The sequence below is a fragment of the Cetorhinus maximus genome, chromosome 2 (genome assembly GCF_964194155.1).
Source record: "Cetorhinus maximus chromosome 2, sCetMax3.hap1.1, whole genome shotgun sequence".
Lineage (NCBI taxonomy): Eukaryota > Metazoa > Chordata > Chondrichthyes > Lamniformes > Cetorhinidae > Cetorhinus > Cetorhinus maximus.
In genome coordinates, this window is record NC_135880.1 from 176017119 (window position 1) to 176161297 (window position 144179).

Genomic DNA, 144179 nt, shown 5'->3' on the forward strand with positions numbered 1-144179 from the left:
TGAGTCAGATGGTTGCAGGTTCAAGCCCCACTCCAGACACTTGAAAACCAGGCTGATATTCCAGTGCAGCACTGAGGGAGTGCTGAAATGTTGGAGGTGACGTTTTTCAGCTGAGCTGCTAAACCAAGGCTCTGTCTGCTATCTCAGGTAAATGATCCAGTGGCACTATTTCACACTAAAACAGAGGGGTTTTCCCCGGTGATCCTGGCCAATATTAGTCCCTCAAACAACTAAAAAAGTATTATCTCTTTGTGGCATTGCAGTGCGGACCTTGCTGTGTGTAAATTGGCTGCTGCGTTTGCAGCAACAACAATTATACTTTGAAAATACTCTGAAGAAGGGTCATACGGACTCAAAATGTTAACTCTGTTTCTCTCTCTTCAGATGCTGCTAAACCTGCTGAGTTTTTTCGGCATTTTCTGTTTTTGTTTGAAAATACTTTGTTGGCTTTGGGACACTCTAAAGGCATGAAAGGGTGCCACGTAGAATCATAGAAATTTGCCACGTGGAAGGAGGCCACTTGCAGAGGCACTGTGTCTGTGCGGCCAAAAAAAGCCTAACCACACTCTTGGTCCATAGCCCTTGTAGGTTATGACACTTTAAGTTCATTTCCTTCTGTTTTTTTTTAATGTGATCAGGGTTTCTGCCTCCTCCACTCTTTCAGGCAGTGAGTTCCAGACCCCCACCACCCTCTGGGTGAAAATAATTCTCAGCTCCCAAGTCCCTCCTAATCTTTCCATCAATTGATTTAAATCTATGCCCCCCCACCCCTAGTTATTACCCTCCCTGCAAATGGTAACAGGTCCTTCCTATTCACTGTATCCAGGCCCCTCATAATTTTATATGCTTCAATAAAATCTCCTCCGTTGCAAAGGCAACAACCCCAGAATTTTTCCACTGGTAAAATTCTCCAGTCCCAGCAACATTCTGTGTAAATCTCCTCTGTACCCTGTCTAGTATGATCACATCCTTCCTGTAATGTGACCAGAACTGTCCACATTACTCTAGCTGCGGTCTAACTAGTGTTTTAAACAGTTCTAGCACAAACTACCTGCTCTTAAATTCTATGCCTCAGCTACTAAATAATTATTACTTTTAAATAATTTAAATGCAAGTTCTTTTATCTGCATCATGGAAATGTCACATAACAATGTTCAGTGACAGTGTTAGCCATGTTGGAAAAATATTTTGGAAATCCTGAACTCTGGGTGCTTATCATTAACAATAAATAGGTCTATCTCTGTAACCTCTTCCAGACCCATGACCCTCTGCAATCTCTGCGCTTTCCCAATTCTGGCCTCTTGCAGATCCCCAATTTTCATCGCTCCACCACTGGCAGCAATCCTCAGCTACCAAAGCCCCAAGTTCTGAAATTCCCTCTCTATGCCTGCCCACCTTGCTGAATTTTTCTCCCCCTTTAAGGCACTCCTTAAAACTTACCTCTTTGGCCAAGTTTTTGGTCACCTGCTCTAATTGTCTCTTTATGTGGCTCGGTATCAATTGTCCAATAAGCTCCTGTGAAATTCTTTGGGACGTTTTACTACATTAGTGGCGCTGAATAAGTGCAAGTTGTCGTGGAGAATGTGGCAACTCCAATACCTCAGCCTTTTCCTGATGAGCTCCTATTACCCAAACTACCTGCGTCACCCTGAGATAAACTGTCAGGGCTGGTGAGTGGGTTCATGACAGAGTGGGCTAATTTCCCCAGGCAGTTGGAGGCTTTAGCAGTGGTTCCTTATCCCACTACAGCATTCTTCCAACTATTAGAGAAATAATTAGAGAAATCTCCACTGCCTAATTTTTCCTTCCTGTTGGGTTTAAGTAATCCCAGTACCTGACTAGGTGTGTTAAAGAGTAGAATAACGCATAAAGGCTGTTCTCCACTACACTGGAATGATTTTAAAAGTGCCTCAGGCTATGTAGGCCCAGAACTAGTTCTTGAACCAAAACCCTTGGATTTTAATTATATCCTGAGACGAGGAAGGCAGTGAACGATTGAAGGACTTTTGAACTTTGTTCCTTTCATTGGGAACATTAGCTATTTTCACATCCCATAGGACATAGTTAATATTTTGCAGTCATTGGTTAACTACCAAAAAGCACAGTGTCAACGCGGTGTCAGTTAAAAATTCATCAAATCTTCTTTAATTAAGCAGCCAAAATGCAGCAATTACAAGATACATTTAGGACACCATAACAGAACAATGAATGAACACTAGGAATGCAAACTTAACTCACCAACTGTCCCAAACACCAGCTGCCACAAAGCAAGCTGTAGTTCTGGGATATTTAGGATGGAATTTTCCCCACCTGCCTGTGGCAGGTTTCATGGTGTTCCTGACATGGATCAGCGGGGAACCCCACCAGTGGGAAACAGTTTGGAATCTTCCCCTCACCACTTTCATGACGGGTCAGGTTTCCTGTTCATCCATGTCGGGAATGCCGTTCGCGCTGGAATCGTGTAGCCCCTCCCAATTTAGCGCCATGTCAGCGGGAAGTTAGGCTGGTCTAAATCATGATTAGGTATAAGTGGTGTGCAGCTGTCAGCCCTCACTTCACTCGTGACTTCGAGGTGAGTGCAACATTCAAAGTCTACCTGCAACAGCGCCGCTCTAGGTTCTCACTAATGGCAGTGAGACGCTACACTGGCGGGAGTGAAGAGTAGCTCTGCTCACTGGCTTCCTCCATTCTCCAGGAGGGTGTCTTCTGTGGGGCTCAGGCAGGGCTGCACACGAGACAGAGACCAGCATTGCGACTGGGGGCAGGGTGGGGTGAAGGAAGACAGAGACATGGGGGACAATGGGCAATGGTGGGACTGGATTGGAGTAGGGCGGGGGGGAGGGGGGGAGAGACCATGACAAGCAGAGGGGAGATTGAGAGTAGGGAAGCTGGAGTCCGACATGGAAGACTAGAATGCAGACACAGAAGGGGCTGGATGCCCGAACTGTATGATGAGAGGGAATGCACACATACTCCGGAATACAAAGGGGGTTTGTGTTAGTGTGGCACAAGAGGGACGGGTTGCACAAAGCCTCATGGAGGGGGTGGGGGTGGGAGGCTATGTTGTTATCAGTGAAGAAGGAAAGGGAGAGCTCACTGAAAAGCAGTCATAGTTCCTGGTCTGGGGCCAAGAGGTCAGGGTGAATATTAAAGGCAGTCCTGGGGCTTAGTGGGCCTCATAGTCAGGGTAAGAGATTAAAGGCAGTCCTGGGGCTTTGCAGGCCATGCTACAGGGCTATACATGGCATACATGCCATAGTCCCACTCGAGGGAGGGGCAAGGCCTGTGTGCCCAATTGGGATAAGGCACAGCTTGGTATGCTGGGTGTGGTCATGGTCTTACAGTCGGTGGCTATGGGGTTGTCTGGCTTGGCACTGGGCTGCAGATGGGATGGTCAGGGTTATGGGAGGCATCTGCGGCCTGTAAAGGGTGAAATACGTAATACAGAGGTGGGCATTTGAAACTCTCCAGGGTATGGGCGGGGGGCTTCCTCTGTACGTAACCATGCAGGCAGCCTCGTGATGGGGAGGGGTGAGGTCCACAGTGGGCATGGGGACATCAACAGTGATGGGTTCAGGTGGGAAGGTTGGAATGTTGACCACAATGACAATGGGATCCAGGATTACTGGGGGAGGCTGAAGAATAACCAGAGGAAGATTGAATGCTCTCAGGGGGAGGGTTGAAGCTGGCCTCAATATAAAAGCGCATCACCACCATCTTGAAAGCCCGAAGCTGTTGAAAAAGAATCTGCGTGGGCTGGCTCAGAGTCAGTGTGGGTGGAGTCCAGTCTGGACTCAGGGGCCCTTTGAGGAGCACCCTCAAACTGTTTAGAGTCTCAACATTGAAATAGAGTCAGAGCTGAGAGAAAAGAGGAAGGCTTCCTTGAGAAGGTGCAATTGGAGCCATTGCCTTTTGGTGTGCTTTAACCAGAGACTGCAGGAGGCATTGGCTTCACAATACAGTTGCTCCATTTGAGCATTAGCCGAGAGGAATGTGAGAATGGAAAATGCAGGCATCTGTTTAGGAAGCACAGCTGCTACATATCTGACAGATCATCAATGAAAATCTCTAATTTGCTTTCTCCAATTGACATGGATAACGGGCCAAAGGGCATTCAGCCATTGCTGAAGAGCAAGTTGAGCTTAATCAGCATACCAGAACACAGATTGCAAGCGTGCCTTTGGTAAGGTGGCGCATTTCATGAATGTGTCCAAACACCTCCCAACCTCTGTGGGATTGAGATGTCAAATATCAGGGTTGGCGTCATGGTCACCTAGATCTGTGAGTTTGCGCCTCAGCTACAAGGTTGTATCAGCGAAAAGCTAGTAGTGCAATTGCAGCTCTGGAGAATGACATTGGCTTCCTGTGTGTGGGTGGCAGGTCTACTATATTTGCCGTGTGTTCATTAATCTCTTGCATCTGTCAGTCCCCAGGGAGAAGGAGGGTTGAATAATGGAACCTGTGCTCAATGCTGCCTTATTGATGGCAGTGATCGATTGAGGAGGAGGAGAAGGGCCCAGTGCTGCCTAGCCTAGCTTCAAGAGGAGACCCAGCCTCAGGCCCACGGTCCAGGGGAGCCCCAGCAAGACCCAGAGAATGAGGAGGTTAGACCCATCCAAAGGAGGCAACTTGCAAGACCAAGGGTCTACTGAAGAAGAGTTTCCTATCTGGAGATAAGCGACAGACAATGTTGTGCATGTCTGCGTTTGTCAAGAGATGTGATGGGTCATATCTGCCACATTCTGCAGGAGGGTCTAATGCCCCATAGACTGGGAGGACAACCCTGCCAGTGCCCTTGAAGGTCACCGCAGTGCTCAATTTTTTTGCCTGTAGATCATTTCAGGGATCCACAGGCGTTCTATGTGGCATCTCACAGTGCTCAACACATAAATGTATCAGATGCCCTCTACAGTAAGGCTTATCATTGTGTGAAGTTCATACTCAATGAAGCTAGCCAGGCTGCTAGATTTCTGGGGTTTTCAGCTGTCTCAGGATTCCCTAGAGTTCAGGGTGCAATCGATTGCACACATGTGGCTTTCAGAGCTCCATTGCAGCAGGGCTGATGTTCATTAACAGAAAACGGTTCCACTCCATCCACATTCAACTGATGTGCGATCATTGGAAGCACATCATGCACGTTTATGCCAGGTATTCCGTGAGTTCCCATGACTCAAACATTCTGAGTCACTCCCAGGTGCCTCACATATTTGAAGGATCTTAGTGAACATATGTACGGCTGCTTGGGGATAAGGGGGTACCCGCTCAAATGATGGCTCATGACACCCGTGCGTCGTTCTCTGAGTCACTCGGAGGAGAGATACAACATGGCGCATAAGGCAACACGATCTATCATTGAGCAAATCATTGGCATCCTGAAGATGCACTTCCAATGCTTGGACCGCTCAGGTGGGGCTCTGCAGTACTCTCCACTGAGGGTGTCCCCACACCCTTCACAACTTGGCGCTTCAAAGGGGGAATCCCTTGCCAGAGGGAGACATGGAGGAGGCTGAGAGCTCCTCAGTTGATGAAGAGCAGGAGGGGCAAGAACCTGAATTGGGAGATGAAGGTCAGGTGCACCCTCCTCGGCCTGTAAGCTGGAGGTGAGGTGGTCACAGGCAGAAGGGATTGGGTAAGGCTGGACATTCTTGGAGTTACCTGGGTGGATACGGGGGTCTCCAGCTGCTGGTTCTCCTCCCTGTGGATGCCTGAGGGCTCCTGGCTGACTCCCTGAGGAGAAGGGGCTCCTGGAGGGAGGGCAAAATGCCCTCCCCACTCTTGCCTAGCCACTGATGGATCCCGCCAATGCCTATAGTGACAGAGTGCGGCTCTGAGCACAAATCCAACAGGATCTGCTGGACAAAGGTCTCCAAGACAGTCACCACTCTTCCCATGGAGACCTTGAGATGCTCGCATGTCGGAGTCACAACGTCGGGCTGCATACAGACGGATTCCTCCATCCTTTGCGCTAGCTTGATGACTGCCTCTCGTAACCCTACCTGACTTTCCGCCGCCTATCGTTGCATCTCTAGCATGTGTGACAGCCGTTTCCAGAGGCTGATCATCTGGCTCAGCGGGTGCTTGTTCTCTAGCAGTCCTCCAAATGCCCGAGACCTGGGCTGTTACTGCCTCTGATTGCTGTGGAGATGTGTCTGTGGTGTGTTTCCCAGAATGTGACCCTGACCCTGCTCTATAACTAGAACCCACTGGGATGTGTGTCTCTGAGCTGGAGGAAGGTGCAGGTGAATGCGTTGATGGGTCTTCTTCCAATGTCTCCTCAGCTTCCTTGACTGAGGTGGCATGGGGGCTGGGGCTTATGTTGGGCCTGGGGGTCTGCCTGGACGTGCTGGTGCCTATAAGAGAGAGCAGATAGATTTAGTTCAGAGCAGACTGAATACAACATTGCAAATCACTCACTGAGAATGCTAGGTTGTGATCAACTCATGGAGGGCTCATCCATATTGGCTTTCTGGGAGAGGCCGATTTAACCTTCCCCACAGGAGTGATCTCTGACCTCACCACCAAATTACCTCCTCGCATTTGGTCAGCTCCAGGATGTCGGCCTTCTCTCCTCCAGTCTGGGATCTCTCATTCTTGTTGTGGGCCAGCTTCGAGACACGAGGGATGGAATTTCAGTTGGAATCCACATTGGGTAGGTCAGAGACGGAGACAGTCACTGAGGAAGGAGTTTTGGTAAACATCTTGTCAAACACCAGGAGGGAAATGGAAAGCAATGAAGGTGAACAGGGCAAAAAAAAAACAAACGGAAATCCTGTCGAAGAGAAGAGCAGTACTTCTTCAAGGTAGGCATTCCTGGAAGAGAAGTGACAGTGAACTAAATACTAAGATACTGTGGATGCTGGAAATCTGAAATAAAATTATCATTGTAGCAGAAACTCAATTTGCCCTGGATGTACCTTGTGTTTGAAATTCCTCGATCCTGGCTAACTCGACCCGGAACTCTATCCAGTATCATTGAGAAGAACCTGGAAGTGTGTTGTCTCTTTATCCGGTCTCTGAGGTACACGTGATACCTTCTTCCTTTTCTTGAATTCTCTGCCCAAAGACAGGTCCAATCTACAGTGCCACGACCTCCACCATGGGTGGGGCATGCAGGCAAGTCCCAAATCCACGGAAGCCGGAATGGGAATCGAACCCCATGCTTTTGGCACCAATCTGATCCAGACAACTGGCCCCCAAGGGGTCTGAGTTGTTGCAGCAACATATAATTTTACATGCATATGGATAGTGATGGTAGAGGCTCCAATTCCTTTCCATCACATGGCTGACCAGGAGTCTCTCCTGCTCTTACCATCTGCCATTGGTGTATGTTGGAAGGACTTAGAGGTGGATAATCAACCTTTTTGGCCGCAGTATAAATGCACCTTCCTTGGCCATCAAGCCCTGGAGTAGGACTTGAACCTGGAACTTCTGGTTCAGAGGCAGGGATGCTACCCACTGCACCACACAACCTCCTTCATGTGGTACCTACACAAGGGAGAAAAAAATTAAATGGGATGTTTATTGGTATGTTAAAACAAATATGGAGACAATTTGTGCCCATGACTTTTCTTAATTACAGAGAAAACAGGCAGGAAATCAAATGTATGCTTTGGGGGAAAGATCTCATTAGGACTTGAACATTTTCTAAGGATTAAAAGAAAATGGAGGGTGTAATCATTCTGTCTGTGGCTGCTCGGTCTATTCCAGTAGACGCTGCAGGCGAAATTGTGTGCAGTTATGGAGCAGCTATTAGACTTCTATTTTGTGCATTGTAATTTGGGCCAAATAGCAAGTTAAACTCTCCGTGCAAGAAAACCTCTCTTAAATGGCTTAAAAATAATCCCCTGACCTTTGTAAATTACCACGCTGTAGGGCTTCCATAATAACATTGCACATTCTGGCCTGCATCCCTGGCATCTACTTGTCTTTCTTCTCCTATTGAAGCCTTCTCCCTCTTTGTCACATTTTCCAGTCTCCCCCTTCCCCTCTGCCATTCTGCTGTAGCCATTTTACACCTCCTCTGGGCCCATCTTTTGTTTCTGAGGGAATGTCATCAAACTGAAACGTTTTGAAGGTGATTTAATCTAACCCACCCACTGGGAAGCTGACACTTAACGTTAACTCTAGGTGCCGGCACCATCAGGAGCAAATCTCAGTTGTCCAGTTTCCTCAAGAGGCCACACAACCCCAATGGAGGTCTGACCACCACCCTGGATGGCTACCATCAGTGTGGTTTCTCTCTTCAGGGATTCATGCTGTAGTCTAAACCTAGACATCCAGATAAGCCTAGGTGAGGGGCCGGTCTCAATAGGCTACTAGTGGTCCATTGGGCATATTATAGGACATAGGTGCAGGGGCTATTAGCCCGAGAATCTCTCTCTTTGCTCAATCCTATACTACTGGCCTTCTTTGGGATGGGAGGAGCCCATGGGTTGAGATTAGCTCCTCTGAAACAATGTGTTAATCTCACAAAAAAGTTGGTGGGAAGAGGGAAACAGTGCTATAGAACCATTGTTCTGGGAAATCAGGAGATTTCCCATATGGGCCATCTGCCCATGGTCGAAACTCTGGCAGAAGGCTGTATCCATGCCTAAACAGCTACCCTCCCACCCCGAGTTATAGCAAGAGTGCAGTGGAAGGGCCATGGATTTTAAGGTTTTGTGGGTGTGCGCAAATCCTAGTAAGTCATAATACCCACTTTGTACCTTCCTTTTTCTGAGAGTCAAAATATCCGTCTATATACAACGCACCAATGGCATTTAACCCTTTGGCTCTCTTCCTATGAAACTAAAAGGTTCATTTCCTCTGCACATTTTCAAATGCTGAATGTAAACTACGTCAAGCACACAGAAACTTGTTTGGCAGTGAGAGGTGGAAAGTCTAGCGTTGTTTTAAGGTTTGTTGATAAAAGAGGAATACATTGCTAATTTTTTTTTAAATTCTGAAGTTCTCCCCTCTTCTCCCAGTGTCACAATCTTTGGCTGGATGTTCAGTTGTTGAGAATACTCAAGACTGAGATTGAAAAATTTTTGGATGTTAAGTGAATCAAGGGATATGGAGACAGTGTGAGAAAGTAGAGTTGAGGTAGAGAATCAGTTATGATCTTATTGAATGGCGGAGCAGGCTCAAAGGGCTGAATGGCCTACTCCTGCTCCTATTTTGTATGTTCTTCTATACGGACAAAATTTTTAGCTTGGCAGGCACGTGCCCGACCCGACCGAGCTTAAAATGATGCACGATGACGTCAGGCGAGAGTCCCGACTTCAACGCACAGTCGCACCATAGCTCGGTTGGCGGACGTGGGCTGGAGCCAGCAGCACGCCCACCAACAATTAAAAGGCCTGTTAAGGCCATTAAGGAATCAATTAAGTTAAATTTTGTGCAGCCCGTCCAACCTTCCGGTTGGCAGGCAGGCGAAAAGGCCAAGCGGCCTTTGCCTACAAATAAAAATTAAATAAAAGTTTTAAAATTTAATTAATGACATGTCCCTGCTCATGTGACAGAGTCACATGAGGGGACATGTTTTATTACATTTTTCAATTCTTTATTTTTTTTTAAACAAACTCATCATCTCCCTGAGGCAGCTCTGTGCATGAAGATATCGCTTGCCCCGCTCACCCTCCTCCCCGCACCCTCACAGGCAGTGCTGAACGCTGCCGCTTGCGTATCATGGGCCAATCAAGGCCCGCCCAGCGTGAAATCACCTTCCGGCCTCGATCGTGGGCGGCAGTCAGCTTTCTGACCGCCCCCTTTGAGCCCGCCTAACATGGGCTAAATTCTGCCTTATGTGGTTAGTTTGATAATCATTCCTGTGAGTGCCTTGGGGATGTTTTACTGCAAAAAAGGTGTTACATATAAAAGGTACAACACTATATCATGGCGATCTAGACCCACCACCATTGCATGAATCAGTATTCACTGAAGTTCTGAACTTGGCAATTCATGCAGTTGAGTTCAGTTTTAATGACCCCATGTATGCCCAAATAGATGGTGTTGCCATGGGATCCCCTCTAGGCCCAGCTCTCGCAGACATCTTTGTTGGGTTCCATGAGAAACGTGTCTTTGATGGAATGACATCTAACCTCCTACCCCTCGCATATTTCTGATTTGTGGATGATATGTTTGCTATATTTAAATCTGCAGTTGTTTGTGACAATTTTCTTACATGTCTTAATGGGCTCCATCCTGTGCTCAAATTCACCTTTGAAACGAAGCAGTCAAATGAACTTCCTTTCCTTGACGTATTAGTTGAGAAATCCACCAGGGGATTCTCTACCGCAAGCCTACCTTCACTAGTCAATATACACATTGGGATTCCTAGTTCCACGCGCTATAAGATTGGTCTTATCCGCAATCTTGTAAATAGGGCCTGAGCCATTTGCTCACCATGCAAGTTTGATGCTGAAATAGGGTGCATTAAAGGCATCGTGCAGGATAATAGCTACCCTGATCAGATCATTTCGTGCTGTGTACCACGCAAACTCATGAACAGACCTAAGGCCGTCACTTTTGGCCCTAAAAAGTGCCTAGTCTACCTCAGATTACCCTGCAAGGGCAAGGTATCTCAAAAATTTGAGCAACAGGTGTTTCAGCTCACTGTTTCATGCTGCTGCAGTGCAGTAGCAACACGAGTGGTATTCACCACTAACAGGATACTGCCGTCAAGCCAAAAAGACGTTCTGCCTATCACACAAATGAGTAATGTGGTTTATGAATTTCAGTGCCAGTGTAATGCTAGGTATGTGGGCCATACGACCCAAAGACTGGTGGATCATATCAAACAGCATGTCTCTTCTGCTGCTCGTAATGGGCAAGGTACAGACTGTACCCAACCAGCCCATTCTTGCAAAACTCAAAACAGAGTGTCCAACATTAAACGTGATTCCACAATTGGACAACATTTGCTAAATAATCCTCAATGTGCTAAGAATTACACTGACAACCAATTTAAGATTCAGTCAGTCAGGCTCACAATGTGGGGCATTTGCATGTATAGGAAGCTACATATATTAAACACAGGGCCCTGTTCTTTGCAGACAGAAAGAACATGAACATACATTGTGCCTGTTTCAGCTAAACAAAATAAATGACAGCCATTCACTGACTCATTGCTCAGGACAATGCCTTGACCAATCAGGGTCAAGCTACCTGGTTTAAATTTCAAACAATGCTTGGCAGTTAACCATCAGTGGTGCATTCTCCATGGCAATGCCACTTGCCAACCAATTCGCTCTCTCTTTTCAACTACAGTATAAATTGTTTTCCCCCTTATATTGGTATTCTTGCAAGTGTCATGATGAGTGCAAGACGAAAAGCTTAGACGCCTCTTATTTCAGCAATACTGAAGTTCTGTCCTACCAAACGACTATTTGCTACATACAAATATATATATAAAAGTTGTTGCTGTATGTAGAATGAACATGCTTAAGACTTTTAGTTTGACCAATTTATGTGCAAAATACCCTCCATCCCAGCTGATAACTTCTGTTGCTGAGTTCGAACTCCCACTTCTACAGCTTTACAACTGTTGCATTACTTTCTTGCAAGCCTTACTTACTTTCCACTTTTCATTCTAGTCAGATCCAGTTTCCTCAAACTAAGTTTTGCTCACCTGCCTAGTTTGATCTCAATATCTGCTTGAATGTTCCTCGCATTTTTCTTTCATTGCTGCTTTGCTTAGCTGGAGCTCATCTCTCTTCTAGGCAGGCATCAGCTGTGGTTCAGTGTTAGCACTCTAGTCTCTAAATCATTAGACTGTGGGTCCAAGGCCCTACTTCAAAGATTTGAGCATGTACAACATATAGATAAGCTCAGGATGGGTCTAACCAGAAAATAAGCTCCCCTTCAACTATAGTAACTTACAGCCTGTGCACAGTTTCAAACTGTGCCTTCATCTACAAAAATAACTTATTCCCTGAGCAATTTGATGCTGCTGCTTCCCTTTTAATTAAACCTCAGATTCTAAATTTGATTTTGTTCTGCCTAATCTTTTGGATGAGATGTTAAACTGAGGCTCCATCTATCATCTCAAATGGCCATGAAAGATCCCATGGCGTTACTTCAAAGAGGAGCAGGAGTATTTCCCCTGGTGCCCTGGCCAATATTTATCTCGAATCTTGTGTTGTCGGTTGTAGAAGCTTGCTGTGTGCAAATTGGCCACCGCATTTTGTACATCACTACAGTGATTACACTTCAAAAGCCATTCATGGGCTGAAAAACATTTTGGGACATCCTGGTAATTATCACTCTTGTTTGTGGGACCTTGTTAACATTGATTGCTGCATTTCCTAAATTACAAGTGACTGCAATTCAAAAATTACTTCCATCGACTATAAAGCACTTTGGGATCCTGTATAGTGAGGTAGCGCTCTGAGTAAATGCAATTTTAAAAAATACGCTCCCCATTATTTCTTCAAACCATCCCCCTGCCATCAATTGCTGTTGCCTCAGCTACTATGCAAGGGATTTGGAGGGTGGGGCTCACCTAGAAGCACTGCAACTAACTACATAGCAAATTTGAAACTAACATGGTTGAAAGCTGCCATTTTGTTCACAACTTATGTCCCCATCAATTCAGCAGCCTTGGGATGAAGATAGGCATGGATGGATATTACCTATAGGACACAACAGTTTGTACGCTAATGGGACCAAAGAAAAATAATCCATGTAATTGGTTGATTTTAGTCTGGTTGGTTATGAGAGCTGATTCATACTGTGGAGTTCCACTTAATTACTTTTGGAGGTCAAGAAGAAATTACACATGGCATTAAGACATTTTCAGAAATATTATTTGGGTTGGCCACCTTCTTCCCCTAGATTATTGGGTTGGGTATTCACAATTCAGCCTACTCTCTTGAAATTGCAGAATTATTTAATTTTTTTTCTTACTCATTCATGGGATATTGATGTTATTGGCAAGGCCAACATTTATTTCCCATTCCTAATTTTCTTGCAGGTGGTGGTGAGCTACCTTCTTGGCAATTGGCTTGCTAGACCACTTCAGAGGGTAGGTAAGAGTCAACCACATTGCTCCAGGTCTAGTGCCACAGATAGGCAGACCAGTCAAGGGCATCAGATTTCCTCCCCTAAAAAACATCAGTGAACCAGGCTTTTACGACAAGCCATTAGTTACATGGTCACCATTACTAAAATTAGCTTTTTCAAAATTTCCTGATTTACTAGCTGCCATGATGGGATTTGAATCTCTGGAGTCCAGGCTTCTGGAAGACTAATTTAGGCAACAGCAATGGAGGAATGTTGAAGAATTAAATGGGGAGTGTATTTTTTAAAATTGCATTCATTAGTAACATAATCACTATGCTACCCCTCTCACAAATATTTACTAAGCAGCTGCTAGAGTTATTAGACACTTAAGATTTTAAGGATTGCATCCCAACAAAAAGGCACAAAACAATTATTTACCACTTGATTTTTTAATAACAATTAAAACATGAATGCCATACGTTATATTCTATAACACTTCATAAAGCAGTGACAAATAACTCATACAAAAACTATTCACATTACAACTACATTCAAATCTGTTTTATTCAGTAAAAAGTTGAATGTACAATTGACATCTCTGAATATATAGTCTTCTGAAGCAAAATTTCACGGTTTAAGCGTTTAGTGGCAAAGTCTGGAACACAACACAAAGTTGACAATTAAATAAAGCACATTTGCATTTCAGTGCCTGCTTGTATGCATGGCAAGGTCAGTGTCACTTAGCAGTCTCAGATTTAAACCAACAAAGGACAAAACCGACACATTCTACATGACTGTAGTCATCGCGTATATGCCCTTGGAACATATAATCGACATTAAGGCTCATTTTTAAACACCAACAAAGCCCACAGAGAGGCACAATCACTGGGACCGGTTTAGCACAGGATTGTTTTGACAGCTAAAGATACATCAGTGGAATTTTGCAACAGGCATTAGGGTCCCTGAATAATCCTGTACATCCAACTACAATTAGTGCTGACATATCTCTTTGCGCTTGTACTTGCAACCGATAAAAGTACACAAATGGCTCAATAAAAGAAAGATATGAAAATCATGAGATCATGCTTTGGTGCCACTTCATTTACAGTTAAGCTAGTTTCAGCTGTGCCACATCCTGCTTTGTAACTAAGCAGAAGTGATTCAATTTCAATCACTTTCATTTTATTTAAATTCACAGCTGAAATGTCATGGAAAAAAACCAGCAATGCATTAGGCTGCAAGTAGAATTCTCATTTCAGCACTGGCCAGGCTAACGAAAATTCATAAATAAAACAAAAATGAGTTATAAAAAATTTCAGCACAACAACAGATAATGGTAAACAGCAAAGCTCGAATGACAAAACCTTAAAATTGGTGGATCACAACTAGACAGTTTTCAATAACACAGGACTTCCTCAGGATTCACCTGATTCATGCCAATGGATAGGAGAGGTGGGATCATACACACAAAATGTTATGCTTGAGCAGTGCAAAGGTTATACCGAGTAACCTTTCAAATCAATTAAATTATACCATAAGGACAAAACGTCAAAATAAAATGAGGGAAGGGAAGTGGCTTAACCAGTAGTGTAATGAATGGCAAATATTTTCTGAAACTTTCCAATTTCAATCCAAGTATTCTGTGAATGGCTGACAGTAAAAGTACTTGTGAAAGTCAGCGAATTTAAAACGATTTACAAAAGATGCATCAACGGCAATATTATAAGCTAAGATCTGTCTGGTCACAAGGTGAACCAGAATGTCTGAGCTTAAAGTGCATCATTCACCGCCATGCAGTTTCAAAAAAATTCATTATTGCTTACACCATGGATTTGACTGTCCAGCAGTGATTTGAGTAAACCAACCATTTTTAAAAAAAGAACATGTTTAAGTCTAGGTGCTAGGTGTTGTTCAGAATGCAAACAATTTTACAAGTCACAGTTTATGAAATACACATTTAGTGGCCATTTCTAATGGCCACAAAACAAAGACAAATGCTGCACAAGGTTCAGGGCACAAAAATCTTTCGGTCCCATCTCTATAGACCCAAGCACACAAACAGTATTTTCAACCCCCTTTTAACAGATCCAGTTCACCACTGCAATTGGTTATAAGTTGTGACAATGAGCTCACTAAATCCAGCGCTTTTGAACACAAACATCAATACTTAGCCAGGGGTAAGTAGAAACTAGACTGCATGCATCAACAACTTTCAGCAAAATTTATCAAATTTCCACATGAATACCAAACTAGTTGTAATTAATGAAGACTGGATCAAAATAGTTTTACGGAAATAAAAACCATTGGCAGACCCAGTTTGACAGTTTCTGAATTAGTTGCTGCAGTCGTAATTATAACCCCATACGTGCCCTCCCACTTATTAAACATTATTCAGTAATGCTGAAGGACATTTTAATATTTACAAGCTGTTTACACCCTTATTTCCAAACACTGAAAGTTATAACTTGAGGATGCCCGATAATAATAAAAAAACAAAAAACCTGGGAAATGCTCAGGTCAGGCAGCACTTGTGGAGAGAGAAGCAGAATTGTTTCAGGTCAAGGATCTTTCCAGAGTTCTGATGAAAGGCCATCGACCCAAAATGTCAACTCTTTCTCTCTCCACAGATGTTGCCAGACCAGCTGATTCTTTCCAGCATTTTCTATTTGCGTTTCAGATTTCCAGCATCCGTAGTATTTTGCTTTTGTATAAGGATGTTCGATTTCGCTTTGTCTTGAAATGTATGAATTATCATCCACTTAGCAGAGAAATATTACACAGCCAAGAGTAGCTTTGATCCTTTTTAAAAAAAAGCTACTTAGCTGTTCAAAGGGCAACCAAAAAACAGAACTAAAAGCTAATACACATGCAGTGATTAATACTAAAGTTGTTCCAGAAGATTGCAGATGATAAAACCATCAAACTTAAGCTAACTTTTGGTCATTGATACATGAGGCCAAAAAAATTGCTGTTCGTCACCCTCCCCATTGAAGTATTATTTTTAAATTGTTTGCACTGGAGGAATAACAGTTATCCATCAGATGCTTTTATTCCTTTTGTAAGTAGCGCTGTACTGTTGAATTACAAGGGTATCCAAACCTAATGGTTAAAAGGAACTGTCTTTCTTGCATCTGTTTTTAAAAACGAGTGGTGAGGTTAAAATATATTTAAAAAATAAATTTCTAACCCACACCTTTGGATAGAGGGATAGAAAAACATGCTTTTTGGCCTCATTTATTCATTTTCTGCAAGTTTTTTTTATTTCAGCTGCAAGTGCCAGGCAAATAAATTAACTCAATACGAGGACACATGAGTAAAAACTATTGAAGGTAGAACAATTTAAAAGTCTTTGTACAAACATCATACATAATACTTTTCTTCATTTATACAGTCAGGACTGGGTGTTCATACATCAATGATCTCTTCAGCTGTGCCACCACAGCGTAGTCTGTAGCGACCTGTCCGCCACCTTATATTGGGATCCCAGATGGCAGACAAGAATATGTATATCGTCATGGATTCTCTAATAAACCAAGCTACTGCATAATCAAGTTTTGAGAAGCACAGAGGTCCACCCTGAATTGGAAGTTGGGGGGAGGAAAAACAAATCATTAATACTGAATTCATATGCCATAGGTTAGTGCAGCAATATTGATTAATTAATTATACTAGCAGAGTATACTGCAGATAGCAGTGACCATAATATGATTGAATTATTATTAATATTCCTATTATAATGAAAAATTCTAAGGGGAGGACCCACCATCTGTGGTTATCTGAAGTAGTTAAGGAAAGCATCAAACTTAAGGGAAAAGCATACAACTCCGCAAAGATGAGTAGCAGAACAGATGATTGGACAGAATATAAAGAACTGCAGAGAATGACTAAAAGGTTAGTTAGGAGGAAGAAATTAGAGTATGAGAGGAAGTTAGCTAGAAAATGTAAAAAGGGATAGCAAGAGTTTCTACAGGTATTTAAAAAGGAAAAGAGTAAGTAAAGTGAGTGTTGGTCCTCTAGAGAGTGACAGTGGGGAGTTAATAGTAGATAATAAGGAAATGGCAGAAGAAATGAACAAATATTTTGTTTCTGTGTTCACTATAGAGGATACAAAAAACATTCCAGTAATAGGTCCAAATCAGGATGTGAAAGGGAGATAGGAACTTGGTGAAATTGAAACTACTAGGAAAATGGTACTGAGCAAATTGATGGAGTCGCAGGCTGGCAAGTCTCCAGGTCCCGATGGATTACATCCTAAGGTCTTAAAAGAGGCGGCTAATGAGGTAGTCGAATCGCTGGTGTTTTCCAAAATTCGCTAAGTTCTGGAAAGGTTCCATCAGACTGGAAAGTAGCAAATATAACCCCTCTATTCAAGAAGGGAGGGAGGCAGAAAGCAGGAACTATAGGCCAGTTAGCTTAACATTTGCCAAGGGGAAGTTGTTAGAATCAATCGTTAAGGAGGTTATAGCTGGGCACTTAGAAGAGCTCAAGGCAATCGGAAAGAATCAGCATGGTTTTGTGAAAGGAAAATCATGTTTAACCAATTTATTGGAGTTTTTGAAGGAGTAATATGCGCAGTGGACAAAGGGGAGCCTGTAGACATACTGTACTTAGATTTTCAGAAGGCATTTGACAAGGCGCCACACCAAAAGTTATTATGGAAAATAAAAGTGTAAGGGGTAACATATTAGCATAGATAGATGATTGACTGGCTGGCAGAAAGCAGAGTATGCTTAAATGGGTCTTTTTCTGATTGGCAGGATATGACGAGTGGAGTCCACAGGGGTCTGTGCTGGGGTCTCAACTTTTTACAAATTTCACCAGTGGCTTAGATAAGAGGAGTGAAGACATGGTAGCTAAATTTGCAGATGACGCAAAGATAAGTAGAAAAGCATGTCGTGAAGAGGACATGAGGAGGTTGCAGATGGATATAGATAGGTTGAGTGAGTGGGCAAAGATCTGGCAAATGGAGTTTAATGTGGGAAAATGTGAAATTGTTCACTTTGGCAGGGAGAACAGAAAAAGCAGAGTATTACTTAAATGGAGAATGGCTGCATAATTCTGAGGTGCAGAGGGATCTAGGTGTTCTAGTACGAGTCACAAAAAGTTAGTATGCAGGTACAGCAAGTAATTAAGACTAATTCAATGCTATCCTTTATTACGAGAGGGATTGAACATAAAAGTAAGGATGTTATGCTTCAGTTATACTAGGCATTGGCGAAACTGCATCTCAAATACTGTGTGAAGTTTTGGTCTCCTTATTTAAAGAAGGATGTAAATGCGTTGGAGGCGGTTCAAAGGAGGTTTACTAGATTGATATCTGGAATGAGCGGGCTGTCTTAGGAGGAAAGGTTGGACAGACTAGACTTGTTTCCACTGGAATTGTGAGGGGTGATTTGATTATAGTATACAAAATCTTGAACATCTTTGACAAGGTGGACGTCGAAAGGATGCTTCTTCTTGTGGGCGAGTCCAGGACTAGGGCACACTGTTTTAAAATTAGGGGTCTCCTTTTTAGGACAGAGATGAGGAGAAATTTTTTCTGAGGGTTGTACGACTTTGGAACTCTGCCTCAGAAGACGGTGGAAGCGGAGTCATTGAATATTTTTAAGGCAGAGGTAGATAGATTTTTGTTAGGCAAGGGAGTCAGAGGTTATTGGGGATTAGATGGCAATATGGAAATCAAAACACAAGATGATCACCCATGATCTTATTGAATGGCAGAACAGGCTCGAGGGGCCGAATGATCTACTCCTTTTCCTATTTCTTATGTTCTTATGTACTAGCAGGCTTATAATTCAAATATAACAAGAGGAAAGTCACAAAGTTAAAAAGATTTATTGCTGCTTAAATTTAAAGAAACAAAACCACGCAGAAGGTCGCTTAGCTTCATTTCTAACTAACTATCTAAGGGACTTTAGGACTGACCAGATGTGTTTAAAAGAAATGTTTCTTAGATACATATTGCCAATATACATTTCTCAGTCAACATCACAAACAGATGATCTGGCCATTTATCTCGTAGACGTTTGTGGGGCCTTGCTGTGCATAAACTGACTGCCATGCGTCCCTCTATTGCAACAGTTACTACACTTCAAAAAGTAGTTTATTGGCTTTGAAACATTCCCAGGTCTTAAAAGGTGCTAGCTAGATAAATCCAAGGTCTTTCTTTTCTTTTATCAGTTTTAGCTGCATGTACTCTGAAGTCATTGAAGTGCCTGGTAACTAAAAGCACACACACAAGCAGCTGATTTAGAACTTAGTTGCTAGACTTTGTAAAGTTTCCCTACACAATCACTCCAAGCTACCTGGATAAGCTGGAGATCAATTCCAAGACACGACTAGTGAGCACACAACTAACAAATGAACAGCATGTGTATGTGTGTGCGTGCATGCATGATCCACAAAGCCAGTTTTACACCCAGGGTAGCAGGTCAGCATATTGAAAGACCATTCCCTTATGTTTTTGAAACAAAGCCATTTCCTTCCTGAAAGTTTTATCACAAGTTTTGCAAAGAAATTTGTTAATTTGACCAGTTTATCCATTCTATATCTGAATTGGTTCCAGGCTGAATTGTCTGAAATGATTAAAAGTGTAACCATACTGCTTCAATAACACCACTTGACAGAGTATTACAGAAAAAGTATATAGCATGGCTCGTCATCCACCTTCCAACTAGATATAGTGGAATTCGTATACACCATTCTGATAGCAAAGGTTTTATTTTTAAGGGCACAGTATCCTGGATGGCTCTGCACACAATTGTCACGTTTTGGTTTGTAGGGAAGCAGAAGCTCAAGCTTTCCGCATTGGGCATGAGGAAAAGCTATCGGAAGTGAGCTGCAAACACAAGCAGCATTTTCTCCCAAATCACCCCAACAGGTACTCAAGGCTTAGTGATATAGACAACTGCATAACGCAAAGGAAATTCAGAAATGAAAAAGTACTCAAAGAAAAATCGCCACAATCACACAAGAGATTCTGGTACTTACAGTTCCCCTATGATTAGATGCTTGTATGATTCATCCTAATCATATTTTGGTTCATGTTAAATGTCTATGGAAACTGTAGGCGAATATTTTGTTTCTTTCCCTCAGATTTTGCCTTCTCCTACCCAAGGTGATAGCTCCACTGATAGCTGAATCAAGTGAATAACTGGCTAATGGAATGAAGAAGCCATCACAGACAAATCTGAGCCAAGCAGTTGCTGAAACATAATCAGGAATATCGATCCTGGATAGTTGCCCCTTCCCACCCCAATCCAAAAATGCTAAGACCCGTAGCATAATGATAGCTTAGAATGAGACAACTGTAATCGCTGACTGATGACTAATCAAGCATTCGGATTTTGTGCAATTAGTTTTCTGAAGATTTTGTTGCATTAAATACAGAAATGTTGCGTGATTGATGAAAGTGACTGCGCTGCCATGACATAGTAGATTGCAGGTTTCTGCCCATGATTCTTCACAAGGAAGAGTGTGTCACTGATGGTTGCTATGAATGGAAGTAACCATTGAAATCACTTCTCAGCCTATCCTGGTGGCTGGTTTTGTGTTTCAAAAACAACATTTGTAGAGGCATCAGAATAGATGGCTGATGTGGGGCAGTTTCCGTTATAAAGAAAGCAAATACGTAGTTAAACAGACTAATTCAACAAAAACAAATGGCTTGAAACAAACATTCTCAATGCTTGAAATACTACACTAGGCTTCCACGCCTGATTTATCATTATGAGTCAACCATTTACACGTACCTGGACTCCTCTGAGTTGGATGTAATCAGATATAAACCATGCCAAGCAATGACACATAAAAAACACCATAATATCCCATTTGAAGACATGGTGAGCAGCCCATCCAATTATCAAACTTGCAACAAAGCACTCAGAGATTGGTTCACATATAATTGTAGCAGGCAACATGTTGATACGCAATTTTGACCACCTTATTAAAGAACAAAGAAAAAAAAGTTAAATAACTTTCAAAACAATTCACTATGTCACTTGTGTGTTATTCTACTTAAAGTGGCACTCAGTGAATGGCATTCTAAATTCTGAGTCAGAAATTTGTGGACTGCTGACACTCGCAGTGCAGTACCGAGGGAGTGCTGCTCTGTTGAAAGTTTTTTCGATGTGACACTAAACCAAAGTCCCATCTGCCCCCTCAGGTGGACGTAAAAATATCCCAAGGCACTATTTCAAAGAGCAGGGAAGCAGTCCCTGGTGCCCTGGACAACATTTACCCCTCAGCCAATATCACTCAAAGATGATTTGGTTATTATCTCATTGCTGTTTGTGGGACCTTGCTATGTACAAATTGGCTGCCTTGTTTCCTATATTACAATAGTAGCTGTACTCCATTGGCTAAAAAGCAAATGGGTGCATCTCGAGGTCGTGAAGGACAATATACAAATGCAAGTCTTTCTTTTCAGTTCTACAACTGAAAGCTTTCATGGCATAATATAACTCCCTAATCTTTCTCCTCTGAAAAGAAAACATTAAACATTCAGATTCATGGAATACAACTTTTAAACCTTTCATGTCCTCTAATTTCCTAACAAAGAAGAGTTTGGCTCAGGCACAAACCAACAATAACATTTGTGATTACAATCTGAACCCATGCCCATTAATCTACTGCTACTTCCACCAGTCCTAAAATAATTTGACGACAAATTCCATGACCACTTTCCTAATACATCAGAGACACAAAAGCTGACTAGGTCCAATTCACAGAGATTTTGAATGTGTTGCAGGAGCCTGGAAGAGAAGTGGAGTTGTTTGACTATTGCAATACTGCAAGATTATTTTAGGCAATTAAAATTTTAAACTGTCATGGGGCTTTCTGGATAAATCTCTGAAAATTGATCTGCTAAAAGATGACTTATGGACAACTGGCAACAACCCCATTTTCACCATAACAGAGACTGCTTGCTTCCACCTCAACAACATTTCCCTCTCTATACCTGCCTTGGCTCATCTGCCGCTGAAATTCATGCTTTAGCTACCTCCGGAATCATTCCACTTCTCTGCTGTTTCCCCCTTTCCCTTGTTCACCCAATCCTCTCTCCAAGCTCATTTTGTAAACATGCATGACCCGCATACTGCTGCAATTAATCCCATTCCCACTAAACAACTGATCATTCACTTTTCTTTCTTGGCCTCAGCTAACCAACATTGTAAATGGTTCACTCTTTGATGCTATCCCCCCCTTCTTTTACCGCTTTCTCAGGAAACTCACCTTCGTCCCTCTTCTCTCGCAAATCACCGCCCATTCTCCAGCTGCCCTAAGTTCTTGGAACATGCTGACACTCAAATCTATGTCCCACCACACCACCACCCCCCCAACTCTATTTGAAATTTCTTCTATCAGGTTTTCAAGCTCTGTGACAACGCCAAAATACCTCCAACCAAAGTCATAATTGTTGACCTCCATGATGCACTTATTGTTCCTCAACACGAAGAATCTCTCCATGTCCGCAACTGTTGACCACATCATCCACCCCCAAAGCTCCATGGGTTTGTTCGTTTGGTTCCACCCTTATCTATCCAATCAAGGTCAAAGCTTCATCAAACTTGGCTATTCTTCCAGACTATCATTATCTCCAGTGTCGGCCAATGATCCACCTTTGAGGCGCTCCTCTTCTTCATCTACGTGCTGCTCTCTTGGTAACATCATCAACAAACACGGGGTCAACTTCCACATGTATGCTGATGACACCCAGCTACCCCTCTGCCACCTCCATCAATCCTTCCACTATCTCTGGGTTGCCAGGCTGCTTCCTTAATATCCAATTGTGGATAAGCTGCAATTGCCTCCAGTTAACCATTGGGAAGACTGAAGCAATCATCTTTGTTTTCAAAAGTAAAACACCGCCGATGCTTTAAATTGGGGTTCTGGGAACCAATGTAGGACAATGATGAGTGTTAGGCTATAGACAGCAGAGTTTAGGATAAGCTGGATTGCAAAGGGTGGAGAATGCAAGCTGGCCGGGAGAGAATTGGGAATAGTCCACTCTTGGCAGTAAAGGAGTGGATGAGGGTTCCAGCAGAAAGTAGTCTGAGGCAGAGATGTAGATGTAGAGTTTGAATGGGTGACCAGGATTGAAAACAAAAACAGAAAATGCTGGAAAAACTCAGCAGGTCTAGCAGCATCTGTTGGCGAGAGAAACAGAGTTAACGTTTCGAGTCCGTATGACTGAAGGGCTCTGAAGGGTCATACGGACTCGAAACGTTAACTCTGTTTCTCTCTCAACAGATGCTGACAGACCTGCTGAGCTTTTCCAGCATTTTCTATCTTTGTTTTCAATCCTGGTCACCCATTCAAACTCTACATCTACATCTCTGCCTCAGACTACTTTCTGCTGGAACCCTCATCCACTCCTTTACTGCCAAGAGTGGACTATTCCCAATTCTCTCCCGGCCAGCTTGCATTCTCCACCCTTTGCAATCCAGCTTATCCTAAACTCTGCTGTCTATAGCCTAACACTCATCATTGTCTTACATTGGTTCCCAGAACCCCAATTTAAAGTCTCCAATTTAAAATTCTCACCTTTGGTTCAAATGATATAAAGCCTCATCTTAATCACCTCAAGCCCTATAACTCTAGGGGCAGACTACTGTGCTTGCCGGGCGGGCGCACGCCCAACCCAAATGAGCGTAAAATGATGCGTGATGACGTCAGGCGAGCACTCCAATGTCATCATGCACTCGCACAATATTTCGGTCGGCGGGCTTGCACGGGAGTCAGCAGCTCGTCCACCAACAATTAACAGGCCTATCAAGGTCATTAAGGTTCTAATTAAATGAAAATTTTCACTGCCCGTCCAACCTTACGATGGCGGGCAGGCAAAAAGGATAAGCGGCCTTTGGATTTTTTGTGAAACCTCATCCATGAGCAGGATGAGGTTTCAATCAGAGATTAAAAAAGAAATAAAAATTTTTCAAACTAATTTTTCACCTGTCCCTGCTAATGTGACAGAATCATGAGGGGACATGTTATTAACATTTTTAAATTCTTTATTTTTTATTTTCAAAATACTTCAGCTCCTTGAGGCAGCTCTTTGACTCGGAGTTTTTACTCCCTGGTGCACTCCCATGCATGCGCACACTTCCCTGTTCGCGCTCCTCCAGCCCCCACCCCAAAAGCGCTGAGGGGTGCAGTGCACACTGAGGGGGTCCAATGGTGAGCATCAGGCGGCTTCATGACTGCTCTTGGGGCCGCCAAGGGCATAATTCCACCCCAAAAGTTCTATGCGGCCCCCCAACTCTGACCTCCTGTGCATCCCCCACTCCTTTTGCCCACCATGGGCAGATATGCCCTCAGCTTTCTCAGTCCCACACTCTGGAATTCCCTCCCTAAACCTCTCTATTTCTCCACCTCTCCTTTAAGAACCTCCTTTGACCAAGATTTGGTCACCCCTTCTAATATCGTCTTCAACTTTATTAACTTTCTTCTGATTATATTTCTGCAAAGTGATTTAGGATCTTTTCCTATGTTAAAGGTGATATATAAAAGCAAACTGTTGCTCTAATAACTACACAAGGTTGAAGAGTGGTGCAGAGGAAGAGTCATAAATTCTTTGACAGCAATTAAAATACAGAATAGCCTAGACCATCACATTAACCAGCTGTAAATGGCTCACCGGATCATTCGTGACTGGAACAGAGAAATGGAATAGCTGCCAGAATTCTGCATTGCTACTTGACTTGCCATGGCAAATTTCCATCCCCTAAAAACGAAAACATTATTAATCATGTTCAGATCACATCTTCAAAAACATTGAGTTATTTTTTATTTTTGAACAAAGTAATACCAGCCACATCCGTCTCAGCTGCTCATTATTACATGCAGATGTGCCACATTGGAATACATCATACGCCAAACGTATCAACCCACTGGTAGCTGCAAAGATTTCCACTGCCAGAAGGTATAGAAAAAAAAATGAAAGAAAAGTGTAAACTCCTTTTGGATTTCGATGAGTGATAAATTTCTCAAGGCCACTCATTCTAAATAACTTGAACATTGGGTATTGTCTTATAAGATAGTCTTTAGGAAGAATATATTGACATTAGAAGGAATACCACAGATTTTGACATGTTTAAAATTTTGAAAGGAATTGATGAGGTAGATAGAAGAAACGTTTCTCTCTGGAGGGCAAGCCTGGAACAAGGAGACATAAATTCAGACCCAAGCCATTCAGAAGAAAGTCAGAGTGGCAGAAGTGTAAAATTCTCCCACAAAAAGCAGTAGATACTAGCTCAATAGATAATTTTAAATCTGACTTTGATGGAATTTTGCTAGCTAAAGTGAGGTAAATGGAGTAAGATCAGCCATTAACTGGTGGAACATAATGGCCATACTCCTACTCCCGTGTTCATGGATAATCATTTGATTCAACATATTTTCATTCCAAAGTGGAGCCCACGAATTGCCTGAACAAACAAGTCTAACCAAAGTCATACTTGGGCTATTGCAAAAGCAAACGACCACAAGAAGTGCTCCAAAAAGCCAAAAGGGTATTCCTTCCCATTTGGCAATAACTTTGTGCTTGTTTGGTGGACCACCCTGGCTGAAATCTGCACCATGAAGTGAAACACAGAAGAATCTGCACCCTACCACATTCTTCAATTAGCCAATGGTGCTACCAAAAGAAACAAACATTCCTTAAAAAACTAATACAGTCCAGAAAATAATCAAGGACAGAATAGTGAAATGCCAGAAATAGTTGCTTAACTAAAGGTTAAGTGTTTTTTGGCACGTAGAGATTTGCATAATCATGAATTTCCAAATGCTTACCTGTCTGCTATTGCCTTGGACATAAAATAATCTTCAGCAATATATTGAGCGAAAGCAATAAGTCCTCCAGCTTGGTCCAATACATCTTTTCTCATCAGACATGACATTCCTGTTACACATTTGAAGCCAGTCACATTGGCCGAAATGTATGTTCTTGGATGTGATGTGCCAAAGTACACCTACAATGTAATGAGGTTGCCCAAGTTTAGAACTATACGGTTCCCTATAAATTCTGTCAAGTTTCCAAATCTGGGTTACGTTTTATATAAGTAATGTTAAAATGCAGTACAAATGCCTTCTATGCAATTGAGAAGTATAGATACATGTATTAAAACTGCTTAAAAAGTATAGGCATACCAGGTCAAATGTGTGTCACAAATTGTACTCAGTCAGCTCCTCGAGAGAATATCTGCATAAACAATGTCATCAGCATTCAATGATGAACATTACAACAATCAGGAATCAATACTAATTCCTTAAAATTGTTTAAGCGAAGTACGCAACAAGAGCTTGTTGGTATCAGTTTAGGTTTCGGATAACAGCCCAGAACGAACAGGATTCTGCTCCCCACCATTCTGATGCTGAGGTCACATTACTGCCAACAAACCAACACCCAGTATATATCAGGTCTCTCCTCATCGGTTCCATGAACTAACTAAAAATCTCCATTCTTCTAAGTTTTAGATGGGGGATAAACAAGGGAAAATACATTTTATTAAAACTTTTGCTTCAGTCATTTTTACACAAAATATTTTTAATGTCATGTTAAATGAAAGTAGTTTGAATATGCTGGAAGAAGTTGCTGTTTTTAATTGATGAGGAGGGCTCCATAACAGCTTGCATCTATGGTAATTTAATAGCTTCAAGTTTATAAAAGGAGAGAACTGGCAGTTTGAAAGACATTTATAGCAAACTGACAACATAAATTGTCAGCTTTCATTAAGGACCAAAATAAGCACTCTGTTTTAGGATCTAGGGTCTAGTTAAAATATTCCACATTAGGTTATGCAGAACATCTCAAAACACAACTCAGATTTTTGAAGAAACTACAACTACTTAATTTTTTAAGGGATTACAAATTTAGTCACATACATTGTTCTTCCTCAGTACTGCATTTACCCTGAAACCCTGTGATTATGAGCAATAAAAACAAAAGCAACATAAGAGACTGCAGCAACTACAAGGACATCTCACTCCTTAGGGTCAGGGGGAACGTCTTTGCTAGGGTCATACTTAAAAGACTCCATCTACTTGCAGACTTAGTGCATCAGGAAGCACAGTGTGGCTTCCGTGCTGGCAGATCTATTGTGGACGTGATCTTCTCCATACACCAGCTACAGGAGAAGTGTATGGAACAGGGTATAAACCTTAGTTTCGTAGATCTCAGTAAAGCGCCAAAGCTGTCAGCAGAGCAGGGCTCTGCAAAATTTTGGGGAGATATGCCTGCCCACAAAAGCTCCACAGTCTCATCCACTCCTTCTATGACAACATGCACAGCACTATATATTTTGATGGCTCCATCTCAGACAGTGTTAGTGAAAAATGGAGTGAAGCAGGACTGTATCCGGCCCCACTCTGTTTGACATCATCTTCTTAATGGTCTTAACTTATGCCTTCCCTGCAGATATGGAAGGAGTCTACTTGCGCACTAGGTCAGATGGCTAGCTCGACAATCTGTCAAGACTGAAAGTGAAGACAAAAACACATTGTGCTCTGTTCAGAGAACTCCTCCAAACTGATGATGCTATGCTAGTCCCTCGCATGGAAACTCAGCTACACAGACTCACGGACTGTCTCTCCCACACCTGTAACTTGTTCTTCCTGATTGTAAGCATCAAGAAAACTGCGGTCTTGGGACACGGTTTTGCATCTTCAGCCCTGGTCACACTAAATAACACCCTGCTGGAAGTGGTTTGCAAATTTTGCTACCATGGGTTCAGAGTTCCTTGATGCAGAACTTGATACACGCAAAGGGAAAGCATTTAGCACCTTTAGCCGACACACTAAACATGCATGGAATATCAAGCTGACCCTTGGGACCAAGCTGATAGTTTATAAGACCTATGTTCTTGGCACCTTGTTGTGTGGCTGTGAAACATGGGTGAGTTTTGGCTATCAAGGGAAGAAGTTCAACAATTTCTATCTTTGCAACCTGTGGCACATTATGAATATATCCTGGCAGGATGAAGCCATGAATGCAGCAGTCCTCTCAAAGGCAAAGCTCCCAAGTTAGTTGGTACTTATTAAACAGAGGAGGTTTTATTGGCTCAGGCATGCCTGCAGGATGATAGATGGTCACATACTCAAAGACATTTGTGTGGTAAGGCAGCTGGAGCCAGATGATCAGTAGGACACCCAAAGCTCCGCTTCAAGGATGCTTGTAAACATGACATAAAGGCTCTAGACATTGATTATCACAACTGGGAGTTATGAGCTGATGACAGAGGAAAACGGTGACACCTGGGTGGGCTGGCACACACCACCACAATGACCAGTGGCTAGGCAACAGATGCCAATGCAGAAAACAGCCACCCACAACAACACTTGGTAGCTTAATGCAGAACTTGTCTCTCAAGAATTGGCCTCTTCAGCCATCAAAGGTGCACATATGATGACATCTGAAATGAACTTGTTTGCTGTACGTCCATCATCTTTTGTAGATGGAAGGATGCCGATGATGCCATGAGCAAGAAAAGCACGTCCTTTTTGGTTATTATGCAATAGTTTCACCATCAGGAAGACAATAATAGCCAAGGTATGGTGGCAGGACTCATGTCCTATTATGGCACAGCTGATGGTAAATGCTGAGCTGTTCAAATCCCAAAGGGAAACTTGAAACAACTGCCACAACTTGTTTTCCAGTTTGTATAAATTTCAAGATGCAAGCCTTGAATTCAGTAGTAATAAGACCATCAAGTCTTATAGGTTTTTACAAAACAAGATTAACAGTTATTAATAAGAGAGATGATTTTAAACACACATATGTCTACAAATTACTACTATAATAAATTAATTAGGGGATTTAGAAGTTAACTCCCAGTTATACTTTCGTTAAGGCAACAATAAGACAGATTTTAAAAGGCCCAGGCAAAGTGACACACAATACCCTGAACCAGTCGAATTCAAAGTGAGTTTTCTTAACTTCAGTTCTTTGAAGACAGCAGCTTCAGGCATAGATGAAGAAGGATTTTCACACATGTTAAATCTTAAAATGCCTACCCTTACACATAGCCTTCGCTCCTTTATATATTTTCCCCCTTTGAATGCAAATTCCCATTCTTTCACTACGTCTTTAGACTTTACCTCTCTGATAATAAAAATCTCTGTGTGCCAACTTTTACCAGTAATCTTTGGGAAAAATAAATCCACTGTTTCTAACCTTCACCTGGCTAGGTGACACATTTCAGTCCTCCTTTGAAAACAATCTAGTCTGCTTTATTTAAAAATGTAAATGTCCTTTTACACCTTACATTCTAAACTTCCCATATTTATCGCATTTACATCAAAGCCTTCAGACCAACTGCCTTTAATCCAATTAAGTCTCTCATACACACACAAATACATATACCACTATCTTACAACAAATTCCACTAACATTATGAGAATTATTATATCTTCCTGAGAGCTCCCACATTTTTTTTTTTAAAAAGAAGTTTCCATGAGATCAATTTTCAGGGAAGTTGAGAGCTGACAACAAAGTCAAGAGCTTTGAAGAAGAGAGGAGATGGAGACTGGAGATGAGGTAATAGCTTGCAAGGGGATCAGGTCTACATACAAGGGGATGGAAGCATTTACAAAGTTAGTTAGCATAGTGGCCAGAAAGAGAAATTGAGTGGTCAGTTATTTAGTGGGAATGAGATCACCGCAGCAGGCAGTGGAACTCATACGCAAGGTAAGCTTAGTGTGTTAGGGAAGGTGGGAAAGAAACCAGGGGAAGGTTTTCCTTGCTGGCTGGAGCATTAAGAGTGTGAAATGAGGAGGGAGCAGCAGAGGCAGCTGGATAGGTGTATCAATCGACAAAGAACTCCACAAGCTCCTCTCTTCGTTGTTGAAGGTGAGGGCAAGAGAGAGGAGTTCAAAGAAATTATTAGTAGTCATAATTACTTTGGCTCTCTAGGATGATTCTGAAGTAGTGCGTTGGTTTTGGCAGAGGATGGCGATGCTCAATAGCACTTGACACCGTCCAGCCAGATTTTGAAATGGATGGCTAAAGCAGCCACACGCCATATATACCCAAGTCTGTGGCCTGGAACTTGAGGTGAAAAGGGGCACCGTACCAGGGGTATCAACTGGAATAGGTAAAAATAAAGGTTTAGCCAGTGACAAAGGCATCAAAGGTGGCAGTGAGGGAATGATTCAGCAAATTGCAAAAGCAACATGTCAGGTGAAAGGCCATAAAACACTTGGAGGTTCAGAGTTTTCAAGCACAGCTGTAAATTACATTGTTAAAGTGGGTGGTTCATCTCCAACACCCCCTCTCCCACCAGAACAGATACAGAAAGGAATGGGGTTGGAAGAAAGGTAGAGAGGTACAGGTTGCAAAGGAAACAACAAAGTAATTGGAGATGAAGCTTTAATACTAAGGAAGTGGTTTCAACTAATACGTCCCGATATCATTATTATAAAGGTACAAGTTTGTTATTCCACATAATGCTTTGGATTTGTGCATGTTGAGCAGCCAGAAGACTGAATCTTCCCCAGTACTTTCAAAATATTAATGAAACGTAGTCTATGCCTTTACTTTATTTTGATTTTTTAAAAAAATACAAATATTGTACATAACTATTTCCATTCTTACCTGTTCTAAAGTAGCAGCAAATCCCTGTCTGTCAGCAACATATGGTAATCCATGCACTAGGCCTACTTTCTCAGTCATCATGTTGGCCATGTCTGTTAGAGTGTCCTGTTTCACTAAAGATTAGGAAGTAATGTGGAAGAAGTTTAAAAGTTAATCCATACTCAGCATTTATTAATTATACATTAGCCATTCTGTTAGTACAAGTTTTTCAGCTCTCCGAAAGATCAAGCTTTTCTTAAAAAAAAGTTATAGCTTTAAGAAATTAGGGTTGGTTTATTCAAAACATCCAATACAACAAAGATGGGCCTCTCCCAAAAATAGTTTGACAAGTTGATAAGTAATCGCAGACAGTATGACCAGAAATCATGCTCTTATGTGCCATCAGCACAATTTCAGTGCTTGTGCTCTCAGTAGACAAAATTTTTTTAAAAAGCACTTAAGTACGTATTCATAAAATGGTGAAAGGCAATAAACCAGGAAAATCTTACAGCCAATACAAAATGTTGCTTACCTCGAATTCCACTGTCACAGATCCATACAAGTTCATATTTGGCTACCTCATAACCTGGCATCAAATTGTTTATCTTGGGATTAATACCAACCTTTTTGCCACCTGGAAGTTACAAGAATTTCCCATTAATACTATTTTACAAGTAATTAACCAAAGACACATATTTAACCATTAAAACATTTTTTGACAATTTAACCTGACAACACAACTTTTACTGGTCTGCTCTATACAGGTTAGCCTAGCCAAGAAATCCAGAAAAAAGCAGAAAGAAAGATTATTTACCTACGTGAAAACATTTCAAAGTAGATTGTGGCTGCATATTTCATTTTAATTATATTACTGATCTGAAGGTTACTTTGGAAAATAAAAAAATCCTGGGAGTCTGGATTAAGCCCTTGCCCAATAAATGCATCCACAGATACATGGTCAACGGTATATACAAGCATATACTCCCACATCATTGCTCACTACTTTTAAAAATATAAACCAATTTAATTACAAAAATTGCAAAGTAAGAAGAAGAATAACAGAATTCACAGCACAGAAACAGGCCATTCAACCTAATATCGGTTTTATACCTCACACTCCCAATATTTACTTCATCTTTCTATTCTTATCTCTCTCGTGTGTTTATCCAGCGTCCTCTTAAATGCATCTATGCTATTCATCTCAACCGCTCCACATGGTATCGAGTTTCATGATCTCACCGTTCTCTTAAAGGACTGACTATCAATTTAACTGTGTCTTTAATTCAATCTCTCTCACTAATCTAAGCCAGGTCCCATGAGAACAATAATATGATTCATCAATTTTTGGGGAATAGTTTAATTTTAAAATAAATCAACAGAGAAGAATTGTAACTAAATTAATCCAATCATATTGATTTCAAAATTAGAACATCAACAAAACAGAAGTAATGTGTTAACTAATGTGCAATAACAACCTCTACATTGATGAACATCAACACTGAATAATTAAACCTGTCACATTAACATGATTTTTGATTTGATGTGGATGAAGTGGGGGGGGGGGAGAGATTGGGAGTTCAACTTAGTTAAAAACAAAAATTCACACAAAACATAACTTTCAATTTATAATCTTGAAAAGCTTTAGCTTGGTGAAATTTGAGAAATGATGCCCAACATTTACAATCTCACAAATACAGCTAACCACCAATTTCTGCCAATACAAGGAAAATTGCATACATTAAAGCTACTTACCACTAAACAATCTGGCATCCACGTTTGGGTATTTGCCCAGCAGCTTTTTACAGACATCAACTGCAGGATCATCATGGTCTTGTACGCAAAGGAGTATTTCAAACTGGTCAAAAATGTGGAAGGGAAGGAAAGAGGTCACAACCATGCAGTGGAGTACTGGAAAAGTATGGTGCAGCTCTCAAAGGAGTCTTGACATGGATTCACAGATAAACTTATCATCCCTATAAAGTGAGTTAATTGTGTCATTTCAAGTGCCAGACATGGGTTCTCTCCTATCTCTTTTTTCCCCACATCCCTCATGCAGTAACTGGCAAAGGAAAGATGTTTCCTCATCATTAAAGGCAGAAAGCAAGGAAAGCTGGAGACACAACTCTTGTGAACTTTTAGAAGCCAGCTCAACATTGGCAGACCCTGAATAGGTACTTGATGATCCAGGAGAATGGGGAGAAAAGAACTTAAAATAAATCATTCAACAAAATTAGTTACTTATAGAGTCTCTCAGATTTCTTCAGTGCCATAACTTTCAGCCCTGAAAGCTTACGTGAAATCTTTCACAGAGGTTTGTTATAACGCACAAAGAGCTATTTAGCCCACGGTACCAGATGGTTCCAGGATATCCTAGTAATAATTTAGACCATTTCATTAAACTAGAACTGCACTGCAAACATCTGATGCCTTTGTGCAAGCATGATTGTCCGGCACTGGAGACATATGCAGAGAGCTGGTGCCTCATGACTCACTTTTAGAACAAAAATGGAACAGATTCAGTATAGATTTACATACCAAGGAGTCATTTAAAGGCTATACTTTAGATTCAGATTACAATGAAAGTAAAACTGCTCAAGTTTCATTTCTACAGTTAAGCAAATCTTTTAAACCTTGATCTGATTACAGCTTTGAAATTCCTGACTTTTTATATATAAATAAATGGGACCACATTATACTTGTAGTGTCCATTGGCACCTATGCATTCAAATCTTATCCAAGGTCCCTTCTATGCTTATTCACTTCATTCATGTTTAAAAGTAATTGTTAGAAGCATCTATGGTGCCCAAGTTTGGTCTTAAGTTCCAGAACCCAGAATAATGTAGAGCGAACCAGTAGCAATAACTTAAAAAAGGAAAAGAATCCACTCGTCAGCACCTTAACTAAAGATATGCCAAGAACATCAATATGTTGCAAATGTTTGGAGGGGAAGGAAGCATAAATCAGGCACAATTTGACAGCAAGCCACATGAGACGACATTAGGGCTAAAAAGCTTTTTCAAATAGACAGTAGGGAGATGCTTAAAAGGTGGTGGGTGATAGATAAGAATTTAAGAAATAAGAGTAGGTCGTTCGGCCCTTCAAGTCTCCTCTACATTCAACACAATAATGGCTGATCTTCTACCTCAATTCCATTTTCCTGCACTATCCAATATCCCTTCATTTCCTTAGTATTCAAAATCTATCGACCTCTGTCTGGAATATGTTCAATGACTGAATGTCCACAGCCCTCTGGGGCCACAGAATTCTGAAGATCCACAACCACGTGCGTGAAGAAATTTCTCCTCATCTCAGTTCAAAATGGCAGGCCTCTTCTTTATGTTGTAACTCTGGAGCCAACGCATGGGTGCAGTTTTTGAAGGTCCCAACTTTCAGTTTTACGACCATCCCAGAGGAGGTAATATCTAGAGTTAGGCCCTAGCAGTTGAAGCCAAATAAATAGACCATGAGCTTGTCAGTAGCTTTATAAAGCTCAGAGTAAAGATTAACAAAAGGAGTGAACCAGTGCCAGTTGCCTCACTTGAGAGGTCATTCTTCATATCCAAATGAGCATTGCCAGCTTACTTGACACCATAGCAACACATGGGTTTGCTCTCACCCAAAAACCATATGCAGAATTTCTAGGAAACCTGGCTGATTTTCCCCTACCTAACTCAGGGATGATGCCAGCCAACTGTGACACCCTACCTACTGCCTCAGCTAGCTCAGGAAATAAACCTAGAATTTTCTGGTTCAAATGTGCAATTAAATGCTATTTTACCCCAGCTGGCTCAATTGATATTCAACTACAACAACACAAATTCAGGTAAAAATACAATTACATTCAGAGCCACTCCTCCCCAAAACTTATAAAATTTAATTCCTTTTTAATTAAACTGCTTTGTAAAAACATTTCTCATATAATCTGAATTATATGAGAATCCATGCAAGTAGATCAAAAATTCTTGAAAACATCCCTTCAAATCAGTGACTTGCTAATCAACAGCAAATTGGACAAATTGCAGCTGAAAGTTGTGAGGACACAGGGTAAAAACTGGGTACGGATAAGAAATTGGTAAAACAGTAGAAAGCAAAGGTATGAATTAAAGGAGCAGATGAGACATATTATTGAGAGGGGCATTCACTACTGTTTCCAATTTAGATCAATGACAAACTCAAGCACCCTATACAAATTGAGTCAAAAAGTTGCAGACAATACCAGAACTAGAAGGGGAAGTGAAATTGGAGGAGGCAACTCGGAAATTGTAGAACGAGTTGGGATAAAGCATGTATGCGGGCAGTACAAATGAAATTCAGTGCTGGCCAACATAAATCTTTGCATACTGATACCTTAACACCTTAATCTCAAATAGATTTAATGCTCACCATGCCCAATTATTGCAGACAAGCAAACAAAGTCCATTGAATGTTGAACAACGTAGTCAAAACAGAATCACTGTCAGTAGAAGTTATGAGGCTTTACAGTATTGTTCTAATATTGTGTAAGAGGCTACACCTTAAATATAGTGTTCACTTCTGACCAACTAGTCTCAAGGGAAAAATTCAAGGCAATGCAAATTAAGAGCCACAATATTCCTAGTGTAAAAGTGTTAAGAGGATCTTGTAGGTGCATACAAGACTGGGAAAACTTGGAATTTTCAAAAGAGGCATCAGAGAGGGGATCTCATATATACACACACAAGGTGGTAAATGGCATGCAAAAAAGCAAATCTAGAAAATTAAACCATAAAGGTTGGACAAGAGGTCACAGGTTTAACCTAGTAAAGGGCATTTTCAAGACTTGTATCCAAATGTTTTACTTCACATGTGGAATGATCAACACATAGGTTAATTCATGGATACAGTATAAAGGCAAAAATGTGGTAGTTGGACGTACAAACAATGTTGGTCTGAATGACTTCCTCAAAGGTAATTGTAATGATCTTGTTAATTACAAAGACAACCAATGTAATGGGTTTATTACTAAAATCTTCCTTTAGCTCGCTTACCACTAAGACCACCTTAAAACAATTAGGTCTCTGTAATCTATACTTTATCCCCTACAACATCTACTAGGTAACATAGCTCCATGAAATGTTTATACATACTTTAGGATAATCAAGCTCAAAGAAAGTTTCCAAGTTGTTTATGAGATTTGGATCCACTCCCTTCAGGGGTTTAAGCAGGGACACACCAGGAAGCTTGCTGTAAGGTTGCTTGTCTGTTGTCTTCTTGTTTAGGCGAAGGCGTCTGAGAGGAAGATGTAAAATCATCTTGTTAATTATAAGTTGCTTTGTTATTAAATGTGATTAAAAACAGGCACAGGACTGAACATGAACACATCACAATTTTTAAAATTTGTTTACGGGACATGGGCTTCACTGGTTAGGCTAACATTTATCGCCCATTCCTAATTGCCCTTGAGGTAGTTTTGGTGAGCTGCCTACTTGAACTGCTGCAGTCCCTGTGGTGGAAGTACACACACACAGTGCTGTTAGGCAGGGAGTTCCAGGATTTTTGACCCAGTGACGGTGAAGGAACAACAATATAATTCCAAGTCAGGATGGCGAGTGGCTGGGAGGGGAAATTCCAGGTGGTGGTGTTCCCATGTGTCTGCTGTCTTTGTCCTTCTAGATGGTCGTGGTCATGGGTTTGGAAGGTGCTGTCTAAGGAGGCTTGGTGAGTTTCTGCAGTGCATCTTGTAGATGGTACACACTGCTACCACTGTGCATCGTTGATGGAGGGAGTGAAAGTTTGTGGAAGGGGTGTCAATCAAACAGGCTGCTTTGTCCCGGATGGTGTCAAGTTTCTTGAATGTTGTTGGAGCTGTACTCATCCAGGCAAGTGGAGAGTATTCCATCACACTCCTGACTTGTACCTTATTGTTGGTGGATAGGCTTTGGGGAGTCAGGTGAATAGTTATGCACTGCAGGGTTCCTAACTCTGACCTGCTCTTGTAGCCACAGTGTTTATATGGCTAGCTCAGTTCTGTTTCTGGCAACCCCCAGGAAGTTGGTAGTGGGGGATTCAGCGATGGTAATGCCATTGAATGTCATGGGGTGATGGCTAGATTCTCTCATGTTGGAGATGGTCATTGCCTGGCACTTGTTTGTGAATGTTACTTGCCACTTTTGACAGCCCAAGCCTGGATATTGTCTAGGTCTTGCTGCATTTGGACATGCACTGCTTCAGTGTCTGAGTAGTCGCCAATGGTGAACATTGTGCAATCAACAGCGAACATCCCCACTTTTGACTTTATAATGGAAGGAAGAAGGTCATAGATGAAGCAGCTGAAGATGGTTGGGCCTAGAATATTACCCAGAGGAATTCCTGCAGTGATGTCCTGTAACTGAGATGATTGGCCTCCCAACAACCACAACCATGTTCCTTTGTGTTAGCCATAACTCCAACCAGCAGAGAGTTTTCCCCTGATTTCCAGTGACTCCAAGTTTGCTAGGGCCCCTCGATGCCACACTCAGTCAAATGCTGCCTTGATGTCAAGGATAGTCACTCTCACCTCACCTTTGGAGTTCAGCTCTTTTGTCCATGTTTGAACCAAGGTTGTAATGAGGTCAGAAGCTGAGTGACCCTGGCAGAACCCAAACTGAGTGTCAGTGAGCAGGTCATTGCTAACCAACTGCCGCTTGATAGCAGTGTTGATGACCCCTTCAATCATTTACTGATGATCAAGAATAAGTTGATGGGGTGGTAATTGGCTGGGTTGGATTTGTCCTGCTTTTTGTGTACAGGACATACCTGCGCAATTTTTCACATAGCCGGGTAGATACCAATGTTGTAGCTGTACTGGAACAGCTTGGCTAGGGTAGCGGCAAGTTCTGGAGCACAAGTCTTCAGTACTATTGCCGTAATATTGTCAGGGGCCATCGCCTTTGCAGTATTCAGTGCCTTCAGCTGTTTCTTGATATCACATGGAGTGAATCAAATTTGCTAAAGACTGCCATCTGTGATGCTGGGGATCTCTGGAGGAGGCTGAGGTCATCCAATTGGCACTTCTGGTTGAAGGTTGTTGCAAATGCTTCAACATTATCTTTTGCATTGATGTGCTGGGCTCCTCCATCATTGAGGAAGGAGCCTCTTCCTCCAGTTGAGTTATTTAATTGTCCACCACCATTCACGACTGGATGTGGCAGGACTGCAGAGCTTAGCTCTGATCCATTGGTTGTGGAATCACTGAGCTCTGACTATCACTTGCTGCTTATGCTGTTTGGTATGCAAGTAGTCCTGTGTTGTAGCTTCACCAGGTTGACTCCTCATTTTTAGGCATGCCTGGTGCTGTTCCCGGCATGCCCTCCTGCACTCTTAGTTGAACCAGGGTTGATCCCCTGGCTTGACTGTAACAGTAGAGTGGGGGATGTGTCAGACCATGAGGTTATAGATTGTGGTCGAGTACAATTCTGCTGCTGCTGACGGCCCACAGCGCCTCATGGATGTCCAGTCTCGAGTTGCCAGGTCTGTTCGAAATCTATCCCATTTAGCACTGTGGTAATGCTACACAACACGGAGGGCATCCTCTATGTGAAGACTTTGTCTCCACAAGGACTGCGCACTGGTCACTCCTACCGATGCTGTCATGGACAGATGCATCTGCGGCAGGTAGGTTGGTGAGGATGAGGTCAAGTATGTTTTTCCCTCTTGTTGGTTCCCTCACCACCTGTCGCAGACCCAGTCTAGCAGCTATGTCCTTTAGGACTGAGCCAACTCGGTCTGTGTTGATGCCACCGAGCCACTCTTGGTGATGGACATTGAAGTCTCCCACCCAGAGTACATTCTGTGCCCTTGCCACACTCAGTGCTTCCTCCAAATGGTGTTTAACATGGAGGAGTACTGATTCATCAGATTGTTTGGGGGCCGGGGGTGGGGGGAAAGAGTGGCGGTACGTGGCAATCGGTAGTATTCCAATGACTGAATAAACAGCCTAGTGGATGGTGTGGGTGCCCTCAACAGGTGAACTTTGCATTGAAAAATGTGCTGGTATAACTTCATACTTGTACAGTGTTAGAATGTTACAAGAGGTATTAACATCCCTTTGGCCTTTGAGAAATGCCAGATGTCCATTTCAGTTGAAGAAAAGTGGATTGCACTCTTATTGCAAAGTTAACAAGGGTACCAACATCAAGAACCTTAATATTTATTCTGAACAAATCTATTCTTTAGAAATATTTAATCCATTTCCAGTGTAGCATACAAGAGTGGGAAACAAATGCCAGCTTGAACCCAGGAGATAACAGGCAATGGGAGGGTATCCTTCAAGAAAACTGAATAAACATCCATTAAAAACATGGAACAATGCAGAACATAAAAATTGGGAGAATTGCAATATATAAAGCAGACTTGCACACTTATATTGCACTTACATAGTCAAAAGGCTTAAAAAGGTCTTAGTTCTGTCATAATTCTGCCAAAAATTACAGAAATTCACTCTCTATTGTAATTAAAGTAGTATTTTGGGTGTTAAGCAGCACAATACAAATGAATTTATTTGTACTTTGGGTGCATTCTGCTTGAATACTGTGACTGAAGGTGTGGCACGAGCTCTCAGATTCAGAAGTATCTGGGTGCATGAATCACAAAAGGTTAGTATGCAGGTACATCAAATAATTAGGAAAGCTAATAGAATGTTATGATTTATTGCAAGGGGAATTGAATACAAAAGTAGGGAGGTTATGCTTCAGTTGTACAGGGCACTGGTGAGACCACAGTATTGGTCTCCTTATTTAAGGAAGGATGTAAACATGTTAGAAGCAGTTCAGAGAAGGTTTACTTGGCTAATACCAGAAATGGGCAGGGTTTTTTTTATTTGTTCATGGGATTGGGGTGTCGCTGGGTAGACCCATCCCTAATTGCCCTTGAGAACTTAATGACTTGCTGGGGCATGTAAGAGTCAACCACATTGCTGTGGGTCTGGAGTCACATGCAGGCCAGACCACGTAAGGACAGCAGATTTCCTTCCCTAAAGGATATTAGTGAATCAGGTGGGTTTTTACAACAATCAACAATGGTTTAATGGTCATCATTTGACTTTTTAATTACTGATTTTTTTTCTCTTGAATTCAAATTTCACCATCTGCTGTGGTGGGATTCGAACCCCGGTCCCCAGATCATTACCCTAGGTCTCTGGATTAGCACTGGACTTGTCCAGTGACAATATCATTACACCACCACCTCCCCATATGAGGATAGGTTGGACAAAAAAGACTTGTTCAGAAGAGTAAGAGGTGACTTGATCGAAAACTTTAAGACCCCGAGGGGTCTCGACAGAGTGGATGTGGAGAGGATGTTTCCTCTTGTGGGAGAATCTAGAATTAGGGGTCACTGATTAAAAATAAGGGGTCGTTCATTTAAGACAGAGATGAGTAGAAATTTTTTTCTGAGGGTCATGAGTCTTTGGAACTCTCTTCCTCAAAATATTTTTAAAGCAAAGCTAGATAGATTCCTGATTAACAAGAGGGTGAAAGGTTATTGGGGGTAGATGGGAGGTTACATTTAGATCAGCCATGATCTTATTGAATGGCAGAACAGGCTTGAAGGGCCAAGTGGCCTACTCCTGCTCCGAGTTTGTATGTTCATATACAAACATGAATACTGCTGTGAAATCCTAGCTAAGTACAGTCAATTGCTGTCTAACTCTGTTAAACAGTGTCTAAACATCGTTCTGTGTGGTTGGCAGAACATGGTAGTAGTTGGCCGTAAAACAGCAAAGCCTGAACTACCTGCAGTAAACTGATGGAAAACCCACAATCAACTTGTTTGGTAACTTTCCAAATCTCTGTGCTTCCAGCAACCACATGGCCCAATTCGTGGCTCCGACCAGTTGCCTGAATGCCAAGTGTTATGTAAAAATGTAACCTGTGTCAATAGGTCTGATGATAAAACCACCTCTACTGAAAGTCTGTTGAGTGATTTAAAAAAAATGTTGATCAGGGATTCAAAAAAAAAATCAAGGAGTTACTGGTAAACAGTTCTACAAACTCAATCATCCCAAAAATGTGGGCCCATTTGCTTGTCGTACCAACTATGTATGCAAGAATAGGTTTTATGTGTTGATTTATATCAAATTTACATCAAATTTGACGTACAATGCAGAAACTGACTTATGGTTTAGAAGTTCAGACACCTGGAAATCGTTAAGCAACAGTTACTTGAAACTTGGAAAACTAAGCAATGCCTGGGTATGCTGCCATAATGAGCTGGTTTTCTATTTAAACATTTAGAAATATTGAACATTTACAGGAATTCAGTTTTACAAATAGTCTCCTCATTTTTAAAAGATCTGGGCATAAACATGAGTCTGAAACGAAATCAGGATAGAACATAAGCTTCAATAGTATGGCATTCGAAGCAAAATATTAGGGATTCATTTTTAGGCAACTTTGGACATACAGTCTCTATGAGGCACTTTAATCTATTTACGTTTCTGTTGCCACTTCCCTTAGTGAGCCTCCATGGAGAAGAAACTGGGAATCAACACAATGACGCACAAAGACATCAGGTCCACAGAAGATGAACAGAAAACATTAGTGGCCTGAGAGAACCCAGATGCCAAAAGATAAATGCCATTTTACTTTTCCATTAATGACAGCAGGAAAAGGAGGTCTGCACTTCCCTATTGCAATTAGCTAAGAGCACAATTTACATTTAGTTACAATATACAGAATTGGCTTGATACAATCAGCAGGAAGGAGACATGAAATCACAATTATGATGTTTGCAGCAGTTTAGCCTCAATTTAAAGGGCAATGAAAAAAAGCTTTAGCTCTATGAACAAACTCATAATCATCAGCTATCTCTGCTGCTTGTCTTACCCTTTCAATCCTCTGTTCCTCTACGAGTTCTCACTACTGAAAGAATTGAATCTTTAAATTCTTCTAAAAAAATTACCTAAGGGCTGCATATGTGGTCTCTATCTTTAATGTCCGTATCCACCAGTCAAAATTACTTTCTTTAACTCTTTCAAACACAATATAGATTTGCCGATGCTGTTTTCTCATATTCCTAAATTTCTGCCTATAAGCCTCAGGAACCAATCCATATGCACTCAAAATACCCTTTTGTACCCTTTAATAGTTTGCCAACATTTCTTCTGGCAGTGAAGCATAAACCTCATGTGCTCTACCCGCCAACCTGGATTGTAACAACAATGTCCAGTTTTCCTGTGGCCATTTCATTTGTTTAGCTACCTTCTCAAATGAAATAAAGAATGCTTCCACGTCGTTTTCCTCAAACTTTGGAAGAGCTTGTACAAATTTAAACATCTCCCAACTGGGTTCTGATCTGGAAGTCCTTCCTCACCTACTGGCATCTCCTTTTTTAGCTGCCTGCATTTTAAGCTGGAATTCTCTCTCTCTCTTTTTCTCTTTCCTTCTTTTCTAACTTCGCCATTTCTAAGTCCCTTTCTTGTTTTCTTTCTCTCTCCTGCCTTTCTGCTTGTTCCCTTTGAAATGCTCTTCCTTTTGCTTCTGCCTCTAGTTCCAGTTTTTTCATTTCCAATTCTTTTTCCTTTTCGTTTGCCTCCAATTCAAAGTTCCTTTGCATGTTCAAATTCAAGCCTCTTCATTTCTAACTGAAATCTCACTACCTCCAGCTGTGACTCACTAGTGTCAGGTGTCATTTCCAACTTTAAATGTGGTGTTATATCTTCAATTATATCTGCTGTGCTGTACCTTCAATTATATTACCTTGCAGGTAGCCCCAGTTGTAATTTATCCACCAATTCCATTAACTTAACTATAGTTACCTTTTGTACACCAACCAAAGTTATAACTTCAACTCCCAGACAAGTCTGATCAACTGCCAAAGCCATATTGCAGCCTCACCACTTCAAAAAAAGCCTCACACCAATTCCTGAATTCAAACTCGTAACCTTAAGATTCACCAACTCCAAACCATTCAAAGAATTTCAAATATATCCTGCAAAGGGCCCGCAACTATGTTATGGCACAGCCGATGGTAAACGCTGAGTTCTTCAAATCCTAAAGGGAAAGTTGAAATAACTACGACAACTTGTTTGGTAATTTGTATAAATTTTGAGATGCGTGCCTTGAATTCAATAGTAATAAGACCAAGTCTTATAGGTTTTTACAAAACCAGATTAAATATTTATTAATAAGAAAAATGATTTTAAACACATACGTAGATCTACAAATTAATGTTAATTTGTAATGTTAATTAATTGCCATGATAAGTTAATTAGGAAATTTAGAAGCTAAGTCCCATTTACACTTTTGTTAAGGCACACAGGTTTTAAAAGACCCAGACAAGGTGACACACAAATACTTTGAAGTCGACTGGTTCAGGGTGAGTTTTCTTAACTTCAGTTCTCTGAAAACAGCAACTTGAGGCATAGAAGCTGAAGGCTTTTCACACTTGTTAGACCTTAAAAAATGCCTACTTTTACACACAGCCTTCACTCCTTTATATATATTTTCCCCTTCGAATGCAAATTCCCATTGTTTCACTATGTCTTTGGACTTTACGTTTCTGATAATAAAAATCTCTCATAGTGCCAAGTTTTACCAGTAATCTTTGGGGAAAAACAAACATACCCTGGCTGTGATTTTCTGGCCCCGTGGATTTTCCGTGTCGCAGGCGAGGCGGCGCCCCAGCCAAAAGTCCATTGACTAGCGGTGGGACCGGAACATCCCGGTGGCGGATGGGTGCAGAAAATCCCACCCACTGTTTCTAAACTTCACCTGGCTTAGGTGACACATTTCACTCCTCCTTTGAAAACAATCTAGTCTGCTTTATTTAAAAATGCAAATGTCCTCTTACACCTTATAATCTAAACTTCCACGTTTATCATGTTTACATCAAAGCCTTCAGGCCAGCTGCCTTTAATCCAATTAAGACATAGAGACACACACAACTATTTTACAATAAATTCCAATAACATTATGAGAATTGTAATGGTGACAAAAACACAAGCAAAAAGGGTTTGTGGTTTTCTCAGTAGCAGCAACATCAACTTATATTTATATAGTACCTCTTATATAGCAAAATATTTCAAGATGTTTCACAACAATATTATCAAACAAAAATTGGAGATGTTAAGAGTCCAGGATTGGAGAATCGCAAAGATCTTGGAGGGTTATAGAACTAGAGAAATGACAGGGAGGGGAAGAGCGGGGCCTTGGAGGGGCTGGGAAACAAGGATGATGATTTTAAAATCAAGGCTTTGCCAGCCTAGAACCAATGTTGGTCAATGAACACAGAGATGGTGGATGCAAAGCATCTGATGCAAATTAGGATTTTAGGCTTTTGGATGAGCTCATATTTATGGAGGGTGTTTTTCTTTCAACATTACAATTTTACTATTATCAATTCCGTAAGATTATCTATTCTTCTAAGGTTACTCCCTGCCTAGCCCTGAACTTGTATCTTTTTCTATTTTCTTTCTTTTCTCCCTTCACGCCCTCTCCAAGCTCATCTTGTTCAGGAAGCCCCCCCACCTCCTGCTCCCTCAACCCTATACCTACTAAATTGTTGAGCACCAAATTTCTTTCCTTGGTCACTATGTTAGCTGATATTAATGATTTTCTTTCGACTAACTCCCATTTTTCTTCAATTCTGCCATCATGGCCCCCTCCTCAAATAACCAATCTTGATCGATCTCTCTCTTTCTCTCCCCCGCCCCTCCTTTTGTAAACTACTGTCTAACTATCCTCTCCTCTCCATGAAAACACTGTTGCCTCTCAAATCCATGCCTATCTTTCTTGGAACTCCATTTCAAATCCCTCAAATCTGACTTATGGAGGCTGACCAGGAGTGCACAAGGTAGCAATGGTAACAGCAGTAAGAGACACAATTTCTAACCATGTCTAACTGGTCTGACAATCTACACCCAGGGATTCAGTGGCCAACTGCAAAGCAGCTTTGCTAGATGACTACAAATGTTCTCTTACACCTTGACTTGCCTTCAGAATCTTGGCCACTCAGCCAACCTCTGTAAGCACCACACCAGCTGGTCCTAGTGAAATCCAGGAACACACTGCATTAACAAGAATGTTCTGTAACACATTCCTTCGTCCAAAATAAAAAAAGCAGGTTGTACAACTTTATTAATTTTAAGTAACATAATTTCCTTTTACTGTATGAAGTGCGTGTGAAGAGGATCAAAACAGTTTTATTTCAATTATGAAAGTTATTCTTATCCTTTACAAAACTTCAGCAATAGTACCAGAATATTCTCCCTTCAAAAGCTTATTTACAAATTAGAAAGCTAATGAAATGTGCAAATGAGCTTGCTCAAAATATACATTCTTGAATTAGCAAGTTATGTTGCGAAATTTGTAGCATACCAGCAAGGTCAGCTTTGAAATAGCAAAGAGTAGTAATCTATTTACTTTCTAAAGTCTGCAAAATCCATGGTTCATAACTTACATTGTCAAATATCCAGAATTTCAATGCCTGAATGTTAATATTGCTGCTTTATAAAAACAGGTTGACATGGAATCTTGAAATTTGTGCTTTGAAAAATAACAGAAGGAAGCATTACTAACTTATTAAATCTAAAGGTCAAACAAGATAGAAAAAAAGCAAGAATGATAGGTGAAGGGGATACGCACTGAAATTCTGGCTCCAAAATGCCCATTACCTTGCTTTCTGCAGTGATAGTGCATTGCAGAGTTTCAAACATGCAAAGCACAAAAGCTGAAGTCATCATCCTTACATCTGCAATGAAACTATTCCCTATGAGGGAATTCATTCCAGCCATACAGATTATGCCAGATTTTCAGCTTTAAATCAAAACATTTTCAAGGCAAAACAGCAATTATAATTTCATAATATCTATTTAGTAATTTTTAACAATAGATGAATGTCCTTTTTGACATATCTTTCATTTATCTAAAATACTAACTGAAGAACAATCACCTTGATTTTCAACATACATAACATTGGTGAGGTTAAATTATACACTTCTCATGGTCCTTTCATTGGACGAAAGCTGGCATTTACTATACTTTTCATTCAACAAAGATTGGTATTTAGCTACATTCAGAACCACACTAGCACCAGAAAGCACAATCTACTTTTATATGAAGAAAGTTACCACAATGAAGGCATACTTCTTCCGTCTCTTATGCCCCCTTCTCGCCTTCCTACACACACACACCCTTTCCCCCTCAGGCAATTGCAGCATTGCAAAAAATATTTTCCTGGTCTCCTTGTTAAAAACAACAAGCATGTGGTGGGAATGCAGAAAAAGTGCACAACAGCAGGGGTAAAACCACAAGGATAAACGTAAACATGAAGTCAATATAGTGGTAACAGATTTTAGACAGGGAGGGGAAAATGGGAATGCCAAGGCTAGACAAAAAAAGATCCTTGTACCAGTTTCATTCTCATACAGGCAAATAGGATTTTTACATTATGTGTTGTCTTTTCAGCAAATACATGGCCAGATGCTCTGGGAGTACCCTGTTTTAAATACTGAAAAAGGCTTTCAAAACAGGTTTTTTTAAAATATAATTCCATACAAATATTTTTGCACATTTCAAGTAGAATTAGCAGAATCTGAGGCAGTAAAAACAAAAGTCACTTAATTCATCTGACCTTTATTCTGCTATTTAACACCTACTCTGGACCAATGCTTTAGTCTTTAATACTATCGTTTCCGCTCCCATTGTCTTGTGTTCCATGACATTTTTGTTATTTAATCTTCCCCACCCTCTAACCTGTCCCTGATCTATCTTGTTCCACCTGCTCCTTCCCCATTTTCAACAGCATAAAAACCAGTTACATTTCTGCCTCTCTCCAGTTCTAAAGAGTCACATTGGACTCAAAACATTAACTTGGTTTCTCTCACCACAGATGCTGTTAGACCTGCTGAGTTTTTCCAGCATTTTCTGCTTTTATTTCAGATTTCCAGCATCTGCAGTATTTTGCTTTTACATTGTTCACCTTGTTCTAGTACCTGAATTGTTAATGATCCCGCATGCACAATTCCAATTCTTTAGAATGAGGCTATGATCGATTATAAAAACTACTAACATGGTCATTGTTTATGATCACAGTAGACAAACTCAGATCTTTTGTGGCAGTATTATACTGCAACAACTACAGGTTTCCAGTTTGTCTTTCTTTTTCAACTTCATCTTTGTGTTTTCCTGAGCTTTGAATATTTGGTTTTGGGTAACAAACTACCAACTTCACGCGAAACAGATGAAATTCCAAAGCGGTACAACACCATCATGTCAGCTGCTAGTTAACCGAATCCAAAATGCCTAACAGAATTTCTACAAATGCTACATAAACTAAAATGTAACTTGTGCAATTGTTGTCTAATCACAAATTCTCACATAAATCCATGAAGGTTATTCAACAATGCACTAATACTTCCAGATTTTTTAAAACAAAACTCTCAGGTAAAGTTCCATACAAGAAATGGACACAAGGCTCAAATTACAAAAAAAGGGTCTCTAATGTTCATAAGACATTTGAACTTTGTCGTCAATTGATAAATTTCTTCTGAACCCTTTCAATTAGGTTAAAACCTTGTAACACATGCTCAGATGTCCACATACAAATACAATATATGGGCGGACTGAATATCAATATTATTTGTAAATTATTTCTGAAAGGAAAAAAAAGTGTGACACTGGACAAACATTTAGACACCTACGTCATAAAAAGGCATTCAACCCTCTATAGTTATCTAAAACTACATTGGTTACCATGTCCTCCACATTTCCCTGCCAAACTCTTCACTGCTATTTCCTTGCCTCGTTTGGCATTTGCACTGGGTGAATCCTCATCCTCATTTCTCCTTTCATTCTTTTTAATTGACGCCCCTGAACCCTTCCCTCTATATACATCTCCTATCCATATTCATGACCACCCCCATCAACTATAATTGCAAACACTGTAGTGGTGGGGACAGAGCGCGGGAGGGAGCCGGGCGTGGGGACAGAGCGCGGGGGGGGAGCCGGGCGTGGGGACAGAGCGCGGGGGGGAGCCGGGCGTGGGGACAGAGCGCGGTGGTGGGGGGGAGAGAGCCAGGCGTGGGGACAGAGTGCCGGTGGGGGGGAGCCGGGCGTGGGGACAGAGCGCTGGGGGAGGGGAGCCGGGCGTGCGCGCGAAGTGCAGCGGTGGCGGGAGTTAAAAAACCAGCAGCAGAGAGCCCCTTCAACTTGTTTCTACTTGTCAGAGCTAAAGTGTGATGCCAAAGGAAAACAGGTAGGCGATTGTTGGGTATCTCTTTCGTGCCTCTATTGATTGGCCAAGTGGCTTAAATCAGGAAACGTTATTACAGCTGAACAGTACAGTTAAGGAATTCACTTTTGAAATATTTAACATCTAAATTAATTATTTAAATAGAATAGAGATGGCTGGGCAGGCGCTGTGTTGGAGCTGTAGCATGTGGGAGCTGGTGGATGCTGGTGCGATCCATGGTGAGCATATCTGCAGCAAGTGTTGGCTGCTCGAGGAACTTCTGTTCAGAGTTGGTGAGCTGCAGGCACTGCGACACATTAGGGAGGGGGAGAGTTACCTTGACACTGTTTCAGGAGACAGTCACACCCCTTGGATTAATTAGATCAAATCTGGACGATGGTCAGGGACAGGAGGGTGTGACTGCGAGTGAGGCAGGTGTGGGGATGCAGAATTTAGCTTTGGAGGCGCCTCAGCCAGTGCCCTTGTTCAATAGGTACAAAGTTCCTGCTCCCAGTGTGGACGAGGGCACAGGTTGCAGGGAGGTTGAGCGAATTGAGCACAGCACCACGGTACAAAGCGTCATTCAAGTGGGGGAAGAAAAGCGAAACGTAGCAGTCATCGGCGACAGCTTAGGTAGGGGAATAGATACTGTTCTCGGTGCAGTAAAGACAGAGTCCCGAAGGCCATGTTGCCTACTTGGTGCCAAGGTTAAGGACATCTCTTCTGGGCTGGAGAGGAGCTTGGAGTGGGTGGGGAAGGATCCAGTTGTCGTATTCCATGTAGGTACCAATGACATAGGTAGGACTAGGAAAGAGGTTCTGCTGAGGGACAACGAGTGGTTCAGGAGTAAATTAAAAAGCAGAACCACAAAGGTAACAATCCCCTGATTACTACCTGAGCCACGTGCCAATTGGCATAGGGTAAATAAGATTAGAGAGGTAAATGCATGGCTCAAAGGTTAATGTGGGAGAAATGGGTTTCGATTCATGGGACATTGGTACCGGTACCAGGGAATGAGAGAGCTGTTCTGTTGGGACAGGCTTCATTTGAACCATGCTGGCATCAGTGTCCTGGCAAATCGTATAACTAGGGTTGCAGATAGGGTTTTAAACTAATTAGTGGGGGCTGGGTTCAATTGAAGGGAAGTTAAAAAATCAAAAAGGAACAAGAGAGCAGCAGCACAGGGTAGTGAAGAGGCGAACAATAATCAAAGTATGACAGGGATGGGCAGAAAATACAAGCAGGAGAGTGCAGCAGAAGGACCAGAATGTGCAGTAATGGTAAAAAGTCAAAGCTTAAGGCTCTTTATCTGAATGCACATAGCATTTGTAACAAGATAGATGAGTTGATGGCATAAATAGAAATAAATGAATATGACTTGTTAGCTATTAGAGACGTGGTTGCAGGGTGGCCAAGACTGGGAACTCAATATTCAAGGGTATTCAGCATTCCGGAAAAATAAACAAAAAGGAAAAGGAGGTGAGGTAGCTTTGTTAATAAAGGAAGGTATCAGTTCGGCGGTGAGTAGTGATATAGGTGCAATAGATCGTGATGTGGAATCAGTTTGAGTGGAAATAAGGAATAGCAAGGGGAAGGAGTCACAGTTGGGAGTCATCTATAGGCCCCTGAAAAGTTGCCTCACTCAGGACAAAGTATAAATCAGGACACGTGTAACAAGGGCGCCAAAATTGTCATCGCTGATTTTAATCTGCATATTAACTGGACAAATCAGACTGGCAGGGGTAACATGGAAGGCAAATTGTAGAGGGTATCAGGGTTTGTTCCTTAGAGCAATACGTTACAGAACCTACCCAGGAACAGGCTGTTTTAGATCTAGCAATGTGTAACGAGGTAGGATTAATAAGAAATATCGTAGTTAAGGATCCTATAGGGGGTAGTGCTAACGTGGTAGAATTTCAAATTCATTTTGAGGGTGAGCAACTTGGGTCTCAACCCAGTGTCCTCAACTTAAATTACGGCAATTACAGATGAAGAAAGAGTTGTCTAAAGCAGGCTGGGAAAATAGGATAAGGAGAAAGTCATTGGATGAGCAGCGGCAGGCATTTAAGCAGATATTTCATAACGTTCAGCAAAAATTTAACCAGGTCAAAAAGGAGGACTCGATGAGAAGGATGAACCACCCGTGGCTAACAAAGGTGGCCAAGGTGTGTATCCAATCAAATACTATGGCATACAAAGTGGCGAAAGCTGGTGGTAGGCCAGAGAATTGGGAATTTTTTTTAGGAACCAGCAGCGGATGACTAAAAGCTAATAAAGAGGGAGAAAATTGATTATGAAAGTAAATTGGCAAGAAGTATAAAAACAAACAGCAAGTGCTTCTAAGGGTATATAAAAAGAGCATGGGATGCTTGGAGGATGAGACTGGAGAATTGATAATTGGGACAGGGAAATGGCAGATAATTTAAACCAATGATTTGCATCGGTCTTCACGGTGGAGGACACCATAAACATCCCAAAGATATCAGAGAAGGAAGGAGCTAATAAGAGGAGAGATTTTGTAACAGTTTCTATCATGAGGGACGAAGTATTTGAGAAACTAATGGGACTAAACGCAGACAAGTCACCAGGACCTGATGGCCTACATCCAAGGATTTTAAAGGAAGTAGCTGCAGAGATACTAGAGGCATTGGCTGAAATATTCCAGAACTCATTGGATTCCAGGAGATTCCCAGCGGATTAGAAAACTGCTAATGTGATGTCCCTGTTCAAGAAGGGAGGAAGACAAAATGCAGGAAACTATAGGCGAGTCAGCCTAACATCCGTCATTGGGAAAATGCTAGACTTCATTATTAAGGAAGAAATAGCAGGACATTTAGAAAAGCTTAACGCAATCAAACAGGATCAACATGGTTTTGTGAAAGAGAAATCATGTTTGACAAATTTGCTAGAGTTCTTTGAGGATATAACAAGCAGAGCTGATAAAAGGGGAACCAGCAGTGTATCTGGATTTCCAGAAGGCATTTGATAAGGCACCACATAAAAGTTTATTGCACAAGATAGGAGCTCACAGTGTTGCAGGTAATGTATTAGCACACACTGAGGATTGGTTAACATGCAGAAGTCAGCGAGTTGGGATTAATAGGTCTTTTTCAGGTTGGAAAGATGTAATTAGTGAAGTGCCACGAGGATCAGTCCTAGGGCCTCAATTATTCATTATCTGTATGAATCGTTTGGAGGAGGGGGCAGAGTGTAACATACCCAAATTTGCTGATGATACAAAAACAGGCGGGAGGGCATGTTGTAATGAGGGCATAAAGGAATCTGCTTGGGGATATAGACAGGCTGAGCGAGTGGGCAAAAACTTGGCAGATGGAGCTTAATGTAGGAAAATGTGAGGTCATGCACTTTGGTAGGAAAAATCAGAAGGTAGATTATTATTTAAATGAAGAGACACTCCAAAAAAAGCGCAGCACAGAAGGATCCGGGTTTTCTTGTGCAAAAAACATAAAAAGTTAGTATACAGGTGCAGCAAGTAATTAAAGGCGGCAAATTGAATTTTGGCCTGTATTGCTAGGGGGTTGGAGTTTAAAAACAGTGAAATCTTGTTACAACTGTACAGTGTTGGTGAGGCCACACCTGGAGTACAGTGTACAGTTTTGGTCCCCGTATTTAAGAAAGGATATATTGGCATTGGGGGCAGTTCAAAAGAGATTCACTAGGCTGATTCCTGGGATGACTTATCAAGAACAACCAGGCCTTTATTCGTTAGAGTTTAGAAGAAGTCTGAGGAGACCGGACAGAGTAGATGTTGAGAAGATGTTTCCACTAGAGGGGGAATCTCAAACTAGGGAACAGAGTTACAGAATAAGGGGACACTCATTTAAAACTGAGATGCAAAGGAATTTCTTCTCTGTGGGTAGTGAATGTTTGGAATTCTCTACTCCGGAGAGTTGTGGAGCCTAGCTCACTGAAAGTATTTAAAGAGGTAGAGGACAGATTTTTGAAATATCGGGGAGTTGAGGGCTCTGAGGAGCTGGCATGAAAGAGGAGTTGTGGCCTGGGGCAGATCAACCATGATCTTATTCAATGGAGGGGCAGGCTTGAGCAGCCGAATGGCCTATTCCTGCTATTTCTTATGTTGTGTTGTATCTTTCATCATCATCCACATCTCTCAATTTCAAACCATTTCCTTTTGCAACTGTTTCTGGAAACAACTCTCCCCTGCTCCAAACTAAATCATTTACAGCTGCACTCTAAACTCCCAATTTCACAGTCTTTAGCCTTTTTGCCACAATTGTCCAGCTTCAGAACTGCTGAGAGGTGTCAGCTGTGGCTCAGTTCATAGCACCCTCGCCTTTGAATCAGAGGGTTGTGGGTTCATGTCCCACTCCTGGAAAACCAGGAACTGTGATTGTACTCGAAAGAAGTTGCAATCTGTGACTGTTGGTAACTCGAAAGAGTTTCAGAACTGCTGAGCCACTCCCTCACCTCCACTTTTATTTCCCTTGACCCCAGTAAAACCTTTACTCTCTCCGGTCCTTGTTATTTCCTGGTATATTCTAATCTACACTTTAAACCCAAGATTGCCAACTTGGGTGCAACTGGCCCACAACTAGTTTAGTCATTCATTACAGCTGTCATTAGATTCACACTGCTAACAAAACAATTCCACCATCAAAGGGTCATCCTGGAAGGCAACAAAAACACCAACTTCTTTTCTCCACCACCAACCATCGACTTAATCGTATGTCTCTGCTCCTCAATCTTTGTGGACTTTGTCATTATGGTGGACACCATCAGTTCAGCTACTTCTGCTGACTTTCCCATGTTGCCAAACAACCCCCCATCCCATCTGTCCTATGCCCTTTCAGGGCTCATCTCAATGAGGCTGCCAACACACTCCCCCAAAAACGTGACAACAGGAAGTAACATTTTGTAGATTAAAAATCTTATGCTGATGTGCAGGCTCAAATATAACCAATGGATTTATATGGTGCCCTTAATGCAAGAACATAAAAACAGAAGAAATAGGCGCTGGTGTGGGCTATTTGGCTCTTCAAACTTCCTCAGCCATTCAATAAGATCATGGCTGATCTTCTACCTCGACTCTACTTTCCTGCAGCCACATATCCCCTGAATCGCTTAATATCCAAAAATGTATAACTCTCTGCCTTAAATATTCTCAACTAAGCATCTGCAGCCCTCATAAGGCATAGAGGTCTTCAGCACAGAAAAAGACCCTTCAGCCCATCGAGTCTGCGCCAGTCAAATAAGTACCTAACTATTCTAATCCCATTTTCCAGCACTAGGCCCATAGCCTTTTTTGCCATGGCATCGCAAGTGCACATCCAAATACTTCTTAAATGTTATGAGGGTTTCTGCCTCCATCACCCTTTCAGACAGTGAGTTCCAGATTCCCACCACCCTCTGGGTGAAAAAATTTTTCCTCACATCCCGTCTAAACCTCCTGCCCCTAACCGTAAATGTATGCTCCCTGGTTAATGATCCCTCCACCAAGGGGAAAAGTTCCTTCCTGTCTACACTATCTATGCCCCTCGTACTTTTATACACCTCAATCATTTCCCCCCTCAATCTCCTCTGCTCCAAGGAAAATAACCCCAGTTTATCCAATCTCTTCTCATAACTAAAACTCTCCAGCCCAGGAAACATCCTGGTAAATCTCTTCTGCACTCTCTCTAGTGCAATCAATCCTTCCTATAATGCAGATTCCAGAACTGCATGCAATACTCTAGCTGTGGCCGAACCAGCGTTTTAAAGAGTTCCAGCATAACCTCCCTGCTCTTATATTCTATGCCTTGGCTAACACCCTCTGAGGTAGGGAATTCCAAAATTCATACCCTTTGAGTGAAGAAATTTCTTATTTCAGTACTAAAGTGGTCAAATCCTTATTCTGGGACTGAGACTAATTCTAGTCTCCCAGCCAGGCAGCCTCTCAGTGTCTAAAACCCTGTTAAGTCCCTTACGAATTTTATACATTTCAAAGAGATCACCTTTCATTCTTCTAAATTCCTAAAACTATAAATCTAATCTACTCTGTCTCTCCTCAGGGAAAGCACCTCTTCCTAGGAATTAGCCTAGTAAACTTCCGTTGCACTCCCTCTAAGACAAGTATATTCTTCCCTCTTAACTACTCCACTAGTTTCAACCTCAAAAATATCTAACATTTATTAAACATGACTTCCCTTTCATATATCTGTGTTGTGATAAAATGTCCCTCAGCTCATCCTAGCAGTGTTATCAAAGAAAATTTGACACCAATTCATACAAGAAAATATTAGGGCAATGACCAAAAGCTATGCCAAAGAGGTAGATCTTAGGGTGCTTCTTAAAAGAGGAAAGAGGTGTAGAGTGGAGGAGATTTAGGGCAAAGATTTCCAGAGCTTAGGCCTTGGCAGCTGATGGCAAAGTCACCAATGGTGGAGTGATTAAAGATATATATTGGTGAATTTCCCATGAGGTTGCTCATGGCAAGTCAGAAAAGGACAGGACTGTTGCATGGTGAGCAGAGGCAGGAGCACTGCCCCTGAACACTGAAATGACGTCCAGCATCCAATGAAGTGCAGGTGTCTTCCCATCCCATTTAGAGTGGGTGAGGCTCTTCAGCCTTGGTCACAGCTCACATAGGCAAATGCACACCAAAGAGTTTCCAAAGAGAATTCTTACGGGGCTCAGCCGGGTAGATGCAGGAAAGAGGGTTCCCATGGCTGAGGGCTCTAGAGCAGGACAGACAGTCTCAGAATAAGAGGTATGCCATTTAGGACTGAGATGAGGAGGAATTTCTTCACTCAAAGGGTGGTGAACCGTTGGAATTCTCTACCCCAGAGAGCTGTGGAGGCTCAGTGGTTGAGTATATACAAGACAGAGAACGATAGATACCTATTTCACATGTGGGATTTGCATTAGGAATTGTCCCAGGGCAGAACACAGCTGACCAAAATCATGATCACCTCCCTATTGTTTTTGAGCAACACTATTCAAAAAATTCCTTTCACCGTTGATTGGTCTGTTGCTCATTAGCCCCTTCCAGTCGGTCTCAAAATAGATGAAATGACAATGTAAGATCACAGAGCAATTTCCGCTGATTGTCAGACTTCTTTTTGAACAATTAGAGTATCAAATGGAAGCAATATAAATTGGGAGGAAAGAGGTCAAGCTGACATGTGCTTCAAGCAAGAAATACACCCTATGGAAATCTAGGTAATTGTAGATGCATAGCCACATTGGCTAAGTGGCTGCCTTTATGTTGTATCATCCTGTGCTTGTTAGGTGATAGTTATTTTCAGTTTCAGCGTAAACAACCGGTTATAGATATGCAAATGGTTTGCAGCTGTATACAGACGTGATATCCCATGTGACCTACAAAACACAAAATGCAACACTGCATGTAGAAGGCACAACGTAAGAAACATACTTTAAAAAAATCTAATCCGAGAGGTAGACCATTTGAAATCGAACAGTTGAAAATGAAGAACTGCTAACAGGAAAGAAGTAACATTATAACTATACTGAAGGTTGAGCGGTTGCTACTACCACAGAATTAAACTGTCACTAGTCACAAATGCGCTAAACTAAGTTGCAGTGAGAAACATTAGAAAGAGATACTAGGACATAGTTCATTTTACAAATGTTGCTCCTAGAAAATTCACTGGCTGAATCATTTCACCTCGGCTCTATTCAATTGTATTACCATATAATTCAGAACCAACAGCATGAATATTTGCCTTTCATTTTAATAAGCATCATTGGGACAGCATTGTTTATGGGCTTTGAAGCATGGACACAGCCTGACAGATGGTCAGCATGCAAAAGCATATCTCTTGAAGGATTGCACATATTTAAGTCACGGACTGTCACCATTTTAGAATCTACGTTTTTAAGCACATCTCGAATTACCATAATCCTGGTTACCTATCTACAAACATGAAACTATGTCTTTTAAAAAAAAGATCAAATCTTGTGTTTTAATCTATAAGCAAAACAGAACAAATATAGGTACACTCACAATAAGAGCTTAATATAAAATTCAGCCTTTGAGGAAGTTAAACCTGCCACCTGCTCTCCATTAAAAGTTGTGCCGGCTCCCAGGAGGGCAATGGAGCAACCGTACCTCAGGGGAGAGGAAACAGACACTCTGCAAAGCAAGGGCAACCACATGGATTATGCCCAGATGCCAAGCAGAATAACAAAGTAGTATTATTCACACAAGGCTATTTAGTTGCAGAATTCTAAACCACAATATGGAGCAGGAGTTATGATTTTAATGAAAAACTTTCACAGTCCAGTTAAAAAAAGAGATTTTGGTTGTTCTAGTTCTCACAAAACACAGATGAAGCAAATCCCTCGGTCGCTTGTGAAAAAGAAAAACCCAATCCTATTTCCCACATTAACTATTTTACAATATCGTATGATAAGTCATGTGGAAGATTCAAAAGTATGAATGGATCTACAGGAGTTTGGCTGAAAGCTTATCCCTCATTACCCTGAGCAGTATAATTTGAGACATTACAAATGAAGCTTAGAATTTAAGGCAGGAGCTTTTTTGACTGCAGAAACTTTGAGATTTTCTGCTAAGATGCAAGTCAAGTCTGAGTTGCTAAAACAGGACTGATTCTGTAAGCGCAATGCCCAATATTTTTGATCCAAGAAAACTGCTGAGTTTCAAATAACATTTGAAAGAAGGAAACAAAACGAGCTTGCTTGGAAATCCCTGAATAAAGCTGGTTACGGTTTGCTGACCTGATGTAACACAAAATTTACATTTAGTCACATAGCCTTGAAAAATATCAGATCTCAACACAGTTTTCATAAAACTAATCATTCAACATTAGCTTGGAAGGTTAAGCACTTATGCCAAATTTCCTTCTTAAATTTGCTATTTAGTACACTAGAGGCACAGCCATTTGGACCAAACGATTAAAGATCAGCTGAATTCACATGACTAGTACAAAGCCACAACTGATGACAAAGGTTACCCAAGGTTCAGATAAAAGAAATGAAAATAATGTGCTGAAAAGCCTACTTTACAAATGAAAGGAGTTAGCAAGGTATTATTTATCCAAACTTTACACCATCAAGTAGCAGCACCTCAATAAAACCCTACATACCAAATATAACATTTAGCAGTAATTTCACAACATTAAAACTTTGGCACACATCTTGTGACAATTAAACACGATCACTGCACTTCTACCAGCATTCTTCCACTAATGGAGCTTGAAGTTCAGTCACAGCAATGCAGGAGAGTCGAGGTCATCCATGAGCTTCCAGGGCGGCGCTACCAGGCCAAGAGGTGGCTTTTGGTGGCCCGCCAGTGAAGAACAAATGGTAGAGCAGGTTTTTTTCTGGCCCGATGTGGGAACCTTAAGGAAGCCACAGAGCCAGAAAGCTAATAAGTTATTATTCTGACATTTCAACTATTGCACATGTACTGCTTTGTCATTACAGTTGGGTGCCTGCACTGTAAATAATGCAAATACCAGAGCCACAAGGGGCACAACACATTGTAGAAAAGTGGGAAGTATCCATGAATGGGGCACTGACTTGTTTGGGCACATCCTCTTAATTAAGCTCCCTCCAGTCAAATTCTTTCCCTGCTGATGGGCGGCAACTCCTTTCTACCAGGAGCACTGGTCCTCCCCCTCAGGTATTTCACCTGCATATCAAATACCAGCAAGTTATTCATTTGTGGCACATCGCTGCCAAGCCCAACCCACATGTTCACTTCCAACACAGTTTGCCGAATACAAAATAAACAGAAGTTGAAACACTGCAGTTGTCCTTGAGTTAATGAGAGGCTCCCAGTTCCCTTCTACCCATCCAGTTAAAGCTCCTTCAGCACGGATTGAGAACTGAAGCCGGTCTGACCCAAGCAGCTATATCGCACGCCAAGTAAATTATTCCAAAAAAACTATTTTCCATCTCACGTTCCTGTGGCAACTTAACTTGGGGTAATTTAAGGTTTTTTATAATGAGGGCATGTTTACAGATTAAATGTTCCACCCCAGTTAAGGATCTCCTCCACCCCAGTTAAGGATCTCCTCCCCCTCCCCTCCCCTCCCCCCCACAGAATGGGAGAATTTCCTCTTAAAAAAATAAGTTACACATTGAGAGAGGGTGCTAGATATGACCTTTTCCACAGGGCCAACAGTGGAAGAGGATTTCCTGCACTGTATCCTTTTGGATCACAGGAACAAGCCATCCTTCAAAAGTAATTCTCAAAACTAGATTTCATTTTATGTTTTGCCAACCACTTACAAACAGGAAAAGGACCAATGCTGTTTCCTATAAGGCATTGGCGATCACGAAAGGAAATATAAAACTTAAACTGCTTTATGATGGGGATGGGGGGGGGGGGGGGAGGAGGGCGAAGAGTTTGCATCATTCCCATCATAATATTAAGACACGTAAGGACGTATTTTAATAGTTTATGACACCGGGCTGTCGGTCTCTCTCTCTCTCTCTCTCTCTCTCAGGGTAAAAGGGTTTTGCACACCATCATTCCGGCAATGCTTTCATTAAAAGGTTTTTAAATAAGTTCGCTTTAAACGGGCCAGCAAAAAGACTGTACATATACGTTCCGCTTAATTATTCGGTATATGTTTAAATCTAAATGTTAAATTTGGACAGTCATAATTTGTAAAACAAAAGACTGAGAACAGGACATAGAAACACTTATTTTTCAATGTCGCAATGTCTCTTTGAGGCACCAGTGAGTTCAAATAATTCAACGAAAAACATCGAAAGATTTTATTTTTAAAAAAAGAGCTGAGGGACTGGTGTTTTTGTTAAAATAAATAACCAACATACAATCGAAGGCTCGCTTCAAATCCAGCGGAGACTGGCATCAGGAGAGAGTATACAATAGTTTATAAATAAAACACAATCTCTATCCAGCCAAGGAGAGGCATTAAAAAGGTAGAGGGCCCAAAGTGACCCAGATGCGCACTAGGCCCCAAATCAGCCAGGACACCGAAATTAAAGTTAAATATTTCTATATAAAAGCAGAGAGGCCGAGAGCGGACTCGCGCCGGATCCTCAACAGTCAAACTAACCCTAACCCAGCGGTAAACGGTGAGAAATAGGGATAATGCCCCCCAATTAATCGCCCCTCAATCCTCCCCTTCTTACCCATATACAATGGACATGAAGTGCATCAGCCACAGGATGACGAACAGGATTAGGCCGACGATGGAGAGACCCTGCAGAGCGAGCTCCAGCACCGCCATTCTGCACCGACCCGGCTTTCTCACTCTCACTAGGGACGGTGAGTCAATCTACTCGGCTCCTCTCTCCAACCGACCGATCTCTCTCTCTCGGTGCTGGTGGCTCTGACTCACCCACTGAACAGGATCTGCTCCGGAGCCCCAGACTCCACCCCCTCCCAGCAGACCGCGCCCCCTAGGGAACTAGACTCCGCCTCCTCAGGGACGCGCACAGACTCCACCCCTTCCCAAAGCCCAGCAAACCCCGCCCCCTGAGGAACTAGACCCCGCCTCCTGAGGGACCGCCACAGACCCCACCCCTTCCCCAACGCCAGTAGACCTCGCCCCCTGGGGAACTAGACTCCGCCTCCTGAGGGACCGCCACAGACCCCATCCCCTGGAGAACTAGACTCCGCCTCCTGAGAGACCCGCACAGACCCCGCCCCCTGAGGAACTAGACCCCGCTTCCTCAGGGACCCGCACAGACTCCACCCCTTCCCCAACGCCAGCAGACCCCGCCTCCTGAGGGACCATCACAGACTACCCCTTCCCCAACGCCAGCAGACCCCGTCCCCTGGGGAACTAGACCCCGCCTCCTGAGGGACCATCACAGACCACTCCTTCCTCAACGCCAGCAGACCCCGTCCCCTGGGGAACTAGACTCCACCTGCGGGACCCTCACAGTCTCCAACCTCCTGAGAGACAGACGCCCACAGGTTCCAGCTGCTGAGGTACTCAATTTCCATCCCCCCTCACAGTCTCCAACCCCTGGTGGAGGAACCAGACTCTTTTCTCCCTGCCTGCCCGCCCCAAATTGGCTGCCAATTTTCCAGTGCAGAATTGCATTGTTCCGATGTATGATAAAAACACAAAAGGTTGGAAATACCGCAGGCGGAATCATCCAGTCCAGCTGGCAGCGGGCATCATGGCAGGAGTGAATGGACAATATGGCGAGAAGGCCAAAAATTGGTTTTATGCTGTCGTGATGCCAGTTTGGGATCATCTGGTCCATTTGTCAATGGCAGGCCATGTTTCCTGCCGCCGCACGTCGGGAATCTAATTTCAATACTTTAGCATCTCATTATAAACCCTGCTTGCCAGAATCATCCTCCCACGCTGGATCATCCGGGCACGTTGGCATGATTGCACACTGATGTGTTTCACAACTGTACATAAGCAATGTGCACCTGGCGACCTGCACTTTGCTTGGGACTTTGAGGTTTTTTTGCTACCTTGCTTTGGGCAGCAATTGCGGTCATCAGAGCCAGGCTTCTCATGCAGCACCACATCACTTTTAAGGGGGCTTACTGGCATGTCTCTACCTACATGGCCAGCCGTAATGGCTTTTCAACAGCTGGAGGGCTAGGGCTTGCTTGCAGAAGTGGGCTCAGGCATGGCAAGAGGCTGCAGGGTGAGGGCTGGGGAAGGGGGTTATCCCAGGGTGTTTGTGGGGGCTGTTGATCTGAGCAAGTGGCCTCAAAATGGTGAGGGCTGAGATGCAGTCTCCAGAGGTGACGAGGCCAGATGGAGATGTGAGGGTGTGTGTGAGAGAGAGTGGTGATGTCCCTTGAGCTGACAGTGAATGAGATGCCAGTGAATGAGTGATGGCCTTGTGTGTGTGAGTTTAGAGTGATGAGATGGTTGCCTTAACCTGGTGACACAGATAAGATCATTCATCTGTGTTCTGCACCAGATGGCCAACCTCTTGTGTGCAGCATTAGCACTGACCATCTCTGCCACCACCTCCCAAGTCGGAGTGGTGAGACTGATGGGCCTCCTGAGGCCAGAGCAGGGTATGCCTCCACGGCATCCAGAAAGTGTCCCAGGGATTTGTCACTGAATTGGGGAGCTGCTTCTTGGCTTTTGATGCCACGTCTTCAGCAGAGCAGTCCTGGGCTGCAAGCATTAAGAAGTGTGCATGCGGCTGCAGTTTAAATATGAGGCCTGGCGTGAGGAAGCAGCGAGGTAACGTTGTGGCAGGCAAATCAGAGGCCGCCCGCCAGCGAGACGGTGTGTTTCCTGTGGCTGCATAATTAATGAGGAGGGAAGGGGATGATACGGCGCGAAAACCCACCATTGCGGCCGGCGGGTGAAACGTCTTTTTCATTCCCGCTACCGCACTTAGTTCAAATCTGGGATGATTCCACCCCCCCATCTCTCTTTGCAGGATTTGGATTTACTGTCTTGCTTTTCTCTTTCTTTGCTTTCTCTCGGCAGCTGTTCATCACCCCTACTGCCATTCACACCTCCTAGATACATCTTTTGTTTCTTTATAACTCCTATTCCTTTGGCCTTGCACCACAATCTCTTTTTCTGTGTCATTTAATCTTTCCAATGATCCAACCTATCACAGATCTTCCCTTTTTTCTTCCCACCCTTCATCCCTTTCACTTGCTTAAAACCTATGACATTTCTAACCTGTTCCAGTTCTCATGAAAGGCCATTGATGGTTTCTCTCTCCACAGATGCTGTCTGACCTGTTGAGCATTTCCAGCCTTTTTTGTTATTTCAAATGTCCAGCATACATAGTATTTTGCTTTTGTTCCAATCTATGTGAAGCAGGTAGATGGTGGGGTGGGGGTAGGGAACACTGATCCTGTGAGTTATAATTTTCGCAAACAAAAGAAGGGAGGAATGATCTTTAACAAAGGAAAATAAAAGCAAAATACTGTGGATGCTGGAAATCTGAAATAAAAATAATTAAGTGCTGGAAATATTCAGCATGCCTGCCCTTATGTATGGAGAGAGTTCACCCCCTTCTTTACTGGTGCTGCCAGAGCAGCTGAGTATTAGGCTTAAAAAGGAACTGCTTCCCAGCAAAAATCAGCCAATCTCAGCAAAAATAATAGCTGATCAAAGGAATCAGCTCCATGGCAAAAAAGGTTTAGCTGCTTAAAGAGTACTCAGCCGCTCAAATAAGATCAGGATATCAGTCAGTGAAGGGTTCTGTTGCTCAGCATTTTGGGATCAGCCTCTCAAGATTAAGGGATCAGTTATTCAGCAAAGGAGTCAATTCCTCAACATGTAGAGAAATCAGCCTCTGAGCAATGGAATCAACTGCTTAAACAGGAAGGAAGTTTAGATTATCTACAAACTAAATACATCTTATCAAATTAACTAGCTTCTGGGCATGCAAATTAACTCTCTTACCCTCAGGAGGAACATGCAGCCCTTTCCAGCATTGTCATTGGCCTATGATGACTATTGCTCATTGGCCCATTGGTGGTTTTGTGACCATGGCAACTGGTCACATTACAATCACATTGCCAAAGCGACTTAATAGCCAGCAGTTGTATCATTTTTCTTGAGCTACGCCAAATCCCACATAAGAGTTTCAGTGGAACACACACCTGAAGCTTTGGCTGGAGGGCAAGAACATCTCAGTAGACTCCAGGGACTGAGGCAGGTGCATCAGGATTTCTCACGGCAAAAGATAGAACGGGAGCCATCTGCTTGCACGCCAGTAGATAGAAACATTTCACAGCCAGCACTGCTGGAGCTGTATAAAACACCAGGTAGACAGCAACCAGAGTGCTACATGTAGCTCTGGTAACCACATTACAGGAATGATATGATTACACTAGAAAGGGTACAGACGAGATTCACAAGGAAGTTGCTAGGAATAGAGAATTTTAGTTATGAGAAAAAATTGGATGAACTGGGTTTGTTTTCTTTGGAACAGAGGAGGCTCAGAGGAGATTTAATTGAGGTATATAAAATTATGAGGGGCCTAGACAGAATGGATAGGAAGGACCTATTGCCCTTAGCAGAGAGGGCAATAACCAATTGGATATAGGTTTAATTGGTAGAAAGATTAGAGGGGAATTGAGAATCTTCTTCACCCAGAAGGTGGTGGGTGTCTAGAACTCACTGCTTGAAAGGCTGGTAGAGGCAAAAAGCCCTAATTGCATTTAAAAAATACTTTAATATGCACTTGAAGTCCTATAGCTGACAGAGCTACAGGCCAAAAGCTGGAGAATGGGATTATGCTGGATAATGTTTTCTTAGCTAGCACAGGCATGAGGGGCTGAATGGCCTCCTTCTGTACCATACATTTCTATGGTATTCCCCCATGTATCATATAGTGTGTAGACACTGATTAGTGTTGATAGGTTTGAGGAAGAATACCAAGACTATAAGAGCACAATCAAATACAAAAACACAGTTAATTTGTCTCATCCAGTCATTTAGTAACATCCATTTCCATTTTATTATTCATGTGTGATCAAGATATATTTTCCAGTACAGATTTGTCTTTTCAGCTCACGGCTCTGCACATATACTTCATTGAAGCCATAGGACACAATTAGTATAGACAAGGATCAACACAGTAATGCAAATTATTGATAAATAAATGTTGCCACTAGTTAAGGCAACATGTTCTCCACAGCTGTTGTATAAAGTACTACTTACATTAATTGAACAGATTTAACTTAGGAAAGTGCCCCAAGGACCAGCAAAGAAGTGTAAGGAAAAAGAGACACCAATCTAAAGAAGGAAAGATCAGGAATGGTCATAGATGAGAGAGTCAAGAAGGAACTTAAAGGAGGGGATATCAATCAAGGGATATCAGTCAACGCTCACTGGTTTTGTGGTTGCTCTTTATTAGAACAAACCAATTAATAGCCCACCTCTGAGCTCCACAACCAATTAGGGAGGATGGATGGTTGGGATGATACATCCATTCTGTCAAAGTAAGGAATGCAGCATGTTTCAGGAAAGCTCAGCACCACTTACATTTTTCAGGCTGCAGCACCCACTGGAATGGAGAGGAGACTTGGGAAGGTTGCTCTTCGGGTCTCTCATTCTTACCTGGGGATCCACTTGAGGGATCTGAGGAGCTGAAGTGGGTGAGCTCTCCAACCAAGGAAGTGGCTGAAGAAGTCAGCACCAGGAGTGTGCTCCCTCCAGCCTGGAGGCAGTGCACCAAGAGGATCCAGAACCTCAGGAGACCATGGCAGGTGAGTGGCATAACACTTTCAGGTGCCAAGTCTTACGCTCTGACTTTCCCAGCATTCTCCTGTGTAGCACTCCTCAGGTCAACATAACTTGCAGCTTCACTCAATTCTCTCCCTGCATGTGCCTTCTTCTAAGCAGTCAGCACTCACACCCATGCCTCACCCTTTACAATTCCCTCCTCTCCACACAAGGCATTACAAACACTCACATCTCTGCAGAAGAGAGTGCAAAAATTGGCAAGAAGCAGAAACCTGAGGGGTGGGAGCTAGAGGGTACACTCGCCAGCCATTGGAAATATGTACCCATCTGCTCCACTGAGGAGGTGGTCTTATTCCAGGGGGCTGCAGATGTCAGCAGTGATCTGCTGTCACAGCTGGAGCCTCCAGAGGTGCTAGTACTTAGATTGAGAGAGCCAATCCTCTGCTTGTATACCTCCTTCTAGTTGGATCTCAGTGTGGAATGACACACAGCTGAGCAGAAGGCAGCTGCTGCTGTTGCTTCTATTGCTGTTGTCGCTGTTAGTGGTGGTGGAAGGTGGAGCTGCATAAGTTGCTCCCATGTTCAGGTGAAAGCTGACAGCAGGGAAGTGTGGCAGAAGATGCATGAAGTGCAAACAGGTGAAGTGCCTTCTAAGATATTGGTAATCACCTGTCAAGCAGTGATGGCACACTCTGAGAGAAGAACTGCCTTCAACAGCAGCCCCTTACCGGTCAATGGCTTGAGCACTTCAGTATAACTGACAAAAACCTTCCCAACCTCTTAGTTTCACGCTGACAGATCGAGAGACAGCTTCCATGGTTGGGAAATCCAGAATTCAGTGCTAAATATCCTCTTAAGTGGCTTCTCAACAACTTCAGTGCTCTCCAATCCCAGCCCGGGGAAAGTTGGCAGAGCACTTTGGGATCCCAACCAAACGTTACTTATTGGAACTTTCCCAGATGTTTGTCCCCAAACCTGCCTCCAATAACATAATTTCCTTTGCTTGCCCTTTAGTTGTTATACGTTAAGAATGATGAATGGTAGGACCTTGGGAAGTACCGAGGATCAGAGGGACATTGGTGTGCATGTCCACCGGTCCCTTAAGATTATGGGACAGGTAGATAAGGTGGTTAAGGCGGCATATGGGATACTTGCCTTTACTAGCCGAGGCATAGAATATGAGAGCAGGGAGGCTATGCTAGAACTGTATAAAACGCTGGATCGGCCACAGCTAGAGTATTGCATGCAGTTCTGGAATCCGCACTATAGGAAGGATGTGATTGCACTAGAGAGAATGCAGAGGAGATTTACCAGGACGTTTCCTGGGCTGGAGAGTTTTAGTTATGAGAAGAGATTGGACAGACTGGAGTTATTTTACCTGAAGCAGAGGAGATTGAGGGAGGACATGATTGAGGTGTATAAAAGAATGAGGGGCATAGATAGGGTAGACAGGAAGGAACTATTCCTCTTGGTGGAGGGATCAATAACCAGGGGGCATAGATTTAAGGTAGGGGGTAGGAGGTTTAGAGGGGATGTGAGGAAGAACTTTTTCACCCAGGGGGTGGTGGGAATCTTGAACTTACTGCCTGAAAGGGTGGTAGAGGCAGATACCCTCATAATATTTAAGAAGTATTTGGATGTGCACTTGCAATGCCATGGCATACAAGGCTATGGGCCTCGTGCTGGAAAATGGGATTAGAATCGTTAGGTACTTGTTTGACAGCGCAGACTCGATGGGTTGAAGGGCCTTTTCCTGTGCTGTAGACTTCTATGACTCTATAATTGCTCTGTCAGTGATTCAGTGAGCAAAGACATTGTCTTGTGCCAAGACGACTTTCAGTTCAATCTGGTCAGTTAGCTGACTGACTGAATTTTGTGACAGGGCAGATTGCTTATGGTTGAAAGAAGAAACTAGTTTGATGAGCTAAATAGTTTTTTTTGATCTATGTTTTTGTAAATATATTGCTATTAGCTCTTTTTAAAGATGCTTTATCAGCAGAATTTTAGCAACTTTGCTCAGGATTTATTCAACATTTTTTTATTCGGTCATGGGATGCGACAGTCATTGGCAAGGGCATCATTTGTTGCCCATCCCTAATTGCCCTTTTGAAGGTGACGGGGATACACCTTCTTGAACCGCTGCAATCCTTGTGGTGTAGGTACACCCACAATGCTGTTAGGGAGTTCCAGATTTTTGGCCCAATGACAGTGAAGTCAGGATGATGTGTAACTTAAAAGGGGAACTTGCAGACAGTGATGTTCTCATACATCTACTGAACTTGTCCTTCTAGATGATAGAGGTCGCAGGTTTAGAAGGTGCTGTTGAAGGTGGCTTGGTGAGTTGCTCCAGTGCATCTTGTAGATGGTACACACTGTTGCCACTGTGCATTGATGGTGGATGGAGTGAATTCTTTAGGCGGTGGATGGGTGCAAATCAAGCAGGCTTTGTCCTGGATGGCATCAAGCGTCTAGAGTGTTGTTGGAGCTGCACTCATCAAGACAAATGGAGAGTATTCCATCACACTCCTAACTTGTGTCCTGTAGATATTGGACAGGCTTTGGGGGGTCAGGAGGTGAGTTATTCACTGCAGAATTCTCAGCCTTCGACTTATGGGCCCATAACCCCTGCTTTTTTGTTTCAGTCCAACTGGTCTATGCTGGTTTTTATGCTCTACATGAGCTTCCTCTTACCCTATTAATAAATCATTCTTTTCCTTTCCCCTTCATGTGCTTCTCTAGCTTCCCCTTAAATGTATCTATGCTAGTTGCTTCAATTTCTCCATGTGGTAGGAGGTTCGCATTCTAACCACTCTCTAGCTAAAGAAGTTCCCCCTAAATTCCTTATTGGATTTATTAGCAACTATCTTATATTTCTGGCCCCTAGTTTTAGACTCCCCCACAAATGGAAACATATTCACTATATCTACTCTATCAAACTCCTTCATAATTTTAAAGACCTCTATCAGGTCACCCCATCAGCCTTCACTTTTCTAGAAAAAAAAGTCCCAGCCTGTTCAATCTTTCCTGACAGTTAATTTACATTGTTGGAAAATCAAAATTTTCTTGTGATTTCCTGACCAGTGCTATTAGTTTTCCTCCTCGCTAGCAACACCAAATCAGGAACCGCGAAGATGGGTTCCTGGGATGAGAGAGTTATCCTCTGACAAGAAGCTTAGGAATTTGGGCCTATACCCTCTGGAGTTTTGAAGAATGATAGATGATCTCATTGAAATATACAAGATTCTGTAGGGGCTTGAGGTGGTAGACATAGAGAGGCTGTTTGCCTTGGCTGTGAAGTCAAGAACACAGCAACAGTGTCAGGATAAGCAGTCAATCATTTAGAACTGAGATGAGGAGAAATTTCTTCATCCAAAGGGTTGTGAATCTTTGGAATTCTCTATGTGATAGAATTTTGGATACTCCATTGTTGAATATATTTAAGGCTGAGATAGACAGATTTTTGTTCTCTCATAAATCAAAGAATATGGGGAGTAGGCAGGAAAGTGTAGAGGCAGATCATCAGCCATGATTATACTGAATGGCTCAAAGGACCGTATGGTCTACACCTGCTTCTATTTCTTATGTTCTTTGAAATGGTGCCAAGGGATCTTCTGCGAGAGCAGGCAGAACCAGAGTTTAATATTTCATCTGAAGGCTACATCTCAGGCAGTGCAGCACAGCACTTCTCTGGAGTGTCAGTCTATGTATTTAACCTCTGGAGAGAGATTTGAACCTGAAACTTTCTGACTCAGAGGCAAGTGTGCAACCACCTGAGCCATGGTTGACACTAACAAAGGGACACTGATTGAGTCCCTGATTGGAGGTGATTCAGGCATTGATGAGGGTTCCAGAAGCATATGGACTGAAGTAGGGACTGAGTGATGTTATGGAGATGGAAATAAGCAGATTTCGTGATTTAGTGAATATGGAGTCCAAAGCTCTCAAATCAGAATATTCATATTTCCACCAATAAAATAGGTAAACAGGTGTAACTGATAATCCCTTGGATTGTCTACTGAGCCATTAGTTCAGAATACTAAGCCACAACAGGAATTAATTGTAAATGTTTGATATAAGACTGCATTCATCTACATAGGACACGTTGGACTTACCTGAATAATTTGATTAGACAGCAACACAAAGGAGGTGGCCACCTCCTCGTGAAAATAAGAGCCATCTCTAGACACTTGTGTACTATTCTTTGCCCATTTGCACCAGAACAAAGAACCTTATGGGCCATTAGTGTGATGGCTATCACCCAGTACACCTCAGGCATCAACTTGTGACACAGATTCCCCAGTCAAAATTTTCTCTATTAGATCTCCAAACATGTTGAAGCTGGCCAAAAAAGCATCTTTTAAGATTTAAAACCAGAGCCCCTATAAGCAATAAAAGCAAAATACTGCGGATGCTGGAAATCTGAAACAAAAACAAAAATTGCTGGAAAAACTCAATAGGTCTGACAGCATCTGTGGAGAGGAATACAGAGTTAACGTTTCGAGTCCGTATGACTCTTCATCAGTTCTGAAGAGCCATACAGTTCTGATGAAGAGTCATACGGACTCGAAACGTTAACCCTGTCTTCCTCTCCACACGTGCTGTCAGACCTGCTGAGTTTTTCCAGCTATTTTTGATTTTGCCCCTATAAGCAATGTTGTGAGCATTCTTGACATGTATTTCCAGTGTGCCTGTGACCTTTGCCACTGCAGACACCACAGGAGTTGCCTTGTGCTCCAAAGCAGATTGCAGTGCAGATGACTATATGTCAATGGCTGCCCAGGTCCAGGTAGTGAACTCCTCGCCACTTCTTGTAATGTGTTTTCCATAGACGCAAGTGTCTTATGTAGATGATACTGGTTAGACAGCAAACCTTTTTGTAAGTTCCTTGATAATATCATTGAGAAACCAAAAGGTTAGCTTCCATGTTTACGGCAATGTCACCCAGCTCTAACTCTCTATCACCTGTCCAAAGTTCAGTTTGGCTTGAATCATTAGTTGTAGCAGAGGTAGGAACCATACTGGGCCTCTGTTCAGTAGGTGCTTGGTCTTGAACAGCCACCACCATTTACTTCTCAACACTTATGACTTACTCTATGCTTCCTCCTCAATCTTACTTCCTACAGTCTGTATTTGTGTTACTGTTTGGCAGATATTAACAGGAATGCAGGATAATCTGTTTGCTTGATGAGATGTGTGGTTTGACTCGGTTCTTCCCTGTCAAAATCCTACTTCAAGTAACTGCCTTTAATCACTACTCTGAGTACATGATATGCCCTGTGATGTTACTCCAAATGAGCAAGATGCAAGGAACATACAAAATAAGAGAAGTAGGCCATCTGGCCCCTTGAGCCTGCTTCGCCACTCAATAAGATCATGGCTGATGTGTTTGTGCTTTGAGTTCTAAATTCCAAGCTAGCCCCCTTAGACCCCCCCACCCCCCCAAACCTTTGATTCCTTTGCCTAACAAGAATCCATCTCCCTCTGCGTTAAAACAGCCTTGTGCTAATGAGACAGTCAATCAGTAGCACAATGTTACATGATAATATGGTATAGTCACGAGGTTGGAGGAAACCTTCAACTTTTTACTCTGCAATTGTTTTTATTCATTGAAAGGATGTAGGTGTTGCTGGCAATGTCAGCATTTGTTGCCCATCCTGATTTGTCCTTTAGAAGGTGGTAGAGAGCTGCCATGCTGTTAGGCAGGGGCGGGGGTTCCAGGATTTTGACCCAGTGACAGTGAAGGAGCGGCAAAATAGTTCCAAGTCAGGATAATGAGTTGCTTGGAAGGGAAAATGGAGGTGATGGTGTCCCCATGTGCCTGCTGTCCTTGTTCTTCTAGGTGGCGAAGGTCTCGGGTTTGGAGGGTGCTGTCGAAGAAGCCTTGGTGAGTTGCCACACAAGTTACTACATAAGACATAGGAGCAGAAATTAGGCCATTCGACCCATCGAGTCTGCTCCGCCATTCAATCATGTGCTTGTAGATGGCACACAGTGCTGCCACTGTGTGGTGGTGATGGAGGGATTGAATGTTTAAGGCGATGGGCAGGATTTCTGATCAAATGGGCTGCTTTCTCTTAGATGGTATCAAGCTTAAGTGCTGTGGGTGCTGCACTCATCCAGGCAAGTGCATTCATCACACTCCTGACTTCTCCCAGCCTATAATGTCACAGATGCGTTAAAAGGGGTCATGGTCCTGAATTGTTTTGAACCAACATACATGCAAAAATCATCTTGTGCTAGAAGTGCAAGGATAATACAGAGTTACTAAAATACACTTGCATAGTTTTATGGGCATTTTGCTTGCTACGATTTAATGCTGCATGTCCTTTGCATGGAGCCCCTTTAATTAGAAACTGTTAATTGTAGACTGATTGCCATTCACAATTTCTAATTCTAGCTAAACTATACACCCTAAATCTCCTCATTCATGCAAACTTTTCTTGCCCAGCTTCTACTTTGGCAACACTAGGTTGGATAACCTCCTATTACTGAATAACACTTTCTAGTATGAGAGAGTTATACTCTGAGCAAAGATGGTTTTCTTGGATGTATATGTGTGGCAGAATGGTATTGTTTGTTAATCTGCCCAAAGACCTGAGGCTCCACTCTTTCAGGCAGTGCATTCCAGATCATAATTACTCACTGCTATTTTTTTTCTGCATCTTCCCTTTGATTCTTTTGCCTATTACCTTAAACATGTGTCCTCTGGTTATCAACCCTTCTGACAGTGGAAAATTTCTCCTTATTAGCTCTATCAACACCCTTCATAATTTTGAAAACCTCTATTATATCTACCCTAATCCTCTTTGCTCATGGGAGAAGACTCCCTGCGTCACTAAATTGAGTGTGTTTTTTTTTAAGTTGAAGCAGTTGTAAAGAATTAAGATTATTTTTCACCTCTGAGAACTGATTGGAGACTTACCTTTAACCTCTGAGTTTTGAATTAAATTGTGGCATGGCTATTGGATAAAACCTCCTCCATCTGCTGGCTGAGAGAGTCATATATGAATCAAATTTCAGCCATCCAGTCAGCAGTGGACATTAGCAATGCCCAAAATGACTAAATTGCAGTCATACTTGGAGAGGCCACAATGTGCTGGTTTGTGAATGAAAGCACTGGTGCTGAGATTGAGACAGGTTCATGTTGTTGGGGGAGAGTAAAGGGGGCTTTACTCAGCATCTGACACTGCTATACCTGTCTTGATGATGACATGGGATAGCTGAAAAGTTCAGAAATGCTGTCAGAGAGGTGATTTTGCTACAGTTTCTGATACATTTTCCTGTTTAAACAGTAGATGCTGATTTTTTTTGAGAGACTGGCTGGGTAGATTTGGACTTGCTGATCTCCATATAATAGTTGATTTTGACTTTCATGATTGCGTTGTATAAGCAATAGAAAACCAGCAACTTGTTTTATATGTCATCTCATTGAAGTCAATGGAAAAAATATAAATGCTTGGGAAAATTCAGTCTTAAAAAAAGAAAGACTTGCATTTATATAGCACCTTTCACAACCATTTATGTCCTAAAGCGCTTGCCAATGAAGTACTTTTTGAAGTATAGTCACTGATGTAATATAGGGAAACCCGGCAAACAATTTGCACATAACAAGCTCCCACAAATAGCAATATGATGACCTGTTTTTGTGATGTTGGTTGAGGGATAAATATTGCCCCAGGCACTGGGGAGAGTTCCCTTGTTCTCCTTCGAAATAATGCCATGGGATCTTTTTTGTCCACCTGAGGGGGCAGACGAGGCCTCGGTTTAACATCTCATCCGAAAGCTGGTACGTCTGACAGTGCAGCACAGAAGTAGAACATGGCCGTTCATACATGTAAGCAGTTCTCAATTGAAATCAGTGTTGCCAAAGAATCAAGCTTTGTTAACAAAGCATACTTAATGCAAATTATTTTAATACAATTGCTCTTAAAGCTTAAAAGTTGCCACCTACTGGCTATAGGTAGAATTACTTAAAGTACTTTAAGAAGCCATTTGTTGAACACTATTAGATTACAAGTGAAAGTTTGGGAAAGAGAATAGGATCTTGCATAGATTCTGACATATTGTATATGCCAAATTAACCGTTACTAGTTATTTGAGTCTGTTGAGAATACAACTCTAGATACTCTCACATTTTGGCAATTCCTTGAACATTATGCCAGCGTGCGTAATTACATCCTGCCAAAATTAAAAGGAAAACGTCTATTAACTGTCGATTTTCCAGGGGTGGGGGAAGAGGCTTCAGAAGGTTTTCCCCCAGTGAGCAACGAAATAGTCGTGAAACCTGAATTTGAAGTGTTTCTGTCCCATTCTAAATTGTCTGCAAATTCCGCCCATTTGCCGCCTTCACACCAAACAGAACATTTGCCAGCCAAGATCTGACTTGAGTGAAATTAATTAATCTCAAAGGGAGTTCTAAAAATGGCTATTTAATCCCTAGGGGGGCAAGGATTCAATTTAATGCATTTCATCTGCTGCTCTGATTTTCCAGACCGCTGTTCAGGCAGCTGTCTCAATTGCACCTGTACAGGTGTGAGCTATCCATCCATTTAATGACCCCATCCTTGTGATTTAGGGATGGCAGATGCATTGTCGGTTATGGGTAGTCAGTTGTTTCGCTCCAACAGTGGAGCAGGACTCCTTGAATTTCAAGCCCTTGATATCCGTTGGATACATACTGACATACAAAAAGGAGAGACTAATTGGTGCACAAGAAATTTGTAGGATGTGACCTTTGACCTCACATTGGTGCAAGTGGACTAATTGCTCACATTGTTGACTAAGAGATTGTTCTAGATAGTTGGTAGAGGGCATTTAATAACTTGACAACAGGCAACTTGTCCTGGAACATCACAAAAATTCTATTTAAATTGAGCTCTTGATTAACATTAAGATGTTCCTTAAAACCTACCTTTTTGACCAAGCTTTTGGCTACCTGTCCTAATATCTCCTAATGTGGCTCCTTATCAAATTTGCTTTATAATGTTCCTGTGAAGTGCCTTGGGATGTTTTGCTACATTAAAGGTGCTATATAAATGCAAGTTATTGTTATTACTGATCCCTAATATTATTCATTGTCACTTTCAATTTCAGGTCAGTTTGATCATCCAATTTCAGGTTAATTTTATACATTTCGTGCTGTGAGACATCAAGGTGATATGAATCTGTTCTTTCTTTAATCAATGTTGAGTGGTGTTATGTTGCTGTGTTGGTCAGACAAACCCAAAAATAAAATATGTTTGAGTAACATTGTAAATAATATCATTGCGACTGAAACCACCCTGAAACTAAATGTACTTTCTGCTTAGCACAGCATAACTATTGAATGAGCTCATGCACAATTTGCTCTTATGTAATTCATTGATAAGGTGGAGACTGACTGGAGCCGAAGTTAAGTCAAAAAGCAATGATGACATTTTTATCATGCCTTATATATAGTACGCTTACCCATGAGTCAGAAGGCTGAGGGTTCAAATTGCAGTCCAGAAGCTTGAGCACATAATCACAGATGACACTTCAGTTAAGTATTGAGGGAGTGCTGCACTGTCGGAGTTTTGAATGAGATGCTCAGCCGAGGCATGGTCTTCCCTGTCAGGTGGTCATAAAGAGCAGGGGAATTCTCCCCAGTGTCCTAGCCGATATTTATTCCTCAATCAACATCATAAAAAAAACAAAATACTTGGTCATTATCTCATTGCTTTTGGGAGTTTGCTGTGATCAATTTGCCTTTTTTTAAATTCATTCACAGGACGTGGGCTTCGCTGGCTGGGCCAGCATTTATTGCCCATCCCCAGTTGCCCTTGAGAAAGTGATGGTGAGCTGCCTTCTTGAACCGCAGTAGTCCATGTGGTGTAGGTACACCCACAGTGCTATTAGGGAGTCCAGGATTTTGATCCAACGACAGTGTCCTACATTACAACAATGTCTATATTTCAAAAGTAATTAACTGGCTGTAAAGTGGTTTAGGATACCCTGAGGTTGTGAAAGATGCTACATAAATTTAGGTCCGCCTGATGAAATGTTAAACCAAGGCACTCACTGCCCTCTCAGATGGATGTGAAAGATCCCACAATGCAATTTTTTGAAGAGGAACCAGGGAGTTTGCTGTAGTGTATTGGCCATTGGCTTTAAATTTGCAGTCCTACATGATCCAAGGTCAGCATTAAAGTACCTCAAACATCCTCCTCCAGTCCTCATACAAAATGTAACAAGTAGATGAGGGAAACGTCCTGGATGTAGTGTTGATAAACATTAAGAAAACCTTTGAATAGAGATTATTAGAGATGATTGAGGGGTATGAAATTATAGGAGGATAGTAAGCAGGATAATGGGCAGAAACAGGCACAAACACACAGAAATATTGAGGCAGTGAGAGATCAGGGACTCACAAATGAGAATGAGGATGTTAAAGTTGACACTTTGAAGATGAAGTTTCACTGGAAATCAGTGAGGACAGGGTTGATAGATGAGCAGGAATTATTGTAGGAAATGGTGTAGATGGAGGACGTTAAGGTTGATGTAGGAGCATCAGTTTCCCTTAGAATGTCAGCATTTGTGTTACAAATCAGAGTTATATTCACACAAGCCACTAATCAGCATCAGGTCCCCCTTCTGTCAGAAATCAGTGTCAAGCAGACACCATCCCATCTCACTCCTTCCAAGTCCAGTGTTAATTATACCCACCCCTTTCCTTTACATATTTCAATGCAATTGGCCCCAATTGTGGCTTCTGTAAACTGGAAGTAGAATCTCATGTGAGAAAAGGGCGAGTGTGGGCTGGGGAAATAAGATGGCAAGGGAAAGGGCAGGAATTGTGACAGGAAGGAAAGAAAGAGGGTTTGGGCCAAAATGCAAGGAATAAAGGACTGAAAGGAGAGGGAGATTGCATGGCAAGTGAAAAAAATAAACAGAAAAGAGAGTGGGGAAATAGGTAAGAGGGCAGATGGGAGGCAGTGAAAGACATTGGGAATGAAGCTTTTGGGTGGGAGGAAGGAAAGCGTTAGCATTTACTGAGAGATAGCGTGAGAAAATGCAAGTTGCTATTATGAACTGAGCAGGAACTAAAATTAGCAGGATGAACTCTGAAGGGGAAGGAAGAACTCCAGCACCAGAAAATGGAGGAGGAGCTTAACCCAGTTAGACAGGGAGAAAAGTGGCAGCTTAAACTGACAAGGGAAAGGGAGAAGATAACCAAGTATGAGCTGGAAAGGTTGAAGAAGAGTATCTTTGTGAAAGGATGGGAATTGGAAGGGGTACAGTCTCTTTATGAACTGCTTCTGGGATGGGGTAGAATGCCTTTGTAAACTGGGGGAGGAGATGGTTGTGAAAGTCACGTTTGAAAACATTTAAGTTTATTTCGTTCACCCGTGTCCTCATGTATTGACTTAATGTCACTCTCTCCTTCATTTAAAGTGTAATTAATAGCCTTCTTGTACTTGAAGATTATAGAAATACAAGTTGTTAAGTGCTTGACATTAATATGCTTTAATATGTTGCTTCGTTATACAAGTTTGTATCAATAATTTCATGATGTTCCAAATAAGCCCACAGACCATTACTATTTACAATGTTATCTCATTCAACTATTCATACATATAGGTCTGCTTGTTATACTTACATGCTGGGAAGAGGGGGAGGGCGATGCATGAGGCATAAATATCGAGAATCCCCCACCTCAAGACCTCTGCCAGTGATCCTACCAAAGTTCACAAGTTGAGATGGGAGTTTTCTGGCTTTACATGGCAATGATGGGCACCCTGATGTAGCGAGGCCAGAAAGTCTAGCATAAATACCTGGTTTAGGAGGGGCCACTGAGGTATTCCCCCCCACCAGAAACTAGTTATAGGTGTCCGTCATAGCTCGCTTTGTAAAGAGGGCTACTTTAAAGTTTTTTTTAAAGAAAGGACTTTGGAGTTCAAGCCGACAATCTGACATTTCAACAGATCCTAAGCCAGATCCCTCTGAAGGTTGAGAAAGGAACTTTTGGGAATCCTTGGCTCCAGTCCCACCTCAACTGTCAATCTGCTGCTCTTGCCTGTGGCAAGTGCCATGGAATTCTCAAAGCAAGGCTTGGGGGGAGGGGGTGGGGTGGGGGCAGGAAGAGAGAGAGATGGGCGGTTAGTGGATCTGGGTCCTGGGCTAATTAGCAGCCCTTTCACTGCACACTCGCCAGAGTTAAAGTGTGTGCCCAAAGGGCCGCAGATTTTCAACTGATCTAGCGTTTACCACCAGCCTCTTTATAGGATTGACTCTCACAAAAAAGGTGACCCCATTCCTTTACATGTAGATGCTAATATTGCACCTTATCCATTTCAGAAATCCCAATGATCAAATAAATATAAATGAAAAGGGTCATTCCTACAACTTTAGATCTATATCTTCGATGATGTTTCCTGAACACCAACCCAAAAGGAGAAAATAAGTAAAGGGGACAACAAAGTTGAAGAGAAGAAACCATGGGCAGAATCTTCCATTCTTGGCAGGTGTCTCCCTCACTGCCTGAAAATGCAGCCAGTCAACCACACTCTAAGGAGGAAGGTTCACCATAACTACTGTCAATCAGGCGACAGGCGTTAGTCAAGACTGAGGACCCCAGAAGACAACTTCCCACCCACCAAGAGCTGCTGGCTAATCAGAGTTTGGCAGCTCTTGTACTGGGCAGCAACAAGGAGGGGGCACTGGGCAGCGCCCCAGGATTCATGGAATGACCCGGGAGAAAGTAAATGCTGTTTTGGGGGGGGATGGGGGAAGAAGTGGTCATGAGTATCAGCAGTAAGGGCGGGGGTGGCTGTCGTGACCAACCCCGACCATGCCCTCTATCATGCACAGATTAGTGCAGGTCGAGGGATTCCCCCCTCCCTCCAGCCAGCTGACCTGCAGTCCACACAGTTTTACCAGTCGCGCACGCCACATTTCAGCAGGCCCGCCTGGATCATTCAATGGCCACGTTAGAGGCTCAAGTGGAGACGGGGCAGGAAGGTCGATCGTGGGCAATTCCGCCCAGAACTTACTCCCAGTAGAGTTGGGTATCGGTCCCAACCCATCAAATTATCAGGCCAGGCCGCCTCTTTCCTCACCTGTTTGAGGCGGGGGGGGCGGGGGAGACAATATTTTGACCAAGTCTCAATTTTAGACCAACATGATAAGTGTAGAGTTAAGCACCCAACAAGTGCCACATCTGCTTTCCACTGAGGAGCAGCAGCAGCTGAATGGACCACAAGAATAGAGCATCTGACCTCGGGTTTCCGCTTCCGGTAGGATGGAACGCCCGCCCAGTTTAAAATAACGGCCAAAAGCACGCGGCGACCACGCTCCCGTCCAATCAGGCCAGGGCCGGTAGGGTTGCCTTGGAGACGGCGGGGGTGGGGCCGGCTGCGCGCGGTGCAACTCCCCTCCCTGCCTTGGCGCCGAAGCGGGAGAGTAAAGAAGGAGGTGGGAAATCAGTCCTTTAGGGGTAGGAATTCGGCCGAGAGGTCTTGGGGCTCCGAGGAAACTTTATATATGTCATAATCTAAGTTGAAAGCAGTGGGATCTTTATGTCTTTTCAAGGAGGTTGTGAGGAAACAGTTCCTCGCCTGGCAACTCAAATGATCGAGTTTGTGTGGAGCCCCACGAAAGTTAAAATTTGACTCTCAGTCGCACCCTGAGTTCCTCATCGAAAATCATCAGACTGTACAGTTTTCTTCGTTCGTAATCTCCAAACTTTGCCCCAAGATCTAAATTTCTCCTTCTGCAAAAGTGACTGCTTTGCTGCAGCTCTCCTTTCCAACCAAAAATCTGATTGATAACTTAAAATTGTTTCTTTATGGGAGTGATTTCTGCACTAAAATTTTATGCTATCAAATAACTCCACACTTTAGGGAAAGAATACATGTCCAGTTGAAACTACCGCTCAGGACCCAATCAAAAAAGAAAGATCTGACAAGCTAACTGGGTTTGAGAAGATTTGGTTTTTTATGCTCAGTGATGAATCTCACCCAAGCATTGTCCTTGTCCTTTCAAATACATTCCTGACAGTGGTCTAGATGTAGCTGCAATATAAATGCAGTTTGTAGGCTTTTTCTCATGTGAAGAAGGCCAATTGACTCATTCTTCAGGAAGAGAAACTACTTTTTCTATCAGACCCTGCACCTTATACCTCACTCCACCCTGTAATGCAGTATCCATATTTTTCTTGTAGGATTTGCGAGTTTTTAAGTCCATTCCATGTACTGATCAGCGTTGCAGCCATGGCTGGGTTGGTAGCACTCTTGTTCCGCCTTTCAGGTGAGATGTTACCAAGGCCCTGCCTGCTCTCTCAGGTGAATGTAAGAAATTCCACAGCACTATTTTGAAGAAGAGCAGTGAAGTTATCCCTAGTATCCTGTGAAACTTCTATCCCTTAATCGACATCTCAAAAAAAGCTGATAATTATCATATAATCTTTTTTGTGGGAGCTTCCTGTGTACAAATTGGCTGCCATTTTTCCTGCATTACAAAAAACACATTTTTAAAATAAGTATTTTATTGGCTACAAAGTACTTTGGGATATCTGGTGATCGTGAGAAGAGCTATATAAATGCAAGTCTTTCTTATTATGAAGAACCTTCTAACGCCAATCCTAAATTAACCGTTTGACTGTTTAAACCTGTGTCCTCTTGACCTGGTCTTGCAATATAGTTTGAAGTAATATTCTTTTTCTAGACCATTTACCTTATTATCTTTTAAAACCCTATAAGATTTCTCAGTCTCCTATTTTCATACCTGAAAAGTCCCGCGCTTTTCCCATTACTCCTGATTCAGAGTTTTGACAATAGGAGTCAGCCTTCTTGCTGGCTCTATTTGTTGTGGGGCATTGGTTACACTTCGATAGGTTGCAATGAAGTCTTTGTAGTCTGCAGTAGGTTAACTGTAAGCCTTTATTAACTATTAGAACTATTTACAAAGATACTGTAAAAGTTACAAGCTAGGAGCTTTCTCCTTGCTTGGGTCTACATGTGGCTCTGTCCAACACCACACTGACCCTGGAGGTGGGTCACATGCCTTCTTACATCACTGTATGGGGGGGGAGGGGGGGGGGAGATATGGTATTCAGTCCCATATTAACCCTATATGTGCCAGACCCTTATACTACACTATTGTGAGCTACTTCCAGTCCTTTGTGTTTTGGGTGACCAGAATAGGACACAATGTGTGAGGTGTAATCTGACTAGCGCACTGTACAGTTTGAGCATGACTTTGACTTTCACTTCGCTGATTTTCTTATATGATTCAGCATTAGATGTACTGAGCATCAATTCATTTCCACTCCACAGCTGTCACTTTCAAAAACCAAGGATATATTGTTGGGCCTTTCCTCTTCATCATCTACATCCTGGTCAATATATAATCTGAAGGATCAGGTCAACAACCATTAATATATTTTAGACATTAGCTACCCTCGATCCCTGAACCATCTAATTCGTCATGCAACAAATTGTCAAAATTACTTCAATTGAATATCAGGAGGAGCAAAGCCATTGCATGATGCTACCATCATAAACTTTTGCTTGATATTGACTCCATCTCTTTCTCTGATCACTTGCTCTGTCCGATTTATACCACATGAAAGCTTGATTTCCTGTTTCACATGGCTGAATGTTGAACTCCACATTTAACCACAACAATGTTTATTTCTACTTCCGCAATAATCCCTGCTCCTCCTCTACCCCACAACCCCCTGCCCCCATTCCAACTCCTCACCATCACTGCTGCATGCTTTTGTCACCTCTAGACTTATTTTTTATAATGTCCTCTTTGCTGGCCTTCCATCTTTTATGCTGCATAAACTCTAAAAATCATCTGCATCCATGCTGAAAATCCAACTTGCATATCATCCTTGCTAACTGACATTGGTTCCTTTACCCTAATACATTGAATTTAAAATTCTTGCCATTGTCTTCAAATGTCTCCAGAACTTCACTCTACCCTTTCTCTGTACAATCTTGCAGCCTTCCATCCACACCAGCAATGTTCTGTTCTCATACTGTAGATTTTTGTCCATTCTCCTCCCTTACTCTTTGCTCCACTGTTGTTGGTCTTATTGTCTAAAATTCCCTCTCTGGAATCCTCTGCTTTTTTCTTTACCCTTCAGCTGATTTCTACTGCTTTGTGCGGAACCTTGTCAAACGCTTTTGGAAATCTAGTTCCACATGATATGGTTTTCCACTGTCTACTTGGGTCGTCACTTCTATGAACAAAATTAACCAGGTTTCCTAGGCAGAATCCTATATCAGGCAAAATGCACCCTATGCTTTTGTGCTAGATGCTAGATTTATTTACATTTACCACAGTGTTTCACAGTGTTAATAATTATGATGTTACAGAGAAGTTATTAAGGAATAATTGTAACATGATTAGAAGAAAATTTGGCACAATGTTATAGTATGGTTGCCAACATAAATATTAATTATAATTTATCAGATTTAACACCATTAAATGCTCTCCTTTCTGCCTGTAATGCAGGAACACGTGGCGAGTATATTTATTTAGACATCTTTGATTGAAGTGTCACGATGTATGCGGCTGTTAAGTATCAGAGTATAGACTATCTTCATGAGGTAAAGAATAGGGATATTTCTTTTCTGTTTTTAAGATATACTTGTGTTATAAAGAATTGGTGCACTCAAATATTTTATCTGTTCTTGTTATGACCAAGCAGTTGGTAAAGCTGAGTTATTTTTTAAAAATCCCAGAGGGAAACTTTAAACAGCTGCCATAACCTATAATTTTAAATGTTATGTTTGAGATGCAACTCTAAATTCAGGAATCAGACCACCAGTTCTCGAGAGGTTTTATATTAAGCTAAATGAAACATTTTATTAATTTACACAAGTTAAATACATACATATGGCTACAAATTACTACGATCATAACTTTTAACAAATTCCCAAACTAATCTCCATTAAGGCAACAGCAACCCATCAACTTAACCAGACACGAGGCAAAGCATTTTCACCTTACAAATTCAAAATAAGGTTCTTTTCACTTTGGTTCCCATGGAGACGGTTGGAGACTTACAGCTGCTTTTGACCTCACATTGCCTCTGCTCTACATACATGAAACTGCTGAAGTTAGACTTAGCACAGCTCATTGAATGTAAGTTCTCTTTGCATCACCAGCCTCTTCTAACAATTGTTTCATAGTACCAATTTTATTAGCAATATAAACATATTGCTTGGTCTCTGCTCACCAGGTGCCAGAATTCACCATATTTCTTGAATGCTCTATTCAAAAAATGCAAATACATGCTATCTCTCTTACATATCAAAACTAGTGCCCATCAAAGCACCCAGACTAGCTGACTTTAATCCAATTAAAGTAAACCCACAGACTAAACCTCTATTTTAAAAGAAAAATATTTTCCAATAATATATACATTAATAGCTTCATAACAGTTCTGAAAAAATAAATTGACTATTTAGAGTGTTGGGTGTCACTGAGTGAGCTGATTGGGTTATTATATGAACAGTGACCAAATTATAAGTCAAAATTTGTTTGATTTAATTTACTGAGGGAGTGTTTAAATAACTTTAAAACATGTAATGAGCCAAGCCTCATCATACATTCTTGGCTGAAAACCCATGAACCTGTTAGACTGTTGAACCACCTGAGCCCAAGGGAAAATGTTGCTGCCAATTGTACAGTGCTTATTTATACATAGTAAAGAGGGTTCAAGTGCTTGCAGTTTCTGCTAATGGTAATTTAAAGGGTATGGGTGATTGGCACTTTTATTGGCTTGTAGCAAATGGAGTTTATTTTTAAGAAAGTCGAAGGTTATCAATGACTTTTTAAAAGTTTTTTTTACACTTCCTATCGTCACTATAGAGTTCATTGGTTCTACACAGTGTATGGGTGAATGGGCATGGAATTGCCATTGCTTGGCATGGAGGGCATGAGGGGCCATAGAGTAGGGTGAGGGGGCATGAGATGTCATGAATAGGGCATGGGGAGTGTGTTGGGGTGACGGGATGTGAGAGGTGAGGGATAAAATCCTTACTTTTTTCATTATAACTGGGATTAAGTCCCATAGCACCATGACGGGCCTTTTAAGCAGCTGCTTCAGCACCTGGCAGCATCTGTGCCTGCCTCTGAACCCTTACCCGGGTTGGCTGGCCCGACTGCAGCCCGCACCCGCAACCCTGCAATGAAAATTCCATCTTTGTGGGCACTTTCTTCTGAGGCGGGCATGCAAAGCTAAGAAATTTCTAGACTCTCGCTACCCGCGTCGAGGATGAAAATCCAGCCCTATGTGAGCACCAAACACAAAGTTGGAAATAATGGATGGAGTATATAGGCAGTGAGATAATGAATTAGAGCGAAAGAACCAAGCATGAAGACAGTAATACAAAGAGAGAAAGAAGCAACACGATTTTATTTCACATTTGCCAAAATCATTTGGATAAAATATCCATCTTCACAAATGGGTGATGAGTGCTAACCTATCTTTTGCGTAAGGTAACAACATTTTCTAAGTGTGCAACGTTTCTTTTGCTTTTTATTTTGTCACATTGGCTGTTATTAGATAGAGTTATTAGATTAGAGTTCAAAAACAAAATAAATTCAACAGAAAGTCAGGGGAAGATTCCTATCAATGTAAAGTACTTCCCCTTCTAAACCGATGGATGATTACCCACAACATAGGAGGTATTTAAAACTTAGCTCAATTTTCTCTCCCCTCGTCTAGTCGCTGGGGATAAATTTCTGAATTTGCATTTTCTACACTCAGTAGGTAGCAATAAAACTGATGAGCTTGGTGTGCAAATGGATCCACAAACTTTGGCTCTGCTTTAATTTGTTTTCTGCAGTCAAGTCTGTGTCAGTTGCCCTTCAGCCGGAAAGATTCTGGAGGAGTATTCTGTGCTGGTATGGCCCTGAAATTAGTTGATGGCACATTTTGGACAAATGATCCTTTTGATCCTGGTTTTGGAGAAATAGAACATATTTATTTTTAATTGGCTCAACTGATATGGTAGAGCCCTCTTACTTCTTGAGCTGGCAAGCTCTGGGTTCAAGTCCCACTAAGGATTTGAACACAGTTGCTTGCTTACATACCACTAAGGATTTGAACACAGTTGCTTGCTTACATAATTGCAATGACTTCACTTTAAAAAGAATTGATTGTAAAGTGCTTTGGGATATTCTGCAGATGTGATAAAATGTTATAAATATAAGTTTATTTTAAAGTGTATTTTAAACAGCTGCATCCTGTGTATCAGATAGTTAAGATACTTAGTCGATGGGATTTAGTTCTGCAATTTAATTTAATTTAATTTTCAGATTTGCATTTGTCATGTTAATGATTTGTTGGTACCTATGTAGGCTTTGACCAGACAGAAGCTTACAGTAAACTGGTTACTACTTCCAACACCTCATCATCTAGATCATACTGACAAGTATTGCTACCAAGGTAGACTCAATAATGATATTTACAGGAGGCCATGGACTCGAGGTATCTGCCATTATCTTTTCTTTGACTTTTTTCCAGTGTTATTTCACTTGATGAACAAAAACAGAGGAACATAACGTAGGAGCAACACAACATTGCTTCCAAGCGCGGTCAGCACTTTTGTTCATCAACTCAGGGCGTCTCATTGCTGTTTATCTTAGGAGTGATTTCTATTATTTGACCTGTGATTGATTTTAAGCTAAGGGCCTCTAGTTGCAGGCTAAGGTATTTCCACCTTAATCGATCTAGTTATATATATTAGGGACTGCTCACTTTTTGAGGGGATAGACCTTTCTTTTTTTGTATATTTAGGGTCAGATTTTGGTTTGATTCAGGTGGAATTCGGGAGGTAAATTTGTTGCGAACCCACCCCGACGGGAAGCAGACAAGCTGCCGATAGCGGTAGAGGCGACGAGTTAATTGGTGAGGGGTTAGGATTAGCGGTCATGAGGAAACGGGAACGGAGGCTGGACGCCAGGGAAGCGGGTATTTTTCTGACCCAATTTGGCAGCCATGAGAAAATGATAGCATCTACATCTTCAAATTGGCCGGAGCAGTTGGAGAACTTGAACCCGGGTTAGGGTGAAGAAATGTTAGTGTTATTAAAATTCCACTGCTGTGCTGTAGATTCTCTTCAAAACGTACACCACTTCGATCAAATAAAACTTTTCTCACCCTGCCGATCTGCTCTCGACAGGCTGGAGAGACAGCTCCCAACGGCTGTCCGTCCCCATGAAAAATTCAATACGTTAGAAGGCGAGCTCTTAAGGAGCTGTATGATCACTTTAATGAGCTCAGTTAAGGACGTGAGTGACTCCAGCCCTTGCAAAGATTAGTTTTTGGTCGCCCGCCTCCTTCCCGACCTGATTTGGTCCACAAAAATCAGCGTTTCAAAAGTTTTCCTGTTTTGTCAACTGAGCAATGGATACCTTGTGGCTCAGCGCCCCTTCCTCTGAGCAAGAAGCTGTGGGTTCAAATCCCAGTCCAGGTCTTGATTTTAAAAAAAATATATACTTTATTCATAAAATATCTGGAAGAACATTACAAAACATTTCAAAATCGCCATCACAAAAGTACAATCAGATTCAACTTTTACACATGGATCACGAGGTGCATCAATATATTCAATGAATGTTACAATCATTTCAATATGGTCATTACAGACAATCAGACAGTGCAATGGTATTGGAGTTATCAACATACATCATGTTGCACTCTGAGGTGCTTCAATACAATTATAATACAATTAGTATTCACTGCATACATTCATTGTGAATTGTACAGCCCGAGGGGCTCTCAATAGTTCCCAGCCCCTCGGTGCATAATGGCAGAAAAGTCTTAGACAGCGACCTTTCCCCATTGCGCCTTTGCAGCGGCTGCCCCAAGCTTTAGTTCGTCCCTCAGCACGTATTCCTGGACCTTGGAATGTGCCTGTCTGCAACACTCGGTCGGGGACAACTCTTTGCGCTGGAAGACCAACAAATTTTGGGCAGACCAAAGAGCGTCTTTCACCGAGTTGATGATCCTCCAGCTGCAGTTGATGTTTGTCTTGGTGTGTGTCCCTGGGAACAGCCCGTAGAGCACAGAGTCCTGTGTCACAGAACTGCCCGGGATGAACCTCGACAAAAACCACTGCATCTCTCTCCAGACCTTCTTTGCAAAGGCACAGTCCACAAGGAGGTGAACAACGGTCTCGTCCCCACCAAAGCCACCTCGAGGGCAACGTGCAGAGGGGGTGAGACTCCTGGTGTGTTGGAAGGATCTGACGGGAAGAGCCTTTCTCAGCACCAGCCAAGCTACATCTTGATGCTGGTTGGAAAGTTCTGGCGATGAGGCATTCTGCCAAATGACTTTGACAGTCTGCTCGGGGAACCATCCCACAAGATCCACCCTCTCCTTTTCCCGCAGGGCCTCTAAGACGTTACGTGCCGACCACTGCCTGATGGACTTGTGGTCAAAGGTGTTTCTCTGCATAAATTTTTCCACGAGGGACAGGTGGTACGGCACGGACCAACTGCTTGGAGCGTTCTGTGGCAGCATGGCCAGACCCATCCTTCGCAACACCGGGGACAGGTAGAACCTCAGCACATAGTGACACATGGTGTTTGCGTGCCGAGGATCTACGCACAGCTTGATGCAGCCGCACACAAAGGTGGCCATCAGTATGAGGGCGATGTTGGGCACGTTTTTTCCCCCCTTATCTAGAGGCTTGTACATGGCGTCCCTGCGGACACGATCCATTTTCGACCTCCAGATAAAGCGAAAGATGGCTCGGGTGATCGCCATCGCGCAGGAGTCTGGAATGGGCCAGACCTGCGCCACGTACAGCAACAGCGAGAGTGCCTCACACCTGATGACCAGGTTCTAACCCGCAATGGAGAGGGAGCGTCGCTCCCACGTGCCCAGTTTTCTTTGCACCATAGACACTCGCTCCTTCCAGTTTCTAACGCATGCCCCAGTCCCTCCGAAACATATCCCCAGCACCTTCAGGCCGTCAGCCCTGACGGTGAAGGGGACAAAGGATCGGTCAGCCCAGTTCCCAAAGAACATGGCTTCGCTCTTCCCACGATTTACCTTGGCTCCCGAGGCCAGTTCGAACTGGTCGCAGATGTGGATCAGTCTGCGCACCGACAGCAGATCTGAGCAGAAAATGGCGACATCATCATGTACAGGGAGACTTTGACCTGAGTGCCTCCACTGCCTGGGATCGTCACTCCTCATGCCCGGATCCTTCCTGATGGACTCAGCAAAGGGTTCTATGCAACACACAAACAGGACAGGGGAGAGAGGGCAGCCCTGCCTGACTCAAGATTTAATAGGAAAGCTATCTGATTCCCACCCATTGATTGAGACTGCGCTTCTGATGTTAGTGTAGAGCAGTTGGATCCAATTGCGAATTCCCTCCCCTCTTCATTTTGGAGAGCACATCCACCATGTAGGTGTGTGATATTCTGTCAAAGGCCTTCTGATCCAGGCTGATGAGGCAGGTGTCCACACCCTTGTCCTGCACATAGGCAATCGTATCCCTGAGTAGCGCGAGGCTGTCAGAGATCTTCCTGCCGGGCACAGCGCAGGTCTGGTCAGGGTGGATCACCAATTCCAGAGCGGACTTGACCCGATTGGCGATGACCTTGGACAGAATCTTATAGTCCACGTTCAACAGTGAAATGGGTCGCCAATTTCTAATTTCCTCCCTTTCTCCCTTGTGCTTGTAGATAAGGGTGATGATGCCTTTCCTCATGGATTCTGAAATGCTGCCGGCCAGGAGCATACTCTCGTACTCTTCTAGCTGGTCTGGACCGATCCAGTCCCACAGAGCCGAATGCAACTCAGCCGGCAAGCCGTCTCTTCCGGGAATTTTACACTTCTCAAAGGACTCAAGGGCCTTAGTCAGTTCGTCAGAAGTTAGCGGTTTGTCCAGGCTCTCCCATGTACTGTCGTCTAAGACCTCCGTGATAGAGGACAGGAAGGACTGGGAGGCCGTGCTGTCTGTGGGCTTCACGTCATACAATCCAGCATAAAAGGATTTGCTGATCCTCAAAATGTCGGACCGTGATGACTTTACTGAGCCGTCTTCTTCCTTCAGGCTGCTGATCACAGAGCTCTCTCTGTGTACCTTTTGGAAGAAGAAACGTGAGTTCGTCTCATCCTGCTCCACAGAGCGGACTCTGGAATGGAAGATGATCTTGGAGGCCTCCGAGGCAAAGATCAAGGCTTGCTGGCTCTTCACCTCTTGGAGTTCCTCCTTGACATCGACCCCCATTGACTGCAGCCGGAGCAGGTTCTGCATGTTTTTATGGAGTCGGGACATTTCCCTCTGTTCCTTTCTAGCTTTCTGGATGCCTTTGAGGATGAAAAACCTCTTGATGTTTCCCTTGATCGCTTCCCACCAGTGTGTCAGGGGCTCAAAGAGGGGTTTCACGGTTCTCCATCCTTTGTAATCCCTCTTGAGTTCCTCAATGTTCTCTGGGGTCAGCAGTTGCACGTTTAGCTTCCATGCCCCCCTGTCAACCCTCTGGTCTTCCTCTAAGTGACAGTCAGCCAGAAGCAGGCTGTGGTCAGAGAAGAACAGCGGCTTGATGTCTGTGGATCTGATTGCGAATGCATGGGACACAAACAGGAAGTCTATCCTGGAATTGATGGACCCGTCTGTCCGCGACCAGGTGTATCTACCCTGTGCTCCGTCTGCAGGGTTGCTGAAGACGTCATGCAGCTTGGCATCCTTTACTGTTTCCATCAGGGATCTGGATGTAGCGTCCAATCTGCTGTCAGCCCTGCCGGATCGTCCAGCCATCAATGATGCAGTTGAAGTCACCGCCCAGAACAACCAGCCTGGAGGTCGCCAGCAGCAGTGGGAGCTGCTGAAAGATCGCCAGCCGCTCGCCTTTTTGTGCCGGGGTACACACGTTAATTAACCGGAGTGGAGGTTTCTTGTACATTATGTCTGCTACGAGGAGGCGTCCGCCCACCACCTCCTTAACCTCGGAGATAGTGAAGTTGCCTCCCTGCAGCAGAATACCCAGGCCGGAGGAACGAGAGTCGTTTCCTCCCAGCCAGATTGATGGCCCATGGGACCACCATCGTGACCATTGTCTTAGGAGCTGAGGTGCAGTATCGCACACTCCTGCAGAAACAGCAGGTCAGCTTTGAACTTGGCAAGGTAGTCCAATGTCGCAACACATCGTGTAGCAGATTTAATGCTACGCATATTTATGGATACAATCTTTACACCCATTTTAAAGCATTTAGTCTCTCACCAAACCTGTTGCCTTTGAGAGCTCCAGACTTTTGGTCTGCTCCTGCATACCCATAGTGTTCACAAATTGCTTCACTTTGGATGGACTGAGGAAACTGTCCTGAACCACCCCATTGGAGATGTTCCGCTCAGGTGGCATCTGGGGGTTCATGCAAGGAACGAGATTTGAATTGTTCTCTGTTGGAGAAGTCTCTCCGATTCTCTCCCCCTCTGGGGCATTGCTGCTCCCGGCTTCCCAGAGCTGGGGTGCGCTGGACTCTTCGGGTTGTGGGCAAAGTTGGGGTGCGCTGCTCTCCTTATTGTCTCCAATGTTCTGGAGCTCGGGTGTCTCGTCCTCCAACTCTCTAGAGCTTTGCCGCTTCTTCTGTAGGTGCTGCCCTTGCCCTTCTTCATCCGAAGAGCAGCTGCCCTTGTCATCCGTGTCGGATGGGAGATGCCTCTTGCCACTTGTCTGGGAAGTGGCTTGGTCCCTTTTTAGCCCATTCTTCCTTTTGGCTCTCTTCACCGGCTGCCACTCCACCTGCTGATTTTCCGCTGCTTCCTCCTCCATTGATTCGCTCTCCTGAGGAGTGGGAGGCTCAGGGGGCAGTGCAGTTGATTGGCTGTCCGCTGCCTCAATCTTTTCCTCCACCTTGTCTCTCTCTGTGCCCTCTTTTGTCCCGTTGTTCGTACTGGGGGCCTTGGTGGTTGGAGGGTTGCAAATGTCCTTGGTAGTAGTGACACAAAGCATTTCACCTGCTTTCCCCTTGTTGGCTTTGGCTGCCTGTGCATAAGTGAGGCAGCGTTTGGGGCAGGTCCTGTAGAGGTGGCCTGCCTCGCCACACAGGTTACAGCACTTAATCTGTTTGCAGTCCTTTGTCTGGTGCCCTTCCTGTTTGCAGTTCTTTTGCAGAGGGCGGCGCTGCAGTTGGCTGCCACATGACCAGACTTGCCACATGAGCAACAAAGTTTGGGCTGCCCAGCGTGGATAAGGTAGCCACGGCTTCCCCCAATAGCGAAGCTAGAAGGAGGGTGGAGGATGGCACCCTTACCATCGGCTTTTAGTGTGACCTTGATCTGGCATTTGCTTGTCCAAATCCCGAAGGCGACTTTAACCTCGGTGCAGCTCCCAACCTTGTCGCAAAAGGAGTGTTCATGATATCATTTAACAGGTTGATGATCAGCCTGCTAATCCTTCCAACACTTCCCCACTCGTCCCCATTTAGATAAAAAGTGTGGGTGAAGATATGAAACAAACAAAAAAAAAAGCACTGTTTTCTTTTAGCTTTCAAACCTTATATTTCTACCCTGATGCTCACTGAACCTGATGGTCAGATAACCCCTACTGAAATTCACACTTTCATGAAAGGGTTGTGTATAACATTTACAAGTTCTGTTATTCATCATATGCATCTCATTGGCACGATTCTGATTCATAATGGCTAAGTTGAAGTTATCCATTATTATTAATAATATGTAAAATTTTATCCCATATTTTAAATGGTGTATTTCTTTATGGTAATACAGAGAATGTGCAGCATTGACATAAAGTTGGTTGAAGGATAGGGAACAGACAGTGGTTAATAGTTTAGCTTGCTAACTTTCAGCACAAATTACAAAACAATTGAAGCTCCTTAGTCCCTCATTGTTCAACTTTGTCTGCACTATATTTCTGTTTTTATTTCAGATGTTTTAGTCTTTTATCTTCATTGTTTTTAAAAGAATGATAAGTCTGAATTATTTATGGCAGGGACAGTGCTTTCTATGTCCAAACTGATGAGTCATGACTCTGTATCGACTGAATGGAAGAAACATGTCTGCACGGAAAACTTTCTCGAGAGGTAATGACCAAATGTTTGCTTTTCACTTTAATAATTTAAGAAAAACTAGTCACTCACCAGTAGGATCACCCATGGGGAGTTGGGAACGTGCAGTCTTCAGGTCAAGCAAGGTTAGAGGTATAACTGGAACAAGCAGAGGAAGAGGAGGAGAAATGGGGAAGGGGAATGAGAAAAGAGACTTGGAAGACTTGGAGGGAAGTAAGTGAAAAGGAAGGGGGCGGTGATGGGGAATGAGGGGGGCGGTGATGGGGGAATGATGGGGGGAAAAGGAAGGGGAATGTGGAAAGGAGGGATATTAGACTTGGGGGAGGGAATAAGAAAGCAGGGACTGGACTGGGACCAGGAGAATGCCTCTGGGAAGTGGTGGTGGGAGTTGTGGTTGCTGAAAACAATGCTCTGTTGGGGTGGAGGAATACATCGTATGGTGATCCCTGTCAATATGTTTGGTAACGGACAAGATGGTCCGCAGCCAAAGAGACTTTTTCTTTCTTTTTTACTGTTTCGCTTTCTGTCTTATTCTTTTTCTCCTTCTCCATAGCCAAAAAACAGATCCAAGTTTAATCTCATTGTGGCGAATTGCTTATTCCCTTCTTGTTCTGAACATTTTGGAAGCTGAGAATGGTTTTGGTAATTTCTCATATGAGGAATCAAAGACTTGCACTTGGGTCCTACCATTTTTATGGGACAGTCTATTTGCTATAATAATCAACATTTAGAAATAAACTATTACTTCTAGTGGGGGAGTACAGAACAAGAGGTGTATAGCCTTAAAATTAGAGCTGAGTCATTCAACAGTGATGCCAGGGAGCACTTCATTCCACAAAGGGTCCTGGAAATCTGATACTGTCTCTGCAAAAGATTGAGGCTGCGGGCGAATTGAACATTTCAAGTCTAAGATTTATAGATTTTTGTTAGGCAAGGGTATGAAGGTATATGGAACTAGGATGGGTAGATCAAGTCAAGAAACTGACCAACCATGCTCTAATTAAATGGCGGAACAGGCTCTAGGATGCTGAATGGTCTGGTCCTAACTGTGTCATCTCTGATCATTTCCAAAGCAGTGTGTGAATTTGATGAATTCCAGTGTGAATATAGCAATTAAGGAATTGAGTTGTAGCAGTATACTAGTGGAAAAATATTACACTGAATTCTGAAAGAGACAGACAGATATTTATCACTCTAGAGGTTCACTAATAGAATAACTTGCTAAACTTGAAGGGGCAGACTTTAACAATTTTCAGATTTGAGAAGCCTTCTAGTAAGGCATGTGAACTTTTATCAAGTATGTTTGAACATGACCTTGAAAGCTTAAACCCAGTATAAGTCAGAGAACTACGTAAGTTGCAGTTCATCACAGAAGGAACAGCAATGTTGTAGAGGAATAAACCATAAATGTAATATATAGAGGCATTTAATTTAACCAATCTCTTGCCTATCGCAATGCACATGGTTGCTATCATCTTATGTATATGTCATTCTTCATATCATCATTTAATTTCATTTTAATTTTTTTCACTTTTTTTTTAAAAGGGTATGTATGCATTCTATAGCATCACAGATTGTCAGTGACAATTTAGAGATTGTGCCAAGTTCAAACCCAAACTCTCAGGCTGACATGGAAGATATTAGTGCACTATTAAGGAGAGATGTTCAACTTGCAAATGATGTACTGGAGAAATTTGAGATTACTAATCCTACAGATGTGAAATCACAAACAGAAACAGGTAGTCTGTTAATATTGATTGTATGAAAACAGTTGGATTCAATGGTAATAAATCAGTATTATTTGACCATAAACTATTTGTTTTGTAATGTTATTGATTTTAATATGATGGATGCAGGCATAAATTCATTTAACTGAATTACAAGATGATTTCAGTTAATGGAGGGGTTTGCATTTGTTGGTATAGATGCACTTGTGGATAGCAAAGATGGAGGTATTCATTCTTTTGTGCTGTTTGTGAAAACCTGGGTGTTACAACTCACATAGCCAGGCGATGATGGATAGAACAAGAGCCTAGTCTTTATGCACGTACAAGTTTTTATTTAAAGAAATACACATAACATAATGTGCACTTCCAAACAACAACCAAACTTTCAGCTTGCTCCTATATTTATGAACAGATATCTGTGCCCAATTAATGCCCACCACCTAAATATAATTAACCCTCAATTAATACACAATTAACACAGCTCTTCGCGTTAGGTACCTCATGGCTTGACGTGAGCTTTTCCATTCCATTGCACAGATGCTTCATTTGTTTAGATGTATAACATAGATTTATGATTTAATAACTCTCTTTGTAAGGTCTGATTTAGAATATAATATGTATTTCATTATGAAATAAAAAATCGTTTCAGTACTGTGCAGGCTCCAGCTTGTTAAGTATAATGAGTTTTTCCCCAGGTGAAATTTTGCCGGAGAAATTGGTAGCCTCTAGATGCAGCCATTTAAAGCAGCCTGCAGAGAGGCCTGCTGATCACCTGCAAGAGGCGGCCTCCAAAGAGCTGACTGGCTCCGGACTCAGTGGAGGACCACACCAGCAGGAAACTGCAATCACTTTCAAGAAATAGCCCTTAAGTAAGGCCTTAATTCACCTATTTAGGTGCTCACCTCTGTGGAGTCAGCTGTCGATTTTGTTCGCAGCCGTCCCCTGGGAAATTCCCCCAGCGGTTGGAAGGCGTCAGGGAGCTATCCCTGTGCAGCGTCCCCCTATTTTTCTGCTCACCCGTGCCTTCATGAGCTGTGCAAAGTTGGACTAGCATTTCATTGTATGAAATGGCATATCCTTTGACTTAATATGAGCAATACTGAGTTGGATCGACTGGTGTCATATAAAACTGGAGCAATCATATGCAAAAGGCAATGAAATTACATAAAAGAAATGTGACTTGCTGTTTTTATGGTTTTGAAGCTTTGTACAAAATTGCCTATGTACATAAATCACAATTTTCTTATAGATTTTATTCTGCATGATGAAATGGTATTTGGAGATTACCTGTCAGAATTTCAAAAACAGTTACCCAGGTTGCATAATCTCAGTAGCAGATTGAAAATATATTCCTTAAAGGACCCGTTTGTAAATTCTGAAGGGGAGCCTTTGACTGAGGGAATGTTTTTCAGGTAAAGAGCAACTGAAGAACTGCAGCTGAAATGTATAATACAAATATAAAATAGTAAGTAAAAAGTTCTTCATTTGTGAGACTCTTAAATTCTGTTAAATATGATTCCCTTATAATAAATTTTTAAAGATAAATGTTTTGAAATGCTTTATTTTTCAAACCAGCAAGTGTAAGACAGATACAGCTGCAACCATTCAAAATGTTTTAAAATCATCTATAGTAGGAGCATTTTGGATAGGTTCGACCAGCTCAGATGCACAATAATTTTTATCACACTGACTTTGACAAGAAGGAGAAAAGAGTCATAGCTCATTCAGCTAAGCCTTCACACACGTTCTGAAAATTGGACTTATAAGGAAGTCAAAAATTCATAGGGATCTGATCTTTTTAAAATTCAGCAGTGCTCTATTTGAAGGAGCATGAATTATAGAGGTGAGGAATCAGAGAAACTTACAGTAGAGAAAGAGGCCTGTGTTGGCTCTTTGAAAGAGCAACTGTGGTTGGTCTCAAATTCCCACTTTTTTGCTTGTAAACTTGTAAACTCCTCATCCTGAAGTATCTCTCCAACTCCCTATTAAAATTATTTTTCAAATCAACTTCCACCACCTATTCAGGTAGAAAGTTCCAGATCCTGACAACTCTGAAAAAAATTCTCCTCATCTCCTCTCTAGATCTTTTGCCAATGATTTTGAATGACCTTGGTTATTGACCCACTTGCCAGAAGGAATAAATTTTCTCTATCTATTCTATCAAAGCCTCTCATCAATTTGAAAACCCCTTGAGGTTAACTCTTAACCTTCTTTCGTTCAAGAACAGTTCTAACTTTTCCAACCTCTCCTCATAACTGAAGTCCATCATCCATGGTAACATCCTGGAAAACTTCCTTTGTACCCTTCCTGAGGCTGTCACATGTTTCCTGAACAGTGGTGCCTAGAATTATTCACAATACTCCAGTTGAGGTCCAACCAGTGATTTATAATGCTCTAGCATGATCTTTCTTTAATGTTCTATTCCTTTATTTATAAACCAAGTAACCCACATGCTTTTTTAACCACCTTATCTGCTTGCCCAGCCATCTTTAGGGATTATTGGACACCAAGGTCTCTCTGCTCATTTACACTTTTCAAAATCACGCTGTTTATAATATATTTTCTTTCCATATTAGTCCTCCCAAAATGCATCACTTTATGATTCTCCGTATTGAATTCCATCTGCCGTGCTTCTGCCCATGGAACCCCATGGCTTGTCTTGCACATGTGACCTTGTACCCCAGCAGAGAACCAAACTTCTCAGAATTTGTCATTCATTGGGTGGAATTATCAAGACATCATATCAAGGGCTTAGGTAATAAACTTGCTTCTGAATATGAAGTAAAATATCATAATCAGATTATATTCTGATCACAGAAGCTGAAAAATAAGGGAACATAAAAAGGCCAATATTATTTATTTAATTTTGAAGAAACTAGTTCTGCCTGCATGAGTGAAGACTTGACACAAACTCCAGATTCACTGAAACTGGCTTGAAAATGTAACAAATACAGCATTTGAGTATTGCTGAAAAAAAGTGACCTTTTTTTGTCAAAGTTTCTCGTCTTGCACTGATCAGGACAATTCACAAGAACATACCAATGTCAAGGGAAGCAACATATTTATACTGTATGAGAAGAGAGTGCTGATTGGTTGGCAAGTCAACTCTGATTGGTAGAGGCCATGGAGAATGCACCAGTTGATGGTGACTGACAGTAGCAACTATGCAGTGGCAACACGAGTGGTACTCACCACTAACAGGATGCTGCCGTCAAGCCAAAAAGACATTCTGCCTATCACACAAATAAGTAATGTGGTATATGAATTTCAGTGCCAGTGTGATGCTCGGTACGTAGGCCATATGTCCCAAAGACGGGTGGCTCGTATCAAACAGCATGTCCCTTCCACTGTTCGCAATGGGCAAGGTACACAACCAGCCCTTGCTTGCAAAACTCAAAGTACAGTGTCTAACATTAGATGTAATTCTGCGATTGGACCACATTTGCTAAACAATCCTCAGTGTGCTAAGAATTACATTGACAACCAATTTAAGATTGTCAGTTGGGCTCGCAGTGTGGTGCGTTTGTGTGTACTGGAAGCTACGTATATTAATACACAGGGCCCTGTTCTTTGCAGTGTGCATATTGTGCCTGTTTCAGCTTAGCAGAATAAGTGACAGCCATTCGCTCGTTCATTCCCCAGGGCAATGTCTTGATCAGAGTCAAGCTGCCTGTTTTAAATTTCAAACAATACTTGGCAGTTAACTGTCAGTCACCATCTCCATGGCAACGCCTCTACCAATCAGAGACAACTTGCCAACCAATCAGCACTCTCTCTTCTCATACAGTTGTTTCCCCTGACATTGGTATTTTCTTGAGAATTGTCCTGATGAGTGTGGGATGAAAAGCTTCAACAAAAAATGTCTCTTTATCAGCAATAATCAAGTTCCGTACTACCAAATGACTATTTGTACAGCATTTGTTATGAAGAAATCAAAGCATCAAGGCTTCCAAATTTGGCCTAACTAATTTTACTATCAATTTACTGCCAAGTAGAAACTAAGATTTATAGTAAGAACATGCTTTTACAATGGTAAAGAAAAATGATTTGTTTGTGACTATTTTAGTCAACCACTGAAAGCATCCAGTCTCCAAGGTGACGGTTTTTCTGTGATACCAACCAAGGCCACTTTGCTTACAAGTCAGAGTAATTTATCTTAACTTTGTGTTACTTATTGCAAAGGCTTCAAAATATTCTCATTGGTAGTCCAACAGGAGTTTGTAAACATTTCCAAGTTTACAGCCTCTGCCACAGATATCTTCAGACAGCTTCTGTAGCTAGGCAATAGTGCATTACATCAGATAGAAAGCATTCAGTACAAGACTATAAGGATAACCTGGAGATAGGGTCCTGCTCAAGAAGCTACCAGCCACTCTTATTCCATATATTATTAAGATTGTCATCTCTCTATTCAAAAGCCTGGAATAAACTTGACTTTTAGGGGATTTAAATGCCAATTTGTTCTCACCTAAATGGTGCACTGAGATTATCTTAGGCAGGGTGGCCCTCTCTACACACTGCCCCTCTTCAGTTTGCTTGTATGCTATTTTTAGCAGCTGTATTGGCACTGTTGGGTGGTTGTAATTACAGTGTGACAAGTTTACAACATTTGTCTCATTGTGTTTATGAACATAGGAATTTATAATAGAAAATAAAAAAGGACAGATTATATGGCTTCAAATTGGTATCTGAATTATATCTGTGTGTTTTGATCCAATAATATGTCCTCTGCCATCTAACTCCCCTTCAACTGAAGACTGCAGAACTCTGCGGTACAGAGGGGTCTGGGTGTCCTGGTGCACGAATCACAAAATGTTAGTATGCAGGTGCAGCAAGTGGTTAGAAAGGCAAATGGCATGTTGCTGTTTCTTGCAAAGGGAATGGAATATAAAAGTAGGGACGTTTTGCTACAGTTGTACGGAGCCTTCGTGAAACCAAACCTGGAGTACTGTGTACAGTTTTGGTCTCCTTACTTAAGAAAGGATAAAATTGCATTGGAAGCAGTTCAGAGAAGGGTCACTTGATTGATTCCTGATATGAAGGTGTTATGTAATGAGGAAAGGTTGAACAGGTTTGGCCTAAACCCATTGAAGTTTAGAAGAATGACAGGTGATCTCATAGAAATATATAAGATCCTGAGGGGACTTAACAGGGCGGATGTGGAAGAATGTTTCCACTTATGGGTGAGGCTAGAACTAGGGAACACAGTTTAAAAATAAGAGGTCTCCCATTTAGGACAGAGATGAGGAGAATTTTTTTCTCTGAGGGTCATTGGCCTGTAGACTTTGCTTCCTCAGAGAGCAGTGAAAGCAGGGTCATTGAATATATTCAAGGCTGAGTTAGATAGATTCATAATTGACAAGGGAGTCAAGGGTTACGAGGGGCAGACAAGAAAGTGGAGTTGAGGCCACATTTAGATCAGCCATGATCTTATTAAATGGTTGAGCGGCTCGAGCAGCCAAATAGCCTACTCCCGCTCCTATTACGTATGCTCACACGTACTCTTTGGTTTGACTGCCTGTGTGCCAAGAGATTGATAATTGTGTTCATAATAACTTGTACCTATGTTGTTAAAGCTTCAAACCTTAATATTTTTTAAAAATCATACACCAGTAGATGCCTCATTGGCATTGCTTACAAGTTGTTTTGGTGGAGGATCCATGTGCGATCTCCAACTGAAAACCCAACTGTCCCTTCAGGGCCGCTGCTCAAGCATTCTCTGTGGGAATCCAGGTGATTGTGATTGCAGCTTGCAGCTATAGTTGGCAGGAAATTTCTTTTAAATTTTGGGATGCAGGTCAGTAACTAGCCTTCTTTAAAAAAATAACGGCTTTCGAGACATTGGACAGAAGTTTCAAATCAATGTCCCTGATGAAACAACGGGACCTGTAGCAGTTCGGGAACTCATGCTGCTGGGAACAGATGCTGCTGGAGTCCACCTTGCCTTGGTTGTTTAACTCAGCTATGGCATTGGCATCCTGCTTCTGGGTTTCCCAGTCAGAGAAGGCAGGTGAGATCATGTGCTGAATCTGTCAATGAAGGCTCTCTATTTAAAGAGACCCTGGCAGGCATCTAGGTGGTTGCAGGAAATCTGCCTGGTGAAGCATTCGGAATGGTGGAAAATGGAAGGAAGGCATTGAAAGGTTGTCCCACTACCCCTCCCCTGACACTTCCCTGGAGGTCGTGCTGGAGGTGGTGAGGGTTGGGGGAGAAGTTCTCTTCCCTGAGGGTGATACAGGGGGGCATAGTGGTATTGTCACTGGACTAGAATTCCAGAGACCCAGGATAATTCTCTGGAGACCCAGGTTCAAATTCCACCATAGCAGATGGTGAAACTTGAATTCAATAAAAGTCTAGAATTAAAAGCCTAATGATGACCATGAAACCATTGTTGTATCATCCCATGTAAAATTGTAAAATTTTACTCTAATACCCCTTTTGTAACAAAAGCCATTTCTAATTTTGTAACAAAAGCCTTCCTAATTGCTTGCTGCACCTGCATGTTAACTTTCTGTGATTTATGTAGAGGGAAACCCTGGTCACCCTGCATGTAAACATTTAAAAAATAATGAAGTGGATAACTTCACAGCATGCCATATTGTATTCCATCTGTCATGTTCTTGCCCACTTAGCCAACCTGTCTATATCCCTCTGTAGCCTTTTTGCATTTTCCTCACCATTTACTCTCCCACCTAGCTTTGTATCACCAGCAACTCTCTGCCTTCTCTCATTACAGGAGAAGAGAGTATAAACTCCAGGGAGAAGCAGACCTGGCATTGGTGAGGCCACACCTGGAGTACTGTATCCAGATTTCCTTAGCTAAGGAAGGACATACTTCCCCCAGACAGAGTGCAAAGAAGGTTTAGTAGACTGTTTCTTAGAATGAAGGACTGTCCTGTGAGGAGAGATTGAGTAGACAAGGCCCGTATTCCCTGAAGTTTAGAAGAATGAGAGGTGACCTCATTAAAATGTAAAATTCTTACGGGTTTGACAGGGTAGATGTTGAGAAAATGTTTCTCCTGACAGGAATGTAGAACACAAGGCCACAGTTTTAGAATAAGGGGTTGGTCATTTAGGACTCTCTCTCTCTTCTCTCTAAGGAGAACAAACTGAGCTTCTATCATTTTTGGGGGTGGACCTGCAGCTATAGCCACCCTGACTGTATTGGAGGAGGATGCCCTGGCAATTGTCTGGCTGGCACATGCACTGGGCATTGGTGATGGAGAGGTGGGGGTGGCACCGATGGGCGACAGCATTAGATAATACACTGCCACTTGGCATTAGCAGCCACTCATGTTGAATTGATGTCACTCATGATATACACTAAGCTGAGTTTGCACCATTTCTCAATGTCAGCAGTAACTCAACTTCTTCATCTCCCACAGGGCGTTCAGGCTGATGGAGGAGATGATGAGGAAGAAGGCCAAGGAGGCCTCAGTGGAGGAGGAGCGGCTGCAGGCACCTGGCTCTGCCTCTGAGGAGGAGGATGCAAGCTACTCTCCACCTTCCTCTATGAGGCAGATTGATGACTACCTCCAGATTTGTCCAGGCACCTGAACCACATCTTGAACAATCCAATAGCTTGCTCTATAATTGCTCTGGTGATGATATGGCTTCTGTTATATCTCTACTCCCCCTCAGTGGTAGGGTTCCTCACAAGAGTCAGCAGCCAGGTCTTCAGTGTCTCCCAGGAGCCAGCCGTTGGGCGTGTGGTGGAGAGAAAACCTGCAGGAGATGTGATTGGCACAGAATTAAGGAATCGTGGCAATTCTGGTTATCTGGCTGAGACAGCCATGATTACCTTTTGTTGGTCACAAATTAGCTGTCACAAAGACCCCTGGCTGACATAAGGGTGCCTTGATTGCCAAATGCATACAGTCAATCACTCTGTATCTGTGGAAATCCAGCCAATACAATGAAACCAACAGCTTTCTGGGTTTGAGTGGCCTCATCCATCGCAAAGTTGACGTAATTGTCAACCTTGGTGAGCAAGGCATGGGTGATCTGGGTACTGCAATTGTGGGCAACAGACTGTGATATCTTGGAAATATCCCCAACAGATCTCTGGAAGAAGCAGACGGGAAGAAATTCAGGGCTGTGGTGACCTTGATGGCCACTAGCAAGGTGTGGCTACCTGGTTCTCTTGAGAGGAGGTCTGGTTCCAGGAGGAGACACCATGACCTGCTGCGAGAGCTTTTGCCTCCTGAGGCCCTCTTGCTCTGTCATATTCAGGAAGCTCATCCTGTGGCTGTAGACACTTCGCTGGGTGTATTGTCTCTTTTGAGCTGGAGCTCTCAGTTCATTCCATCACCTTGTGGACTGCATGTGGCTGCAGATGGCAGCTGTTCTGGTGGTGTTAGTGCTCCTGGTGCTGTTGGTACTGTTGCTGCTGCTGGGGTAGCAGAACCTGTTGTTCCTCAGACCTCCAGGCTACTACTGCAAATGTTGCTCCCAAGCTGCAGTGAGTGCTGACAGCAAGGAAGTTAAGATGAAGGTGCTCCAAGGAACTTGAAAGTAACTCCAAAAAATTGCAATTGACACTCAAATTGGTGCTTTCAGGCCAACAGAAGAACAAACCTGCGATTGTGGCTACCCACAAGTTTGCCGATTTCATCACTGAGATCTTTAAAGCATTCCAGCAAATCAGTTTGTCAGGCAATCACTCCCCACAGTGTAATAATGGATCTTGGTGAGATGCAGAGAACTTGGGGAATCCGGATGTTAAAGCCAGAATGCAGGATTAAAGTTCACACTTATTGATCCCTTTGAATATGTTAATTAGTTTCCTGACAGCTGCACAAAGGTTCCCCACTTGCCACCAAACCCACTTGGGCCAAACCCAGAAGTGGGTGGGACGGTATTGGGTTCCCAACCCAAAGCCACCTTTGGAGGATTTCACCTTATGCCCACTTCCCCTTACCCATTAAAATTCCATCCAATCTAAACAAGATCCCTTGCATCAGAAGGGGATGAGAATTCTCAGCGCTGTATAGCTAGTACACTGGGTCAGAGGAAGCATACAGGGTAAAAGGAGGTGGACCAACTTCTCAGCTGGCAGAAGTACGGTCCATCTGGTGGTCCGGTTCTGGCTCTTGGGACCGTCCTCCAAAAGACAAAATGAAGAAGATTTCAGGGATTGAACTCCTATATCAAGATAGAAGGCTGTTGGATCTGGTGGTGCCATGGTATTTGCGAACATTGAGCCTCTGTTGCAATATTCACACACCTCATCTGCCATGCTGGTTACCCAAGATACCCTAGCACTGTCATGGGGCCTGTCAAGAATATTAAAAATAGGGAACCTCCCCTTGACTTTGGATATTGAGCTGGTTCTGGTACTTATATCAGGATCAATAGCCTATGGTTTATCAGGTGCATTTTGTGTAGAATTTCCATTTGACAAAGTTTACATACAAACACCTAAAACAGTAATATTGGATTTTTATTCAGATATTAACCCCATTATTTTAATCAAGCTAATGCTGCGCAAAAATATCGTACTTAGTAATTTACAAATGTGCACCTGGACTTAGTCAATCAGAATTTCTATCCTTTTAAGTAGTAAATTATCATACCTGCTAAACCACTCAGGAAACTTGAAAATAAAGTTTGTAGTGTTATCATAGTTCTTCAGTTGTAACCTTTTTTGATATACCACAATGGTTTTGTGTTATGTTTATAGAATACATCTTTTTTGCATGTTTAATGTTCTACTTGTTAATGGAAAATGGCTACTACTTAAAATGTTATGTATGGTATTTGCTACTATTGTACTCATGCTCTCTTTCAGGTCCTGCATGCTCTATCCTTCAGACAACAATTCTACTGAAAAAGCAAATGAAATCCTTTTGGTTGAGGAAGATTACAAACAATTTTCACAGTTGGATGATGAGGTACAAATAACACTCAAAAGTGTAAAGGACAGGAATTTGCTTTTGCTTTGTTTTATGGGTTTACTGCTGCTAGTGGAAAACATTTGGCACACTTGCCATTGCTGTATTGTACTCTTAACAAAAAAACCTAATAACTTAATAATTTAGGGTTTGGTTGTTGTATGTAAGCACAATAGGGAGGGAAGAATATATTTCTATCTCTTGCTCTATCACTGTCTTTCTCTGTCTCCTTCTCTTTCACTCTCTTGCTTCATCTCTCTCTTCTGTCAGGCTCTTTGGTTGAATACCAGCGATGACAGGATGAGGCCCTTACATGGACATTAATTGCCCACTTCAGGGTCTTAATTGGCAGTGCAGCAGAAAGGACATCCATGAGCTTTCCCACTCCAGACTTAATCGCAACAGAGGATGGAAGGCAGTGGAGTCCCTACCTGGCACCCACCCACCTGCTGCCTTCAACTCGCCTCAGGGCAAGGTAAGTAGGGGGTGGATGCCCGATTGTGTAGTTGCTCAGGCAGGCACACTGGATCCAAAGTAGGTGCAAAAATGCTCACTGGATTGCCAAGTGCCCTCCTGGATGTAGTTGCTGGGTTCCCTGATGCTTGGGAAACCTGGCTGACAATAGATAAAAATTGAAAAGCTGAATGGCAATGTTCTCACAGCTTCATTTTCATATTTAAAATTATCAACCTGCCTACTCTCCAGCCTGGAAAGCGAGAGTTAAGCCGATTGGTAGGGGGGTTGGGTTGGGAGTTTGATTTTTAAGACTTTAACCACCACGCCACCGCCACTCCCCTCCCACCAAACCCATCCTTTTTTTAGGTTACAAGTCCCTCAGCATGCTATTTTATCACGTCATTGTTTTAGCCCTGGCTAGGACCTGTTAATGAAGCTTCTTATGCATTGCTGCCCTCTTTTGATTAGAGGAGGCACTGCAGAAAATTGAACAATGAAATTATAATAGTGAAAAGTTCCTTGTTCAGACTGCAAAACAGTTGATTTGCTAATGTTTTACACAATCTACATAGCACAGAACAGGAATTTGCCAATAGATGGTTTATTTGCTTAACATATGAGTGGATCTCTCATAGTGCTCACTGTAAGTCAGAGGTTACATTCTCCCTCTTAACATAACTCATTTTAGTGTTGTTTTTATGCTTGCTTTGACTTCTGCTTCTCTCCCTTTCTGCTTAATAACTGTGGGGATGTGGTAGGAAAAGTGCATCTTGATGCATCTCTCTTCCGTCTGGGTTGCCCAGATGACATCAATAACAGGAATCACATGACAGCAGCTCCAGAGGAAATAGCAGGGTCTGTGACTTTATACAGCTTGAGAGCTGGTCTAGAGCTGCTAGAGCAGGAGAAATCAAACCATTTTTTTCCCCACGGCGAGTTGGAGCATGGATTACTTTGTTAAAGAGAGTAATTGAAGAAGGGACTGTTGGATCTTTTAACAGAGATGTGCATAAATGTTTGAAGATATTGGATGAGACCAGGGCAGTAAGATTAGCCAAGAACCAGCAACATTTTAATGACCGTATGGCCTCCTGCTGTACTCCAAACCTCTGTTTATATTTTCTCAATTACACAGAGACTCTGTTTTCTCTACATTTCAAAGCTAATAATGTTAAGGGTTTGAATTAATGTGATAATCCTTGAGAATGACACTTTATTAATATTATCCAAACCTTGAGAAACCTTACTATCTCAAAAAAGTTACTGTGTATGAGATATACACCATCTTTTGTTTAGGCTGTGTTGAAGCCCTTGAAAGTAATATCGCCTTCCAAGTTCAAGCCCATCTTTCCCATGCCTCAATGTTTGAATCTCTCCAAACATCTTTCTGCCCCACCACAACATTGAAACAGCATAAATCAAAGTCACAGGTGGCATCCTGTATGACTTTGACCTTGGTACTGTATCCATTCTCATTTTCTTCAATCTCTTAGCAGCCTTTGACACAGTTGACCACACTACATCATCCTCCAGTGCCTCTCCTCCTTTGCTGTCCAGCTGAAAAGGACGATAGAGTATCTCCAGCACTGTCTTTTCTTTATGCCCAATTACCTCTGGAACATGCCAAGACCCTGAAGCTCCCTCCTCTTCATCATCTGCAAGCTGCCCCTTGATGATAAAATCTGCAGGTATGGGCATCAGCTTCCATATCGGTGCTGTCAACACCCAGTTGTAAGTTTCCACTCTCTCTTGACCCATTCCCGACCTCTGATTGTCAGACTGCTTGTCCGACATCCAGTCTTGAATGAACCAATTTCCTCCAAACATGCATCAGACTGAAACCAGCGTAATTAGCTTTGCCTTTTCTATCGCTAACCTTCTCCAATCCTACAATCACACTTCGCGAACTCTCAGTCCTTCCAACTCTGGCTTCTTGTGAATCACCCATCCTCACTTTGTCCCACCGTTGACAGCCTTTTCTTCAGCTGCCTAGGTTCTACATCGTTTTCCCTGTTTAAGACCCTCCCTAAAACCTACCTCTTTTAACAAACCTTTGGTCAACTCTGCTAATGTACCCTTCTTTGGCTTTTATTTATTCATTTATGGGATGTGGGCATTGCTGGCTAGGCCAGCATATATTGACCATCCCTAATTGCCCTTGAGAAGGTGATGGTGAGCTGTCTTCTTGAACCGTTGCAGTCCATGTGGTGTAGGTACACCCACAGTGCCATTACAGAGGGAGTTCCAGGATTTTGACCCAGGAACAGTGATTTATGTCCAAATCACGATGGTGAGTGGCTTGGAGGGGATCTTCCAGGTGGTGGTGTTCCCATGTGTCTATTGCCCTTGTCCTTCTAGATGGTAGCGGTCGTGGATTGGAAGATGCTGCCTAAGGAGTCTTGGTGAGTTTCTGCAGTGCATCTTGTAGATGGTACACACTGCTGCCACTGTGCGTTGGTGGTGCAGGGAATGTTTGTGGATGGGGTGCCAATCAAGCAGGCTGCTTTGCCCTGGACGGTGTTAAGCTCCTTGAGTGTTGTTGGAGCTGCACTCATCTAGGCAAGTGGGAAGTATTCCATCACGCTCTGATTTGTGCCTTGTAGATGGTGGACAGGCTTTGAAGAGTCAGGAGGTAAGTTACTCGCCACAGGATTCCTAGCCTCTGACCTGTTCTTGCAGTCACAGTATTTATATGGCTAGTCCAGTTCAGCTTCTGATCAATGGTAACCCCCAGGATGTTGATAGTGGGGGATTCAACGATGGTAATGCCATTGAATGTCAAGGGCCGATGGTTAGATGCTCTTTTGTTGGAGATGTTCATTGTCTGGCGCGAGCGGTACTTGCCATTTGTCAGCCCAAGCCTGGATATTGTCCAGGTCTTGCTGCATTTGGACATTTGCGTCATTATCTGAGGAGCCACCAGTGGTGCTGAACATTGTGCAATCATCAGTGAACATCCCCATTTCTGACATTATGATGGAAGGAAGGTCATTGATGAAGCAGCTGAAGATGGTTGGGCCTACAACACTATCCTGAGGAACACCAGTGAACATCCAGTGATGTCCTGGAAGTGAGATGATTGGCTTCCAACAACTACAACCACCTTCTTTTGTGCTAGGCATGACTGCAGCCAGTGGAGAGATACCCCACCAATTCCCATTGATTCCAGTTTTGCTAGGGCTCCTTGATGTCACACTCAGTCAAATGCTGTCTTGATGTCAAGAACAGTCACTCTCTCTTCGCCTCGGGAGTTCAGCTCTTTTGTCCATGTTTGAACTAAGGCTGTAATGAGGTCAGAAGCTGAGTGACCTAGGTGGAACAAACTGATCATCAGTGAGCAGGTTAATGTTAAGCAAGTGCTGCTTGATAGCATTGTTGATGACCCCTCCCATCACTTTACTGATGATCGAGAGATGATTGATGGGGTGGTAATTGGCCGTGTTGTATTTGTCCTGCTTTTTGTGCACAGGACATAGCTGGACAATTTTCCACTTTGTCGGGTAGATGCCAGTGTTATAGCTGCACTGGAAAAGCTAGGGCACGGCAGGTCCTGGAGCATAAGCCTTTAGCATTATTGCTAGAATATTGTCAGGGCCCATAGCCTTCGCAGTACCCAGTGCCTTCAGCCATTTCTTGATATCACGAGGAGTGAATCGAATTTTCTGAAGACTGGCATCTGTGATGCTGGGGACCTCCTGGATGAGGCCGAGATGGACCATCTTCTTGGTACTTCTGACTGAAGATTGTTGTGAATGCTTCAGTCTTATGTATTGCACTGATGTGCTGGACTCCTCCATCATTGAGTATGGGGATATTTGTGGAGCTTCCTCCTCCAATGAATGGTTAAATTGTCCATCACCATTCATGACTGAATGCAGAGCTTAGATCTGATCCATTGGTTGTGGAATCGCTTAGCTCTATCTATCACTTGCTCCTTATGCTGTTTGGCACACAAGCAACCCTATTTGTAGCTTCACCAGGTTGACACCTCATCCTGGCATGCCCTCCTGCATTCTTCATTGAACCAGGGTTGATCCCTGGCTTGGTGTTAATGGTAGAGTGGGGGATGTGCCGGGCCATGAGGTTACAGATTGTGGTTGAATACAATTCCGCTGCTGTTGCTGGCTCACAGCACCTCATGGATGCCCAGACTTGAGTTGCTAGATCAGTTCAAAATCTGTCCCATTTAGTAATGCCACACAACACGATGGAGCATATCTTCAATGTGAAGACAGGACTTCGTCTCCACAAGGACTGTGCAGTGGTCACTCCTACTGATATTGTCATGGACAGATGCATCTGCGACAGGCAGGTTGGTGAGAATGAGGTCAAATATGTTTTTCCCTCAACATCTGCCGCAGACCCAGTGTAGCAGCTGTGTCCAGCTCAGTCTGTGGTGACGCTACCGAGCCATTCTTGGTGATGGAATTTGAAGTCCCCCACCCAGAGTACATTCTGTACCCTTGCCACCCTCAGTTCTTCCTCCAAGTGGTGTTTCAACATGGAGGAGTACTGATTCATCAGCTGAGGTGGGGCAGTACGGGGTAATCAGGAGGCTTACCTGCCCATGTTTGACCTGATGCCATGGGACTTAATGGGGGTCGGAGTCGATGTTGAGGACTTCCAAGGCAACTCCCTCCTGACTGTATACCACTGTGCAGCCACCTCAACTTGGTCTGTCCTGCCGATGGGACAGGACATACCCAGGGATGGTGATGGTGGTGTCTGGGACATTATCTGTAAGGTATGATTTCATGAGTATGACTGTGTCAGGCTTTTGCTTGAGTAGTCTGTGAGACAGCTCTCCCAATTTTGGCACAAGACCCCAGATGTTAGTAAGGAGGACTTTGCAGGTCCACTGGGCTGAGATTGCCGTTGTCATGTCCGGTGCCTAGATCGATGCCGGGTGTTCAGTCCGGTTGCATTTCCTTTTATTGACTTTTTAGCGGCTTGATATAGCTGAGTGGCTTGCTAGGCCATTTCAGAGGGCATTTAAGAGTCAACCACATAACTGTGGATTTGGAGTCACGTAGGCCAGACCAGGTGAGGACGGCAGATTTCCTTCCTTAAAGGACGTTAGTGAACCAAATGGGTTTTTATGACAATCGACAATGGTTTCATGGTCATCATTAGACTTTTAAATCCAGATTTTCGTTGAATTCAAGTTCCACCATCTGCCATGGTGGCCCCCAGAGCATCATCCAGGGTCTCTGGATTACCAGTCCAGTGACAACACCACGACGCCACTGACTCCCCTCAGGCTTGATGAACATTTTTTCTTCATGCTTATGGGAAGATCCTCCGGGTGTCTTATTCTAGATGAAAGGCACAATATAAATGGAGAAGGAAACCTCCCCATCCTCCCCCAAATTAAATTTTCAAAAAAACTGCCCTTCGGTTTGGAGATGCCATCCTATTCATGAGTACAGAATGAATATCAGTTATCATTGTTTACGTTCTTGGGCCTTTTTTGCCAAAAGAATCTTGTGCTCGGCTGCAATGGGTGTCAGGCTGCAATGGGTGTCAGACTGCTTGGACTGAAATGTGTGAGCAGAAGTGGAAGTGCGCCATATGTTTTGAACAGCAGAGATAATCAGATTTATTTTATTGCTTGTCGTAGGGGAACATGCTATATATTAGGCTTCATGTAATCGTCGTGTCCAGTACGGGGATCGAACCCACGACCTTGGCGTTATTAGCACCACGCTCTAACCATCTGAGCTAATTAGGCCATCTCTTTATTTATAGGTCTACTAAAGTACAGCAATTTTAAAGTATGAACTTTTTTAAAAAAAAATCTTTCATCACAGTTAAATCTATTGATAATTTCTATGGTAGAAATCGTTCAACATACAGTATTTTTAAATTTATTATTCTGAATTACTAAAGCGTTGTATGTCTGATCGCTGAATATAATGAAAAATAAGAGATTGAGGAATTGTGGATATATGCAGCATTGAAGAGGATGATAAATAATGAAAGCAGGAAAATATTAATAAATATAAAAATATATGTCATTTGACAGTCTTTGATGCTACCTGTTGAACTGAATATCGGCAATATGGTGGATTTAAGTTGGATTAAAGGCACATCACCACTTTTAGAAATTAAAGATCTTTTACCACTGACAGCAGAAGATGTAACGAGTATTGATTCGCATAAAGCCACTGATGGTAAGTTATTAGGGGTCAATTTGGGTCTCATTAAACCCAGTTTATTAGCAACCACCAACAGTAGCGAGACCAAAAGCACTGTGCAGTACTTACTGCCCCAATCCCACCATCATGAGGCCTTCTTAATTTTGAACCAACCCAGGAAATAGCAATTCAGCATTTCAGTCCACAACAGATGCAAGCCTAGTTAATCTTTGCCAGCTAGCATTCTATAATGCACCTTGGATCCCAAATCAATTTTATTGTTTCACTTGGAGATGTGTGCACTGCTCAACTTGAGTCCAGTGGAACTCATCATCGACTGGCCTAACCAGGGTTTCTTAAAGGGACCTAAGAACCTCCAGAGGCTGAGAATTAATTTTGAATGTTAATCATATTTATTTTTTCCCTGTAGATTTTAAAATAAAGCTTATGCTGGAATTAGAAATATTTGAATTCCGTGAAACTATGAATTATTTGTTGAATGAAAATAATGAAGATGTTAATGAATCCACAATGGAAGTTAGTGAACCAGGTAATGTCTTGCACTGCTGTTTGGGTAAAACTGTGTCATTTTTAAAGTTATAAATATTTTAGGAGCTTCAACAGACAGATTGATTTTATATAATTTATAAATTACTGAGTTAACACAGAAGATTGATTTGTACTTTTATAGTAAATTAAAGGTTCAGATTTATCTTTAAGCCTTTACTTTTATTTTGCCTTTATAAATTCAATGATTTTGAAGTGTCATTGCTGAGTCTTTTTCTATAACTTGTATTTAGATTTTCTATATCTGTTTCTTCAATTTAAGAACCTGATTCAAGCTTTAAAAATATGATTGATTGAGAAATATACACCTTAGACAGTTTTCTGAATAGTCTGAAAGTATTAACTATAATATTCTACCGAACATAATTGGTTGTAAACAATTGATGCAGTTCAGATTTCTGAATCAAGCTTACTAACACAGTGTTGCAAGACTTTTTACAGTTACAGGCTGATGAGAGAGATAATTCAAGCTTAAACATTTCTGTGAGATTGATTCAATTTGTACATGATACTTGCTTTCTGATTTTTGCTTAGTTAGATATTTGAAATCCAGAAATCTACATAACATTTTAATGGGATTCTTCCTGAATTAGGGAGTCAGTTCGGAGAGTCAATCTGGATAAAAGATCAGTTTGAAATTTCTGAAAGTGAAAAAAACAGTTCAGATTTCCAAGAAACTGTAGATTAATTTGGCTCCCGCAGTGATCAGAAACTAATGAAAACAATGTATTATTTAAACATTATTTAGATAGAGTTTTAGCTTAATCTTTAGAATTATATTGTTTTATAATTTTGTCCAGTCAAGGTGCTAGATGGAAGGATGTAGATGTGTAACCACATTGCATGACGTTTACTTAATTTCTTGTTCGTATTTATTAAAATAAGTTTACTCACTAAAGGTTTAATGCGTTGCTCTACCTCTTTCAAAACCAGTAACTAAAAGCAATTACAAAGCAGGGTTTGCTGTTGTTCTTCCTGTGCATGTAACTGAATGCTTGCCAAGGTCACAAGTCAAGGATAGACATTCTCAAAAGTGTGTGGAGCTAGGGGTGATTTGATCTATCGTAGCTGAAATGATCTAGGATAAGAGAGTTGGAAGGACCCAAAAATGTAACACTGATGGTAACAGATTTTAGTGTTGTGATTTAGGATTGATCCAAAAAATGAGACCGCATCACAAACAATAGCTTTTCCAAGCCTCCTCCCTTGCAGAATTCAAATAAGACAAAGAAGCATGTAAGAAGTATAAGCCAAAAAAATGCCTGAGTTTTAAAGATCGAATAACCAGTAGGTGGCAGATATAGCTCAATGTTGATTCATGTAAAATAGATAATATGGGAGCAAAGAGCCAAATTAGGGAGCGTTAGATAGAACAATCGAACAGCATACTGATCAAAAATGGATATAGGTCTTGAATTTCCTTGCAGCTGCTGCTGATGAACTGCCAAGGTTTCTGCTGCGCTTCCATTGAAGTTACACTGCTGTTGTGGGAGCAGCTCCTAGGAAATTCCTGGCTATGGAAATATTGTAAATAAAGCAGTCAGTTTAGTGCTTAGCTATTCTGAAAAATAGGTTAGTAAGTTACCATATTGCTTTAAGCGTAAAGATCAGAAGTAGTAGGGGAATAAATTGGGTTTTTTTTTCAGTCCAAAATGGGCAATAGCAAACCAGCAGCCTGTTTCATGCTCCATGCAATTTCAAGGTCATTGGAAATAATAGCGCAGTGCTGTTTGCCCTATCACCTGTTTTGTGCAACTGACTGCTTTAAGCTGCTGCCTAAGACAGATTTATTGTTGTAGAAATAGCTCAAATTGCGCTGTCAGTATTTTAGTAATATAAGATTAATGAACATTAAGTCTGTAAAGATACATAAAAAATGTTAATCCAGGGGTATTCAATGAATATTTCTTCTTCCATGCACTTTCACATCACAGAAATGGGCTACATATTTATCATCCATGTCAAAGGCTCTAAAATACAAAACTAATTCGGCTTTAAACCAGATTTTAGTCCTCATCCAAGTTTTATTAACCGTTAGGCAAGTCCTAGCCAATGACAATAGGAATACAATATTTAAATATCATTTAATGCCATCATAAGGTTAAATATGGAGAATTGCAAGTAATTAGTTCTTCAGTTATTGCAGTATATCAATCTCAACTGGAATTTTTCTCTGACAGCATTACAGAGCTGAATTAAATCTCCCAGATTGCAATACTGTTTAACAAGGTTATATTCATATTCAATGTGCCACTTCCAAAAGTCCTGAACTAGGAATATGAAATATATGAGCTATTTCTTTTAGCATGCTGCTTGATGTAGCTTTGGCTTTCTCTAGGATATTCAGTTTTTGTTCTCTGGGAATGCTCTTGGTGAGTCATTGCTCATTGTTGTTATCACTATCTACAGTCATTGTGTTCATCAGCTATCATTGTTTTTTTTATCCAAAAGTAAACTTGCATAATGTTTTCTCTACACTGGAGTTACTTAACTTGCCCCATATCATAACTGTGCAAGTTTTACTAATACTGCTTTTTAATGAACTGCTTCAAAAGAATTTCATGGGGCAGAATCTTGTGTTCAGTGTGCGGGGGTGGACCCTGCACACCGACGCATAAAATGACGCACGGTGACATCGGGTATGTGTCCCGACGTCACCACGTGAGATTCTGATCTTCCGTTCAGCGGGCGCGCACTGGAGTCAGCTGTGCACCCGCCGAACTGTCAAAGGCCTGTTAAGACCATTAACAAACTAATTAAAGTAATTGTCAGGGCTGCCCATCTAACCTTAAGGTTGGCGGGCAGGCAAAGATCCCAGGCGACCATCGCATTTATCATGAAACCTCATCCACCGGCGGGATGAGGTTTCATGAAGGGTTTATTAATTAAATAAAATTATTAATGAAAATTCATAAACATGACCCAGTTCATGTGACACTGTCACATGAAGGGGACATGTCTGAATAATTTTTAAAAAATTTTTTCCATCTTTATAACTGAAGTTAATCTCCCTGAGGCAACTCCATGCCTCAGGGAGATTTCTGCACACGCAAAAGAGCGCAGGCCCTGACTCTCCCTCTTCCCCCCGCCCGCACAGGTAGTGCTGAGCGCTTCTGCTGCACATCACAACGTCCGACTGGGAGAAAATTCTCCCCATGATGTTTTCATTTATTGTACTTTCTGAGAGAGCTTAACATAAGAACAAAGAAATAGGAGCAGGTGAAGACCATTGGCTGGCTGATCCTGCTCCTCCATTCATTACGATCATGGCTGATCTTGGGCTTCAACTTCACTTTCCTGCCTGCTCCCCATAGGGAAGACAAATGGAATGTTGGCCTTTATTTCAAAGGGAATGGAGTATAAAAATAGGTGTGGTCTAACTAGTGCCATGTATAGTTTTAGCAAGTCTTGCTAAAACTATACAAGGCACTAGTTAGACCACACCTAGAATTGTGAACAGCTTTGATCCCCTTATCGAAGGAAAGATATACTGGCATTGGAGGCAGTCCAGAGAAGGTTGATCCCGGGTGTGGAGGGATTTTCTTATGAGGAGAGGTTGAGTAGGTTGGGTCTGTACTCATTGGAGTTTAGAAGAATGAGAGGCAACCTTATTGAAACATATAAGATTCTTAAGGGGCTTGACGGAGCAGATGCTGAGAGATTGTGGGAAAGTCTAGGATCAGAGGGCATAATCTCAGAGTAAGGGGTCCCCCATTTAAGACAGAGATGAAGAGAAATTTCTTCTCTCAGAGGGTAGTGAATCTGTGGAATTCTTTACTGCAGAGGGTTGTAGAGGCTGGGTCATTAAGTATATTCAAGGCTGAGACAGACAGATTTTTAATCAGTAAGGGAATCAAGGGTTATGGAGAAAAGGCAGGAAAAGTGGAGTTGAGGATTATCAGATTAACCATGATCTCATTGAATGGCGGAGCCAATGATGGGCCGAATGGCCTGCTTCTGCTCCTATGTCTTATGGTCTTATCTCTTGATTCCCTGTCTGTTTCAGCCTTAAATATATTCCTAGAGTATTCCTGGAATCTGGTTAGAAAAGCTGTCGTGTGTGTGTGTGTGTTTCTCTCTCTCCCTCCCACCTTTGCATTAAATTATTGGTGAAGAAAAGTATGGCTTTATTCCTCAAATACTTCATTAGACAAGTTGCTTTATGGAACCAAACTTTAATAGCTGGATCAAAAAAATTAACTGTCACATGGCTGGATTCCACAATCCCATTGAATTGGACAAGGACTTGACAAAAACTAATTGGCAGAGCCCTAGTGCTACATTTGCATTTGTGGAATGTTTATTTCATGACGAAGATGTTGCAACTCTAATTGCCTTTAATGCCGTTATGTTCATTAGTCAGTGATCCAAGCTGTTGCAAGGCTTTTTTGATTATTCACCTTTTTATTGCAAGACCCAAAGCAATCTTTGGTGTCCAATTGCTTAGTCTGGGAAGAGTGTCCTCTGCAGTCACCGTCGCCGTGAAACAGTCTGGGAAGAGTGTCCTCTGCAGTCACCGTCGCCGTGAAGCAGTCTGGGGAGAGTGTCCCCTGCAGTCACCGTCACCGTGAAGCAGTCTGGGAAGGGTGCCCTCTGCAGTCACCGTCGCCGTGAAGCAGTCTGGGAAGAGTGTCCTCTGCAGTCACCGTCGCCGTGAAGCAGTCTGAGAAGAGTGTCCTCTGCAGTCACCGTCGCCGTGAAGCAGTCTGGGAAGAGTGTCCTCTTCAGTCACCGTCACCGTGAAGCAGTCTGGGAAGAGTGTCCTATGCAGTCACTGTCGCCGTGAAGCAGCCTGGGAAGAGTGTCCTCTGCAGTCACTGTCGCCGAGTGAATAAAAACAAAGAGTGACATCACAGGAAAACCGTAAGTTCATTGGTTGGTAAGTAACTGCTAGTTTGAGCTACCTATTCTAATTTGATTTCAGATTAAAGGTGACTACTGGGGCCCAGGATCGGAGGCCTAACACTTCAACTTCAACTCAGCAGAAAGAGCAAGTTCCAGTTGATTTTTAAAGTGTATTTTGAATCTCTATTCTAACTTGCTTTCAGATTAAAGGTAAATAGGAGAAATATTTTACTGCTTGATAAACTAAAGACCAGTAGGAAATTCAAAAACAAATTGAAAAACGAATTAAATAAAATAGAGATGCAGGGCCAAGCGATGTGTTGTAGCTGCATGATGTGGGAGCTGGTGGACCCCATTATGGTTCCTAGTGACTACATCTGTAGCAAATGTTGGTTGCTCGAGGAACTCTGGCTCAGAGTTGATGAGCTGGAGTCTGAGCTTTGGACACTGCGACATATCAGGGAGGGGGAGAGTTACCTGGACACTGTGTTTCAAGAGACAGTCACACCCCTTAGATTAACCACCTTAAATTCGGCCAGTGGACAGGGACAGGAAGGTGTGACTGAGTGAGGCAGGTAGAGGGATCCAGGAAGTAGCACTGCAGGAACCTCAGCCCTTGCCCTTATCCAACAGGTTCAAGATTCGTGTTCCCTGTGTGGACAAGAGCGGGGACTGTAGGGAGGATGAGCAAATTCACCATAGCACCGTGGTACAGGGAGCCATTCAAGTCTGGGGGGGAGAAAAGAGAAATGTAGTTGTAATAGGGGATAGTATAGTTAGGGGAATAGATACTGTCCTCTAGCCAGGATTGAGAGTCCCGAAGGCTGTGTTGCCTACCTGGTGCCAGGGTTAAGGATATCTCATCAGGGCTGCAGAGGAACTTGGAGTGGGAGGGAAAAGATCCAGTTGTCGTGGTCCACATAGGTACCAATGATATAGATAGAATGAGGATAGAGGTTCTGCTGAGGGAATACGAGCAGCTAGGGGCTAAATTAAAATGCAGGACCAAAAAGGTAATAATCTCCGGATTACTACCTGAGCCACGAGCTAATTGGCACAGAGTCAATAAGATTAAAGAGGTAAATGCGTGGCTCAAAGATTGGTGTGGAAGAAATGGGTTCGAATTCATGGGACATTGACACCAGTACTGGGGAAAGAGGGAGCTATTCCATTCGGACGGGCTCCACTTGAATCATGCTGGGACCAGTGTCCTGGTGAATCGCATAACTAGGATTGTAGATTGGGCTTTGAACTAAATAGTGGGGGGATGGTTCAGTTGCATGGAAATATAAAAAATCAAAGTTTAAGGAGAGGGTAAGTGTACAGGTTAGTGACAAGGCTGATTGTTACCAAAAAGTGAAAGGAAGGGGCAGAGTGTGTGAGTGCCATATTGCACCAAAGAATCATACAAGAGTAGTGAAAATTGACAGTAGGGCAAACTTAAAGGCTTTGTATCTGAATGCGCGTAGCATTTGGAATAAAATTAATGAGTTAACAGCGCAAATAGAGGTAAATAGGTATGATTTGGTGACAATTACTGAGACGTGGTTACAAGGAGAACAGGTTTGGGAGTTGAATATCCAAGGGTACTCAGTGGGCAGAATTTTCCCGTCGGTGATTTGGGGGTGGGGCCCGCTCGCCGACAGGAAAATGACGCAGGATGACGTCAGGAGGAACCCCCGACGTCATCCTGGTCCATTTAAATATCGAGGAAGGCGAGCGGACAGCGAAATCAGCTGTCCGCCCGCCGACCTGTCAATGGCCAATTAAGGCCATTGACAGGGTAATTAAGTTTGTTAAATGCCCTGCCCGTCCAACCTTATCCACTGGCGGGATGAGGTTTCATATCCGTTTTTAAAAACTTCAATAAAGTTTATGTGCTTCTTATTAACAAGCCCCATCTCATGTGACATTGTCACATGAGGGGGACATGTTAATAATTTTAATATTTTTCTATTTTTAAAGATTTTTATACTGTCAATAATCTCCCTGAGATAGCACTTAGTCTCAGGGAGATGTGCGCTCTTTCGTGCATATGCGTGAAAGAGCGCACTTTGACAGATGGGGCATCTCCCCCACCCCCCCCCCCCACCACACAGGGAGAGCATAGCACTTCCTGTCGGGCAGCCCGCCCACTCAAAATGGCAGCGGGCCCCGTTTTGGCGGCGGAGTTCAGCTGCCCGCCCGCCACTGAGCAGGTGGGGCCTGCCCGCCCATCAAGGTAAAAATTCTGGCCAGTGTTTTGGAAGGATAGGCAGGAAGGAAAAGGAGGTAGCTTTGTTAGTAAAGGAAGAGATCAGTGCTATAGTGAGGAATGATATAGGCACTGGAGAGCAAGAGGTAGAGTCAGTCTGGGTAGAAATAAGAAATAGCAAGGGAAAGAAGTCCCTGGTGGGAGTAATCTATAGGTTCCCAAACAGTAGTTCAGTAGTCGGGCACAGTATAAACCAGGAAATACTGGGAGCATGTAAGAAAGGCACGACAATAATCATGGGTGATTTTAATATTCATATAGACAGGGCTAATCAAATTGGCAAGGGTAGCCTCAAGGGAGAGTTCATGGAGTGTATTAGAGATTGGTTCCACAACATATTGCTCCAAGAAACAATCAGGGAGCAGGCTATTCTGGATTTGATTTTGTGTAATGAGATGGGATTAATCAATGATCTCATAGTGAGAATCCTTTAGGGAAGAGTGAACATAGCATGCTAGAATTTCAAGCTCAGTTTGAGAGCGGGAAACCTGAGTCCCACACTAGTGTTCTGGAGTTAAACAAAGGTAACTACATAGGCATGAGGGCAGATTTGACCCCACTGGACTGGGCAGGAAGACTACAAAGTCGGACAGTTGATGAACAGTGGCAGATATTTAAGGAGATATTCAATTCCTCCCAAGTAAAATATATTCCAAAGAGGAAGAAAGATGCTAAGAGGGGGATAAAGCATCCGTAGCTAAGCAAGGAAGTTAAAGATAACATAAAGGCAAAAACTAAGGCATACCAAATTGCAAAAGTCAGTGGCAGGCTGGAAGATTGGGAAACTTTTAAAGATCAACAAAGGGTTACTAAAAAAAAACCAAAAAGAGTAAAGGTAAATTATGAAAGGAAACTAGCGCAAAATGTTAAAACTGATAACAAAAGCTTCTACAAGTATATAAAAGGAAAGAGAGTAACTAAAGTGAATGTTGGTCCTTTGGAGGATGAGACTGGGGAGTTAATAGTGGGGAACGCAGAAATGGCAGAGACGCTTAATCAATATTTTGCCTCAGTTTTCACGGTGGAGGACACTAGTACCACCCCAATAGTAACAGGTAGTGCAAAGGGTATAGAGAAGGTGGAACTTAAAACAATCGCTATCACTGGAGATAAAGTACTGAGCAAACTATTGGGATTAAAGGGTGACAAGTCCCCAGGACCTGATGGCAGGGTCTTAAAGAAAGTGGCAGCGGAGATAGTGGATGCATTGGCTATAATATTCCAGAATTCCTTGGATTCTGGAAAGGTTCCAATGGATTGGAAAAATGCTAATATAACGCCCTTATTCAAAAAGAGGGGGAGGCAGAAAGTAGGAAACAATAGACCAGTTAGTTTAATGCCTGTCATTGGGAAATTGTTGGAATCCATTATTAAGGAAGTAGTAGTGGGGAATTTGGAAAGTCAAAATGCAATCCATCAGAGTCAGTATGGTTTTGTGAAGAGTAAATCATGTTTGACTAATTTGCTGGAATTCTTTGAGGATGTGATGAGCAAAGTGGATAATGGGGATCCTGTAGATGTAGTATACCTGGACTTCTAGAAGGCCTTTGATAAGATGCCGCACAAAAGATTAATACACAAGATAAGATCACATGGAGTTAGGGGTAATATATTAGCTTGGACAGAGGATTGGCTAACTAACAGAAAGCAGAGAGTCGGGATAAATTGTTCTTTTTCTGGATGGCAAGCTGTAACTAGTGGGGTGCCAGGGGTTTGGTCCTTGGGCCCCAACTATTTACAATCTATATTAATGACTTGGATTCAGGGATAGAAGGTACTATAGCTAAATTTGCAGATGACACCAAGATAGGTGGGAAAGTAAGTTGCAATGAAGAAATAAAAAATTTATAAATGGATACGGACAGGTTAGGTGAATGGGCCAAAATTTGGCAGATGGAGTTTAACGTGGATAAGTGTGAGATTATCCATTTTGGTCGGAAGAATAAAAAGGCGACTTATCATTTAAATGGAGAGAAACTTCAGAATGCTTCAGTGCAGAGGGATCTGGGTGTCCTCATGCATGAATCGCTGAAAGCTGGTACACAGGTACAGCAGGTAATAAGGAAGGCAAATAGAATTTTGGCATTTATTGCTAAAGGAATAGAGTATAAAATAGGGAAGTGTTGTTACAACTGTCAAGGCATTGGTGAGACCGCACCTGTGCACACTTTTGTTCCCCTTACTTGAGGAAGGATGTAGTTGCATTGGAGGCGGTTCAGAGGAGGTTCACTACATTGATTCCAGAGATGCGGGGCTTGACTTATGAGGAGAGATTGAGCAGTTTAGGCCTATACTCGCTAGATTTTAGAAAGATGAGAGGAGATCTAATTGAGTCATATAAGATGCTAAAGGGGATAGACAAAGTAGACATGGAGCGGATGTTTCCCCTTGTGGGGCATTCTAGAATGAGAGGCCATAGTTTTAGGCTAAGGAGTGGTAGATTTAAATCAGAGATGAGGATGAATTATTTTTCTCAAAGGGTCATGAATCTGTGGAGTTCACTACCTCAGAGTGCAGTGGATGCCGGGACGCTGAATAAATTTAAGGAGGAGGTAGACAGATTTTTAATTAGTAACGGGTTGAAAGGTTATGGGGAGAGGGCGGGAAATTGGAGTTGAGGCCAAAATGAGATCAGCCATGATCGTGTTGAATTGGCGGGGCAGGCTCGAGGGGCTGAATTGCCTACTCCTGCTCTTAGTTCTTATGTTCTTATGACCCTAACCTTGAGAAGTCCCATTCACATCCAACCAAACAGCTGTGTTTCCATTACCATTCTAACATCAGAATGTATTGGCAATTTGAATTTCAGTTTTGTGGAACTGGAGAGATTAATCTTTTTTAACACAATATCTGCAGTGTGTTGTACCATAGTCAGTTACAGTCTTACAATAGTTCAAGTTTAATGCTATGATAATGAACAAATCCAGATCTTTAATATTGTAATGAGCTTTTTATTTCAAAGTCATATGCAGGCTGCAGGTCGGCTGTGCAAATGCCGTTTTGGATTGCAAAAGTGTGAGGGCTTGAGGTGGGCAAGAAGTAGTCAGAGTGAAACTGTTCGCTTAGGGAGGTTGGGTAAGGACAGCTTCAAGCTTAGTAGTGACGAGATTGAGCGAGCTACCAGTGCTCATTGTGCAGGCTTATACATGAAGAATTGACAAGTGGGTGAAGTACCAAAGTGTTCTTGTTGCTTCTAGGACCACACCTCAGCATGAGCCTTCACTTTCAGGAGAGGAAAAGGGAAGAAACTCTATTGACAAAAAAAAAATACAATTTAAATTCCAAATGGTAGAATGTCATTATCATTAATTCTATCATTAATTGTGTTTTCAGTTTGCTGCGAATTTTTTAAAAACATGGAAGTAGAAGCTCCGCTGACTCCTCCATATTCATCAGATTCTATGGAAATCACACTGTCAACCAAGGAACTCCATATGGAGGCACTTTCTCCACTGAAGTTAGAGTAGGCATAAAGTATTCTTTATCTGCTAATCCCATTTAATTTTCTGAACCAGCCCTTTTTTGTACAAACATTTTTATAGTTTGCACATATCAATTACAATAAACATGTTGATGCCAGTGTCTTGACTTTAACTCTTGACTTGAAGTAAACAATGTCAGATTTTCTATTAACTAAGCTGAATCATCATTTTTTTCAACCGCTTTATTGCATATACCATATTTCTAACACCGCACAAGCAAAACCATCTGGGGACCATTTCCCTATAAAAAATTGATCCTTTTTATGTTGACCAGACATCTACAATTTCACTCTGAGCTTCACCTCAGTTTTATTTCTCATGAACTTAACTTGAAAGCCCTAAGTAAGTGGGGTGTGGTTATCTGGAAGCTTACGCACGAGAGAATATTGTTGGCAATAGCTTTTTTCAACTATTATGGCTCAGGGCTCTCACTTGTCCCTTTTTGGCATTAAGTCCCATGCTGTTAAAGATCACTTGTTCTGGGGCTTGGGGATGAATTTCTGGCCATCGTACTCTGAGGGGCTGGATTTTCATTCTGGGACCTGGGACCTGATGTTGGGTGCAATTTCGGGACCAGATCTTGCATTGCATTGGCACCTGAGGCCCAGCGCAGTTCTTGGCCAATGAGTGACAGAATGCGTGTTCACTATCCAAATAAGGATGGCAGGCAGGCAAGCTCCTAAGGCTGGAGGGCCAATAGGAGGCCCTCCAGCCCTGAGGGATCGGCAGCTCCACCATTGGAGGTGGGAGCTGCCAATGTGGATAGGGGAGAGAGAGCACCTCAAGTTGGAGATGCCCTCTGAAGAACTTTTAACAAAGGTAAAATCTATACTGGCCACAGCTGTCAGGCTGTCATCATGGAGGGCAATCCCTCCACTGGGTGGCCTATAGCTGCAGCTGTTGCCATCTCACAATCGTGATGATGGAGGGATTAAAAATGTTATATTGAGCGTTGCACCCTCTCACTTCCCAGTCTGTTGCCAGGAGGCTGCCTCCAATCATCAGCCAGGAATTGGCCTCAGCGGGAGTCGGATTGTCAACTGGAAAATTACAGTCAACATCTGTTCTGTGCCCTCAATAGGGCCTTTAAGGGCTATAATTAGCTACCTGCCACTTGTAGGTTGGTAGCCATAACCCCCTCCACCCCCACCATCCACTTCTAAAATGGCCCAGAGATGGGAACATGCCAGCAAATTGACATGCCAGCCTGTGCCAGCAAAGTGCAGGTTTGTCTGCCTCCATGGTCATTTAAAAATTCAGCCTAAGGTGCTTATACCAGAGGAGTTAGTAATGGTCAACCATCCTGGATAGTGGTGATTGATTAGTCAGGTTGCTTGAAGTCTCATTTGAGATTTTGTCCTGAAATTTAACCTTTAGTGATGTGCCAAGATCTACAATCAAATCTACTGACTCACCCATTCATTACTTTGGTACCTGCCCATGTTTCGGAACTATATTTAAATATGGATATTAAAGATGTGCTGTAGAGCAGTACTTCAAAATGTAACTTATGTTCAATCTGTAGATATGGATGGAGAGTTCATTGTGGTGCTCAAAAATACCATATATGTACAGCAGTCAGGAATATTCCCCACTGCAGGGAATCATGTTTCCTAAGGAGGTGAATTGTGTCACTGATTCTGCAATCTTGGATGGACATACATCATGGAGTTAGCTGGCTCACATACCAGTGATTGTACCTTTATCTTGCAGCAGCTGACCTGGCTAGATGCCACTTGGTCAAAGATTCATGGGGCTTTGTTCAGTATGGGTGTCCACAGTTTCAGCCATATCTACTATATCTATTATTAGTGGGTGAAAGCACAGCTCTGATCTACTAAACTTGTAAGGCTCAATTCAATTAAATGAAAATCAGGTGGGTTCTATGAAAGATGGACAATCCACTCCGCTAGGCTTTTGCCAAGGTGATGAAAGTGAAAATCAATCCTTGTATGTTTTGGCATCTTCATGGTGTTGGTGCAGTCTCCTCTGGTGAAAGAGTAAAGGTATCACTCGGTGTGAAATTAGATATATGCAGTGAGGGGGATTGAGGTTGCCGTAAGAGGGAATTTCTTATGCACCCAGGTGATTTTTCTTCCCTTGTTGCCTCAGTGCAATGATAGGAATAGCCTATTTTGTGTGGAGGCTAAATTTCACTATAAAAGTGCGGATGACTGTTTACCTATAGATAGTGCTCCATTGACTATTTTCTATCTTTTAATAGTTAATTATGGAGTTTTGACATCTTGTGCTTACAAATATGTAATCATTTGTGCAGTTTTTTCACTGTAGTTCATGATTTAATTCTGCATTCAATAGTTTATTAATTCACTTTTTGAATTTATAAAATTCAAGAACCATCAACACAGCACGTAGATAAAAGCGTGCTTGCTTTCTTCCCATTTTTTCAGTGCAATTTTATCTGGGACAGCCAAGGATTTTCTGGAATTTCAGATATGGCAATCAGAAAATTTCTACAGATCTTTTTCATCTCTGAGATTGGGAGGTAAAGTTTAAAAATCAATATATATTGATGCATTGCTAATGCCATATGATACAGTACCATTTGAACTTTGAGGCCGCTCACCATTTTTATAGTATATATATTTAACTATAGATAGATAGTTGAACAAGAGTAACAGAGTAACATTTATATTTACATAGCACCATTAATGTCGAATAATATCCTGAGGTACTTCAGAGGCATGAGGCACATTTTTAATGTGCAGATTTAAGGAAACTGAACTTTCATTCTTAAATTGAGAAACAAAGTATAATTCCCGAGAAAACTAATTTCACAGAAGCTAAAAATTGCAACCTTTTGTGGAATAATTTATTGTTGCTTTTCTTTTCTTTGTGAATGTGATACTAATAGTTTATTTTTTTTGTAGAACCTCAGATACAGGAAGATGCTTTCCACCATAAACCAGTCTCTGAGTTGGTTGAGCTGTTAAATGCCTTTCCAGAAGATCTGATGAGCTCCCCAGTAAAAAGTTTATGGGGAGAATATATGAAAGTAACTGCTGTTCAAACTGACATGGTGGAGCAACTGCACTCAGGCCATGATGAAGTAGAAAAGTTGCTGACTGCAAAACTGGAAGAATTTTTGCCAGTCACCTTGGTTCAGTTAGAGAGTATGTTCACTGATTTATATTCCTTAAATCACTAGAAATATGCATATTGACTCTGTGGCGAAATAACAAAGAAATTGCATGAAAAGAGCATTTTATTATCACTTCTAATGTTTCAAAGTGCTTTTCATTGGATTTCTTAGTGACTCGATTTAGAGAATCCAACAACTTTGTACATTAAAATCCCATTATGGGGCTGGATTTTATGGCCCCCCCCCTGCTCTGCCGGGTGCTTTCGGCAGGGGGCACGTAAAATATGTCAGGTGGCTAGCCCACTGCCTTCCTGCCCACCCCCCAACCCGGTCCTCATAATACGGGGGGGGCGGGTAAGGTGTCCAGTAGTCTGCCCACCCTTAGGCCTATTGGGGGCCTTATGTGACCAATTATTGCCCACTTAAGGCAGTCAATCCGCCTCCACTGCCATAATATGCTGGGCAGTGGCAGATGGGCAAGAGTGGTAAAGCCTTTTTTTTAAAACAATTTTGGTGAAAAGGCAGGAAGGAAGGGCCCATCATTCGGGGGCACCCACCAGATGATAACCCCCTTTGTGACTCCCCACTTGACCTCCAAAACCCACCCTCTCCCTAGGATGCCCAATCCCTCCCCGCCCTAAAAGCCTAGGACTTACCTGGATCCAGTGTCCATCTTGGATCTCTGTGAGCCTCCTTCCAGTCCCAGCAGCACCCACTACTGAGTTCTGGTAGTGCTGGAACTGCTAGAGCTGAGCTCTTGAGGGAAGGACTTCCTCCCACGAAGGGGTGGAAGTCCAACCCTCATGCTCGTTTAGGCCGCCTGGAGTGTGTTATCGCTGCTGGTTGTTAACACTGTTTTAAAGTCAGTCGGTTTGGAACTGACTTTCCTTCCAAGGCGGCAAGCAGTGCCCCAATCTCCGCCCTCTTGCAATGCCCACCCTTCCCCTGTAAAATCCAGGCCATGGCTATAGTGGTATATTTTACTGCGCAGAGTTATAGTACAAATGCGAGAAGTGGTTGTGAGCTTTTAATTCCTTTTAAAGTATGTGTATTGATCAGTTGAAGTGCGTTTTCATCATCTAAACTTTGAATAAATATGATCAAGCTTGAAATGTAAAGGATGCATATATGGAGTATTAACATAACTTGGCACTTTAAGGTGTAAATGCAACCTGAATCTTGGAATTAGGGACTGACCGTGATTGCGGGAGTCTTGCTTCATCTAGGGTCATCTTGAGTAACACCACATTTGGGCTTCATGAGTTAAGAATTGGTGAGAAACCAAAACTACATTGCCCTGATGCTAAGCCTATAGTTTGAATGTACCTAAAGCGACACAAACGTATGAGGCCTTGTGGAATGCTGCGTGACATTGCTGCCTTTTCAGAAGGCTTTTAGCCTCTTTTGGGAGGGTTTAAAGCATAAATTTAGATGCCATACCTATTAAGTTGAACAAGTTATATGCAGTAATAACAAATATCTCCCACTTTGTTTTACAGAATGTTCGGATAATACAGCATTAATTAATGAGAATAATAACACTTCTGTTGAAACATACCCCGAGGATAAAGAAACAACATATTCCTATGCACACCAAGACATAAGTACAGGATATAAAACATTACCAATACAGTCACAACTACCAACCATTTCCCATAAGAGCTCCATTGATTCTGAAGATAGCTGTAACACCATGATGAAAGCATACCAGGAAGACTGTGATCCTCTCAGCAACTTCATAATGCTGCGGTCCAAGAAGGTTTCAGCTCCTTGTCAGACAAAAAGTGACAATGAAAATCAGATGCTCACCGGTAATTTTGTACATTGTTTTCTCCCATTTTAATTTAACAAATGATTAGCTAATTCTACGGTTTGAGTCCTGAAGTTAAAATATAGTGAATAGAATTTCCTTTGTATTGTATTGCTATTGCATGATAACTTTGCATAGCTGAATGATTACTTTGAACTTAACCTTTCTTTTGGGACAATCGCTAGAGACTTACATTTACCAGTTAGTCACATTCATAACAACTTACCTCAACTATTAGAGTCCCAAGTAAAGAAGCTAATCTGCAATTTAAACTAGAAAGAATGTTGAGTGCTTTGAGGTAGGACTTTTGGAGGGATGTTCCATAGGTCACATGGTTAGGTTAATGTTGTATCACATTAGGCAAAGTGGCATCAAGCCTGCCCTAAATCTTTCATTTGAGGCAGAATAGCATTTTATGTGGTGAGTTATGAGCTGTGTGATGGAAGGTTGCAAGAAGCAGATTAATATTGTCAGCAGGATCTGTAGTACATCTGTCCTGCTGAGCTGATGAAACATTGCACTGTCTGTGCTTTTGTGGGTCAAGTTCTAAGGGGAAGTTAGGTACCTCTGTATGGATGAAGGAAAGTCCTGCTTTGGTCTAACTTGCAACTCCTCTAGTTCCCATAATCATTGGGTGACACAGAGATATCAAAAGATACTGGACAAAGTCCTTTGTTCATTCTGTGAGTCTTATTAACTCTCAAATAAAATTTGTGCAATTTTCTATCCTCTGTTGCATTAAGGAGATATTTGAAGTTCTGTTTCACCACAGACCCAGAAAGATATGTTCAAGCCTCAACAATAGCAACATATTTTGGTGCTTTTTCTATAGTGGGGGATGTTACTGACAGTATGCAGGTTACCATATGTGTACCATATGTCAGTAATCTTATGAATATAATTATTCCGATAACATGATCCCTGCTCAGTTTGGGTTCTGTCAGGACCACTTGAACTTATTAAAGCCTTGGTCCAAGCATGGATAAAAATGCTAAATTCCAGAGGAGGTGAGTGATTGCCCCTGACACAAAAACGGCATTTGACTGTGTGTGGCATCAAGGAGCCCTAGCAAAGTTGAAGTCAATAGGAATCAGGGGAAAACTTTCCAACAACTGGATTGATATCTAGCACAAAGGAAGGTGGTTGTGGTTGTTGGAGGCCAATCATCTCAGCCCCAGGACATCTCTGCAGGACTTCCTCAGGGTAGTGTCCTAGGCCTAAACATCTTCAGCTGCTTCATCAATGACCTTCCCTTCATCATAAGGTCAGAGTGGGGATGTTCGCTGATGATTACAGAGTGTTAATTTCCATTCATAATGCCTCAGATATTGAAGCAATCTGTACCGACATGCAGCAAGACCTGGACAACATTCGGGCTTAGGTTGATAAGTGGCAAGTAACATTCCTGCCATGCAAGTGCCAGTAATGACCATCTCCAGCAAGAGGGAGTCTAACCACCTTGAAATTCAACAGGATTACTGATATTGAATTTCCTAATATCAACATCCAGGGGATTACCATTGACTATAAACTTAACTGGATAAGCCATGAATGCTATAGCTGCAAAAGCAGGTCAAAGTCTGGTTATTCTTCAGCGAGTAACTCAACTCCAAACTTCCCAAAACTTTTCTACCATCCACAACTGCACAAATCTGGAGTGTGATGGAATACAAAAGCAAAATACTGCAGATGCTGGAAATCTGAAATAAAAACAGAAAATGATGGAAATACTCAGCAGGTCTGGCAACAACTGTGGAGAGAAAAACAGTTAGCGTTTCAGGTCAAGGACCTTCAGAACCGGGATAGAATACTTTCCATTTGCCTGAAAGAGTGCAACTCCAACAATGCTCAAGAAGTTCGACACCATCCAGGGCAAAGCTGCCCATTTAACTGACATCCCACTACCTATGTTCATTTCCTGCACCACTGGTGCACTGTGGTTGGTGTGCATATCATCTATAAGATGCATTTGCAGTAATTCACCAAAATTTCTGTAATAGCCCATTCCAACCCTGTGACCTCTACCACTTTGAAGAACAAAAGCAGTAGGTGCATGGAAACACCACCACCTCCAAGTTCCCCCCCAAGTCACACACCATCCTGACTTGGAAATATATTACCATTCCTCCATCATCACTAGGTAACAATCCTGAAACTCCCTCGCTAACAGCACTGGGGGTATACCCATACCACATGGACTGCAGCGGTTCAAGAAGGCAGCTCCCCACCACCTTCTCAAGGGCAATTATGGATGGTCAATAAATGCTGGTTTTGCCAGCAGTGCTCACATCCCATGAACGAATAATAAAAATAGCCATAATGAATGTACCTGAAGTGTATGTATGGATCTAAGGCATCAAATGTCACACAGCTCTTTGAAGGAGAAAAAAGGGCGGCACCTCTGTTATGCACTTGCTCATCCTTCATCAATTGCACCCTCTGCTAACTCTGCAACATCAACACTTCTCACTGTTTATCTCCTCATTCACATCACTTTATACATGACATGGGGCCAAGAGTTTCTGCTTATAAAGTGATTTTCCTACCATTCTGTGCATCACAACCTCACTCAGTCTCCAACTTCAGTGATTACAGACACTAACTCCCAAACCAGTGTCAATACAAATTAATTCTGGTCCTCAGCCGGTGGATCGACTGTATCACCAACATACTTCCACAAAAATAAGGAATTTGAGCAATGGCTCGTCAGTTATCAATAGACTAATTTTATTTTATTTTGATGCTTTATATTCCTAGAAGGAAAAACCAGTAAAACTTGGGAAATGAGTGGTTCTGGTCCAAACTGATCCGCTGTACCTTAAAATGGGATTCCAGTTCGGACCAGTGCCAGTCATATTCCGGTTTTACTAGTTTTCCTTCTGGGTTTCTGCAGCTGAAGATAGTTTTGTTTGTGTGACCCCCCCCTTCCTATCTCTGTAACATCTGCCAGCCCTACCAGCCTTAGAGATCTCTGTACTCCTGCAATTCAGTCCTCTTGTTCATCGCCAATTTTCTTTGCTCCACAATTGGGGCCATTCCTTCAGATACCTAAGCCTTAAGTTCTTTGTTTTTTCTTGGCTGATCTGAAGTATGAGCTGTGCGTTCATCCATGGCATTGAAACCTAAATTCTTTTTTAAATTTCTTGAATAAAAATTGTAGGTGTGTGTGGATTTCTTGTATTTTACTTGGGTTTTTTTTTGCAATATCTCTTTCCCTTTATTAGTTGAAAAGGTTTGTTAGTTTCTTGAATTGTCAGCAGTTAAGTTACTTGCTTTTATATTTCAGTAGATGAAAGTGCTAACAACAGTGCAGTGAGTAATAAATCAGGAACGCCGAAGATAGCTTCTGCGCAGGAAACTAGCCAACAAGATCTAAACAGTACTTTGATAGAAGTTCAAGCATCTGGTATTCAAATTTTCTTTGACCCTTTAATGTAGAAATAGTTGCCAAATTTGAAATAAGTGGATATTTCTGCTTGCTGTCTCTTAACATTAAAAACAGCTACGAAGGGAATAGAACTCTGCACATTTTTTTTGATCTGCGGTATTTTATGATAGAGTTCAGTACAGGTGCGGCTGTCAGTATAACTTGTGACTGACTGTATTTGAACTGCAGCCAGGTTTTGCTGGCAATGTCACAAAATGTATAATCAGGAGCCAGTTCCCAAGAAACTTGGATGCATCAGTATGCCCCCTGTCGCCAGCACTGTGCAATTAAAATGTATAATGGTTTCATAAAATATGTACTTGAATGTGAAGAGTTCAATTAAAAAAAGGCAAGAGCAAATGATGAAAAACAATTTTTGAACTGATGAATGGTACAACTTTCAAGGGTAAAATTAAATTAATCAATATGATTTCATAATTCTGTGGACTAGCAATGTATTTTTTTTCTGCTTGCAGACAGCCAGTGTCAAGCATACTATTTGTTGGAGGCCGCAGCAACCCCTGTTCTCAAACACATGAAGGGCTTTGCTGTTCATATGGCTGCAACAGGGACGTTTACTACACTTGCTTTTGACCACACTAGGTTTTTCCTAAAGCATCAGGAGAAGGTAGTGAGTGATGGTGCTAAAAAAGGTTAGTTTGTTTATCTTTCTCCCCGTGTAAGAAATATTTACAAGGATGCACCAACAAAGATTTATCTAAGATAAGAAATAAGTGAAATGTGGAAAACAAATAATTAAGAAAAATGTGCTGTGCACTTCAATTATTTATTCTTCATAAAGCATTGCTTTCAGTTATGCTTCCTGAATGATGTAGCATGTCACAAAAACAAAAATTGCTGGAAAAACTCAGCAGATCTGACAGCATTTGTGGAGAGGAACACAGTTGATGTTTCGAGTCCATATGACTCTTCATCAGAACTAAGGAAATAGAGAAATGAGGTGAAATATAAGCTGGTAGAGGGGGATGGGACAGGCAGAGCTGGATAGAGGGCCAGTGATAGGTGGAGGCAAAGAAGTGATTGCCAAAGATGTCATAGACAAAAGGACAAAGGGGTGTTGATGGTGGTGATATTATCTAAGGAATGTGCTAATGGGGACATTAAGGGTAGCAAGCAGGACAAGCAAGTGGCAGATGGCCCTAGTGGGGATGAAGTGGAGGGAAGGGATTGAAATGGGCTAAAAGGTGGAGATAAAACAATAGATCAAAATAAATTTAAAAATAGGGGGGAAAAGAAAAATATATATTTTTTTAATTATAAATTATTGGAAAAGGGGGGATCAGAAAGAGGGTGGGGATGGAGGAGAGAGTTCATGATCTGAAGTTGTTGAACTCAATATTAAGTCCGGAAGGCTGTAAAGTGCCTTGTCGGAAGATGAGGTGCTGTTCCTCCAGTTTGCGTTGAGCTTCACTGCAACGTTGCAGCAGGTCAAGGACGGACATGTGGGCATGAGAGCAGGGTGGCGTGTTGAAATGGCAAGCGACGGAGGTCTGGGTCTTGCTTGCGGACAGACCGAAGGTGTTCCGCAAATCAGTCACCCAGTCTGCGTTTGGTCTCTCCAATGTAGAGGAGACCGCATTGGAGCAGTGAATGCAGTAGACTAAATTGAGGGAAGTGCAAGTGAAATGCAGCTTCACTTGAAAGGAGTGTTTGGGCCCTTGGATGGTGAGGAGAGGGGAAATAAAGGGGCAGGTGTTGCACCTTCTGCGGTTGTATGGGAAGGTGCTGTGGGAGGGGGTTGAGGTGTAGGGGGTGATGGAGGAGTGGACCAGGGTGTCCCGGAGGGAACGATCCCTGCAGAAAGTCGCCGGGGGGTGAAGGGAAGATGTGTTTGGTGGTGTCTTCATGCTGGAGTTGGCAGAAAGGGCGCAGGATGATCCTTTGAATGCGGAGGCTGATGGGATGATAAGTGAGGACAAGGGGGACCCTATCATGGTTCTGGGAGGGAGAGGAAAGTGTGAGGGCGGATGCGCAGGAGATGGGCCGGACACGGTTGAGGGCCCTGTCAACCACCGTGGGTGGAAAACCTCAGTTAAAGAAGAAGGAAGACATGTCAGAGGAACTGTTTTGGAAAGTGGCATCATCGGAACAGATGCGACGGAGGCGAAGAACTGAGAGAATGGGATGGAGTCCTTACAGGAAGCGGGGTATGAGGAGCTGTAGTCATGTCATATAGTTTTGAAATAAATACAGGCACATCTATTTGGATTAAACAAAAATAAACTTTTCTTACATCAATCAACAACTATTCACCAATAATCTGCTCATTGATGTTTAATTCTGTTTCTGCCAAACCTCATCATGGCCTTGATCCAGAAATGGATAGAGGAAATAATGGCCAGGGGAAAGGTGAGAGTGGCCACTGTCGACCAAATGTGACACCAAGGAGTCCAAGCACAAACTGGAGTCAGTGGACATCAAAGAGAAACCTCTTCAGTGGCTGCATTTATACCTGATCCAAAGGAAAATTGTTGTAATCAGTCATTGAAGCCCAGGACATATCTATAAGAGTTCCTCAAGGAAGTGTCTTCAGACTAACCACTTTCAGCTGCATGATCACTGACTTTCTCTTCATAATACAGTCAGGACTGGGGTTATTCACTGGTCGTACAGTATTCAACGCCATTCACAACTTCTATGATTGGACTGAAAAATAGTATTTGTGTCAAAAAAGTGTCAGTTAATGACAATCTCACATAAGAGAAAACCTAGCCATCTCCCTTTGACCTTTTAATGTCATAATTGATTTTCCCCACCATTGACCAGAAGCCAAACTAGACAAACAAACATCAGCACCATCGCTACAGGAGCAGTACAGAGGCTGGATAGTCTAGTGACTGAACTCCTGACCCTTCAAAGCCTCAACACCATCTATAAGGCTCAAGTCAGGAAGATGTAGCAGCAGCAATACTGAAGAAGTTCCAGAACTGAGCAATTCACTCGACCGACACACTGTGATTGCAGTATGCACAATCTAAAGATGTGGCAACACATCATGTTTGCTCCCACATCATCTCCCTTCTCTGCCATTGCAACATCGGAGAAGGATGAGCAGCAGTGTTATGAGAACAATGTTACTGATATTTATGTTCTTTTTCAAGTCACCCATCATCATGACTTGGAAATATATCACTCTGTTTGTTCACTGGGTTAATATCCTGAAATTCTCTACATGACTTAATTGTGGGAGCGGCATCACCACAAGGACTGCACCCGTTTAAGTGGAAAAAATTGTGGCATCTAGGAGCAGACAGTTAATGCGGCCTCACAGCATTGCCCATATCCAGAGGACAATGGGCAGAATTTTATGCTCGGCGTGCGGCTGTGCGCCCGACATGCCCGAGGGTAAAATGTTGCGCAATGACGTTAGGCGGCGTCCTGACGTCATCATGTAATCGCGGGATATTTTGTTCGGCGGGCACACACCGGAATTGGCTGCGCACCTGCCGATAATTAGAAGGCCTATTAAGGCCATTAACAAGCTCATTAAATTCAATTTTACGCTGCCCATCCAACCTTACGGTTGGCGAGTAGGCGAAAAGGCCAAGCGGCCTTTACTTTTTTAGGAAACCTCATCCACGAGCGGGATTCAGGCTTCCTAGAGCAAATAAACATTAAATAAAAACTTTATTTTGGAATTAAAAACATATCCATCTCATGTGTGAGAGTCACATGAGGGGACATGTTTTATTAAATTTTTACTGCCTTTATTAATTTTTTAGAAAAGCACTTCAATCTCCCTGAGGCAGCTCTGTAAACACATAGGGTTAGCTGGCTTGTCACATGACCCTCTCTCTTCATCAGCCCAGTGACCAAATTATGGTCATGGCTCATAGATTCTAATTGCCTGGCTTACGTGATTACATTACATCTGGCATTTCCTTTCATAACCAGAGTCCCATTGTCCAAGTGATTTATGTCTAATGGTTTGTCCCCACCTAGTTGAGTATCCAGGTGATTGTCAGGATGCTTTGCTAATGGGGTAGGAGATTGCCCTCATTCATAATCCTTCAAGGCAATTGTTCCTGGTAAAGCTTTGCAGACAGATTGTCTCCATTTCAGTGGCTTTGGAATGTAGAAGATACCGTGATGAAAATTCTCAGCCATCTTTTGAATATGATTTCAAGTCATTAGAATGTGGCTTTAGTCTTTTTAAAAATTCAATTTGTGGTTCCCAGCCAGTAAAGTCATTTTTTTAATAAAGCATGGCTTCGTAACAATTCTAACATTTGGGTTTGCTAGCTCTGCAGGTCTTAAAGCAACACCAGTGATATAATGACATTCTAAAGAAAGTATAAAAAGTTTTGAAGTTGTATCACTCAGTCTCAGTCAAACCTAGTCGCAGCAGGACATTGGACTTGGCAACATAGTCAGCTGGAAACACATAAAATATAAAGAATGGTAATGATGTCCTGTTTACACCAAAATCATAATACTAGATATTCTAATACATAAAATAACTCTCTCTTTCTTGTTTCTGCTCTAGACAAGCATGATGAAAATGAAGTTCAGTTGTACAAGCATGCAGCACTGCTTCATCTATTGGTGACCATTCGTGATCTTTTGTTGATGTGTGACCTTGATACTGCTATAGGTATGAAGTAGTGTAGCAAATGGGTTTCTGTAACTGAGTCAAGATAAAAGTGCACCTACCGGTAATTAAGACAAGAGCAACTAATTCAATTCTGCAAAAAAAGTATTTATGAAGGAGACTAGCATACTTAAGTATTATTTTCAGGATGAGTTTCTAAGTTGTTTTTATCATTATCCAACTGACTAAGCTGTAAATAAGTAATAGATATATTTAAGATTAATAAAACAGTATAAAATACTGAGATAAAAACAAAAAGCTACTGCGGATGCTGGAAATCCAAAACAAAAACAGAATTACCTGGAAAAATTCAGCAGGTCTGGCAGCATCGGTGGAGAAGAAAACAGTTGACGTTTCGAGTCCTCATGACCCTTCGGCAGAACTGAAGTATAGTTAGGAGAGAGGTGAAATATAAGCTGGGGGGCGGGGGGAGAGAGAAGTTGAGGGTGGGGTGGTTGTAGGGATAAGCAAGCAGTGATAGGAGCAGATAATCAAAAGATGTCACAGAGAAAAGGATCAAAGAGGTGTTGAAGGTGGTGATATTATCTAAGAAAAGTGCTAATTAAGAATGGATGGCAGGATACTCAAGGTACAGCTCTAGTGGAGGTGGGGTGGAAAGACTAACAAAGTTTTAGTTTTAGATTTAAAAATAATGGAAATAGGTGGGAAAAGAAGAATCTATATAAATTATTGAAAAAAAAGGGGAGGGGAAAGAAACGGGGTGGGGATGGGGGGAGGGGGAGTTTAAGATCTAAAGTTGTTGAATTCAATATTCAGCCCGGAAGGCTGTAAAGTGCCTAGTCGGAAGATGAGGTGCTGTTCTTCCAGTTTGCTTTGGGCTTCACTGGAACAATGCAACAAGCCAAGGACAGACATGTGGGCAAGAGAACAGGGTGGAGTGTTAAAATGGCAAGTGACAGGGAGGTTTGGGTCTTTCTTGCGGACAGACCGCAGGTGTTCTGCAAAGCGGTCGCCCAGTTTGCGTTTGGTCTCTCCAATGTAGAGGAGAACGCATTGGGAGCAACGAATGCAGTAGACTAAGTTAGGGGAAATGCAAGTGAAATGCTGCTTCACTTGAAAGGAGTGTTTGGGCCCTTGGACGGTGAGGAGAGAGGAAGTGAAGGGGCAGGTGTTGCATCTTCTGCGTGGGCATGGGGAGGTGCCATAGGTGGGGGTTGAGGAGTAGGGGGTGATGGAGGAGTGGACCAGGGTGTCCCGGAGGGAACGATCCCTACGGAATGCCGCCAGGGGGGGTGAAGGGAAGATGTGTTTGGTGGTGGCATCATGCTGGAGTTGGCGGAAATGGCGGAGGATGATCCTTTGAATGCGGAGGCTGGTGGGGTGATAAGTGAGGACAAGGGGGACCCTATCATGTTTCTGGGAGGGAGGAGAAGGCGTGAGGGCGGATGCGCGGGATATGGGCCGGACACGGTTGAGGGCCCTGTCAACGACCGTGGGTGGAAAACCTCGGTTAAGGAAGAAGGAGGACATGTCAGAGGAGCTGTTTTTGAAGGTAGCGTCATCAGAACAGATGCGACGGAGGCGAAGGAACTGAGAGAATGGGATGGAGTCCTTACAAGAAGTGGGGTGTGAGGAGCTGTAGTCGAGGTAGCTGTGGGAGTCGGTAGGCTTGTAATGGATATTGGTGGACAGTCTATCATCAGAAATTGAGACAGAGAGGTCAAGGAAGGGAAGAGAAGTGTCAGAGATGGACCATGTGAAAATGGTGGAGGGGTGGAGATTGGAAGCAAAATTAATAAATTTTTCCAGGTCCCGACGAGAGCATGAAGCAGCACCGAAGTAATCATCGATGTACCGGAGAAAGAGTTGTGGGAGGGGGCCGGAGTAGGACTGGAACAAGGAATGTTCCACAAACCCCATAAAGAGACAGGCATAGCTGGGGCCCATGCGGGTACCCATAGCCACACCTTTTATTTGGAGGAAGTGAGAGGAGTTAAAGGAGAAATTGTTCAGCGTGAGAACAAGTTCAGCCAGACGGAGGAGAGTAGTGGTGGATGGGGATTGTTCGGGCCTCTGTTCAAGGAAGAAGCTAAGGGCCCTCAGACCATCCTGGTGGGGGATGGAGGTGTAGAGGGATTGGACATCCATGGTGAAGAGGAAGCGGTTGGGGCCAGGGAACTGGAAATTGCTGATGTGACGTAAGGTGTCAGAGGAATCACGGATGTAGGTGGGGAGAGACTGGACAAGCGGAGAGAGAAGGGAGTCAAGATAACAAGAAATGAGTTCCGTGGGGCAGGAACAGGCTGACACGATCGGTCTGCCAGGACAGTTCTGTTTGTGGATTTTGGGTAGGAGGTAGAAGCGGGCCGTCTGAGGTTGGGCGACTATCAGGTTGGAAGCTGTGGGAGGAAGATCTCCAGAGGAGATTAGGTCAGTGACAGTCCTGGACACAATGGCTTGATGTTCTGTGGTGGGGTCATGGTCCAGGGAGAGGTAGGAGGAAGTGTCTGCGAGTTGACGCTCAGCCTCCGCGAGGTAGAGGTCAGTGCACCAGACAACAACAGTACCACCCTTGTCAGCGGGTTTGATGACAATGTTGGGGTTGGACCTGAGAGAACGGAGTGCAGTAAGTTCAGAGAGAGACAGATTAGAATGGGTGAGAGGAGCAGAGAAATTGAGACGGCTAATGTCACGCCGACAGTTCTCAATGAAAAGATCAAGAGAAGGTAAGAATCCAGAGGGAGGGGTCCAGGTGGAGGGAGAATATTGGAGGTGGGTAAAAGGATCCGTTGAACGGGGAGAGGACTCCTGCCCAAAGAAGTGAGCACGGAGACGAAGACGGCGGAAGAAGAGTTCAGCATCATGCCGAGCCCGAAATTCATTGAGATGAGGGCGTAAGGGTATGAAACTAAGTCCTTTGCTGAGCACTGAATGTTCAGCATCGGAGAGGGGAAGGTCAGGGGGTATAGTGAATACGTGGCTGGGGCTGGGATTGGAAGATGGGGTGGGGACGGAGGGACAAGCAGGGGTGGAGGGTCCCAGATGGGTGTTGGTGTCGATGAGTTGTTGGAGCTTGCGTTCCTTAGCACTTGAGAGAAAGAGAAAAAGTTTCTTGTTGAGGCGACGGATGAGGCGAAGAATAAAATGAAACTGGGGGCATGCGCAGCTTTGAAAAAGGGTGCAGCGGTGCTGCTGGAGGGAGAGGTCGAGTGTGTTCATATGGTGGTGCATGGCACTGAGTGTGGATCTCAGAATGCAACGGGAACAGCAGTCCGAGAAACGTTTTATGTCCCGGAGATACCTGTAATCCTGGGTGGGTTCGAAACAAGAGGGATGAAATTTCAGCTGAAATCCACGTGGGGTGAGTCGGAGACGGAGACAGTCACTGAGAAAGGAAATATGGCTGTGAAAGCGGGTTTTAGTAAACACCTTGTCAAACACCAGGAGAGAAATGGAAAGCAATGAAGGTGAACAGGGCAGAAGAGACAGGCAGAAATCCTGTCGGTGAACAGAGCAGTACATCTTCAGGGAGGGCATTTCTTGAAGAGAGGTGGCAGTCAATTAAACACAGAGATAAAAACAAAAAGCTAAAAGCTACTGCGGATGCTGGAAATCCAAAACAAAAACAGAATTACCTGGAAAAACTCAGCAGGTTTAGCAGCATCGGTGGAGAAGAAAACAGTTGACGTTTCGAGTCCTCATGACCCTTCGGCAGAACTGAAGTATAGTTAGGAGAGAGGTGAAATATAAGCTGGTCTAAGATGGGGGGCGGGGGGAGAGAGAAGTTGAGGGTGGGGTAATTGTAGGGATAAGCAAGCAGTGATAGGAGTGGGGGCATTCCGTAGGGATCGTTCCCTCCGGGACACCCTGGTCCACACCTCCATCACCCCCTACTCCTCAACCCCCACCTATGGCACCTCCCCATGCCCACGCAGAAGATGCAACACCTGCCCCTTCACTTCCTCTCTCCTCACCGTCCAAGGGCCCAAACACTCCTTTCAAGTGAAGCAGCATTTCACTTGCATTTCCCCTAACTTAGTCTACTGCATTCGTTGCTCCCAATGCGTTCTCCTCTACATTGGAGAGACCAAACGCAAACTGGGCGACCGCTTTGCAGAACACCTGCGGTCTGTCCGCAAGAAAGACCCAAACCTCCCTGTCACTTGCCATTTTAACACTCCACCCTGTTCTCTTGCCCACATGTCTGTCCTTGGCTTGTTGCATTGTTCCAGTGAAGCCCAACGCAAACTGGAAGAACAGCACCTCATCTTCCGACTAGGCACTTTACAGCCTTCCGGGCTGAATATTGAATTCAACAACTTTAGATCTTAAACTCCCCCTCCCCCCATCCCCACCCCGTTTCTTTCCCCTCCCCTTTTTTTTCAATAATTTATATAGATTCTTCTTTTCCCACCTATTTCCATTATTTTTAAATCTAAAACTAAAACTTTGTTAGTCTTTCCACCCCACCTCCACTAGAGCTGTACCTTGAGTATCCTGCCATCCATTCTTAATTAGCACTTTTCTTAGATAATATCACCACCTTCAACACCTCTTTGATCCTTTTCTCTGTGACATCTTTTGATTATCTGCTCCTATCACTGCTTGCTTATCCCTACAACCACCCCACCCTCAACTTCTATCTCCCCCCGCCCCCCACCTTAGACCAGCTTATATTTCACCTCTCTCCTAACTATACTTCAGTTCTGCCGAAGGGTCATGAGGACTCGAAACGTCAACTGTTTTCTTCTCCACCGATGCTGCCAGACCTGCTGAGTTTTTCCAGGTAATTCTGTTTTTGTTCAGTATAAAATACTGTCTGTTGTTATAAAGGAGGGCAGCCACTAAGCCTTTCACTAGCATCCATTAGATGTGAAATGGTCAACAATACGTACATTTGAAGAAGAAAAAAATGCTGTTAGTTTGTTAGGTATTGTTTGTTTATTTCAAAATATTCTAACGAGCTATTTGGTCAACAACTGGCAAAACTCATTGGAAACAGAATTTTCCTAAATGTTTAATGTCCGTTTCAGATGTTAACATTTTCATGTTTTCTATCATGCTTTATCTTTGGGAATGTTTTAATCCTGTGTAATAAGAAATGGCATTTTTTTTTTTTAAAAGTATGTACCTACACTCTCAGTGTATACAAAACTTGCATATTGATAAATTTGAAATCTTGTGTTTTATCATATAAATGACACTGTAATTTTCAATGGGTTTATAATATCTATCATTTATGCTCTACTTCAAAGTCTCTCACCAAAATGCATTAATATTCTTGTTATTGCCCTGAAAATTCACTTGCATAACAGCAGACATAAAAAATTTGTTTGGTAGTACAGGACTTGAGTATGGATGAAACAAGAGACATACTGTTGAAGCTTTTTGTCTTGCATTGATCAGGACATTCGCAAGAATACCAATTGTAAAGAGAACAAAAAATTATACTGCATGAGAAGAAGGTGCTGATTGGTTGGCAAGTGGACTCTGACTGGCGAGGCATTGCCATGGAGAATGCACCAGGGGACAGTTAACTGCCAAGATTTGTTTAAATTCAAACCAGACAGGTTGACCCTGATTGGTCAATGCATTACTCTGGGGAATGAACCAGGGAATGGCTGTCCCCTAGCCTTTTGTTGAATAGAAAAAGGGGCAATACGTGGACATGTTCCTTCTGTCTGCAAAAGACAGAGCCCTGTGTGTGAATATATGTAGCTTCCAGCACACGCAAGTGAGCCACACTGTGAGCCTGACTGATAATCTTAAATTGGTTGTCAGTGTAATTCTTAAGTCAGTCAGGATTGTTTAGCAACTGCTGTCCAATCGTGGGATCACATTTAATGTTGGATACTAAGTTTTGAGTTCTGCAAGTGCGGGCTAGTTGGGTACGGTCAGTACTTTGCCAGTTGCAAACAGCCAAAGGAATGCGCTGTTGAAATGATCTGCCAGTCATTCGTTAGGGCAATGCCTTGACCAATCAGGGTCAGCCTGCCTGGTTTGAATTTAAACAAAGTTTAAAATGGTGCATTTTCCATGACAACACCCCTACCAATCAGAGTCCATTTGCAACCAATCAGCACTCTGTTCTCATGCAGTATAAATTGTTGTTCCCTTTACAATTGGCATTCTTGCCCTGATGAATGCAAGATAAAACCTTTGAGAGCATGTCTCTTTTTTCAGCAATACATAAAATATTGTTTCTTAACATTATTTCCTAAACCTCAATATACCCATTTGATATTTTAAACAAAAGACTGAAGCAGTAGGAGAGTTGTGTTTTTGTTGCTGTCTTACTTGCCTTTTAAACTTAGATGTCGTGTAAAATACTAGTGCTGTTCATTTTGTGAGGTCTTTTTAAATGTCTTTGTTCTAATCACTCTATTTATATCACCTACAGCGTATTTATTCAAAGCCAACGAAATGTATGTAAGCACTCTGGGTTCATGTTTAGATGATATTTGGAAGAAACTCAGAATTGTTCAATATGTCAGTCAGAGCAAGCAAGAAAGCAATCCCAAAGTTGCTGAACTTGAGAATCAGATTTTAATATGGATACAAACCACTCGCAGAAGTGAACACAAGGTACAAACCATTTTAGACATTCCTTTATTATAAAATATGGGGCCTAGAAGAACTTTGCATTATTTCTTGTTATTTATATCACATTCTGAATATAAGTAATGCAAAGATTACTTTCAATGTAATGAGTAGTGAGTCAATTTTAACACAATCACTGTTGAAATATTACATTAGAATGTAGGAAACATATCATATGTCACTTAATATTAGTAATTGTGTCACAGACTTTTTCATTTCCAGCCATATGTACTCCAAATTTATAACATCAGGAATTAAGAAGACTAAATGTTTGGAGCTGAAGAGACATCTACTTTTAGATCAGATGTAAAACTGACATCCATTCAATATTTGTAGTCAGTATCAATTGATGGAGTTCTGACTTTAATTATCAATATTCTGTTGAGAATGTTAACACAATTAATGTCAAATAAAGGTGTTAAGTTTCAGCCACATTTCCATTTTTGTATCGTTGAATGAAATGGAAAAAAACATTGACTGGCCCTTCTTTCAAATTAGTAAGAGTTTTCATTCATGTCAATAATTGGTACACTTCATTTACTGGAAACAATTTTTGTGACACACCTGAATTTATTTGAAGTGCAGAACCATTTTGAATGTAACTTTTCTTGAATAGGTATTAATCATCATCAGGATGGATTCAGACAGTGTTAGATCTATACTCACAAGCAGCCTCTCCAAAGTAAAAGGTGAGATATGGGATTTGGTTTGTCAGATTATTTCTGAATTTTTGTTCATGTACTAGTTGGGTTAATCCTATTAGAATCATATACCTTACAGAGAGTCTCACTGTGATCACTCTTCGAAAGGGCTAATCAGTTAGTCTTGCTCAGTAGCTTTTTTCACATAGTCCTGCAATTTTTTACTTTTCAAATAGTTATCCAATTCTCTTTTGAAAGTTATTATTGAATTGGCTTCCGTCACCTTCCAAGCAGTGAATTCTGGATCTTAACACCTCAGTGTGCAAAAATAATTCTCATCTCCCTTCTGGTTCTCTTTGCCAATTATCTTAAATCTGCATCCTCTGGTTATAGATCTCTGGCAGTGGGAACTGTTTCTCCCCATCTACTCTCTCAAAACTTTTCAAAACATTGTGGGTTAGATTCAAAATCAATACCCAAAGGGTGTACTAACAAACCCACTGCTGTAAGAATATAGATATGTTTTTACATTTCTTTAAAAGATCAAACAGCTAATGTAGCAAAAGATAAGGCTGAAGCATTTGCAACAATCTACAGCCAGAAGTGCCGAGTGGGTGGTCCATCTCGGCCTCCTCCAGAAGTCCCAAGCATCACAGATGCCAGTCTTCAGCTAATAAGATTCACTTCACATGATATCAAGAAATGGCTGAAGGCACTGCATACTGCAAAGGCAATGGGCCCTGACAATATTCCGGCAATAGTACTGAAGACGTGCTCCAGAACTTGCCGTGCCCATAGCCAACCTGTTCCAGTACAGCTACATACAACACTGGCATCTATCTGGCAATGTGGAAAATTGCCCACATATGCCCTGTACACACAAAGTAGGACAAATCCAACCTGACCAATTACCACTCCATCAGTCTACTCTTGACCATCAGTAAAGTGATGGAAAGGGTCATCAACTGTGCTATCCAGCAGCACTTGCTTAGTAATAACCTGCTCACTGACGCTCAGTTTGTGTCCTGCCAAGGCCACTTGGCTCCTGACCTCATACAGCCTTGGTTCAAATACGGACAAAAGAGCTGAACTCCAGAGGTGAGGTGAGAGTGACTGCCCTTGACATCAAGGCAGCATTTGACTGAGTGTAGTACGAAAGGGACCCGAGCAAAACTAGGGTCAATGGGAATCTGGGGGAAAGCTTTCTGCTGGTTGGAGTCGTACCTAGCACAAAGGAAGATGGTTGTGGTTGTTGGAGGTCAATCACCTCAGTTCCAGGACATCACTGCAGGAGTTCCTCAGGGTAGTGTCCTAGGCCCAACTATTTTCAGCTGTTTCATCAATGACCTTCCTTCCATCATAAGGTCAGAAGTGGGATGTTCGCTGATGATTGCACAATGTTCAGCACCATTGGCAACTCCTCAGATACTGAAGCAGTCCATGTCCAAATGCAGCAAGACCTGGACAATATCCAGGCTTGGGCTAACAATTAGCAAGTAAAATTCATATCATACAAGTGCCAGGCAATGGCCAACTCCAACAAAAGAGATTCTGACCACTCCCCCCTTGACATTCAATGGCATTACTATTCGCTGAATCCCCCACTATCAACATCCTGGGGGTTAGCATTGATCAGAAACTGAACAGGACTAGCCGTATAAATACTGTGGCTACAAGAGCAGGTCAGAGGCCAGTATTTCTGCAGTGAGTAATTCACCTCCTGGCTCCCCAAATACTCTCCACTTGCCTAGATGAGTGCAGCTCCAACAACACTCAAGAAGCTTGACACCAACCAGTGAAAAGCAAGCCTGCTGGATTGGCACCCCATCCACAAACATTCACTCCCTCCACCACCGACGCACAGTAGCAGCAGTGTGTACCATCCACAAGATGCACTGCAGGAACCCCACAGCTTCCCTAGACAGCACCTTCCAAACCCACGACCACTGCCATCTAGAAGGACAAGGGCAGCAGTCAGATAAGAACACCACCATCTGGAAGTTCCCCTCCAAGCCACGCACCATCCTGACTTGGAAATATGTTGCCGTTCCTTCACTGTCATTGGGTCAAAATCATGGGACTCCCTCCCTAACAGTGCTGTGCGTCTAAACCACATGGTCTGCTGTGGTTCAAGAAGGCAGCTCACCACCACCTTCTCAAGGGCAATTAGAGATGGACAATAAATGCTGGCCCACATCCCTTGAACAAATAAAACAAATTAAGGTTAAAGCATATGAGTAAATCACATTGATTTGATCTGCCAGATCAACTTCACTCACAGTGAAACCCATGACTAAAATCCAGTTTAGGAAGAGCAAGCATATGAAGCAAAGGATGCTGAAAGATGAAATCTTAGATGACTTAGCAGGACTTTGACCAGAAAATGAACTGCAATGCATGCATAGTTTGCACAAAATGGGCATTTGTTCCCAAAAACTTAGTCACCTGTTCACACATCCAGATTAAAGTGAGCAGTGTTTGCTGCAAAAAATACTTTAACACTAAAGGGGCTTTCCTGTTCCAATCAGTGATCTGCATCTTACAGATTTAATAAAAAGTGACATTCCATAAGTTGCACTGAATTAGTCGTTATCCTCAAAGATATATGATATTTCTCAATGCTTATGTGTTTGCTCATCTCTAAATGTGTCACACTTACATTTTGTAGACTTAAATCCAGCTGCAGTTTATCCTGATGAAAATACCACTTTGAGTCGGCAGAAAATTTTAAATTGGTTGGTAAAGTTGGACTTTTCATTGTTGTTTCTCAAGTTATGCAGAGATTTTTGCTAGTGATGCGGGTAGCCAGAGTTGGGAAATTCCTGTTAGACCTAATTTTCACTCTGGGGGGCAGGGGACAGGATAGAGTCAGACCCGCCGACCGCAGAAGCATATCGTAGGCAGCCATGGGGGCAGGGAAGTGCCGAAGCAGGCCGGTTAGAAGGTCCACTTCAGTTCTCTGTTGTTTTAGAAGTTGTTAGGCCTCAAGGCTTCTCCTGTCTCACTCCCTCACCTCAACCCGCCCTCATGCCCCTACATACCAACTCAGGCCTCCCACCCACCTCCCATCACCCTTCAATATCCATGCCATCTCCATAGCTACCCACCCAAAATCCACTATGGGCAGACCTCAGGAACTATTTGGGGATGAAAGAATAATAAACTTTTAACTATTTAATACAGCTCTCGCTCCTACACAGTTTAAAAAAACTTCTTATTCATGAAACCCATTCAGAGCTTTTATATTTCCTCAAGTACTTAATCTCTTGCGAAAACAAACTTTTCAGATACCACATGAGACAGCTAATCCTTTAATAGCCTCTTTATACTGTCAATCAAACTGAGACCCATGCTGAGATAATTGTCACTTGAAACTCAGCCAAGCATTCATAATGACAATAATAGCCCTTGGGAAAAGTCAACAAAGACCTCTATTGAAACTGTATGGACAGATGGTGATTTCCTTTCGATACCAGATGACCTGTCGATCAAAACAGTCCAGCAGAGGGTTTTTTAAACTCCCACTAACAATTTAAGACTATTTTTTCATGTGTAAGAGCTAGGGATTTAAAAACTTCAGATCATGACACTTAAATAAACCTTATCCACCCTTCAAGAGCATTTATATCAACTCAATCAATTCATCACTCCCACACTGAGTGTTAAGGCCCTTGTAACAGCCAAAACAGGGTCTGTTTGAACTCAGCACCATGTTCAAATAGCCCTGCTGAGTTTTGATTTCCCTCCTGTGTGAAACATGTCCCACTCCCTTCCCTCTGCATGCAAAAATGGGATCTGGCGAAAGTGGTGCATCTGGGTACCGCCCACCATTTTTAAAGATAAGATTCAGCAAAAATCCAACCCTATGACTTAAATATTTTATGGACTATAACTTGATAATCTCTGTTAGTAGCATACTGCTTAACATGCTTGTGTACAAGTCCCTTTTGTCTTACTTTAATGTAATTGTTCCCATTTCAAATAAACTAGTTTATAACTATGCTAAGAAAAGTATACAAAGGAATGTTAAGTAAATTCATCAAGCACAAGAGAAAATTAAATCCTAAAATTGATTAAAATAAATTAGGGGATAATTACACTTTTTCCATGATTTTATCTTTTTGTGAAGATAAAATATTGTGATATATTTCCTGATAATGAAAGCAAATTGCTGTGGATGCTGGAAAGTTGAAATTAAAAGAGAAAATGCTGAAAAAACTCAGCAGGTCTGGCAGCACCTGTGAGAGGGAAACAGAGTTAATATTTCGAGTCCATATGAAGAAGTGTCATACAGACTCGAAATGTTAACGGTGATATGTTTCCTGTCTGGAGCTATTCCCTTATAAATGCTGAACATTTGTTTCAAATGAGTTGATGACAATGCTTTATATTAAAAAAAAACACATGCAGGATTTAGTATGAGTCTGTTAAGTGTTTGTATAAGAACAGTGCTAATTAGAAAATATACCTCTTTGGTGCTATTTATTCAGTGTATGGGTTAGTAGTGGGTGCGTTTGAGTTAAAGTTGGAAGGTCACACAGATGGAGTTCTTCATTCTAACTCTCCGGTCAGGTTGGGAGAATTCTCTAAGCCATGCCTCAGAGCACATTGCAGGAAGAGGATGCTGATTACCTGTTCATGTTTAAACTAATGTGCAAAATCAAATACAGGAAAATACCCGGAAAAGTATATTGTTTTTTAATTAGTTATTTTGGGTTCAGAGGGTCTGATTAAAACTGGGTTAGTATTTTTTAAGTTTATCTATTTGTGCTTATTTAATATGCACAAAAATAGGGGC

At 42.4% G+C, this 144179-nt stretch overlaps 1 protein-coding gene and 1 non-coding gene across 2 annotated transcripts; both read right to left on the minus strand.

The window, feature by feature from the left end:
* Window positions 1-13414: 13414 nt before the first annotated feature.
* On the minus strand, window positions 13415-59037 carry ugcg (UDP-glucose ceramide glucosyltransferase). The gene is made up of 9 exons (XM_078571161.1): window positions 58829-59037; window positions 35659-35800; window positions 32306-32408; window positions 31086-31187; window positions 30575-30687; window positions 25777-25955; window positions 24623-24709; window positions 20736-20925; window positions 13415-16560 (listed from the first exon to the last, which is right to left on the minus strand). Exons 1-9 carry the CDS (start codon window positions 58924-58926, stop codon window positions 16390-16392), a joined length of 1185 nt encoding a protein of 394 aa, XP_078427287.1. The 5' UTR covers window positions 58927-59037; the 3' UTR covers window positions 13415-16389.
* Window positions 59038-107599: 48562 nt separating this feature from the next.
* Window positions 107600-107673, minus strand: trnai-aau (transfer RNA isoleucine (anticodon AAU)). The gene has a single exon. It is a non-coding gene; the product is annotated as a tRNA-Ile (tRNA).
* Window positions 107674-144179: the final 36506 nt, after the last annotated feature.

What these genes read in the sequence shown, in the direction of transcription:
- ugcg (XM_078571161.1), bottom strand. Translation starts at nt 58,926, where the DNA reads ATGGCGGTGCTGGAGCTCGCTCTGCAGGGTCTCTCCATCGTCGGCCTA. An exon ending in TTGCTGCTACTTTAGAACAG is followed by an intron (nt 25,956 to 30,574) that starts GTAAGAATGGAA and finishes ATTACATTGTAG; the next exon opens with GTGTACTTTGGCACATCACA. An exon ending in TCCAAGGCAATAGCAGACAG is followed by an intron (nt 24,710 to 25,776) that starts GTAAGCATTTGG and finishes TTTCGTTTTTAG; the next exon opens with GGGATGGAAATTTGCCATGG.